This window comes from Halichoerus grypus, chromosome 3, assembly GCF_964656455.1.
Source record: "Halichoerus grypus chromosome 3, mHalGry1.hap1.1, whole genome shotgun sequence".
Taxonomy (NCBI): Eukaryota; Metazoa; Chordata; class Mammalia; order Carnivora; family Phocidae; genus Halichoerus; species Halichoerus grypus.
This window is the reverse complement of record NC_135714.1, coordinates 81,879,550-82,023,728: the sequence shown is the minus strand read 5'-3', so window position 1 is coordinate 82,023,728 and position 144,179 is coordinate 81,879,550. Positions and strand designations below refer to the sequence as shown.

Below are 144,179 nucleotides of genomic sequence, written 5' to 3'. Positions count from 1 at the left end.
CCAAGTTGGGGGACACCTGGGTGGCTCATTCGGTTAAGCATCTGCCTTTGGCTCAGGTCGTGTTCTCAGGGTCCTGGGATCGGGCTTCCGTTGAGCTCCATGCTCAGTGGAGAACCTGCTTCTCCCTCTGCTTGTGCTCTCTCTCTCTGTATCAAATTAAATAAATAAATAAATAAATAAATAAATAAATAAATAAAAACAAGTTGGAAGAACTTTACTATCTGATTTCAAGACTTCCTATGGGGCCACATTAGTCATGCTAGCATAAAAGCAAAGTGATCAGTGGAACAGAAGGAGAGTTAATTGATTTTTAACAAAAGTGCCAAGGTAATTCAATTGGAGAAGGAAAATTTCTTTTAGCAAATTATGGTGGAACAACTGGCTAACATAGAGAAAATATAAACATTTTCCTCATCCTCCTGCCTCCACACACGTAATTCAGATAGATCTTAGACCTTAAATGTAAAAGCTAAAATCATTAAGCTTCTTGGGGGGGGAAAAAAACACTTCATAAACTTGGAGTAGCTACTACTTCATTCAAGATGACAAAGAAAGCATTAACCATAAAAGAAAGAAATAATAAATTGTACCACAGCAAAATTAAAAGTATCTGCTGACCAGACTAACCATTTAAAAAAGGAAAAGGGAAGTCACAGACTGAGAAAAAAATATTTTCAATACATATAGCTGACAAAGCCTTATATCCTGACTATGAAGGTTGCTTACAAACTGATTTGTTAAAAAAAAAAAAAAAGCAATACAATTAAAAATGAGCAAAGAACTATTCCAGTTGTCTATCACTGAACAATGAGCCATACCAAACTTAATGAATTAAAATGAAGACTATAATTTATTGGCTCACAAATCTTCAATTTGAGCAAGGCTCAGAGGGGATAGCATATATCTGCTTTATGCAGCAATAGCTCAGATGGCATGAAGATGGAGGGTAACTCCTTGCCTGGAGGTTGGAATCATCTAAAGCATTGTTCATTTAAATGTGCCTAGATGGAGATTAGGTACCTAATCAGGGGCTATTGTCCATAACACATTGCACATGTCCTGTTCATGTGTCTGCTTGGCTTCCTCATAGCAGAGTGGTTGGGTTCCAAGAATACACATCCCAAGAGAAAGTGGAAGCTGTAGGTTATTAAGGTCTAGGCTCAAAAGTTGGCACTGTGGAGCAAATGGCATCTGTTGTCTATTGTCAGGAGTAGAAGTCTGAACACTTCTGCCCACTGCATCTTGGTATCAGAGTTGCCAAGAAAAACACAACACAATCAAGCACTCAAATAGAGAAGAGACAGAGCTTGCTTCAGTAATGCGTATCTGTAACCCATTGCTAGTGGGTCCCTCCTACAGCCAATGTAGGATGATTAGCCTGCCCACACCCTTTTTGTGTTGCATCAGAAGGGCCCTGTCTCCTCCCCATAGTGGACAGATACAGCAGTGGGATTAGCCAGGTGCTGTATGACAAAATTAAGCAGAACAAAGGAGTACACGTTGAGTCTGAAACAGGGAAAGATCTTCCCACACAAGATGAGAAGTTCTGCACGGGCTGTGAGGACTCTTCATCTCTTGGTAAGGCCCCTTCTTATGAGGTTGCCATAGTAGATTGGTCTAACAGTCACAGAGCTTAGATTCAATGGAAGGGGCTATAGAAACTGTCACTTAATGAAAGAAGTGTCAAAGAATTTGGGGACTACCTTTTAAAACTACCACAGCCCACACTCTATCCAAAAATTACTTATATCCCTTTCACAACTAAAATAACTCACCATCTTCAAAAAAAACCTTCAAATATCTCATGCATTGCCTCGTTGAGCTCAATTGCAAGTCCAGGATCTTGTCATCTAAATGAGATACTGGTGAAGATAAAGCAAATTTGTTTTAACTTCTTACATATGATTTCTTTCAATACAAAGATCTGTGAACAAAAGATACAAATTATCTGCCTCCCACATATCCCACATATATTGGTGGAAGAGGCAAAGAATAATAGAATAAATGCTAAGACATTCAAAGGGAAGAAAGATGTGAGATGCACGGCAATGGCTGGTCAACAGCAGTTTGGAAATCTAGCCAGATCTGTGTTGCCACTTTCTTGATTAGGGCCAAGTAACTGCTCCCTGAAAATGATTCTCCAGAGCTCATGGCTTCATACGTTTTTGTTGTTGTTGTTTTCCCCTATTTAAAAGATTCTGTGAAGCATCTCTTTAAATCTTCCTGAGATCTTAGCAATGGATCTTAAAGTACTGCCTGCGGTTTGATCTTTGCTCTGAAAATTTTTTCTTACTGTGAGGATCTTTTGCCATTGGAGAGGCTGAGAATGAGGAACAGTTTTATTTTGAAATCCAGAAGTTCTGGCTCCTTGATATTTAGCCGTTCATTCTTTAACTCATTTCTCTCCTCTCGTATTTTATCATAGACAACAAGAATACATAAGGTGAATCTTTCAGTATTCTACCTGGCCATCTCTTGAGCTGTGTGAGGAGGGGTCAGCAGACCGTGCCTGATGAAATGGCATCTATTCTTGTAAATAAAGTTTTATTGTAACACAGTCATGCACATTTATTTGTGTATTTTCTATGGCTGTTTTCACACAACAATGGCATAGTTCAGTAGTTGTGACAGAGACCATGTATCCTGAAAGCCTAAAATATTTACTATCTGACCCTCTAAGAAAAAGTTTGTTGACCCCTGATAAACTGATCATGGAGTTCATTTGGTAAATTTGGCAAATTTCCTATTTTCCATGTTACTTTAGATGCTAGTATTGCCACACATCTCACCAATACATTACAAAGATTCCCTTTTCTTTAGGTTCCAATAATGTTTTCTGCACATTACTTTAAACGATTACTGACAGGCTTCTAGATTCTCTTAAGCTTCTGCTTGAGGTCCTCAGGATTTTACTAATATCCTTTGCTTTTCTTTCACCATTCAGTCCCAAACCTATGTCAAATGTTTTAATTTGTGTTGTGTAGCAACTAAAATTTGTTTTAATTCTGCATAACAAACCATCCCACAGCTAAGTGGCTCAGTACAACAACCATATATTTTGCTCATGAATCTCTAACCTGGGTAAAGCTCAGGGCAGACAGCTTATCCCTTTTCTGCTTAGTAATGGAAATCAAATGGGACTAGAGGATCCATTTCCAAGATGGTGCACTCTCATGATGCACGTTGGTGTTGTTTATCAGTACCTATCCACATGGACCTCTCCAAAAAGTGACTTGGGTTTTCAAACTGCATGATGGCTGGCTTTCAAGAGAGAATATCCTTGGAGATTTAAGCATACAGTCTTTCATAAGCCAGCCTCTGAAGTCATATAGCGACACTTCCACCATATTCTATAGGCCAAGGCAGTCACTAAGCTTCACCCATTTCTAAGATGAAGTGACATACACCTCACTACCTGATGACAGGAATGTCATGAAGGCATTATATGATAAACATATGTTATGCTCCCATACTGTTGTGGTTATTTTTGTTATTATTATTTTGGGGAAAAAAAACCAAACATCTGCCACAGACCTCAACAGATCCTTCACAGAAGAAGATAGATGAGAAAAAAGGACACACACAAAAAGTGCTCAACATCATTTATCAACAGGGAAGTGCACATTAAAACCCCAGTGAGACACCATTTCATAGCCACAGCCATGTCACATGGCTAAAATTAAAAAAACTAATGACACCACTAAATGCTGGCAGGGATGTGAAGTGATTAGAATTTTCATATATTGCTGGTGAGGACATAATATGGTACAACCACTTTGTACAACTTGCAGTTTCTTAGAAACTTAACAGCAACTTCACACCAAGATATTTACTCAAGAGAAATGAAACCTTGCCCACAAATGCCTTGTATAATTTTTATAGGTGCTTTATTCATAATAGCAAAAAAACTAGAAAAAAAATGTCCATCAATAGGAGAATGGATAAACAAATGTGGTATATTCATATGAGGAATACTACTTATTAGGAATAAGTAACAAACTACTTATATGTGCAACAATGTAAGTAACTCTCAATGTAACTCTCAATTAAAGAGGGCATGTTCTGCATGGAGCACTGGGTGTTATACGCAAACAATGAATCATGGAACATTACATCAAAAACTAATGATGTATGGTGATTAACATAACATAATAATAAAAAAATCTATGTGTTAGGTACATGGGTGTTCTCTGTATATTTCTTCATGTTTACAATTTTTCATAATAAAAAATACTTTGAAAAAAATTATGTTAAGGGAAAGGATTCAGACACAAAAAAAGTACGTAAGGTTTGGGTGTGTGTATTAGTAGTTGCCTATGTGGATGAAAATTATTTTGGGGTGATGAGTGTGTTGTATATCCTGACAAGAGGGGTAATTGCCTGGGTTACACACTTGTCAAAGGTTATCACGGATTTTAGTGCATATAAATTTTACCTAATTAAAATAGTTTTAAAATTTTGTGCATTTTAAAATATGTGTGCATTTTTAAATATTTATGTAATGTTACAGTAAAAACACTTTAGAGAAAATTCGAGATGAAGCTGTAAGATTTTTAACATAAATATGGGCAAGATATCTGTCCCACTTATGATTTTGATCCCCCATGCCTTCTCTTTAAGAGCCAAAAGGAAACCCCTAAGTTATTCTTTGCATTTTTATGTAATTTGAACTCGCTTTTGAGTTCCCAGTTTCCGTGCGATAGTGAACTCTGAACTCTCAGATTTTCATCATCAACTACATCCTCTGACATTGAAATCCCAGCTTTCACTAATATAACACTTTTCAAACATAAGGTACCCAGGAATCTTGTCAAACTTCAGGTTCTGACTCAGGAGGTCTGGAGTGGGATCTGAGAGTCTGTACTTCTAACATGCTCCCGGGTGATGTTGCAGCTGCTGGTCCGGGGATGGCCCTTGGAGTTACAAAGCTCTAATGCACACTGGCATGTCTCTCCTCTCTGACTCTCACTGCCCTGTGCTCTCTCAGGCACCGATCTTCCCTAGTTTCTGGCACCTTGAATACAAACTAAGACACCACCCATCAGACCACTTCCTATTCCAGGCCAGCCCTAGGTCCAAACTAAAGGCATTATTTCACCACTATCCACATGGAAAATATTTATCTCATTTATCTGGGGAATAAGCTTTTCTGCTTCTGTTAATTTTCCAAATACCTGAGATTTACTCTAATCTATATTTAATATTATTTTTGTGCATTTAACTTTTTGTAAGACTCATTACACCTCCTTGAAGTCTTAAACAGAGAATACTAAAAACAACTGAATCTTTCATTATTAACTCAGGGACATTATTAGTCTGTAATGCAGTGATATACTCAGGAACCACTGAGATCCGCATACCCCTACCTAAGGAGGGCCTAAGCTGCAATTCTTTCTGCGCTCTTAAGTGCTTTTGGAAATAGCTTTTGTTTTCCTAATTCCCTGACAGACTCTCAGCTGTTAGTTCTTATTATCACACTTCAGCTTCCCTGGCTCTAGCAAACATCTTTCTTTCTTCTAATTGCTGTTTTGATTCAATTATAGAAATTTAAAATGAATAATCAGGCAATAGTATTATACATTTGTTTAAAGGAAAAGGAAAAAGACTCTGAATGTGAGCATGAACTTCCTCCTGTAGGAAAATGCAGGAGCTTTAGTGTCTCGCTTTCACCAACTGGATAACTTGGAAGCTAATTTTTTTTTTTTTAATTATTATTATTATCATTATAGGCTATGTTCTATAACAGTGTTTGTTCATGTTTGGTTTATGGACAACTTACAATAAAACCAGCTGTGGTGTTCACTAAACATTAAGATTCTAGGGCACAGCCTTAGAGGGGCTTACCCATTAGACCCTGAGTTGGACTCAGGAGTTGGCATTTAGCAAACACCTCTTGGCTTCTGGTGCCCAGCAAATTTGAAAAACCAGCTGTTTGTGAGGAAGTGCCATTAATCAGATAAAGATCACGGTATCTTCTTTTAATTCTCATTACAATGACTCCTTATCTCCTGTCTTCTCCATTCCGGCTAGATCTAACTCTGCATACTGCCCTGGAAGACTTGTTTGTCACCATTAGGAAGCTTCTTATCACTTAATGACACAATCTTTTCCATTTCTTGGGAGTGGAAAATTAGATGGGAATGTGCTAACTAACATACCAGAACTCCAAGCCTGGTCTGTGACCCTTCAAATTGAAACACTTACTGGATAGAGCATCTGAGCTGCAAATTCACAAACCTGCCAACAAATACAAGTTTTTCCTAGATGAAAAAAACAGACAGACAACTTAAGGTTTGAACTTCAGCACCTTGTAGACATTAAAAAAAAAAAAAAAATTAAACATTTAATTGAAAAAATGATCATATATCTAATAATAACTCCCATCTGAATTTTACCAAGCCCCTAAAATTTGTCTTTAATTCTAATCTATCTAAAATTCACCTAGTGTCCTGTATTGCCTAGAGATATCTTAGTACATTTTACTAAGTGCCTGATTCTCTCACTCTCTACAACAATTTAATCATTCAACAAATATTTATTAAGCATCTGTGAGCCAGGCATGATGCTAGCTGTTAGGGATACAGTAGTGAAAAAGCAGGTAAAAAGCTCTGCTTTTGAGGACCTGTACATTTTAGTGAGAAAGACATACAATAAACAAGACAAAAATTTTTTAAGTATATAATTATAATTATATCAATTATAAGTACTAAGAAGAAAATAGCAAAGAAGGGCTGGGGATAAGAACTGTTAGCAGGGCAGTTGAGACCTTAGTGTAGTCAAGAAAGATTCTGAGAGGCAAGTTTTGAGCAAATCCGGAAAGATACTAGCCATGCAGATGTCTGAATAAAGAGAATCCTGGGTAGAAGAAGCAGTAGGTGCAAAGGTCCTGCACTGGGATCATGACTGGTGTTTCCATGGAAGGCTGGAGCTGAGTGAACAAGGGAGGGAGAAGAGGAAGATCTCAGGGAGGAGACAGGTAGAGAGAGAAATGAATGGTGTAGTGCCTTACATGTCTTAATAAGAATTATTTGTCTCTTCCCCTGAGCCAGATGGGAAGTCATGGGTGGGCTTGAGCAGAGTAGTATGATCTGACTTGAGTTTAACAGAACAGGTCTGTGGCTGTGTTGAGAACAGACTGGAAACAATGAGCGTAGAAGCAGTATGAGTAAGTTGGAGGTTATTGCAATTACCTAGGCTACAGATGAAATGATTTATAATTCTCCATACTCTTGTCAAATCCCCAACATACCTTTTTCCATTTGCTCTGAACTGTGGTTCAGGCCACTGGGAAATTTGGAGCAATCTGACTGGAACTCCCTCACCTTTCCACCACAGCATCACATCTGTGCCCAACCTCTCCCTTTCTTCTAATCGCAATGGGGGAAATGATCTTCTTCCAATGAAAGATAAGTAGTAAAATACACTGAGTGAGAATAGTGGCTCTGGAAATAGATGCTTGAAATATAATTCTGTCTCCTCCACTTAAATTCTGTGTGACTTGGGAAAATTCCTGAGTTGTAAGCCTCAATTTCTTCATCTGAACTATGAGGACAATGATAAGAATTACTTCAGGAGATGTTGTGAGGAATAATAATAATAATAATAATAATAATAATAATAATAATATACCCCATCATTGAGGAGAGAGCCTGACACATAGTTAGAGCTCAACAAAACTTAGTTTCCCCCTCCATCCATGCTATGGAGCCCATTCTGCCTCCTAACTTGAAAACTACACCCCAGTGATGATTTTCCCTTTCTCCTGCATCTTCAACATTTTCTCCCTGAGAAGATCCTTCTCTCTCCAGTATAAAATATGCTCAGGCCTTCCCCCATCTAAAACAAAACAATACAAAACAAAAAAACTCTCCTGGACCCTTTACCTTTCTTAGTCCGGGTTTATTATAAACTTGAGAGCCTGATACAAAAATTCAAGTACTGATGATTCAAGCCTGATACAAAAATTCATGTACTGATAATTTGAGAAGAAAAATTAGTGAGGCAAGTTAATACATAAAGCAACATAAAATGAGATGCGAATAGCCACCCCTTCGTTGTAAGCTCTAAAGTGTGTATATAGCAGATTGCCCAGCAGATGTGACCACTTGACACTTGCACTATCTCTGGACAGGCGACAAGAAGAAAACGTGTCCCTAATAGTCCAGGGGATAAAGAAAAGTGAGGGAACTGATTTGCCTAAGTCCCTTCTAGCTCTTATTTTCAACTGGGCAATGTGTGGCCCTCTAGGGGTTAACTTCTCTGTTCTTCTTAGTCTTGGCAGTCCGGTACTCTTGGATGCCAGAGTCCACACTGGACTCTATTAGTGTGGTTAGAATTCATCCAAGTTCAGAAGTGATAAGAGAAGCCAGAAAATCCAGTGGTGCAACTGGTCAGCCTGGCTGCATAGAGAAGCCATGAGGAAGAGCCTAGTGCTCCCAGGACAAGCGACTGATCAAACCCAGATGAGGAACGTGTGTTGGTCAAACAGAGTTGGTTAGCCTCCACTGAGGCCAAGGATGTGAGAGGCAGGCAGTGACAGAGGAACACGAGTCACAGTATTTATGGCGGACACAGCCTTATAGCTTCTCAAATTGATTCCTGCCTCTTCAACTCTTTACAAACTTTTGAAATGGTTGTCTGTATACTGAGTCTCTTCTTTACATCCTGTTAACCCTGAAATGTGGTTTTCAAACTAACCCTAACTTTATATTCAGCTGGCCCCCAGTATAGCCATGAGTGACTTCCATGGTCCTAAACCCAAATAATATTTATCAATTCTCATCTCATTTGACTTTTCAGAGACATTTTGGTGACTATGTATTTGTGTTCTTTTCAGATTTTTTCTTGTGGTTGATTTCTAGTTTCATAGCATTGTGGTTAGAAAAGATGTATGGTATGACTTCAGTCTTTGTGAATTTGTTGAGACCTGTTTTGTGGCCTAATTGTACATGGTGTGTTAAAGTTCCCTAGTGTTATTGTATTACTATCAATCACTTCCTTTATGTTTGTTATTAGTTGCTTTTTGTATTTCGGTGCTCCCATGTTGGCTACATAAATATTTACAATTGTTATGTACTCTTGTTGGATTGTCCCCTTTGTTATTCTGTAGGGTCCTTCTTTGTATCTTGTTACTGTCTTTGTTTTAAAGTCTATTCTGTTAGATAGAAATATTGCTTTCTTTTCACTTTTATTTGCACAATAAATGCTTTTCCATCTCTTCCTGGTCAATCTGCATGTGTCTTTAAATTTGAAATGAATTTCTTGTAGGCAGCTTATAAATGGGTCTTGTTTTTTAATTCATTCTATCACTCTCTGTCTTTTGATTGGTGTGTTTATTCCATTAACATTCAAAGTGTTTATTGACAGGTATGGACTTATTGCCATTTTGTTACTTGTTTTGTGATTGTTTTTGTAGTTCTTCTCTGTTCCTTTCTTCTCTTGCTCTCTTCTCTTACGGTTTGCTGGCTTTAATGATATACTTGGATTCCTTTCTTATTTTTTGAATATCTGACCAGTTTTTGATTTGTGGTTATTGTTAGATTTATATATAGCATCTTAAGCATATAGCAGTCTATATGAAGTTGATGATAAATTAAGTTTGAACCCATTCTGAAAGCACTAACTTTTTACTCCTCCCCACTGCATATATGGTACTATAGTTTACATCCTTTTTATCTTATGAATCCCTTGACTGGTTTTTATAGATATACTTAAGTTTCATTGCTTGTAGGCTTCTCACTTTTCTTACTCCTGTTTATGGTCTTTAATATTTCTTGTAGGTCTGGGTCTAGTGATCATAAATTCCTTGAATTTTTGTTTGTCAGAGAAACTTTTCATCTCTCCTTCTTCTGAATGATAGCCTTGCTGGGTAGAGTATTCTTGGTTGTAGGGTTTTTTTGAGGGGGAGGTTGTTTTTGCTTTTTTTCCTTCAGCCCTTTGAATATATCATTCCACTCCCTCTGGCCTGCAAAATTTCTGCTGAAAAATCAGATGATAAACTTATGGGGTTTCCCTTGTATGTCACTGTTTTCTTTTCTCTTGATGTGTTTAAAATTCTCTCTTTATCATTACTTTTTACCATTTTAATTACTATGTGTCTTGGTGTGGACCTCCTCAGTTTGATTTTGTTAGGGGATCTCTGTGCCTCCTGGATCTGGATATCTGTTTCCTTCCTCAGCTTCACAGAAGTTTTCAGCTGTCATTTCTTCAAATAAATTTTTCTGTCCCCACTTCTCCCTTTTCTCCTTCTGGGATCCCTATAACGTGAATGTTATTACGCTTGATGGTGTCGCTGAGTTCCCTAAGTCTATTTTCATCTTTTAATTATTCTTTTTTTCTCTCTCTTTTTCAGCTTGATTGCTTTCCATTACTCTATCCTTACAGGTGACTGATCTGTTCTCCTGCTTCCTGTAGTCTACTATTTATTCCCTCTAGATTATTTTTAATTTCATTATTGAGATCTTCATCTCCGATTGTTTCTTATGTTTTCTGTCTCTTTGTTGAGGGTCTCAGTGAGGTCCTCCACTCTTTTCTCCAGTTCAGTGAATATCTTTATGACCATTACTTTAAATTCTCTATCAAGTGTATTACTAATCTCTGTTTCATTATTTTCTCTTGCTTTGATTTTGTCCTGTTCTTTCATTTGGGACATATTCTTCTGTCTCCTCACTTTGCCTTTTTTTGTCTGTTTCTATGTGTAGGAAAGTCAGCTACATCTCCTGCTCTTGAAAGTAGTGGCCTTAGAAAGAGGAGGTTCTGTACTGTCCTGCAGTGCAGTGTCCCCTGTTCACCAGATCCTGGCATTTCCTAGGTGTCTCTTATGTGTGTTGTGTGCACCTTATTGTGACTGAGCTGCATTTGCCTTTAGGCCAGTCATCTGCAATGGCTCTCCTTGCCTGTTGTGGGCAGGGTTTTGTCCCTGTGTTGTTAGTGGGCCAGTCTGTGGCTGCCTTGGGCTTGAGTTGAATCAGACCAGGCATTTGCTAGAGCTGCAGTAGTACCAAACTGCAGGGTGCTTTCCCTGTGTTGTCCCCTGAGAAGCTTTCCTTGGTAGGGGGGGGTCTGCAAGTCAGACCAGATATCTGCCCCCCAGCCCGCTGCTGTGGCCCCAGTCGAACTGGTGTGTGGAGTTATTTTCCCTTCTCCCCAGGCAGGAGTCACTTTGGAGTGGTGTTGACCCGTATGGGGAGCACTTGCACACTGTCACACTTGTGGTATCACTTAGATGGACTCCTGCAGAGGGTGTGGGAAGGGACCTGCAGCTGCCTGGGAAAACTCCTGCTGAGGCCAGGATGGAGAGGACTTGTCCGAAGAAGAGCATGGGGGTAGGCGTGCCATTAACAAGCTAGATGGAGAGTGTTTGAGCTATACTGATTTCTGCTGTACTCGTTCCCACAAGTGTCCATGTATCTAGCCTGGGGGTGAGGGAGGGAAATAGTGCCTACCAACTCCTTTGTTCCTGGAGAAGTCTCCTAAAGATTCCTGCTCCTCTAGCACACACTCTGAGATTAGTAAATAAATCTTCCTGTATACTCCAGGCATTTTTTAAACTACTGTTTCCATGCTATAACTCAGCAGGGCTGCTTGTTATGCTGTCCCTTTAAGGGCATGGACTCAGTTTCTTCTCACCTCCCAGCTCTCCCAGATCCATGCCTGCTGATTTTTAAAGTTTCAGGCTTTAAGCCCCACTCATTGTAAGAACTTACAAAGTTAGGCCCTTCTGGTATTCAAAGCCAAATATTATGGAGATTCATCTTCCCATAATGGGTTCCTCATGCTTGGGGTGCCTAGTGTGGGGTCTGTTCCTCTCCCCTTTCTATGCCAGTGTCCCTCCCTCTTGCAGACAGTCCTGAGGGTCCATTTAGCTCCTGACCCAACTGTGTTTCTACCCTTCCTATTCTCTTTGATTCAGCCTCTTCTCTACATTTACCTGTAGAGAGTTTTTCCTGTCATTCTTCAGGTCATTTTCTGGGTTATTTATACTGATGTGGGTGACACCTAGGTGTATCCGTGGGATAAGGTGAGCCTAGGATCCTCCTTCTGTGCCATCTTCCCTGGAAGTCTAGAATTGAGTTAATTTGCAGTATTTTTCCATTGCATAATTTACATTTCTCTTATAATTCTCATCACAACTATAAGTGATCATTTTAAAAGTTAAATATTTATAATTATGTTTCTATATTTTTAATTAACTATTACTGACTGAATTGTGTCCCCACAAAATTCATATGTGGAAGCCCTAAGCTCCAATGTGATGGTATTTGGAGATGGGGCTTTTGGAAGGTAATTAGGTTTAGATGAGGTGATGAAGTTGGGCCCTCATGATGAAATTAGTGCCCTTAGAAAAAGATACATCAGAGGGCTCACTCGTTCTGCCCCATCATGTGAGGACACAATGAGAAGGAGGCCCTCTGCAAGCCAGGAAGAGGGTCCTAACTGGGAACCAAATCAACCAACACTTGGATCTTGGACTGCACATATACGTATACTTGCTTTTTGTTATATTAATCTGGTAAATACAGGCAACTTGATAAATTTTATTTCTCATGATTCCTATCAAAAAAAAATTACCTTGTACTTATACTTGAATACATGTATCTAATAAGTGTTTTCCTTACAGAAGAGAACAAAGGGAACCACATTTGAATATATAATCTGATGATTAAAAGCAGTATCCACAAACTGGCATCCAACTCTACACATTTCAAACATTGTTTGGCTTCCACAATCCACAGAGTTTTAGTGCAAAGAGCCATAAACACATTCAAATTATAGTGAGACAATAGGCCTTGCCCATTCATACACAACATGAGACCAATAAATGCAGTGACAGCAAAGACATTCTTAAAAGCCACTAGTGCACTGGAACAGACCGCCATAACTTCATGGTACATAGAAATGACTGTAAGCCAGAAAAAATATATACCACCAAATCTTAACTAAATTCCCAACTCAAATTCTCCTTATCATCTATATCCCCATAGTATCCATTCCAATAATATCCAGAAGGGGAGGAAGGGAGACAATGGACAGAAAGACAATAGTCTAAACTGATTACAGTTAAAACATCTTCCTTCTGCAAATTTTACAGCAAAAACATATAACTACATTAAAGCATTCGTAGGTCCCACCCAGATGACCTTGAAATTAACTTATGCAAGTAAAACTCTCTGAAGCACAAATTCCATTAGCTTTGTGATAAATCTGCTTCTGCCCCCAGATCTGTGTCTGGTGGAAGTCTCATCCGTCAGTCTGTTTTTCTTGCAGAATAAAGACTAGGGGAGAATGGTAGGGGGAAAGGAAATCTGGCCTCCTGCAGAATAGAGGCTCTGCATGGTCTTTTAAAGGGCCATTAGCCCAGAGCCTCATATTTTATCTTCTAAATCTGTTGTCTCCTGAAACATTGAGGTGAAAGTGAATTTATGTTTGATGTAGCACATGCTTCTATTTTTCACATTTTCTTCATGAAGAAAATCAACAAAAGGGACAAGCTCTACTATTTCTTTTTTGGAGGTTAAGTTTGTCTTCTGTGCACAAAATGATAGCCACCATAATAAGCACATGTCTAAAAAATAGAAAACACAAAGTTTCAGTAGGCTTTGAGTTCTCATATCTCCGATGATATCTTCCTAATATAGTCCTTGTGCCTCAAGGGTCTCAGATCATTGTAATAATCAAGCAAATAACTTCCTTCTGTAAGACAACTACTCATCTCAGCCTCAGGTCTACCTATGAACAAATGTCCCCAAACACATATTTTACTATAATGCAAGTCTGAGCTTAGTGAAATGTTTGAGTCTGTAGTGAACAGGGCTTTATTTTCTCTATCACATAAAATCACTAAGTCAGCATTTAAGTAAATGGAAGCATTCCCTTTTGCTTCAGTCCTCAACAACATTCCTATACTTACTAATGAGCTAGAGAGGACATACGTAGGGCAAGGCTGCATCCTGAGTATTGATGGACTCCCTTATTTTGGAGCTGATCCAGAATGTCTGATATGGGAACACTTAGTAAACCCTGGAGAAAACAAATAAACAAAAATGAGCACACACACAAAAATACAGCTGTGTTTCCAAAACTTTAGCATGCAAAAGAATTACATATGTGAGCCTCTCAATAATACAATTTTTAGGGTCTTAACTTTAGAGATTTTGACTATCTAGTCCAGACAAAATGTATGCTCTTTCTTTTTTAACAAGCACTCCTGGTGATTTTTATGCTTACAGTGCACCACCACACTTAGAGAAGCATTGTGCTACAGAATTTCCAAGCTCAGGTTGACAAACCAGGACTCTTGATGGCTATTACTTGGGTCAACACCAAATTGGGTTAAAGCCAATAGCTAACTCTAATATATAAGCATTGTATTTGCTCTTTTTTGTCTTTCCACATCTGAAACTTCTTTCTTGTTTTTGTTTTTTTCTGCTATATTTTTGGTCTTGTAATCCATTTAAACATTTTAAAATACTGAATTAAGATTTTTTCAGAAGTTAACATTGGGAATTGGGATAAGCAATTGGTGTGGATAAATCTTGCTATTTTCAATGATTGTGAGCTACCTTTCTAAATCACTCACAACTTTCCCCTTTTCTTGATTTCTCAATAAACTATAAATGTCTTCCAAAAATTACACTCAAGAGAAAGCAAACCATCAGGACAGCAAGTGAGACAAAGTAGCCATTAAGATCAATTGTGCCTAGCCTGCTGTGAAATTTGGCATAAATTATTTTATTTATTTTTTGACATAAGTTATTTTAAAAAATCAAATCAGTTTTGGAAATTCAGAGCTACTCACTTCAAGACAAGTATTAGTTATGAAATTTCTAGGATCTTCTTATTTTGGAGTGCAGAAGAAGACTGCAAAGAAAAATTTCTGGATGAAGCACTTGATTGTAATGCAAGCAATGGTTATCCCTTACATTGGGCTATGATATTGTGAGAATGTTGTGTTTATTCTTTATGCTTCTCCACAACGTGCAGTGAAGTTCCACCAAAAGTGTTTTAGATGTTAACAAGAGTACGAAACAAAAACCATCTTTCTTAAGAAATAAATGATTTTAAAAAATCAGAGTTTTAATGGAATGGTACTTAAAGAAACAAAATAACTACCATCAGAGTTTGTAAAAACAAGAAAGAAATTTTAAAGAAAAATGTGAACTTTTTCATTTAATTTCATTAAATCAAATTTCAATTAAATTCAAGGCTTAGTGAGCCATTCTTGAAGCTTAAAAAGTTATTTGAAGAAAATGAAAAAAAAAAAGAAAGCAATATGTTCTATAAAATACAGTGGATAATGAAATTTAGATTTTATTTCTTTATTTTTTTGTGTGACAGAAGCAACAACAACAATAAAAATAGAGATATTTTCCAGTGACAGGCAGGGCTTCACAGAGGCATGACTTGGTTGGGTCACAATGGATCAGCATCTGGTTTTTGGTTTCCTAGACCCAGAAATTCAAATTTGTCAGATTTGGAGAATTAAATTAAGCTAGTCATATCCAAAAGACACTGTTGTATAGAAAACACAAATGCTAATTTATTAATTTAAATAGAACATAATTACTGCTAAATATCTGAAACACTTGTCTTATGGATCAGCATGTTTTGCTTTTTTCAAGGAGGAGAATTCTACTTGGGACAGCATGAAATAAAACATGGTATATAATTAAACAGATGAGACAGAATGACATTCTAATGGAATTACACCTTGGTCACCATGTCTCAAATTTGAGTGTTCACAAAATACACTTTGGCCAAATAGAAAGGAAAAAATCTGAAACCACTTGGAATATAACCATAACCTCAAAATTTGGAGGTATTTTATTCTTGTTCTATAAATCAAGATGCAAATATAATGAGATTCAGGATGGGATTCATGAAGGATTATTCAAGGCAGTTTGGAATGTTTGGGATTTAAGGACTCAAAATCATAAAAACTAATTATATCTTCCCATAGGCTGGAGTCATTGCCACTTGAAAAGATCAAGCCAAGTTTAATTAGCTGTGAGTTTGACAATATAAATGGAATTTATATTTTAATTCAAAGGAGTAAACATTCGGTAGAAGTGAGCTTCTGAAATATTGTTGCTGCTTTTTAAAACTTCATTATACTGATGTTGAGAAGGCTTGATAGGAGTCAATTAGAAACACTTACAGAATCTTAAAGTAAGACTTTGGAATGAATGCCAAGAGTGAGGATCAGAAAATTCAGCTGCTTCCTTTTAAATAGTAGCAAACACACATTTAAAAAAAAAAATCTTTTTTAATAATGATCTAAATTAATAATTATTAACTGAGGGTAGCCATCAGAATCATCAATATATGTATTTTTTATCATATGTATGCCTGGCCCCTACCTGGACTTCCTAAATAGAAATTTTATGGGTCAGGCTTAAATATATATGGGGTTTTATTTTATTTTATTTTTAAAGAGAGAGAGAGCATGAGTGGAAGAGGCAGTGGGAGAGGAGAGAGAATCTCAAGCAGACCCTGAGCTGAGCACACGGAGCCCAATATGGGGCTCAATCCCAGGACCCTGAGATCATGACCCGAGCTGAAACCAAGAATGGGATGCTTAACTGAATGGGCCACCCAGGCACCCCTTAAACATATATTTTTGAAAAGCTCCATAGAGTAATTTTGATATTAAGATTCATGGATAATTGTGGGCAAAACTGCTAGTGCTGTAGGGTCAAACCAGTACAGGATATCAGAATCTAAAACCTCCTAAAGCAGGAAATTTGAATTCTATGGTTGGAAATGTGCTCAGATGCAACACTCAGCTGCTTGTGAAAGCCATTACTATGTCATTTCCTCTGACCAAAGTCTGGATTTGGAAGGATGGGTTGAATCGGGTCCCAGCTTTGTTGTTAATCCAAGATATTTTTATGTTTAGCTGTACAGGATGAGAAAATACTAAGTCAATTCTAGTTTAATGAAGTTGAAAACATTTTTAAACAATTCTATTTGGTGATGAAATGGAAATGATTTATTTTGAGAAGTTTGGTACAAAGACCACTTACATTTTGCTAAAATTATTTACATTCTGGCAAGGCAAGGCATTTAATAATGGCCATGTTCTTGATTATTAACACCCTGTTCCTAAAACTATTTGCATTGCTTTATGAAACATATTCTTAATTTTCAGAAAACTGAAAAGACAGTATCTTATTTTTATATAGAAACTAATGAGTATTAGAATCATTTTATTCAAATCATCTTTAATTTTTGAAACAAAGCTTTCAGCTTGATAGTTTCAGAAATAAGAACTGTCACTGTCATTTTATGGATGAGTAAACTAAGACTCAAAGAAAAAGTTATTTCCATTCTAGTGCTTCTAGTTACTTCCATTCTAACAGAACTGGAATGGGAGGAGTGTCAACTGCTTCAGGTAATTTACATATATGACATCATGTATTATTTCAATAGCTCCTCAAGAAAATTATTTTTTTCACCATTTTTCTCCATTAAGGATTAGCGGGCTTTATTAACTTGCCCTTAGTCACATAGAGAAAATGGTTGAGCTAAGGTTATTTGCCCCCAAAGCCAATGTATTCTTGACATACTAACTTCTCTCAGTAAAATGAGGAAATCTACCTAATCTCTAAAAAACTGTCTGGACCTCCTTTCTCCCCACCTACCTCCTAGACTAATAATGAGCCTTCAACTGGAGCAATAAAACTTCCATTGCATTTTATTGCTGAAGGAAAAATGGAGAGGTAAATGCAGGAGAGAAACTAGGATTCAATATAAGACCTTCCTAAAAGTTTAAGATCAGAGCTGAGGGATCAACATCGTTGACATAAAATTTAATTATTTTGTGTCAGGAACTCTGCTAAACTATGGGGATAGATGACCAAGATAAATGCTCTGCCATTGAGGAGTTTACTATCTAGTATGGGAGGCTGATGATGTCTGCAAAGTATGACTAGTTTGATCTTAATTCTATCAAATCAAGATTCTCAAGAGAAGGTGATAAATAGGATCCTTCACTGGTCACAATAGGGTTTGGTAACCAAACAAACTTGAAATAATCTCAGTGGCTTAATACAGTAAATGTTTGTGTGTTGCTGAAACAAATTCAGAGCAGATCTATGGTTTGGAGGTAGAGGGCTCTGCTCCATACAGTCACTCAGAGATCCAGACTGCACCATAGGAATCCATGGTCTCAAAGGTTGCCAAGGAAGGGAAATATAAAGCATAGAAGATTCATACTTTCTCTTTTATGCATTGTCCTGGAAGTAACACATGTTATTCTGCATATATCCTCTGGCCGGAACAAGCCACATGAACCTACCTAATCCAAAAAGTTGGGCATTCAGTAAGCAGTAAAAGTCTTGGCTACTGATCTCAGCCAGTTTTGACAAGAGTCAGGATAGGAAGGTGTAGAATATAATCTGGGAAATCTCTCCCCAGGTTAGCAGAATGTTGATCTGAGATATAGCATCCAGGGGAAAACCAAACTAGAATACATCTAGGTAAAGTCTCTTCTAAAGAGCATATACTCTGTTAAATGTCAGAATCCTGGAAGGGAATGACCAAAGAAGATTAGGAATGAAATATAAAGAGCAAGCAACAGGTTCTTAAATCCCTGAGGTATAGTCCAGAAGTCATTAGTAAGGTAACTCTTTAACTAAGTTATGTTTAGAAGGTGGTTTATTAATTTCCACTCAATTTCTAACTTTTAAGTTTATAGGTTTCTATGAATACCCAAAAGCTGTGCCTACAGTTGGCTTTCTTTATTTGGAAAAAGAGGAGGGGGGAGCCCACAGTTTTTAGATAATTAACTTTAACCTCCATTTGTCTGGAAATTTAGAAAAGAGAAGTAAATAATCACTTCATCATGCTTTTAAACTGGTTCAGATCTGGTCCTGTGAAAGATCCCTTTGAGTATTACTAATTGGCCACCAAGATGAACAATACAAAAAAGGATATGTAAAACTAAGAACAAAAACTAAAATGGGTGAGGAAAAAAAGGAGTAAAGTCTAAATAGGTAAATTAGTAAAGCTAGATGGATCATTTATAAAATGAAAAATGAAGGCATTTAGATGCGATTCACTTACATGTCACACCTTTGTATGAACGTACCTGTGAAAAATCCCTGGTACATACTGCACACTATAGGTGTCTTTTGACATAAGAAAAGAATATTTCCCTAAGATACTATTATTTCGGGCACACCAAAAATGAGATACCTGAGCAGAAATCCTGGTCATGTGGTGTATGGCAACAGCTGAGCTAAATGTAAAGTTAAGTAAACTATCGAAGAATTTTATACTTGCCTGTTTATTTCTGAGTTCATTTACATGTTCTAGAACATTATGGATGTCATCATACCTATGATTCATTAGATATAATCAAATGAATTATATTCCATTTTGTTCGCAAAAAGTTCTTAGAAAAATCTCATTTCCTTATTAATATGATCTACATAATTAATGGAAAAAATGGTCTTCGACTCAGTTTTGTACATAAAAAAATCGATTTATGACAGTGATTTCCAGAGCTTCTTAAAGCAGATGAGGATAAAGAAAAGGTGATTAAATTTTTTAAAAAGAAGAATGGTTGAACAGAAGAATGGGCTGCCTCACAGAGTAATGGCTTCCAATCATTTCAACTGTTGATATGAAGGCTCATTTGTCATTTGGCAAGGGGATTCCTGACAAATGATAATATTAGGTAAGAATCTGTATTAAAGTAACTTTTTGTATATCTCATCTCTGAACTATTGTGCTTTTATTCATGTCTTTATGTATCAAAAGCCTTAAGAGATTGATCCCTATCTGGGCACCTGGGTGGCTCAGTCAGTGAAAAGACTTTATATCTCCAGTATCATGGGCCCTAGATATCTGTCCGTCTTCAGCTCTGATCCCAATACCTTCAGAAGATTCCGTGATTCCCATTTCAGATAAGCAAGTAATAAAAATAAGCTGTTAGTTTCTATCTCCATCAAAGAAAACACTTGATATTTAAAAAACCTTAAAGTGGAGCATGGAATGAATCCCTGAAAATAGGAGTTAGAAATCTATTTAATCTGATCGCAACAATATTTTGGGATTTGCACCATTTCTTAGGAAATTGGTTAATCACTCTAGAATGAGATGGTTTATGTAAAATTCTAACAACCTGAAAATATATCACTGAACTAATTTCTTTTAGCCTAAACATTCTAGAAGTTTAAGGTTAGTTTAATTGTTTGCTTGTTTGTTTCAATATATACTTTTAGGAGACTTTCTGAACTCTCACCTAATTCTCTGAAAAACATTCACAGTTGCCATACTGATTATCCCCATTTTTTCCCTGGTAAAACCAAAGCATAAAAAGTAACTCAGTCAAGACACATATGATTAAAGGAGGGAGTCAGAATTTAAACCCAGGACTCATGTTCTTTGCCAGTTCATGAGATCACTTTTGGACATTCCTTCCATTTTAGATGATTTTATTCAGTGACAAGCTGGCAGAGAGAAAGAAGGCAAGTATTAGAAGGAAGTTTAGTTTGGGGGCTTAATAATGGTGCCAGTTGAATAAATTTTCTCAGCACCACAGGAATTAACATAAACTCATCGGTGTTGGAGGCTTCATTATACAATTTCTTCAGTGTCAAAGATGGCAGTGACCAGCCTTGATATGCGCTTGGAAAGAATTCTGAGATGGCTCTGGCAGAACCTCACAAGAGTTTATCTTTCAGATTAGACAAGGAATACAGAAGACATATTGTGTAAAAATAAAAGCAAAAACATCTTTTCATCTCTCAGGTTAGGGTGGTTTAGTTCTCTTCACCTGTTTTCTTTCATTAAAGTGCTCTTAAATCACACATTTCCTAAAAATTCAAGCATTCCAGGGGCGCCTGGGTGGCTCAGTTGGTTAAGCATCTGCCTTCTGCTCAGGTCATGATCTCAGGGTCCTGGGATCAAGTCCCACATCGGGCTCCCTGCTCAGCAGGGATTCTTCTTCTCCCTCCCCCTCTGGCCTTCCCCCCTGCTCATGCTCTCTCTCTCTCTCTCTCAATAAATAAATAAAAATCTTTAAAAAATATTCAAGCATTCCAGTAGGTTGGAATACAAATTGTTTATATAAAATTAAATTAAACAAAATGTATCAAGTAAAATAAAGGTGTTATTTGTTTAAAGATAGAAATATATACATTCACTCTAGAAAATCTTTTAAAAACACAAATATAAGATAAAAACTATCTGTAATTCACTATCAAGAGATAAGCCACTGCTGACATTTTCTCTCTCTCTCATCTGCAACAAAATACCATGAACATACATCCATGTCTAAAAAAAAGTTTCTAATACTATTTTGTGGAAGAATAATATCCCATCTTATTTCCCAATAATTAATGTTGTTGAAAATGTTTGTAATATCATGAACTTTAATGAACATCTTCATTTTTAAAATAAGTTCTTAAACATATAATTACAAGTTCAAAGAGAGTGCTTTTTTAAGAGTTTTTATGTATATTGCCAAGTCACACCCCAGAAAGATCATACCCCAGAAATAAGACAGTAACTTTCTTTGAGCATTCATCAAAATTGGGTATTGCCAGAAAATATAACCAATTATATTTGATAGGCAAAAAGTATTATCTCAATTCTTGAAAATCCATTTCTTTGACTTCTAGTAACATGAATATATTTTTCCATTTTGTTGGCCTTTTATTTTTTCTTTTGTGATGTTCTTTCGTCTATCTTTCAGTTACAGAGTCATTGGCTTATTGTTGATTAGCAAGAGGTCTTTACGTATTAAGGATATCAAATCTTTACTTTGTATTCTTTTTTACAAGTTTTTTATTTGCCTTTTCATCGTAGGGTGTGTTGTTGAGCCAAAAATATTTTAATTTTTTGAAATTCAATTATCCAACACATAGTACATCATTAGTTTTTGATGATTCATTAGTTGCATATAACACCCATTGCTTATCACATCATGTGCCCTTCTTAATGTCCATCACCCAATTACCCTATCCCCCAATGCACCTCCCTTTCTGCAATCCTCAGTTTGTTTCCCAGAGTCAAGAGTCTCTCATGGTTTTTGTGCCTCTCTGATTTCTTCCATTCAGTTTTTCCTCCCTTCCCCTGAGGACATCTCGGCTCCTTCCACAGTTTGGCTATTGTGGACATTGCTATTATGAACATTGGGGTGCAGCAGCCCCTTCTTCTCACCACATTTGTATCTTTGGGGTAAATATCTAGTAGTGCAATTGCTGGGTCATAGGATAGCTCTATTTTTAACTTCTTGAGGACGCTCCATACTGTTTTCCCAAGTGACTGTACTAGCTTGCATTCCCACCAACGTGTAGGAGGGTTCCCCTTTCTCCGCATCCTCGCCAACATCTGTTGTTCCCTGTGTTGTTAAGTTTAGCCATTCTAACTGGTGTAAGGTGGTATCTCATTGTGGTTTTGATTTGTATTTCCCTTATGGCAAGTGATGTGAAGCATTTTTTCATGTGTCTATTGGCCATTTGTATGTCTTCTTTGGAGAAGTGTCTCTTCATGTCTTTTCCCTATTTCTTGACTGGATTATTTGTTTTTTGGGTGTTGAGTTTGATAAGTTCTTTATAGATCTTGGATACCAGCCCTTTATCTGGTATGTCATTTGCAAATATCTTCTCCCATTCCATAGGTTGCCTTTTAGTTTTGTTGACTATTTCCTTTGCTGTGCAGCTTTTTATCTTGATGAAGTCCCAATAATTCATTTTTGCTTTTGTTTCCCTTGCCTTTGGAGATGTGTCTAGCAAGAAGTTGCTGTGGCTGAGGTCGAAGAGGTTGCTGACTGTTTTTTTTCCTCCAGGATTTTGATGGATTCCTGTCTCACATTTAGGTCTTTCATCCATTTTGAGTTTATCTTTGTGTATGGTATAAGAGAATGGTGCAGTTTCATTCTTTTGCATGTGGCTGTCCAATTTTCCCAGCACCATTTATTGAAGAGACCGTCCTTTTTTCCATTGGATATTCTTCCCTGTTTTGTTGAAGGTTAGTTGACTGCAGAATTGGAGGTACATTTCTGGGCTCTCTATGTGTCTATTTTTGTGCCAGTACCATACTGTCTTGATGATCACAGCTTTGTAATATAGCTTGAAGTCAGTTATTGTGATGCCCCCAGCTTTGGTTTTCTTTTTCAACATTCCCCTGGCTATTTGGGGTCTTTTCTGATTCCATACAAATTTTAGGATTGTTTGTTCCAGCTCTGTGAAAAATGTTGATAGTATTTTGATAAGGATTGCACTGAATGTGTAGATTGCTCTGGGCAGGATAGACATTTTAACAATGTTCATTCTTCCAATCCATGAGCACAGAATATTTTTCCATCTCTTTGTGTCTTCCTCAATTTCTTTCATAAGTGTTCTGTAGTTTTTAGAGTACAGATCCTATATCTCTTTGGTAGGTTTATTCCTTGGTATCTTATGGTTTTTGGTGCAATTGTAAATGGGATCGATTCCTTAGATTCTCTTTCTACAGTTAAATTATTAGTGTATAGAAATGCAACTGATTTCTGTGTGTTGATTTTGTATCCTGCCACGTTGTTGAATTGCTGTATGGGTTCTAGCAATTTTGGGGTGGAGTCTTTTAGGTTTTCCACATAAAGTATCATGTCATCTGTGAAGAGTGAGAGTTTGACTTCTTCTTTGCTGATTCGGATGCCTTTTATTTCTTTTTGTTGTCTGATTGCTGAAGCTAGGACTTCTAGTACTATGTTGAACAACAGTAGTGAGAATGGGCATCCCGTTCATGTTCCTGACCTTAAGGGAACAGATCAATGCTCTGCTTTTTATGTCATGCATAAAATGTCCTCAGCAAACCAGCTATATGCAAATAATCACCTATGTTCTCTTCTAGAATCTTGCTTTTGTTGGGCACATTTAATTTTTTAACATAGAAAAATTTTATTTTGGTATTTGAAGCAAAATAGGGACCTAACTTTATTTTTGTAATGATAAACAACTTGTCAAAAACTACTTATTACGTAATACATTCTACTCATCACATGTACTATATGTTCAATTTGCCTCTATCTAATCCCTCTTACACATATACATATCTGCAAATATATCTAAGTATATAAATGTATCTATGTATATACATATACTTCTTATTTTATGAAAATGATCTATCTCTTATGGCAATCACCATCATCTTACTGAATTATTTTACTTTAAAAGTACCTTCTGATCTGTTAACAAAACTGACCCACCATATTACTCTTATTTTTCCTTTTTTTTTTTTTTTTTTTTTTTTTTTTGCCTAAGCCATTTAAAAATTATTTTCTTCAGGCACCTGGGTGGTTCAGTTGGTTGAGCGTCCAACTCTTGATTTCAGCTCTGGTCATGATCTCAGGGTTGTGAGATTGAGCCCTGAGTTTGGCTCTATGCTCAGTGGGGTGTCTGCTTAAGATCCCCTCTCTCTCTTTCTCTCTCCCTCTGCCCCTCCCCTGGCTTGTGCATGCTTTCTCTCTCTCTAAAACTCTCTCTTAAAAAAATGATTTTATTTTTTCTTTCTTTCTTTTTTAGTTTTTATTTAAATTCAAGTTCATTAACATACAGTGTAATATTAGTTTCAGGTGTACAATTTAGTGATTCAACACTTACCTAACACACCCAGTGCTCATTATAACAAGTGCCCTCCTTAAATCCTCACTTATTTAACCCATTCCCCCACCTATCTCCCCTCTGGTAACCATCAGTCTGTTCTCTATAGTTTTTCTCGTGGTTTTCCTCTTTCTTTTTTTTCCCCTATGATCATTTGTTGTGTTTCTTAAATTCCACGTATGAGTGAAATCATACGGTATTTGTCTTTCTCTGACTGACTTATTTTGGTTAGCATTATACACCTTAGCTCCATACATGTCAATGCAAATGGCAAGAGTTCATTCTTTATTATGGCTGAGTAATATTCCTTGTGTGTGTGTGTGTGTGTGTGTGTGTGTGTGTGAGTGTGTGTGTGTACCACCTCTTCTTTATCCATTCATCAGTTGATGGACATTTGGGCTCTTTCCATAATTTGGCTATTGTAGATAATACTGCTATAAACATTGGGGTGCCTGTATCCCTTCAAATCAGTATTTTTGTATCCTTTGAATAAATCCCTGACAGTACAATTGCTGGATCATAGAGTATTTCTATTTTTAACTTTTTGAGGAACCTCTATACTGTCAAAAATGAATTTTCTTAGTTTATGTTTTAGTTTTAGTTTTTTTCATCTACAGGTCCTGTCTTTTAAATAGACATCATATTCTATTATCAAGCATTTTTGAAATAGGTATCTAGTCTTTTTCATGGAGATGCCTAGCTGTTAGGGCTGAGAAGTCAAAATGCTCTTGGAACCAGCATAACAACAAGCATGGTCAACATCAGTGGTGACACTGTGTGCTGAGAACTCCACAGTTAGAGCAGAGCAAGGAGCAGGAAGTGAGGCAATGTGAGTGCTCCGCTGTGAATTCATGGCCACACCTCAATTTATTTCTGGTAAGTGAATGTGACAACTATTCACATACATTACTATCTTTATACTATCCAGGATATGCCAAATAAAGTAACAAGTCCAAAGGTGGTCTGTTTTAGAAAATTAATTAGAAGAGAGGGTAAAATCCAGTTTGCTTATGCACAAAATATAAACTTGGAGGCTCTTCTGAGACTTGGTATAATTTAGGAAGAAACAAGCTAGTGTTTGGGATATTTTGATCAGTTGACTTGCTCTAACCACTTTTGTAATGAGTTCTCCTCAGCACAGTGCAGCAGTGAAGTGTGTGTCTTCCTTGTAACCAGGTAAAAAAGTATACTTTTGGAGTAGTTTTCATGGTGAAGCAGATGGATCTATACTGACCCACTGACACTTGTTTGCCCATGAGGCTTCACGGATAAAGGTATATAAAAGGATCATTGGCTGACATTAGATGTGGCTAAGGAAAAGTGTTAAGTTACTTGGCACACATGGAGATGGTGGCTGAGCTATCACCATGTCTTAATTGCTAGGAACATCAAAGAGACCCCTAATCTACCCAAGGTCTTTCCTGGTTGAAGTTCTGGTCTGAAAAATCTCTCTCCCGACCTCACTGATTGTTGGGAGACCATTCTACCCCAGTGCCATTTCAATCATATTTCTTAGAGAAGAGTATCCTTGCGAGGGGTGTGGTGGGGGGTGGGGGGTGGGGGTGTTACAGGTTTCCCTCGGTATCTGCAAGTAGAGCATTCTTACGAAAATGTCTGTAAGTGGAAATGGTGTAAAGTGAAGAAGCAATTATTAATTTACATGGAGAAATTTTTAAGCATTCCCAACCTCCTCCCCGCAAAATAACCTTTCTTATTAGGCTTTTCTCATACCTTAGGATACAATCGTGCTAATGGATGCACAAGATCAGTGGAGATAAAGGCCCGATGCTCCCAGGATACAGTTCAAAGCTGCAGTGGCGTGATGCTGGGGCGCTGAGTGCGGTCCCGGGTAGGAGCTTGCCGGGGCCCCTCTGGCTGCTCAGGGTGCGCGCGGCCTCTACAACAGCTCGCTGCCACGTAGACGCCCAACACTAGTTTCCCAAAGCGGGGGGTACTTGTGTAACTCATTTTTCTTTACTCTTCATCAAATTCCACCAATAAAAACCAGGAATGAGCAGTGAACGGTCACGTCGTTGCTTAATTCTATTAGAAATATTCTGAAAACCTCCCTGGACATCCCTAGGTAGTCTTTTGCACACTCGAGAGCATAGCAGGACCTATTTAATAAGGTTTTGCACTTATCTCCAGAAGGTGGTCTTTGCTAATCTGGCTTTCAAGTTGGAAAGAAAGAAGAAGAGTTGATTCCTTGTGGACTTTGCTCCAAACTTTAACCCTCAGGCAATGAAAGCCTCTTTATCCAAAGCGAGTCTCCAGTTAATCAGGCCCTTTCTATAACCACTCCGAAACACACTTTCAAAACAAAAGTTAGAAAGCTGTATGATCCATTCTCAAGAAAGATCTGTTTCTGTTCAGAACCCGCCCTGACCTTTTTGTTGAAGAAGAACAAAATAATGTAGTAACAAAAACACAAGTCGCTGCCAGAGGAAGAGAAAAAAAAGTTCCTGTAAGGGACTGAAACAATAAATCTCCTCTCTGCTGAACTCCCAAAGGGAGTGTGTGTATTTCCTCCCGTTCTTTATCAGAGCCCCCGAAATCAGTGGGAATGGGCAGTGACTGCTCACATTCAGCACACCTTTTCCATTTGCTAATAAGGCCCTGCCAGGCTGGGAGGGAGTTATCTCTGCGGGACTCTGGAGAGAAGCACCACTGAGACGGTCCACGAGCACCATGGAACTCCTTCAAGTGACCATCCTTTGTCTTCTTCTGTCCAGTCTTTGTAGCAGTGAAAACAACACAGGTACCATTTTCTCTTATTCTTCTGATGGTGTGGATCCGAAATCACTGGGGGGGTGGGGGAGGACTGTTAGCCTCAGTTTACCTTCAGGGACCTTCCCCCGAAACTTGTATACAGCAATTCATTTGCTGAGTCGAGTGTGTGGGTGTTGGCAGGGAGTCCGTGGGGAAGGCTCCATGGAGAAGATGTTTGTTGTTTTCACTGAAAGGAAATGTTTGCTGGTGCAGTGGCCTTGCGGTGTATTTGATGGCACCATAAAGGTACTGAGAATACGCGATAGCATTTTGGGAGAATAAAAATCTGGGGATAAAATGCTGGTTACAAATGTACTCTTTCTCAAAAATGTGCTCCTCTCAGGCGTTAAGTCTAGAAATAACAAGATTGTCAAGTATGGGTGAAAGGCTGTAATCAGAAATACTGCATTGCAGATGCTGGCCTATATTTGTCCCAAATATCTTTTGGCTCTGATAAATTGAGAGGCTGGATCAAGCTGCCTGGGGAAGTGAATATTAATATCTCAAGGGGGCAGGGTGGGTAAAGAGGAGAGTCATTTGATTAAAGTTAATAACATTTGTTCTGGAAATAAGCACAGATCTACACATATACACACAACATTTTGCACAACATTTCAGAAATTTATGGACATAAGAATCCTACCCACTGATTGCAATTTCAGAAACTCAGATAAGAGATGTATATGAATCACTATGAGCCCTGACTATATTAATGACCAGTTGCAAGAAATTATTACATATGACTGTGTTAGCCCTTTCTGAGGGATTCCCTGTGAGCAATTACATTTAATGAATATTTATTAGGACCCTACTATGTACTCATCGGTGCAAGGAATACATAAATGATTAAGACATTGTCCTTACCAACAGTGGTCAATGTACTGTTGGGAAAAACAAATACGTAATTCTAATACAAGACAGATTTAATAAGTGTGAAAACCAAAGTACAAACTATCATAAAAGAACACAGTTGGGAAATACTGATTCTGAGGAGCCCTGGAAAACAATCAGTCCTAATTTTATTTTGCATGTGCTTTTTTCAAAAGTTTGCTGCCTACAAAAATTGTAATTTAGAATAATAGTGTAGGAAAAATTATGCACACTCCTTGGATGATATTTACCATTAATTTCCCAAAATACATATATAAATTTAGGACAAATTCCCGAACACTCCAAAATCACATATGATTGCTTATCATGCATCTTGGCATTTCCAGAGTTAAGTTGCAGCAGGTATCAAGGCCAGAAAATCTAACTTAGAAGAGTTACCTGGCATCTGATTTTTTAAAATAAAGAGTAGTTATGAAGGGTCCCAGAAATCAGTGCATAAGCTTATAAGTAACTCGTCGGTATGCATGGGAAATCCCGATGCCATGAAGAACACTGCTCACAAACAGGTGCCAGGTCAATATAAAATTGAAAGTCTGGGTTAGGCTGCTCACCACTCCAGGTCTGTAAGCACCACCGAGTACACTATTTTCCTGGCATTGTTAAACTCTGAATGGATTATGTGTCTTTCTGAAAGCAAAATGGAATAGGATCAATAGAATCAGCTTGCAAAACCTAGCCATAAGGAAGACGGAAAGTGGAGGACAACCCAGAGATGACCTGGCAGGCTTTTCTATTATGATCATTTTGGGAAGATACCAACTTCTTTTACCTAACCAGAAATGAGCCCAGCCCATTAATGGTGTCTTCTTTCTAATGAACTATTAACCCAAGTAGGATAATTTCTCTTTTGAGCAGAGATAATAATTACATAATGACTATCTCCTTCAACCTCTGCCAACAACCCTGTTTGTTAACTTAAGGAAAGTGTCTGCAAAAACTACTCCATTTGCCTTAGAAAAGGAAGCTCTAGCTCCAGAGCATAAACTGACCATCTGAGTGGTACCTAGAAGGAACTGGAAGAGATTGTCCATCCAGGTGTATGATTTTGTTGCACCTGGTTCTGCCTGTTTTATGTTTCCCTTCCCAGATAGGGCACAGGAAATGAAGCATTTCCTAAGCTGATTTATTAAGTTCTTTCCTTAATCCCCTGTACCGGAAACACATTGATTTCAAAGCTTTGTACATTCCCCAAACTTAGAATGCTTACCATATTTCATCAGCAGAGTTGATTATTAGGGATGAGGAGGGAGGCATTTCATCGGCCTTAAATTCACAAGTTGTCAAGAAGATCCATGCTTCTTTGCATAGTAATTTATTCCTAAATAATGATCTTTTAGAGAAATTGACTACTTTTCTTTTTCCTTCTGACATTTTTGTCAGTCTCAGATTTAAATACATACAATGTAGTCTTTTGTGCTCCTTGTGAAAATCAAGTGAATCTTTCTACACAGCAGCGAGCGACTTTCTATTACTTGGTTGGTGGTATAATATTTTACCATTTCCAATTTGCAAAGCTGTTCTGTTGAAATACGTAGGGAAGATTCCTGAAAAAGAACTGTCATTCTTTCCCAAGGTTTTCTAAATTGTATTTAAAACTGAACAGCCCCCTCCTGTGGCTTTTAAACCCCTTTTGGCTTTTAAGCCTAGATGGATGAGCCTTTGACTGTCAGAACCAAGAGAAGTTAAATGAAAAGGGATTCTAAGAGAAAGGAGGCCCAGGAAACAATGTACTCTCCCAGTGCCATTTGCTTTTTGAACTTGATGTTAATTTAGGAAAGATTAAAATGTGTTAGGCATTTGCAAACAGGAAAAAACATCATTTCATTGGTATCTGAAAAATCATTGCTTGGAGAATTCATTTGTTAGTGATTGAACATTCAGTTTCATGGGGAAAAAAATGGATCAGACTGTAAGTCAGACATTATGCTAAATGCTATAGATTTACAGAGATCAGTAAGACTCAGCCATGGCCCTTGAAATGGGAGAGAAAAGAGGAGTCAAGTAATTTTGATTGTATTGTAGGTCTTAAGTGGTAAATAAAGAATGGTTCAGAGCTTAGTTTTGGCTGTGGGGCATCAGTAAAGAATTCATATAAAAGTGGAAATTATGATAAACTTTGAAATTTGAAAAACAGGAGGTTTCAGATCAAGGAGTTTCTTGCATAGGAACATGAAAACATCAGAATATTCTAGTGTACACATGTAAGGAGGTCACAGATTAGACATAGGTAAGTTTTGGAAAATAAGGTTGGAAATAGAGCCTCAAGATATATGTTGACTACCAGGATGAGGGATACTGACTAGTTAATAGTCAATAGTTAAAATTGAATAGTTGATTAGTTTAGAGCCTCTAAATGTGTTTGAGTGTGGGAATTATGATTGGGGCTATAAATTGGGAAGATTAATCTGTCAGCAGGAAATAAATTAGACTATTGTAGTCAGGAGAGACACAAGATAAAGAAAATAGTGCAAATGCTATGGCAAGTCTGAAAGCCTATCAATAAAATAAAAAGAAGGATCTGGGGAAGTGCTTAAAGGAAGTAGAAAGTGGTGATTTGACATATTCTTGACTGGCAATGAGGGAGAACGTGACTGTGATATACAAAGGATTATCTGAATACTAGGAGTAGGGAAATGGTTTGGGAACTGAGGGAGGGAAAGATAGGTGGAGATAGTTTAAGGAGAAAATGATGTATTTGACTTTGGACATGGTGAGTTTGAAATCCTGATAAGATATTTAAATAGAGATGTTCAGGGTAAATTAAAATCCATGGGTAGTTGGAATGCCCCTGCAGCTGGATGAGGGGGTGAGTGTTCTTTACTCTTGAATCCCAGGAGTTCTTAGTCCTGCTTATTGTAGAATTAATAACATAGAAAAACAATTTATTTCTCGCCTAGATGCTCATATTTCTAACTCTCTTGTGGCACTTGGTTTTTTTTTAATTCTATCATAATTATTTGTAGGCATATCTTATTTCCTCTACCAGACTATAAACACCTTGAAAGTAGGGGCCATATATATTACCATATGTAGTTTGTTTGTCCAGTAACAGTTCTTTTTTTTTTAAGATTTTATTTATATTTATTTATTTGGCAGAGAGAGAGAGAGAGCACAAGCAGGGGGAGCGGCAGGCAGAGAGAGAAGCAGGCTCCCCACTGAGCAAGGAGCCCCATGGGGGACTCGATCCCAGGACCCTGGGACCATGACCTGAGCCAAAGGCAGACGCTTAACTGACTGAGCCATCCAGGTGCCCCTGTCCAGTAACAGTTCAAAACTGTTATAGTAAGGACACATAGCTGAGTGAACACTTAAAGGAATGATACAATTGCCTTCATTTTTTTCATTTTTAATTTCTTACAATGACAATCACTTACCAGTTTACTGCCTTGTCCTTGTGAAAAGATTATGGACACATATGACTCATAGCATAGAACATGGATACGAGTGGATTACTTTGATCCCTGGCTATGAAAATGGGCACAAAATATACGGAAAGGGGCTTCTTATCAAAGGTAAGCCAATTCCCAAAGTCTAGCCAGGAGAGAAGGTGATAGGGATAGATGGACAATCTAGTACCAGGTGACGGTAATTAACAACAAATCTGGAGAAGTAAACTACTCTGACTATAATCCTTGGGAGGAAGAATATCTAAAAAGAACTGGCTCTACCTTTCCTTTTGGGGTATAAAATACTTTATGTAATATCTTCTTATAGTTAGAAATATTCAAGGAGAAACCTTATTCTCAACCAACTTCTTAAAAATACAAAACGGCTTTTTTAAAAAACAAAGTTCACAAAAAGGGAAGTTTAAGAAAGTTAAATAAATACCACACATCATTAATTCATGTGTTATTTTTGATCGCATGTGAGTTGCTCTAGAGCAGATCATTTTACTTATTCTGCTTAGCTTCATCACTATCAGAAATTCTTACCTGAAATGAGTGATCTATTGTGGGAGGAATAACCAATATGCAAACAAATCCAATGGGGAAGTATTTAGTCCCCAAACCGTTTGTTTAAGATTCATTTTTTCCACGACTCATTTTTTTAATAGTCTCTGCTTAAAAGTAGAAGTGATCATTCTAGAATTCCTATTTTCAAGAGACTCATAACGGTTGTCACCAGTAAGTTCTCTGGTGATTTTATCTTGCTAATTGTAATTATTCAGATAATTGAGGGAAAAAGACGATGCACATTTGAGGGTTTCAGAAAGCTTTTATTTTACTGGATCATCGCCTGTCCTTTCCTTTTCATTGACGAAGGTACATTTCAAGCTTCAGGTAAATATTTTAACTTGTGAGTAATTATCTAATTCAAGTAACTTCTATGCGGTTTTTTTTAGTCATCACTTTCCAACTTCCTCTTCATCTTTGAGAACAATTTGAGATGCACATTTCTAAACCCTGAATGTCAAAGCAGGAATGTACTCTAAGGGACATTCAATTCCTGTTAGTAAGGGCCTCCTTTCCTGTTACTGAATTCCTGTGGGTCATTATAGCTCTATCAGGCTAGGATAATAATGCCGGTTGGGTGTTAAAAGAAACTCTTTCAGTTAGCAAACAAGATCCTTTTTGTACTGTTGCAGACACCACATCAGCATCGACGTGAAAAAACAGTGATATCAATTACAGTTACATCTAGAAAGGCCACTATATGGTTCCCAAATTTGGGACAACGGTAAGAAAAATCGTTTTTAAAAAAAGAAAAGAAAAGAAAAATCGTGTTCTAAACGTAAATAGAAGTTTTGTGTCTTGTAGAAATATCAGCAGAGATCATCATAAGTAGTCTCTAAATAGTACAAGTATTAGACACCTGCTGTGTCTTTCCCTACACCCTCTCTGGCTGTGTTTACTCCGGCCGTTGTGATGGCAACCTGCTATGCACTCGTGTAGCCTGACAGCACCTCGCCTTGAGTGAATATAGACCTTTTGCTTTCCTGTCTGCTGTTATTCTGATACCAAGGCATGTGTCACCTGCAGAACCCCAGCTGGCAGAGTTGTATGTCTGAGCTGGAAGAGCAGGGGCAGTAGCCCTCTCTGAGACCACTCTTGTTGAAAGGGGGGATGGAGCCAGTGAATGAGTGCTTTCCTCCTCTGTTCCTGCTCCGTTTCACTGCTGTAGTCCTCTATGCCTTTCCCAGACTTCACGCTCCTTTACAAACTGTCTGCACACCAGCCTTTGTCTCAGGCTCTGCTTTCTGGGGAAATCCAGGATTTATTATTTTTCTTGATGGGAACTTTTTGGTTTGAATGATAGTGTATATCGAGATTGTGGTATATATAGATTGCTACCATTTCTCTGATACTCCAATTATTATTTACTCCCAATTATTATTATTAATTATTATTATTATTCACTCCCTTTCTTCCTCTTCATTTAAAAAACAAACAAATGAAAAGTTTTATCAATCTTTTGTTGAATACGTTCAACAATATTCTAAGCAGGCCCTGTTCTAAGGCAATCATTTGCCTATTTGTATAGAGTCAGTAATGAATTATATTGTGCGGTTAGTAGCCAAAAATGTTGAAGCCATTGATTTTATTCTTGGTGTGCTGCTCATCTGAAATATGAACTGCTTTTACATCTGTCTATTCAGTCATGTTCTGGCTTGAACCCAAAGTAGTTGTGTCAGAACCCAGACTCAGTTGCATTGGGTCCAAGTTAACCCAGGTGAGTGTCGTCACAACATCTCCTGACATCTACCATTCATTTTGCCTGGCCCTTTACACAGATTCCTTCCATCACAACACTAAGGCTGACTTTATGATTCCCATTTTAATGATTAGGAAACGAGACTATAAAATTATACTAGAGTGATGTGGCTTAAAATCAAACCAGAGGATGTTGTTCTTCAAAATCTTCCTTATAGCTTGCTGCCTTCCAGCGTGGTGAAATTGTAGCAAGTTGAGTTTTTCGAATAGAAGAGAGGAAGGATAGGGACTTGTCACTTGAGTAATTCAGAAGCCACTGCTGCCTCTCCTAACATCTTCCACACCTTTAAACCACAAACTAAGAGCCACAAATGAGTTTCTGCTTAGTGATAATGATCCTCTTCATACGCTTGATTCAGTTAATTAGTAGAGGTTGCATTGGAAGGAATTGTAGGCATTTGCCTACCAACCCCTTGTTAAGTTAGTTGAAAAAAAATGTACTTGGCTGTAATATAAATGTGAGTGCAGCTAATATGGGACTTGGAGGAGAAGAAAAGAAGCAGAGGAAATAGCTATTAGTGAATTAATCACTTAGTGTCACATTTATAATTCTTTTGGAGCCGGAATGTCTGGGTTCAAATTCCAGCTCTGCCACTTACTGTCTTTGTGAACTTGGGCAAGTTACTTCACCTTCAGCTCTCTCAGCTGTAAAATAGGATGAGTGCAGGGCCTACCTCGTAGGAGTGTTAGGGAGATTATGTGAAGAGAGGTACACAAAGCACCCAACATAGTGTTGTGCATGTGACAACTTCTTAAGGTTTGCTGAGTTTGGGAACTCAGAGTCCTATAGTTTATTATATCCCATTCCTTAGATAAACTGCCTTATTTCCAAATTGATTCTAATGCAAAATCAGCAAATATTTAAATAATTATAATGTTAATTCTCACAAAGTGAAAAACCAACACATGAAAATTTTTCACGGAAGAATCGGTATGAGATACTAGAAAGATGATTGCCAAGTTATATATTTTTTTTAAAAGGTTTTATTTATTTATCTGAGAGAGAGAATGGGAGACAGAGAGCATGAGAGGGGGAGGGTCAGAGGGAGAAGCAGACTCCCTGCTGAGCAGGGAGCCGATGTGGGACTCGATCCCGGGGCTCCAGAATCATGACCTGAGCCGAAGGCAGTTTCTTAACCAACTGAGCCACCCAGGCGCCCCGGAAAGTTATATTTTTAATCACAATATATACAGGCACCATTTGATATATGCAGACTGTATTCTCTAAAGTGTCTTTCAGATTTGTAGGTTATTTAACTCACTAATCACTGAAATTCATACATAAAATTATGTTTGTTTTTAATGAGGATTCTAACTTTGTAGTCTGAGAATTGTCAACATCCTTACATGTTATTACCTGTCTTCAAACACCGCTTGATCTGAGAGGTGGAATACGTTAGTGGAAGGAACCTTGACTTTAATTGAGAACCAAGTTTGGGTCTAACTTCTTAGTATGCTGAAATTGACCAAGATATTAAATACTTCCTAGCCTCCTTTTCTTTCTCTAAATATGAGAAAAATGATATTTGTTGACACAGTATTAGAGTTACATGAAAATCAGAAAACCTATTTTAAAGTGCTCTGTAAGCCATAAATTACTATTTAAATATTAGTTATTAATAGACAAGCTAATATTTAACTCACAGAATCAAGGGATAAGTAGGAAGGCATTTCATAAATTTGAGAATTTTTCCTCATTGGCTGGGTCTGTATCTGCTATTCTACCCTTGCTCTTTTGGCTATAATACCTTTATATGTTTTTCTATGGCTGCTACACATTCAAGGAGCCATGTGTTGAAATAATGCTTGAGTTATTAAAAAACCACACACATAAAATACAGAAAACCATTTGTATCACACATTGAGCTTATTTTTAACTGAAATGGGAAAAGAAATTTTTTTTGTGGTATGAATTGTGAAATCGTCCTCCTAGGGCATTCGACAAGTGTGAGGACATAATGCTGAGCTCTTAGATACTGTCCCTGGGGCACAGAGGCCACTCCTGCACTTGCCAGCTCATGGCCATTGTGACTACTCCTCTCTCCTACAATGAGACATCCCTCAACTATCTCTCCCTGCAAATCCGTTTTAAAAAACGAGACCCGCCATTTTAAATGCATAGAATTAACTAATTAAAGATTTATTAATAGTAATTGCATTTTGGGGATTAAGATAATGAAATTATGTGAATCCATAAACTTCTTTTATTTTTCTTTTCTTCTTTCTTTTCCTGACAGCCTCATTTGTTGAGTACAAGTTTTATATTAATTGAAGTTTACAACTCTATAAATTTGCCAAGTAGAAGAAAGAAAAATGACAATGCTACCAACCATTTAAAAACCTGTTATTAGAGTCCATTTACAACCTAACTGAATGTACATCTGTTGGGAACAGAGACAATGTCCAGTTGATCTCTTTTTTTCCCCAGGACCTATCTTTGGACACGTAGATGATGCTTACTAACAAACTCTTGCTTTAATTTGGAGAACTGTATGTATTTCTTCAAAAGTCAGCAGAGTTGAAAATGTACAAGACATTCCTGGATTTGTTTTCAGTAACTTGAGGACCATATTTATTTTTATCCTTGGCCTGTATAGTGGAGAAGTTGTGAGGGTCATTTTGGGATACTCTCTCAGTTGGCTGAACTAATTTGCTTTGCTTTATGAAATTGACCTTATTGTTGTATAAATAGCAGAAAATGCCCACATTTGGTTTATACTGACTCTTCAAATCACATAGGAATGGTGTGACTATCAGAATACAGGTGTTGAGTCATTCCTGTTTCTTGCTCACGAGAAAAACAATGGTATCCTGTAATTCTATGTATCATTCATTGAGTAATTCTGAAACACTTAGATCACACTATTCCTCATCCCTACCAAATGCAAAGTTATGAAAATGCAGTTGTAAAGATGCATTGATTACAGGTTTTACCGCTCTAACTCTGAGGTCTTCATTCACTTCATTCACTATGTTGAGTAATTAACTTTATTCTAATCCTGTCCCGAAGCAAAGGCATTAGATAATTCAGTTATTTCCAGGTTTTAAAATTTTCATTGATCAGTAAATAATCAAATGCCCTTTGGACAGTTGACAGAGAATTAACAGGCTTTTACTTTGCCAAATAAAGACACAAAACACCTACAATGTATACACCATTTACCTGTGTATTACATAAAGTCTACTTTAGCTATATGCATATATTTGGCAATTTAACAACTTTTTTTTTTCACTGAGCTCTGACTAATGTCATAAGCCAGCCCTGTGCAATGGTGGAGTGTACTGTTGGCTAAGCCAAGAGCCCTTGGTCTTAGGAACCAGGGACCACAAGCCCTTGGTCTTAGTTACCTGGGGGCACAAGCTTGCTTAAAGCATTTGCTTAAAGCAAATGTTTTAACCTCTCAAGTCTTTAATTTCCCCATCAATAATAGGAGTGCAGTTTGACTAAATCATACTGAAGTTTTCCTCCAGATCTATAGTTGTATGATCTCTCTGTAATGAGCAATTTCTGTATATTTTGCCTCAAGTTATCTTGCTTCACTTTCATCCTGTTATTTCTAGATTTGTTCATTTTGGATCAAGATGCTCAATTCTATTCCCTAATGTTTGTTTCCTTTGGGAATTTTCAGATAGGGCTGTAAGAAAGTATCTGATTCTCATGTAAAGGGTCAATTCTCTGCCATGAGAGACATTTCTCAGAGTACATATAAACAAAAGACACCTTTCTCCATTTTCCATGTGGTATTATTTGTATATAATTTGGACACATGTGATGGTGGGAGGGATTTAAAAAAAAAAAAAAAGGACAGAGAGGGAAAGAGAAATTCATTGACATCCGGAAAAAGATTGAGAGTAAAGATGGGATTAAAGGAGTCTGAGAAGGTACCACAGGCTGGGAGAAAGAGAGGAAGCCTTTCAGAGAGGGTTGGAATGGAGAAATATCAGGAATGAGAAGGGGAGGGAGAAGGATATGTAACAAAACTCTAATAATTCAGGAGGAGGGCTCTCCATAGGACTTCCAGTACTTTTATAAACCTGGTATTCAGTAGGGTTCTTTCTTCTTTTTTTAAAAGATTTTATTTACTTATTTGAGAGAGATATAGAGAAGGGGGGGCAGAGGGAGAGAATCTCAAGCAGACTCTGTACTGAGGATGCAGCCCAACTCGGGTCTTGATCCTGCGACCTTGAGATCATGACCTGAGCCGAAGCCAAGAGTCAGAGGCTTTAACCGACTGAGCCACCCAGGTGCCCCAGGTTCTTTCTTCTTCTCATTAAATCTCTTGCTAGTCCATCCATTGCATTTGCAAAATACTACACATTTTTCAAAGTACTTTATTGATCAATTATCTCACTTAATCCTTGCTGCTGCTTAAGGGATTGTACAAGCTGCTGTTACTGGGCTCATTGTCGGAGAAGAACCCAAGGACACACACACACTATTACTGAGATCAGTAGGTCTTAACATTTATTACTCATAAGAATCGCTTAAGGTGTCTGTTAAAAATAGATTTTCCTAGGGCTCAACCCTGTGATCTTCCAGTAAAATCCAAACAGCTATGCTTCCAGCAATTACTACAAATAATTTTTATATACTGGTACATGGACACACATTTTGAGAAACCCTGGGCTAGAGCAATTTCCTGACTAGTCATCTGAACTCTTTTTATTACCCCATACCCACAAAATGACCAGAGATGTTTACCTTTAAATACCTTTAAAGAAAATAAATAAATAAATAAATTATAAAAATAAATAAATAAATAAATACCTTTAAAGAAAAGTGCTAAGGTCAAGTGTTTTCAGAGAGGATTTTGGTATTAATTCGGTGCAATTTTTTTTTTTTTTTTTGCTTGTACTAGCTTAGTATAATAGAAACTAGATTTGGCCGAGACAAAATATTGGCTGAAACGCTGAAATCTCCATAGACACATAGGTACCATCCCGTTGTAAGGAGAATTCCCTACTCATTATAAAATCCTATTGATTGTTTTCCATTCTACTATTAATCTTCTTCCTGTTTTCATTAACACTGAAAGACCATGAGCCTCTGTCCCATTGCTGCTCAATATTAACCACCTTGAATAATAGTTTGATTAGAGAAACTGCTACAATATTCCCATCAAAGTTTCAAGTGGTGTCAGGATGTGTTCAATAATCCAAACACAAATATTTCTGGTTCCTAGAGAAGTGTTAGAGCCAGAGGAGCTTGAGAAGGTATGGAGAATTAAATGACCAATGTTAATAAATATCTTGTAAGCTTGAAAAGAGATTGAGAAACTGTGATGTTATGAATCTGTGCTAGATATGCAGGAAAACGTCCAGTATTAGAAAATGACAAGTTGAAATTTGTCAACTGGTTTATCACCTGCCATCAGGCTCCTGCTCAGCAGGAAGCCTGCTTCTCCCTCTCCCACTCCCCCTGATTGTGTTCCTTCTCTCACTGTCTCTCTGTCAAATAAGTGCATAAAATCTTTAAAAAGTTAATAAATAAATAAATTGGGATAAGTTAGGTGAAGAATCCAACAGGCTTTCTTCCAGAGTCCACAGACTAGCATCCTCTGACATAATCTGCAGGTGCAGGTGTGTGTTTGGCCACACAGTGTTTTATGACAACAGGAAAATATTTAAAAATAACAAAATTTCACAAAACGGCAACAAAGGAGGAAACTGACAATCTTATTTTCAGGTTTTCTGGTAACTCTGGACCTCATATTCCCTCACAGCATTATTCAGTTAAACCTGAGGAATACATACCCCTTTAAATTGTGCAATGTTCTCTCTCCTACAAACATTTGTGCACTTATACCGTTCTTGAGTTTCTCATTCACCTCTCTGTCCAACCTCTGGGCATTGGGGTTAATTCCTTCATCTATTTCATAGAATTTGTAGGATTCCATATAAACACTAAGTGTATAATTTGCAAACATATATGTTTGTGGTGATGCAATGGATTTTGAAAGGACAGGGTTCTGGGGCAATTTCCTACAATTGATTAGGCTTTCTAGCTCAATCTCAGAATTTTAAAGACATACACCAGTCACCATTTGTTTTCATTTTTCATAACTAAGAATGCTTTTCATTGAAATATAGCTATAAATAATTAACTTGGCATGGATTACTATTCTTTTTTCATAGTCTTAAAAAAGCATAAAACTTAGAAAATGAGTTAAAGAATTTAGAAGCTACAAATCATAAAATGTGATTAAAATTCTACTCTATTTTTGTTTCCCACTATCTCTAGAATTTATCTGGTGAACAGAAACTTCCTCCCTTTGATGAAAATATTAAAGGCCCATGGCTTTTTTTGGTCACTCTTAAGAAGGGAACAATTTTCTATAGACAACTAAGTTTGCAGTGTGTATCAATTCAAAATTAGAATATGCAATCCAAAATAATAATTGAAAATTCTCTTCTATAGCTCATGTCAGTGTGGGATGGAATTCTACAAAGTAGGTTCTTTATACTGTCTCTGTTTTTTGCTTCCCTGTCCCCTCCATTATAAAATCCTATTGATTTTATAAAATCCAACTCTTTTCTGACCACTCTACGTTGGGAACAGTGAGGAAGGAGTGAGAAAGTTGAATGAAAGTTATTACTTGACCTGGCACCATAAGTTGTGCCCAGAGCCTGTAGAGTGGTGCATTTTCATGGGTTCTTCAAAGGTGTGCTTTTGGGCCTCTTCCCCTGAGCAGATTACCTAGCTTGGCCCCCAGCAAGGGTGGTGCAATTCCGCCTCGGGCACTGCAACAGGCCCCTCCCCCAGAAGATCAGCAAGAACAGCCAGCCAAGCCCAAGTTTACTGATCAATGAGATCTGCAAAACTCCAGAGCTAGGGGAATACAGCACATAGAATTCATGGCTTTTTTCCCCATGATTCTTGAGTCTTTCAAAGTTAATTTTTTTTTAATTTCTTTATTTTTTTCTTTTTCCATTTTTTTGAATTTTTCTTTTTCCCTTTTTCAACCAATATCTTATCAATCCCCTTTTTAAAAATCTTTTTTAATTTTCATTTTTAGAGTCATATTCTATCCCTTCATTGTCATTAACCTTATTTTTTGTATATATATGTTTTTCTCTCTTTAAAATTTTGGGATACAGTTTCTTCTAACAGACCAAAATATACCCTAAATCTCTAGTATATGGCTCAGTTCTAGTCTCCTGCCTGATCACATTCTCTCCCCCTTTTTTTTTTAATTTTTCTTCTTTCTTTTTTCAATCAACTTCTTATCTTATCAATTCCTTTTATAAAATCTTTTATAATTTTCATCTTTACAGTCATATTCCATCCCTTCATTGTATTTACCCTTATTTTTGTACATATATAAGTTTTACTTTCATTAAAATTTTGGGAGGCAGTTTCTTCTAACAGACCAAAATATGCCCAAAATCTAGTGTGTGGCTCTGATCTATTCACCAGCCTGATCATATTCTTTTTTTTTTTCTTTCCCTTTCTTTACCCACTGGTTTTGGGTCTCTTCTGATTTGTTCAGTGTATATTTTTCTGGGCTCCTTGTTACCCTGTTAGCATTTTGTTCTCTCATTCATCTATTCTCCTCTGGACAAAATGACCAGATGGAAAAACTCACCTCAAAAAAAAAGAACAAGAGGAACAAGAGGCAATACCAACTGGCAGGGACCTAATCAGTACAGACATTAGTAAGATGTCAGAACTAGAGTTCAGAATGATGTTATAAAGATATTAGCTGGGCTTGAAAAAAGCATGAAAGATACTAGAAAATCCCTTTCTGGAGAAATAAAAGAACTAAAATCTAACCAAGTCAAAATCAAAAAGGCTATTAATGAGGTGCAATCAAAAATGGAGGCTCTAACTGCTAGGATAAATGAGGCTGAAGGGAGAATTAGTGATATTAAAGACCAAATGATGGAGAATAAAGAAGCTGAGAAAAAGAGAGAAACAACTGCTGGATCACAAGGGCAGAATTCGAGAGATAAGTGATACCATAAGACAAAACAATATTAGAATAATTGGGATCCCAGAAGAAGAAGAAAGAGAGGGGCGGAAGGTATATTGGAGCAAATTATAGCAGAGAACTTCCCTAGTTTGGGGAAGGAAACAGGCATCAAAATCCAGGAGGCACAGAGAACCCCCCTCAAAATCAATAAAAATAGGTCAACACCCTGACATCAAATAGTAAAACTTACAAGACTCAGAGACAAAGAGAAAATCCTGAAAGCAGCTTGGGACAAGAGGTCTGTAACCTACAATGGTAGAAACATTAGATTGGCAGCAGACTATCCACAGAGACCTGGCAGGCCAGAAAGGACTGGCATGATATATTCAGAGCACTAAATGAGAAGAATACGCAGGAAAGAATACTATATCCAGCGAGACTGTCATTGAAAATAGAAAAAGAGATAAAAAGCTTCCAGGACAAACAAAAACTAAAAGAATTTGCAAACACGAAACCAGTCCTACAAGAAATATTGAAAGGGGTCTTCTAAGCAAAGAGAGAGCCTAAAAGTAACATAGACCAGAAAGGAATAAAGATAATATACAGTAACAGTCACCTTATAGGCAATACAATGGCACTAAATTCATATCTTTCAATAGTTACCCTGAATGTAAATGGGTTAAATGTCCAAATTAAAAAAAACAGCACATCAGATTGGATAAAAAAACAAGACCCATCAATATGCTGCCTGCAAGAGACTCATTTTAGACCCAAAGACACTTCCAGATTTAAAGTGAGGGGGTGGAAAACCATCTACCATGCTAATGGACATCAAAAAAAGCTGGGGTGGCAATCCTTATATCAGACAAATTAGATTTTAAACCAAAGACTGTAATAAGAGATGAGGAAGGACACTGTATGCTACTTAAAGGGTCTATCCAACAAGAAGATCTAACAATTGTATCTATGCCCCTAACATGGGAGTGGCCAATTATATAAGGCAATTAATAACAAAAGCAAAGAAACACATGGACAACAATACAATAATAGTGGGGGACTTTAACACCCCCCTCACTGAAATGGACAGATCATCTAAGCGAAAGATCAACAAGGAAATAAAGACTTTAAATGACACACTGGACCAAATGGACTTCACAGATACATTCAGAACATTCCATCCCAAAGCAACAGAATACACATTCTTCTCTAGTGCCCATGGAACATTCTCCAGAATAGATGACATCTTAGGTCACAAATCAGGTCTCAACCAGTACCAAAAGATTAGGATCATTCTCTGCATATTTTCAGACCACAATGCTTTGAAACTAGAACTGAATCACAAGAGGAAAGTTGGAAAGAACTCAAATACATGGAGGCTAAAGAGCATCCTATTAAAGAATGAATGGGTCAACCAGGAAATTAAAGAGGAATTAAATTCATGGAAACAAATGAAAATGAAAACACAACTGTTCAGAATCTTCGGGATGCAGCAAAGGCAGTCCTAAGAGGAAAGTATATATAATACAAGCCTTTCTCAAGAAACAAGGAAGGTCTCAGATACACAACCTAACCCTACCCCTAAAGGAGCTGGAGAAAGAACAGCAAATAAAGCCTAAACCCAGCAGAAGAGAAATAATAAAGATCAGAGCAGAAATCAATGAAATAGAAACCAAAAGAACAGTAGAACAGATCAACGAAACTAGGAGCTGGTTCTTTGAAAGAATTGACGGATTGATAAACCCCTTGCCAGACTTATCAAAAAGAAAAGAGAAACGACCCAAATAAATAAAATCATGAATGAAAGAGGAGAGATCACAACCAACACCAAAGAAATCCAAACAATTATAAAAACATATTATGAGCAACTATATGCCAGCAAATTAGATAATCTGGAAGAAATGGATGCATTCCTAGAGACCTATAAACTACCAAAACCGAACTAGGAAGAAATAGAAAACCTGAACAAACTCATAACCAGTAAGGAAATTGAAGCAGTATTCAAAAATCTCCCAACAAACAAGAGCCCAGGGCCAGATGGCTTCCCAGGGGAATTCTACCAAACATTTAAAGAAGAATTAATACTTATTCCTCTGAAGCTGTTTCAAAGAATAGAAATGGAAGGAAAACTTCCAAACTCGTTTTATGAGGCCACCATTACCTTGATTCCCAAACCAGACAAAGACCCCATCAAAAAGAAGAATTACAGACCAATATCCTTGATGAACATGGATGCAAAAATTCTCACCAAAATACTAGCCAATAGGATCCAACAGTACATTAAAAGGATTATTCACCATGACCAAGTGGGATTTATCCCTGGGCTGCAAGGTTGGTTCAACATCCACAAATCAATCAATGTGATATAATACATTAATAAAAGAAAGAACAAGAACCATATGATCCTCTCAATAGATGCAGAAAAAGCATTTGACAAAGTACAGCATCCTTTCTTGATTAAAACTCTTCAGAGTGTAGGGCTAGAGGGTACATACATCAATATCATAAAAGCCATCTATGAAAAACCCACAGTGAATATCATTCTCAATGGGGAAAAACTGAGAGCTTTTCCCTTAGAAGTCCTAGCCACAGCAATCAGACAACAAAAAGAAATAAAAGGCATCCGAATCAGCAAAGAAGAGGCCAAACTCTTACTCTTTGCAGATGATATGATACTTTATATGGAAAACCCAAAAGACTCCACCCCAAAACTGCTAGAACTCATACAGGAATTCAGTCAAGTGGCAGGATATAAAATCAATGCACAGAAATCAGTGGCATTCCCATACACCAACAACAAGACAGAAGAAAGCGAAATTAAGGAGTTGATCCCATTTACAATTGCACCCAAAACCATAAGATACCTAGGAATAAATCTAACCAAAGATGCAAAGAATCTATACTCAGAAAACTATAGAATATTCATGAAAGAAATTGAGGATGACAAAGACAAAGAAATGGAAAAAAAGTCCGTGCTCATGGATTGGAAGAACAAATATGAAAATGTCAATGCTACCTGGAGCAATCTGCACATCTAATGCAGTCCCTATCAAAATACCATCCACTTTTTTCAAAGAAATGGAACAAATAATCCTAAAATTTGTATGGAACCAGAAAAGACCTCGAATAGCCAGAAGAATGTTGAAAAAGAAAAGCAAAGCTAGTGGCATCACAATTCCGGACTTCAAGCCATATTACAAAGCTGTAAACATCGAGACACTATGGTACTGGCACAAAAACAGACACATAGATCAACAGAACAGAATAGAGAGCCCAGAAATGGACCCTCAACTCTACATCAACTAATCTTCAACAACTCAGGAAAGAATGTCCAATGGAAAAAAGACAGTTTCTTCAACAAATGGTATTGGGAAAATTGAACAGCCACATGCAGAAGAATGAAACTGGACCATTTTCTTACATCTCACACAAAAATAGACACAAAATGGATTAAAGACCTAAATGTGAGACAGGAATCCATCCAAATCCTTGAGGAGAACACAGGCAGCAACCTCTTCGACCTCAGCCACAGCAACTTCTTCATAGACACATCGCCAAAGGCAAGGGAAGCAAGGGCAAAAATGAACTATTGGGACTTTATCAAGATAAAAAGCTTTTGCACAGCAAAGGAAACAGTCAACAAAACCAAAAGACAACCAACAGAATGGGGAAGATATTTGCAAATGACATATCAGATAAAGGGCTAGTATCCAAAATCTATAAAGAACTTATCAAACTCAACACCCAAAGAACAAAGAATCCAATCAAGAAATGGGCAGAAGACATGAACAGACATTTTTCCAAAGAAGACATCCAAATGGCCAACAGACACATGAAAAAGTGCTCAAAATCCCTCAGCATCAGGGAAATACAAATCAAAACCTCAATGAGATACCACCTGACATTAGTCAGAATAGCTAACATTAGCAAGTCAGGAAATGACAGATATTGGCGAAGATGTGGAGAAAGGGGAACCCTCCTACTCTGTTGGTGGGAATACAAGCTGGTGCAGCCACTCTGGAAAACAGTATGGAGGTTCCTCAAGAAGTTGAAAATAGAGCTACCCTATGACCCAGCAATTGCACTACTGGGTATTTACCCCAAAGATACAAATGTAGTGATCTGAAGGGGTAGGTGCACTCCAATGTTTATAGCAGCAATGTCCACAAAAGCCAAACTATGGAAAAAGCCAAGATGTCCATCAACAGATGAATGGATAAAGAAGATGTGGTATATATATATATACAATTGGATATTATGCAGCCATCAAAAAACACAAAATCTTGCCATTTGCAATGACGTAGATAGAACTAGAGAGTATTATGCTAAGCGAAATAAGTCAATCAGAGAAAGACAAGTATCATATGATCTCACTGATATGAGGAGTTTGAGAAACAAGACAGAGGATCATAGGGGAAGGGAGGAAAAAATGAAACAAGATGAAACCAGAGAGGGAGACAAACCATAAGAGACTCTTAATCTCAGGAAACAAACTGAGGGTTGCTGGCATGGAGGAGGGTGGGAGGGATGGAGGGGTTGGGTGATGGACATTGGGGAGGGTATGTGCTATGGTGAGCACTGTGAATTGTGTAAGACTGATGAATCACAGACCTGTACCTCTGAAACAAATAATACATTATATGTTTAAAAAAAAAAAGAAGATAGTAGGAAGGGAAAAAGGAAGGGGGGGAAATCGGAGGGGGAGACGAACCATGAGAGACTATGGACTCTGAGAAATAAACTGAGGATTCTAGAGGGGAGGGGGGTTGGGGATGGGTTAGGCTGGTGATGGGTATTAAAGAGGGCACATACTGAATGGAGCACTGGGTGTTATAAGCAAACAAAGAATCATGGAACACTACATCAAAAACTAATGATGTATTGTATGGTGATTAACATAACATAATAAAATAAAATTAATTTAAAAAAGAAAAAGAAAAAATAAATAAAATAAAAAAGTATATAATTAAAAAAAAGAAGAAATACAAAAGTTTGGTAGAATGAATTAAATGAATTAAAGAATTGAATTGGCACTTAATAATCCTTCACCAAGAAAAATCTCAGCCCAGTTGGTGTCACCAGAAAATTATACTAACATTCAAATAATAAATAAATCTAGTTTTACACAAACTCTTCCAGAGACTAAAAATAGAAGCTTTGCTCCCCAATCTATTTTATGAGGCTAACAAATGGCTAAAATCAAAACCTGAGAGGAATATTATAAGAGAGGAATACTGTTGGCCAACCTCATTATGAAAAAAGATTTAAAATCCAACAAAACATTAAAGAGTTACTTAACGTCCAAGTCGGGATTATATTAGCAATGTGAAGTTGGTTTAAAACCAGGAAATCGATCAGGGCACCTGGCTGGACTCCCACAGTGGAGCTTGTGGCTCTTGATCTCGCGATTGTGAGTTTGAGCCCCACATCAGGCACAGGGGTTCCTTAAAACAAATGAACAAAACAAACAAAACAAAACCCCAATAACTAAGAAATCAATCAACTTAATTCACTAGATTGACAGAATAAGATAACATATAATCATCTGAAAAATGCCAAAAAATCTCTTGTAACAATTCAATATTATTCTTCATAAAAAACTTTGAGGGAACAAGACTATAAGGGATTTTCTTAATCTGACAGAATAACTTCAAAAACGACAGCAATCACCATGCATAGTAGAGAATTGTTAGCTTTCCCGCTGAGAATGACAACAAGACAATCTTGTCCAGTAATATTACATTTTTTTAAAGATTTTATATATTTATTTAGAGAGTGCAAGCGGTGGGGGGGGGGGAGGGCAGAGGGAGAGAGAGAATCTCAAGCAGACTCTGTGCTAAATGTAGAGCCTGACATGGGCTCTGTCTCACAACCCTGAGATCATGACCTGAGCTGAAATCAAGAGTCGGAGGCTTAACCAAATGAGCCACTCAGGGGCCCCCAGTAATGTTACTTTTATAAAACATTGTACCAGATATGGTACCTAGTACTGTAAAACAAGAAAAATAAATATTACAATAATTGGAAAAGGAAAAAATAAAAACTTAGTATTTGGACATGATATGGTATGATTGTATAAGTAGAAAATCTGCAAGAATTTACTGATAAATTATTAGAATTAAAGAACTAAGATTTCTTGATATAGAATTTATATAAATTAATTGTATTTCTATCTGTGCAACAGGTATTTGAAAAAGAAAATTTAGCAAAAAACAATTTCCAAAAACATCAAAAAGAGAACACCAAGTACCTATAAATAATTCTAATAAAAGATATGCATGATTCTTTCTTTTAAGATAGGCATGATTCTTAAAAGAAGAAGAATAAAATGTATTGAATGAAATTACATATTAAAGAAAGCCTTAAAAGTTAGAAAAATAAACTATGTTCATTGATTGGGCAACCCAGCATTTAAATGATGTTAATTTTCTCCAAATAGAACTAGAGATTCAATATAATTCCAATTAAAATCCTAATAAATTTTGTTGTGGAATATAAGAAGCTGATTATAAGTTTTATATGGAAATGCATAAAGTCTAGAAAATCTTGAAAGTAATTCTTAAAGAAGAAAAACAAAAAAGGAGAACTTGTTCTATCAGTTATCAAGTCCCCCGTCATAAAGATATAGTAATTAAAACTGTCAAATTGGTGCATGTTAGAAGTATCAAGCAATGGTGGCATTGATGCCACGTAAGTCAGTGGATAAAATTGAGAGGACTTAAACAGACCTACAGATATATGGATCTTTGATATAGAACAAAGATGGTACAATGGAGCAGTGGGAAAGGATTGGCCTTTTTGATTAATGCTGCTGGGACAATCAGGTAGACACTGGGGAAAAATTAAAATCGATTCCCGTGTAACACCATACACAAAAACCAAATCCAGATGAATTACATACTGATGTAAATGTAGAATTTAAACTTTAAAACTTTAAGAAGAAAACATAGGAGAATATCTGTGTAACTTTATTCTAGGAAAATACACAAACAACACTAACCACAAATGAAGGACATATATTCTGTTGCATTAGAATTAATTATTCTGCTTATCAAAAGAAATAACAGCAAAAGTGAAAAGACAGCCACAAAATGAGACAAGTTATTTGATATGGATATAACTGACCAAAAAAAGATGCATCTACAATATATGGAAAAAACTACAAATCAGTAAGGAAAATTAAAACAACCCAATCCCAAAACAAAAACAAAAACAATTGGCAGTCTTAAATAGGTACTTCATTTTTGAAAAAAAAAAAATAGAAATATAAGTATGCTCACAGCAGCACATTTTTTATGATAGACAAAAATTAGTGACAGCTCAAATGCCCATGAATTACAAAATTAATAAGTAAATTATGGTTTATTCATTCAATAAACCATAGTCAGCAACAACAATGAACATACTGTAGCTATAATCAATAAAATGAAAAATCTTAAAATATGATATTGAACAAAACAAAAAAATACTACAATATATTGAAATTTATGTAAAGCTAAGAACAAATTTAAATTCTATCATATTCAAATGTACAAATAGATAGCAAACCTATAAAGAAAGGTTAGAAATGATTACCATAAATCAGATTAGCTATAAATTACCTCTAGAACAGTGGGAGAGGGATATGACTCATAGAATATTCTCTAGAAGTTTCTGCACTCCTGGAGATATTCTATTTCTTAATCTGAGTCATAATTACACCAGGTTCTAGCTAATATCTATTCATGATATGTATATTTATATTTTTGCACTTTTCCATCTAGTTACCCTTTTATGATTATAACAAAAATTGGGAAGAATGAATAAAACATAGAGCTTGAGCTTAAGAAACTTAAAATTAAAGCTGGGATCTATTAAAAAGGAAATAAGCTGTCTTATTAGGTAGATGATAAGACTCCTTAAGGTTTTAAGAGTGATTAGTAAATAACAGAAGCTGAATATATTTAATCAGAAACCCTTTAAAAATACCAAGAAAGAAAAAAGCTATGGAGAGAAATGCAGCCCTCTGAAGCATTTGATGACAAGAGCAATCTATTTTAGTAAATAAATCTCTATTGTCATTATTCATACAATATTTGTGGATTCTCCATCATCCCCTCTCCCCCCGCCCCCACCACCACATCTCTAGTACAAATCTCTTAAGAATAGGGAAGATACTGTATGCTTGTTTTTGGATACTGTATACTTTCAAACTTTAATTTAGATGTTACCATTTTCTTCTCAATCCCATTCTGTTTTTCTCTTGAATTTTGGGTTGTCATTCACCCTTACTTATTTAGGGTCAGAAGCTTTCCCTGTAGGACTTGCCCCTGCTCAGGTTTGTCCCCTTGTATTGAGCTAGCTTTCTGTCAGATGTCACTACCTAAAATTATTTTAGCACTCATAGGCACTCATCCTCTTTAATTTGATATGCATTCATTCGTTTGTAAGTCTTGCTCTACTAGACTAAATGATGGCCTGAGAACTCATGCCTAGCAATACACCTCAAGATCTCTGATCTTAGACATATCGTCTTTGAGGCTGGAACCTGTCTTGTGAAGTCCAAATCAAAGCTTGCTTGCTATGCTTCTTGTGTTCAAGACAGGCTTTCATGCACTGGAATAATGTTTAATCCTCCTGAGGTCTTTAACTTCATTTAAATTCAACTATCTCCAATCTCCATCTAATTCAGGGTAAGAAAGCACTATTTAAAAACATTTGTAGACATTCTAAGAAATGATAAAACATTTATTAAAAGTATTTATGAGTAGGGGAGTCTGGGTGGATCAGTTGGTTAAGCAAGTGTCTGCCTTCGGCTCAGGTCATGATCCCAGGATCCTGGGATAGAGACCCCCCACTGGGTTCTGCTGCTCCCTCTCCCTATGCCCCTCCCCCCACTTGTGCTCTGGCTCACTCTCTCAAATAAAAAAATACTCATGAACAAAGTCAAGTGCTTTAGGGGCGCCTGGGTGGCTCAGATGGTTAAGCATCTGCCTTCGGCTCAGGTCATGATCCCAGGGTCTTGGGATCGAGCCCCGCATCGGGCTCCCTGCTCAGCAGGAAGCCTGCTTCTCCCTCTCCCACTCCCCCTGCCTGTGTTCCCTCTCTAGCTGTGTATCTCTCTGTCAAATAAATAAATAAAATCTTAAAAAAAAAAAAAAAAGTCAAGTGCTTTGTTTTCTATTGAATCATTTTAATATGGAAGCACATCTGACTTTCTGATTTAATAACAATAATGCCATATTTATGCATTAATTAGGGTTTATAAAGTACTTTCATGTACTTGATCTCTACAAAATCCTCAAAGACAGGCAAACTAGTATATGTTAAATATTTTCAATTTATTAATAGAGTTTTACATATTTAAGGGAATTTAACCAAATATATAAATAGGATTAAATGTTAAAATTTCTCTAAAATGATTGCTAAATTTGCTTATTAATAAATAGAATAATAGTTGAATATATACTTCCCAAACCAAAGTAACTTCTATAAAACATTTTCTGCACACAAAATATATATTTGGGGACATTTAAAAAAAGCTGACATTTACCAATTTGAAAAATACACTTACAGAACTAATATATTAAGTATTAGTATCATGAATATAAGATATATAAGTAAATTCTTTGGATTGGTAAGGGAAACAAATCACTAATTTTATGCCATCACTTAGTATAGCCCTAGTACATAGTAGGCATTCAGTTATTGTCTGTTAAGTGAATGAAAAGTACTCATTAAGTATTTAATTGTGTGGTTTCAGAATAGTATATATAGAAATTCTAAGAAGATAGTCATTGTAGACAGAACTAATAAATAAGGCTTCATGCAGATGGTACAACTTCAGCTGAACTTTAAAGAAAAAAAAATTATCCATGTTCTCTAAGATTTTTATTAAATTTTCTAAAAAAGAGAAAAACATGAGCAAAACTACAGAGTAGGAAATAAAAATGCCATATTTAAGAGATGACAAAGAAATCAGCTTATCTGTTGGGAGACAATGGGAAAGTTGGGTGGGTAGATTCAGGTTATAAATAAAACCTAGAAGTTTTTTTTCCCTAAAATACAGGAATTCATTTCTTAATATCTAATAATTTCTGTGCTTGAAAGTAATCCAACAAATTGTAAGTATTGTGGTAGCCAGTTTCCAAGATGGCCTCCAATGAACCTTGCTTCTTGGTATTCAAGCATTTGGGTGGAACATTCTCACACTTAATTAGGGCTGACTTAGGTGACTCATAGAATACAGTGAAAGGGATGTTGTGTGATTTCCAAGCCTAGGCAGTAAAAGACATTATGGGTTCTACCTCAGTCTCTCAGATTGCTTTCTCTGGGGGAAGCCAGCCTTCGCACTGTGAGAACAATCAGGCGACCCTGTGGAGAGACCCATTGGAGTAGAACTGACAGCCAGTACCAACTTGCCAGCGATATGAATGAGCCACCTCATAAATGGATCTTCCAGACCCATCACACCCTGAGCTGATTGCTGCCCCAGCTGCAATCTGTACAGACTACTATCTTGTAAGAAATCCAAAGTTAGAATTGCTCAAAGCTGCTCTCAAGTTACTTTCCTACAAAGATTGTGAGAGATAATAAACAACTGTTGTCAGACATGTGTTTAGGGATGGTTTGTTGCACAACAATGTACGGCTAATATAAGTGCCATCATTCAAACCTGTAATACGTTCAAGTTTTTGACACAACTTTGATTGATACTCAGATCAGAAAGAATACCTTGTATCAAGGGATTTTTTCTAGATTTCAAGTTAAATTATTTTCTCTCAAGCTATATCCACAGGACATGTTTAATTAATACTGACTGAACTTATTTAATTGATACATTATTTACTTGCTCCATAAAGCCAAAAACATCTTTAGGATTATATGTCTTGCCTATTACACTCTTAAAATTCAGAGCTTTAATTTACTGTTGAAAAACTGGTGCAGATAGAATAAGAATAGTGCTTTATCACCTTGTTTGTAATACTGAAATAATTATAATAACAAAAAATTTTATAAGCAACATAGTTTTTTCTATAGTCCAACATAGATAATTTATTTTTTAAAAGATTTTATTTATTTAATTGAGAGAGAGAGAGCACACAGAAGGAGAGGGAGAAATAGACTCCTTGCTGAGCAGAGAGCTGGACACAGGGCTTGATCCCAGGACCCCGAGATCATGACCTGAGCCGAAGGCAGACACTTAACCAACTGAGCCACCCAGGCGCCCCCCAACATAGATAATTTAAAAGTTATACACTGTAATTAATGGAAGTTATAATGTTATTTTCCTTGCAAATATATTTTATTAATGAATTTGGCTTAGTTACCATTTGCATTCCTTGATGTACTTACATGAGAATCTCTGTGACTGAGCTATATTTGTTCATTTATATCTCTGAATATTGGTAAAATAATTAGTAATTTTTTTCATCTAGTGAAACATCAGAAATTTTAAGGTGAAATTCTTTTCACTTTCATTCACATATTAGGAAATTAAGTTAGAGACACAAATGATATTATAGAAGCAAATTTGGAAAGGATTAAATATAGTTTCAGAAATTTTTTTCTCAGATTAAACAGTAAATCATTCCAACTTCCTTTTCTTCTCCTACTGGAATCCAATTTCCATCTTTACTCACATTAGTTCCTCTTCTTTGACAATTTTGCTCCTACTTGTTTAAAACACAGAGATCAGAATTGAATTAATGTTGTAATAAGAATCTAACCACTACTGAGGAAATAGCAGTTGTTACTTCTTAATTACATAACATGATCTATCACTACAGTTCCATTTGCAAGTATGAATTTAAGATAAAATATTATATTAATTCACTCTTTTTTACTTGGAGTTTCCTTTGGCTTTACATCTTTTCCTGATGTACTTATCTTTATATTATTCTACTAAATTTGTCTACTCTTTGCTTTTGCTCTTTTGTTTTTCACTTTATATTTATTGCAACTTAACTTTATCTTGTAAATATACAATAATTTATCTAACTATTTTTTTATTGTTAATTTCCTTATTATTATCCAAAATGCCAAAAATTCATTTCAACATACTATCCTTTAAAAACTTGGTTTGGATTATTTTTTTTTAATGTAAAGGTCAGATTCATTTGAAATGCTGTGCTAATTTTTTTCATAAATTGATTCTATTGTTTACTGCCTTATAGTTTGTCTAGTTTGTTGATGACAATGTCATATGAGACAAAAATCAGAAGCTTTCCTCAAGCCTAACTTGATTGCTCTAGGCCTCTATGTAGGTTTATGGTATTTAAGACATTAAATGATTATTAATCGCCTACTCAGCCTTTACTTTCTACCTATATTATCAGTCCCTAAAACAATGCTGAGCTTTAAGCTCGTTTGACTTTGGTTCTTAAAAGAAGATGGGAACAATGTTTGCTAGTGTGAGAAAAGTGAAGGACAGAAAATAATTAGGGCTAACTTTCTGCTCTATGGAAAAGCTATAATTTGGCGCATTACAAGGCACTTTATGACTAATTAGGTGGCCTTAAGAGGCTTTCACCTAAAACAGTATTTCCAGGGCATATAATGAGTACAGCTGGTAGTGCTTGAGATAATTTGGGAGATAAGTGTCAGGGAATTACATAACTTGGACTCAAATCTCTATTATACTTTTGGTTATTTCAGTGTATGTTTGGTGTTCTTCTGTCTTTGTTATGGCCTAACACTCACTAATTTCACTTTTCAACACAGACTGTGCAGGATCACGCATGGGACCACTGTAGTTAATGGTATCTATAAGGAATATGACTTTTTTTTATAGTTTTTTATTTTTCTGGTTACTTTAATGACCAGAGATCTTACTCTTCTTTTGTGGTATCATTATAATATTTTTTTAAAAAACTGGATTAAATTTTTAAAAGTGATCTGACTTTTAAGAAAAAGAGTAAGGACCTAATAGAGCAAATGATACATAAAGGATAGAGTAAAGCATATGAAGAAACTCACAAAAGTGGTACAAGAGTGGATGAAATTTTGGACACACTTTCCTGGAGATTAAACATCAGGAGGCAGCTCTAGCCAACTTTGGCATTTTCTTCGCCAGCTCTTTTTTCCTTGCTAGTAGGTTCTTAAAATGAACAAGTGTTCTGAGGACACTTTGATAGTTGGTAAGTGACTCTTCAGAACTTAGCAAATACATTTTACCTCAACCTTTGTCACCAGGAGAATATGAAGAATAATGCTTTCAGATGTTACAGAAGTCTCCCTGGAGGTAAGAAAAATGCCAAGAACACAGAAAATGCCCCACAAATTATTCCCAGATTTTGAAGTGACCCTATGTTAGGAAAAATATCATAAATCCAAATTTATCCACTATTCAACACTACTGAGGTCACACAAGAGCAGAGATGTGTTTATAACTAGTAATAAAATGTAAAGAATAATGATTTACCATTAAACAGAGAAAATTTATTTCAAAATGAAGTTTCAACAATGAGTCATATGTTCACTATAAATTCAACCCAAATTTCTTACTTTCTAGTTTTAGCCAGTGGTAATTCTACTTAAAATGATAGAATAATTGCAGTATTTTGAAAATTGTGGCTCTTCAGGAAAAATTTACTTACATTTGTCATTTAATTAACATTTAATAAGGGCCTGTTATCAAGTACTGTACTAGCAGGTGAAGATACACAGATAAATGTTAATGCTATTTATTAGAATTACTTGAAAATTTATCATTCTGATATATTTTACATAATGATTCTAAACTAATAACCATGTTTTCACAGAGCACCATATTTCTTAGGCATTCTCAATAAAAGAAACCAATTATATATTGATAATAATGTGAGATTACGTCTATTGGTTTTCCCTTATTAATATCTCTGTTACTTTGTCAGGAAAGTAAATTTAATTGTTCTGGCATGAATTTGTCATCAAAACCAGAAAAAAAAAACAAAACAACACTGTACAGGTAAATGTCAACTGTGATCTATTGGTAGCCTTCACACTTAGAAAGTACTTTATTGCTCAACACTGCTGATATCTCAGAGTTAAGTAATTACTGATGCTGCACATTGAAATCCTTGTTCTGTAGAGTCTGTTTGTTCTGATAATCTCCCCTTCCATATTTGTGAAGCAAACAATTTATAACCCACTCTGGAACGATTTTCTATAGAACAAATTTATGATTGTCCTCTTCTCAGTAAATGCATTGTCATAATCATAACTTAGCAAATCTGATTCTCAGTCTAGTAAACAGCATTTAATAAAATAAGGAAATCATTTTCTATAACTCACGTGTGGATGTCACCACCCTTAACATAAAACCATGTTCAGATTCAACTTATTCTCTGCTCTGGGTACAAGCCCAGTGCCCCACGCTTCTGCAAATCCTTCATGGCAGGGGGAGGATTAAGTTCACCTTTCTTTCCTACTTCCTGCATCCCTCAAATCAGGTATTGCATTTGGTTTCTTGTGACCTTCTCTTTAACTCCACTTCGGCAACAACCAAAGTACCGCTCCTCTTTCTTTCATGCATCCCTTGAAAGATCCACTTAACTAAAGTCTTGGTGGGTAATTGCAGACTTTGTGTGCAGTAGCTGATATTACTGAAAGGCCAGGTTTTACGTAAGAGCGATGCTAATTCAAGACAGTGAGTTTAAGTATCCTCGGTCTGAAAAGTCCTTTGGACACTTTACCTTCTTTCTTGGCCTTTTCTCTCCTTTTTCCCTATGTCCTTGTCTCACTGTTAGGGGTAAAATACTGAGTCCGTTTTGGGGGGCAGAGCAGTTCAGTTCTCTCCAAACCTTTCTCTCACGTCTATTATAGTTCTGAATATCCTTTTGAATTTCCAAAATTACCTCTTGTGAGGGTATACCTGACGATTTGTTTTTAGCTAAGAGCAAGTTGTCCATCCTAGTTTTTGTCTTTGCATTTTAGAAAGGATCTTGGAATAGTTCATTATTCTAGTTAAAATTAGACAATATCATGCAATGGGGTACCACTTTTAAATAATGATATTTTTAAATAATAATACTTCTTGTTCTCCTTTACTTTATATATGGATTTTTCTTTCTCCTGCTGTCAGCAGAGCAGAAACTTCCCAACCAGGCTTTGAGAGCATATTCTGAAAACGTGTCTGTTGCCTACTATTAAATACAAAAATCTGTTGCAGTGTTCAGTGTAGGCTCCTTCTTTTTCCAAAGGCTGCATCTGTCCCACAACATGCAGAGTTATTTTTAAATGTGTTAGATTTAATTAACCCACCACAAGTGACTCCTTTGATGACGTCCTAATGGAATGTTCAAAATATTTTTAATTTGGAAAATATACCATATAAAAGCTGGACTCTGAAATCAGAAAGTAGACATTTTGACTACTTTCCTGTTCTTGTATAAATACATGATGGGCTCCTACTGGGCGTGTGATTCAGAGCAGTTTTTCCATCTCTAATGTGGAGAAACTGTGGGAAAACAGATTCAGAGGAAGAAAAGATATGCTTTTGTTCTAGCACACAGAATTGGCATATGCTAGAACCGAAAAGGCTCTAAATCCCCTGCTCTGTTGGTCTTTGCTTCTTTGTTTCTAATTAAAAAGTATGAGTCATGGGTGTTTGAAGAGTGTCCCTAACTTCGTATTGCAATGGATAAGACAAGATGTCAAATTCTGGCTGTTTTGTGATGCTATATGATGCCTTCAGCCATATTAACAAAATTGTGCTGTTATTGATATACTTAGATCCACAAAGAAGTGGTCCTCAAACTTTTTGAAGAGAAATACCTCATTTACTTAGAAAAGTTGCAAACCCCCTCCCAGTAAGATATTATTTGCACCTGCCAATTGAGGAAACAGAATGCTGCTAAATACTAAGCAAGTATTTAAAATTTGTATTTTATTAATAATAGAAACTATATATATTTTAAAATAGTAGCATATATGTGTGATTCATCTTTTTCAATACACAGACAATAATTAGTGTAAATACAGATTTTTAAAAACTTTTATTTTATCTTAATTCCAGTGTAGTTATCATGCAGTGTTACGTAAGGTTTGGGTATACAATATAGTGATTCAACACTTGGATATGTCACCCAGTGCTCAGGTGTGAATACAGACTTAGTGATCCCTGCTAGAAACTCTGTAGATCCCAATAACACCATGCCCACAGCTTGGCAACAACCATGTGCCTAAGGACCACAGCATGAAAAACCTCTTTCTTCTACTACATGAAACCAACTGGCCAGTTTTCTTTTTTCTATCCTGCAAGCTTTCTGTTCCGCTAGTATAATCACTTTCTTGAAAGAAATGGTATAAGGAGAATAAAAAATGAGAATAATGAAAAAATAATTTATAAAATTTGGCAAAGTGGTTGTCAAATTTAGGACATAATTGGGAAAATTCGGTTATGATTTAGGGAGGAGCTTCAGGTTTTTCAGACTTTTCTAAGCTCAAACCTGCTGACTATGTGGGACATGGCCCTGTAAGCAGTTAATCAAGTATTTAGGGGTAGTATAAGTCAGAAACATAATTTATTTGACCTAATGGTAGAACTCTAAAAGGTGCTTCATTTCATTGAGTTTTTAATCAGGATAAATTCAAGTGTAACCCAGCTATTAACTGCACCTCTTACCTTTTGAGGTGTATCAGTGGTTTGATCTGTACAGAAACCATATAGGTAGCCGTCCAAAATACTGAAAACCAAGGCTAAAGAGGTGAAGCAATTTGCAGAAAGTCACATAGCTGGTCAATCATGGGGCCTGGATTGGACAACGTGGCCCCAGAACCCTGCTGTTATGACTCCCAGCACTACACCTGTGCCTTGCTTCATAACCTTGTTAAGAGATTATTTTCCTTTGTTTAGTGTATTTTCTTACATTCACAGGGGATACTGGGTATTTATGTGAAAAATAATTTGATACAAATAAAATTAAGAGGGCAAAATAGTTTTTTGATGTGACCTAGGTAATGAGTGATTTTTGCTAAGTGAGACCAAACAACAATATATTTACCATATAACACTGTGGCTTTACCCCTAAACAAGAAAAGAAACATTTCTTTTTACAACATCGCCCTAAATCCAGGACAAGTAATAAATAAAGTGAAAAAGACACTAAAAAAGTCACACCTTCAAAAGCCATTCATAAATTTTCTGTGTGATTTGATACTACAATAAAAGTTGACTTTCTTCCTTTTTAATTTTTTAGTAAAATTGTTTCACACTAATGTTCTAATCATGGACAAGGTAAGATAAAACTTTGAGCTAAGAGATTTTGTTTTGATTTGATTATTTAATAATCTGATGGATGAAGTGGTTGGTCAGCCAAAAACAGATGAAGTACTACAGATGATCACTGTTTTTTTACTTCTAATATTTTACATAACTTAATTAGTTACATTTATTTTCAAAACAATTAGCAATAACATGAGAAAAAATATGGTACTCTAAAGTCATTAAAGTACTAAAGTAATGGCATAACAATACTGCAACTGCAAGCGTGATCTTACAGTTCTGTGACTCTAGCCAATATTGAGGAAAAGAACATGAAACAAGGATTAGAACATCTGAGTTTAAAGAAGGTTCTAACACCTTCTAACTCTGCATCTTGACAAGTCACAATCACTTACCAGGACCTCAGTTTCTTCATCTATAAAGTGTAAATAACAGTTGTGTCTGTTCAACTGTTTCACAAAATTGTTAAAATCGACTGACGTAATTGAAAGTAATTGTTATATGAGTTTGTGTCCTTGGGATATCTATCATTTAAAGTTCTTCTGTCCTCGGATGGCTGCGTGGTTCAGTCAGTTAGGCATCTGCCTTCGGCTCAGGTCATGATCCCAGGGTCCTGGGATGAGTGTCCCATCAGGCTCCCTGCTCAGCGGGGAGTCTGCTTCTCCCTCTGCCCCTCCCCCCCAGCTCATGCTTGTGCTCTTTCTTTCTTTCTCTCTCTCTGAAATAAATAATTAAAATCTTTAAAAAAATATTTTAAAGTTTTTTTGTCCCTTTAAGCAACTCTCTTCAGGGCAAGAAAAGATTGACTTTTCAGAAAAGAGAAATAGTTCTTTTATCATTTTATTATACCCCTTTATAACTAAAAGTACAGTCTCTTCAGCTGACTAAAGAGCATTTTAAATCAGCCAGAGAGTTTCTCTTTACATTTAGAGAAGACAAAAATAAAAGTAGATGAAATGATTAATAAGATATCTCAAAGTTAGCCAAATGTCATTTTCTGGCTTCAAATGCAATACTGTAGACTATTTTTAGAAACACGTTTGTCACTAATTGCATATAGACATGAACACGTGTACACACACACACACACACACACACACACACACATTGGTGAGAGGGAGTTGACTACATTATTTGCTATGGGCTCCATTCATGTAAGAATTAATTCACCTACACAAAATTTTTCTTCTTACACTTGCTCTTCTATGTTGCAAACAAAATTCCGAAACAAAGTGTTCGCAATGCCTATTTCAAAGTTTGTCTTTCACATTTCCCTCTAGTTCTGGGTAGACCAACACCCTAAAGGGCAATGCATTTAGTCCAGGTAACATTATCAGACTGCAAATGAATGTAGTCATTGTCCCTTGAAATACAGAATTCCCTTTTGGGCTCAGATTTCTCCCTGGTAGCAAATTAATGACTCCATAAAGCCATTGTGTATGACTGCTAAAGTACAAGTTTCCACCTGGTATATAGAAATGCAACTTATACTTTATGATTTGCCATAATGGATATTTACATTGTAACTTCATCTTAGAGGTAATACAATTTTATTGTTGAAGTGAAGTTGTTCAACGGACACTTTTTATAGAGAGGAAACTGAGACCCAGAGAGGTAGTAGAGTGACTCACGCCACATTGCACAGTTAGCTAATGTCAGAAATGCCAGGTCTGGTCTTGCTTCCATCTCCTGTCATGTCATTTCATGGGTATAAGTTACAATTCTAAACGAACGTGATCTGCTGGTCAACAGGGTCTAGTGAGACCTTCCCTTCTGAAGAAACCCCTCAGGAGAGCCTGGAGTTAAGACCAAGATCTCAAGTCCAGAGGAAAGCTGGAGGTGCCATTAGAGAGAGACTAGGACTGTGCTCTCCTTTATAATCACTGCCCCTCCGTGGAGCCCAGAGAAGGGACAGGGTGGTGCTGTTCCTCCCAGGACCGAGAGGGGCCCCCAAATTCATGTCCTTCCTGAAGTCATGAGATGAGCCCAAGAGACTTGCTTGTGAAGTCTGTTGGTGCCTACAAGAATGTTTGAAGCCTAAGCATCTTGTTTCCTTGGAAGATGTTTTTTTGAGCTGCCAAATCACAGTTCCTCTCTGGCCTGAGGGTACAGCCCGGGGGGAGGGATGGTGGGACAATGGTCTAAAAATCTGAGAGTATGGCCAGGTTGTTCCTTTTCCTTCCTACTCTCACCCCTATAAATATTAAATACAACCGTTGTCTTTTTATGCCTCGAGAAGTTGAAACTCCTAAAACCCAAGTCCACTTATAATAGAGTCCAGAATCTCAAATATCTCCTTATTATTGAATATAATTTTAAAATAAAGTCACAGTTATTTCTGTGAAGGAAAATGACTGCACTGCACCGTCATTTCAAGCCTGATATCTGGGCGAGTGGAGGAAATTTCCTTGTATACTTCCATCCACTTGTGAGCCAAAAACCTTGAATTCTCAGGTCCATTTTGCAGATATTGTTGTTTTCTGTTTTAGAAACTCACCAATGTGATCCTGCCTTCCTGTTCTCCCCAGAGGGGCCAGGTGGCTGAGACACCTGTCCCCCCCACTCAGAGCCTGCCAGGCTTGGCGCTCCCTCCCCACCTCACAGATGGCTGGCAACCTGAGGAGATTCCTCTTTCAGGCACAGCTTTCTCCCTCTTATCTGAATATTTTCCTCACTGTGAGAGATGAGATTTTCTTCTTCCTTATCTCCCAAATTCATTCCAGCTAGGAAATGTAAGCATTTTCAAAACTTGTGTGCTTGCTACAGTATTTTGTGAGTCTTAATTGAAAACGTACTTCCGATTTAAAATCCTTTTTTCAAGAGTTGCCACTAGCTCAATGTTTTCATTGAAAATGGGATTTTCCTATTTTCCTCTCCCAAAAGATTCTGCTTGTGTCTAGTATCATCAATGCCCCTTTCAGGCCTCATGTTATATGGCCTCCGTTTTACTTGGCACTGTTGACTTTCTTCTTCTATTTGAATATCCTTTCTTTCTTTTCTCCCATGAAACTTTTTTCCTTGATGTGTTATCTGATTCCTCTTGAAATCTCTTCCCCCGAGAAAGTAATTCTGATTATTCGTGACACATCACCTTACTTTGACTTCACTTAACATTGTATAGAACCAGCTAGGCACAGTATTAATGAGCACCATTTTTATATGGCCCCTGAGCATAATCTTATGGTTGTTTCACATATGCATAGCTTGAGTATCAAAATAAACTTTAAGTTCCTCTGGGGAAAATATGGTTTTCTATTTTTGCTTAGTTCCTAATGAAACCGATGCTTGGGTGCTTGGGTGGCTCAGTCAGTTAAGCGTCTGCCTTCAACTCAGGTCATGATCCGAGGGTCCTGGGATCAAACCCCCTGTCAGTCTCCCTGCTCAGCGGGAAGTCTGCTTCTCCCTCTCTGCTCAGCGTGCTGCTCCCCCCTGCTTGTGTGCGCACTCTCTCAAATAAATAAATAAATAAAATCTTAAAAAAAAAGAAATAGATGCTTAATAAATGTTTATTGAGGTAAATAGTTCATTGGTTAGTGAGCTACTTATACATTTAAAATAGGATATTATGAAATTTTGGGGTCAGTGCAAATAGAAGAAATCAAAGACACATCATCACATAATAATTGTTATTTTTTTAATTGATAAAAAATTAACCGTATTTAATTTGGTTGGCAATAAACCAAAGTGAATTTTGTTATGTTAAAGGAAAAGGATCACTGTTAGTGTAAGATCGTGTTACTGATAATCAAAAAGAGTTGGTGTCTTGTCTTTTGTGAAGGTGCTGTTTTGATGGGAATATAGCAAGTGGTATAGTATTTATTTCTGTGTTTGTCTGTTTCATTGTATTCATATACAAATATATTTTACTTTTATATCAATTTTTAGTTTATTATATTTTTATATTTTTTCAATACATTTTAATATGTATATTTTTGATGAGTGAGGAAAAATTGAAATTTTCAACTTAAACTTCACTGAAGATTATTTATTAACAAAGAAGATAATAGGGTATCAGTTGAACAAGACTGTAATACTAGCAATTGCTGACAAACTGCTATGAAGAAAAAGCCCTCTCGCCATTTGTAACACCCCAATTTATACATTACCATCACATGCAAGTTTAAGAAGTGGATCTATGTTCATTATAAACTGTGACGCATAGGGGATAAGCATCCTCAAATGGTAACGGAACAATTGACAGTTATTTTATTTCAATATAAAATCTATATAAAGTTTTTAAAAGCTTGAGGAAGTGGGAATGTATAGGAGGTGGCTTTGTATAAAGACAACATGAATTAGTGAGAATAATACATTATAAGCTATTGAAATATAAAATTACCTACTTTGCCTTTAATTCCATAGATTAGTTGATCTAGGTTTTGAAGTTATTACCTAATAATGGTACTTTGAGGGTTGTAAGACCATTTAGTAATTAGCATTTTGTATATGCTCTATATATTTCTAAAGAAATCACTCTTTTATTTCCTTAAAGAGCTTAAAACTATCTTCTGAAATTTTGTTTATGGTTAAAACTCACAAAGTAAATATTTATTCCTGTAGTTCAAAGGGAAACTTCATTGTCTCTGTCAGAAGTGTATTCCACATGCTCAAATAGAATTGGGAAAAAAAAAAAAAAAGATTTTTCTGTATTACATAATATAGAGTGCTCATTTAGGAATTAAAGCCCCTTTTTTAGTAATTGGGTTATGATCTTTTGAAACTACCTTAAACTCATACATTTTCTAAGCTATAAAATGTAGGGATTCTATTACAGTGGGATATTTTTTAAAGTTCTTTTGAGGTCTCAAGTTTTATAATTCTAAGTTACTGCCATTCAGTATTTGTATTGATCTAGAGAAACCAAGATCTATCTTCTCTAGTAGTGGTTTTCCAGTGGGCCTTAAACGTAGACTTGGTAGGGGAAAAGATAATTGGAGAGATAGCTTCTCATTATGAGGATGGATGAAACTCTAACGTTTAGAGACCACTTGTAAGTTACTTAGAAATGTAATTATAAAGCATGTCTAAGAAGATTGGAGTAGACAACCTAATCATTTGAAAAGAGGAGAAAATATGATAGTTGGTTTTTCAGCCATAAGCTGAATTTTCAAAGTTCTCATGATTTCTGTAATTAAAATAGTTATTTTTTTAAAATCCCAATCCTGCTTCATCCTTTTGAAGCCTAGGAAACTGAGTGTCATAGTATCTCTTGTGCTCTTTCAGCTGGTGTATGGGTATAGGGTGGAATCAGGACAAAATGCCATCTGTTTTTCTTACAACATCCTGAGAAGAGCACTATCTGGTTGGTCATAAGCAAAGATATGAAACACAGGTCTCCTTGTTAAATTTATCTTTAATTACTTTGGAGATAAAGAAAAGTGAAATGCTACCTCATATGTCTTGTGAAGAGAAAATACTTCAGAATAAGCCATTTTCCTCAATAGTTTATTATGAGATCAAATTAGACCTAAAAGAAATTTATAGAAAATGCTGTAAAAACATAACTGGTGGTTACTTGCATCACAGTCAATAAAACCTTCAACAGTGGTAGTTAGAATAATTCTTTCCCACCGTATTGTAAGAGAATGTTTCTATTTGCAGAGTTTTCCAACTGAGTAAATCTCTATTTTTATAAATAGCTGTAGTAGATTGGAAATTGCTTTCAAAGCTTTAAGTCTGAACCTTTTACGGATGTTTATGGATGGACACATTTTATATGTGTATGTATGTAATATATATATGACAAAATGATAGTATTTTTTTAAGAAAAAAACCCAGTGAGGTATTTTGTCTGTTTCCTCATCCTAGGTATGTGAGGGCAGAACATCTGTGCATCTAGTCAGTCACTAGTCAAAGACAGAGAGCAGGCAGAGCGAGAGTATGTGGCTTTGCATGGAACCAGCTTCCCACAGCAAGATCTGTGGTGGTGAAGAGTATCTTCTCTGGATTCAAAGGGGCCTGGATTAAAATTCCAACTGTGTTACTTCCCACTGCATGATGTGGGCAATTTGCTTATCTTTTTTGAGCCCCAGTGTCCTCATCTGTACAATGGTGATCATATGAGTATTGGCATCATGGCGTCTTTTTAGGATTAAAGGAGCTAATCCACAGGAAGTGCTTACATGGAGCCTGGCACACAGTGACACTCAATATTTTCAGGGGTGGTTTGTCAGTCCTTGCCGAAGGAGGGAATTCTCTCTGTTGGACAATCTGAAGAACGAATAATGGAGACGTTAATGAGTGCTACTGGCTTAAGACTTTACTCAGGGAAATCAGTGGCCAAACGTGTTGCAATCTGGTGAGGAAAAGCTTTCCAGTACATCTCAATCTTGCCACACAGCAGTTAAAAGTGTGCCTACTTCACCTGGGTGGCTCAGTCGATTAAGCGTCTGCCTTGGGCTCGTGTTATAATCTTAGGGTCCTGTGATCAAGCCCTGCATTGGGCTCCCTGCTAGGTGAGGAGTTTGCTTCTCTCTCTCCCTCTCCTCCTCCCCCTTACTCATTCTCTTTCTCTCAAATAAATAAATAAAATCTTTAAAAAATAAAAAAAAATTAAAAATGTGCCCACTTGTAGTTGGCTGCAAGTCATTTTATGGATGTGAACTCACTGATCTCACATGATGACTTCAATAGGTCAGAGACATTGGTAAACATAAAAATGGGGACTTGCCGTTCAGTTCAGCTGGTGTCCTCTCATTGTCCCGCCCCACCCGTTTCCCCATTGTTTTTCCTACAGTAGAATTTCTATTTGGTCACTTTCCAGGGCTCCTCACTGACTTGTTAATAGAGTCCCAAGTCCCACGTTCGGTGTTCAAAGTCCTTTATGATCTAGCCTCCAGTATCGTGCCAGACAAGGCCCACTATGTCCTTTCATAGCATAGAGCAATCCAGCCAAACACAACTGTTTGTAATTCTTTCAATTACCTCTCACTTCTCCTCCAGACCTTTGACCGTGCTCCTTCCTTTAGCCTTGTGGACATGCTACTTACTCTTCAAACTCTAGCTCCTATGTCAACTCTCTCATAAAGGAGCCCTTGCTCATGCCATCAGGTGGTCATCCTTTATCTTGTAAACTCTTGCCCAATGAGTGTCCAGTAGCTTTGTCCAGTAGCTTTCAAATTTTTAACTGGAATCACAATAGGAAACATATTTTGCACTGATGCATGTTTTATTCAAATACACATACACACATACACATGCACGTGAACTTCATGAAACAATACTTACCCTCATTATTTGCAATATCCTTCTAATGTTTCTTTTCTCTTTCATTTGGCAAAAGTTCTAACTGCAATCTACTAACTAGATCTTAATTCCTCTTTATTTGTATCATAACCTGCAGTTTGAAAAACACTGATCTACACACCCCATAGAGAATATCCTTCGTCGTTTATTGTGTATAGGCATCATGTTCCTTACCAGACTGAGAGCTACTCACAGGTGATACCATGTAGTACAATACAGAGTCTTTCATTAGATCTAATCATGCCTTTCACATCAGTTACCCAGTAAGTATTTGTGGAAGAGAGAAAAAGGAAAAAAGGAAGGGAGGAAGGGAGGAAAAGAAAAAAAAAAGTCTCCGGAGATGTTGATTATACCCAGAAATTGAGGTTGTTACTATTTAGCAAGTCGACAGATAGGGATCATTTAAGTTATTTATAGGTGAATTTTCCAGTTAAAGTGGTATGTGCTTCTTTGAATTACTTTCTTCAACATCATTTTAAACTTAGAAATCAGTGTTACATCATAGACTCTAGGATGCAAACAAAGATAAGGATAACAAAATGACTAATACAGAAAAGATAACATCATGCATGCTTGCTGTGTTCCTTCTCCCTGCAGGGGGAGTAGGGAGGGGGGTGGTGAGAACAAGGGTGTGAAGTGTATCCAGAGGTGAAAAAAGCTTTTGACTTGATTTCTGTGAAGCCTGTGAAAAGGCACTTCTGTCATTCCTGAATGTGGTGAAACATCTATATGTGCTGAATACATCAAGTGATTTCCGTGTACTGTCTATAAACAAAGTCAGTGCTAAGTGCTAACACTTCCAAGCACCTCAAGTCTATAAAATGAAACAGGAAGTACGCTCTATCCCCTGACATCTGAAATATTGCTTTTCGCTCACATGCAAGATTATTGGTTTTTCCAGATTCAAAGAGGAAAATTTTGGATAAAATTTAAATTTGAAAAGTCGTACTAATGATATGTATTTACTGTAATGACATATCCAGTTTGACTGGGATAACATGTCTTTTTCACTCAAAGTCCATCCCCTTAACTAATGTGCTATACTATATATACTCTATACAGACAAAGTAACAACGCGAAAACAATGCCTTCCATGGACATGAATACTTTGTCTAAGTCCTTTGTACACGTTTGTTTGTTATTTTCCGATCTTCAATACAACAGTGAGTGTATAGAGACAAGACCAACAAATGCAGGATTAAAAGGATTCTATAAATGCTAATAAATTCAGTAATATTATGTAAAACAAATATTTCCATAAATCACTGAGAATTAAGTCCTACATACTTCACTTTGAAAAAATAATAATATTTCAATGGGAATTTTAAGAATTATTATTAAATATTGACTTTCTATTGCCAAAGAAGTATTGTTAAAAGTAAACATGTAATATACATAACAATGTATCACCTTCATTTTGGTGCCTTTGACTGTTACAATTTAGAGAAATAAATCATTTGAAAATGCAGATTTATGATGGTTCCATTGCCAAAAATTTAGGCATGTTGCAATGTTGAATTTCTTTAAAATTTATTGTCTTTCTTAAAAAAACAAAAAAATAAAATTTATTGTCTTCCTTTGGAATATATAATAGAGAGAGAAAGTAGGGAGAAATGCTTTATATCAGGAAGAGATGTACTAATACTGACATTTTACTAATTAATAATTTCAATGTGCTATGAAAATATTTAGTAAAACATCCACTGCCCAGAGAACGTCCATTTAATTATTTCATCTGACAATGTTCATTAAGTTGGCTTAAAAATATTGTTAAATTTCAAATTTGTACATGTATTTCTCACTAGTTTTGTCAGATAGCATTTTGTTTCAGAGCTATAGACTGCTTCTGACAGCTATCTTGAAAATCCATGCCATTGGTGAGAAGCAGCTGGAGTTAGTGAATGAATACTGAACTGAAGGCTGAATTTATTACAATTAGAAAATTAATTTCAAATCCATGCCTTACTTACTGGCATAGCAAGAGTATACATACAGTTTACTTTGCTTAAATATACTAGTCTGTTATTTGGCAAAATAAATGTAAACTTTAAGGCAGCTACTTTAACACAGTTTCCTTTTTGCAGATGTTAACAGTATAACCACTCATGTATTATCATCAGCAACAATTTCTCCAACAAAAACATCTGATTCGAAACCAACCACAGTGTCAAATCCTGTTATGGAATCGACAGCTGCAATGTCTACAGGTAGGATTAACTCTTAATGAAATTTACTCTAACTTTAACAGATATAATTAGTAGCATCTATTTAATTTAATCACTGAAAAATAATTTGAGATCTTATATCTATTGTTATGAAGGTCTGTGCTATTTCACTATTTTGAAACTTATATGTTATTTTGGGTTGAATACAGAACCCTGAGATCACAGTGGGCTTCTTTGATGATATCCCTTTGGATCATTTCCTGTTTGAGAATAATCCTATTGTGAATGTTACAAACACGAAGTTTATTTTTAGAGAATAAAAAAATTACCATTTCCTTAGTCATAAAAATATGTTTCTAAATATACCAATTGTCCACTTAAGCAGCACCGTTAACAAGGTGAAACTGTATTAATAACACACTGATCTTGTTAGTTATATTGGGCTGATAATAGATTAAATTTGTAAGATTCGGTAGCAATGTCATCATTATTGTTTACTGGACTGAGTGGCAACTGCATCATGTTTTATGGTTCTAGGTATTCTTACCATCCATGAAAAGTAAAATGAGCCATTGGGGTCATTTAATTAAAAACCCAAGAGGTTATCAAGCTAATGCGTCCGGCATTGTCCCTCCTGCAACACACATAAAATGAGGCATATCGTTCAGGTTCTATAATCAATGGAGAGAGAAATAGAGAATTACTTGTTTGTTGCTTATGGGCAGAAACTCTGGTTAGAATGCTAAGGTCACTGGAAGACCTGAAAATCGTATATCCTAACGAGGAGATAACTGAAATTCCTCCTGCTCTCTTCCTCACCTCTCCACTTACTCCTCATTTGATTTTCATTCTAAGACCAAGTTCAAGTAAAAGTTCAAGAGGACCAATGAGGGCTGGTTCATGAGACTTAACTGGGGTGGTGATCCTCAAAGAAAAAGGGTCTGATGAATATAGTCCACTATTTCTGAAATGTGCAATTCTAAGATGAAGCCAAACCAATTCTCCTAGAATTTCTGTACCAAACTGGGAGAAAGCTTTACACAAAGAGGGCAGCACAGGGGATTTTGTTCCCAGAATGTGGTATGACCTATATCGCCAATCAAGGGAAATCCCAAATGACGCAGTCAAAAAAGCCAGGGACTATAGAGCCTCCAGCCAACTCCTGCTCTGTATTTTTTTTTTCTTTTCTCTTCTCTTCTTTTCTTTTGTTTTCTTTTCTTTTCTCTTCTTTTATATTTTATTTTATTTTAAGAGATGGAAGTTTATTGAATACACTGCAAGAGAGCAGTGGGCAGGACAGCAGAAGGGAGACTGTCTGCCCTTTATTTTATTTTTAAAAATTGTTTCAACCCTATGTTTTCAGGGTTTAAGCAGAGAGGCATGCTCGCACTTTTACAAAGTATAAGTATTTGCTGCTTCTCTCTCTCTCTCTCTCTCTCTCTCTCTGTCATTCTCTCTGTGAGTTGCCAGCTGAGTTCTCAGCATAAAATTGCACTCATTTGGTAAAAGCATGTTACTTTGGTAATCAAAAACATCACCCCAAAAGAACCAATAAAGAGAAGGTAGGTGCTGATATTGCATGTTGACTCAAAGCGTTGAAGTTTTGCAATTTTTACATTAATCCTTGGGACTTATGCTTTCTCAGTGAGATGATTCCTAGCCCTGACCACAGTGACCTGTGGTGAATAACAATGTCCAAATAACACAGACCCTAACCATTATGTTAAGTGATCATGAAAGGAAGAGATGGAGGGTTCAGTGAAGGAATTCAGGCAGAATTGTCATTTCTGATACCGAGAATGCATCTTACCTGCCCAGCTTGGAAAGGAAACAGCTTTATTTTTCTTTTAAGGCTTTCCAACCAGATGTTCTTGTTTAAAGGTCAAAAGATACTTGAGTTAATAGTGCTTATGTCTATCTAAAGCACATAAATTTTCTTTCTCTTGACAATGGCAGAAATTCCATCATCAGAAAAGTGGAAAATGTGCCACTGAGGTGGGAACTCTTCTTGTAGTGATGTAGCAACAGTGGCAGAGGTGCCTGAGAGCTTTGCTTGGAGTGGGGTTTGCTTTCAGAGGTTTACCCAGTTAGACAGATGAGACCTGATCGCTTCCTAGCTACGGATCAAGTGCACTGCCCGTTCTGTTCAAAGGCCAAGGGCCAGAGTTAACATCAACACTTGGCAGACACTGAATGTCATCATCATGAGATGAACTTCTAAGATAGAAAAATAAACCTGAAATTTCATTCTTAAAACATAATTATTACTCAGCTTGATTTTCAAAGCATTTAATAGTCAAACATTTTTTAATTAGCTGAATTAATTTATCAGCACTGATCTTTCGCCTTTCCGATACTAAATAGGTGTTCAGTTTCAACTGAGGTCAGTAGAGGAGCCCAGTGTTTTTGGCCACCTCTTCCATATAAGGTGCCAGTTATGGTCATGTTTACAATGCACATCGTCTCTGGAAACTAAGATAAAATTGAAAAGAAGGGACTTTTTAAAAGGCAGTCTTGTAAGTTTTCTCATAATATTTGTGGGAAAATAGGTTTGGGTACCATATTTTTCCCCATATCTGTCTCTTTTTTTTCACTGTCTTTATATGCCTTATTGAGTTGGAATTGAAAATGACTTACCTGGGATATCTTTGTACAAGATTCTTTGGTTTTTCCTTTTCATGGAATTTTGAAATGATAAAGTTGGCATTTTGCTTTTAGTTTATACTCACAAGATATAAAATGTTTATAAATTAGACATTTTTTTGAAACCCTGATGTCCTAAATGGAATTAAACACAGTTCCAAAAGATTATTTTGGAAAATGTTATGGATGAGAGTTTACTAAAAATTTTACAGAGTACAATTATGACATTTTAATGATTTAATCTTTTATAAACATCTGTTGACACAAAATTATATAATATCCCTAAATATATGTGGCTATAGTATTCTCTTATTGTTCATGTTAAATTCAATATATTTCTTTTATTAACTAGAATAAGTCCTTAATCATTGTTTTGCACATAAAATTAACAGAAATCACAATCCTCATTAGTTAGTGCAACATTTTGCTTTTGCAATAATAAGGATGCATTTATACTTCAGAATTTCAACATATTTAGCACATAAGAATTTTATTATAAGTTATATGTAGAATGCTTGTCCATATTTGAGAGTGAATATTCATACATTAACAGTAAATCTAAAATCAATTGTATTCTGTTTTTGCTATAGATACAGTAACATTGATTAGATACAATGATCATGGGCATGATCACAAGATCACTGTTCACACACTAGCTCAGGAATACCAGAAATGGATAGCCATTTAGCCCTTCAGTTTTCCAAAGATCAGGGCTGAAATTGAAGCCAAATAGATTTGGGCTGAATGCTTGGGCCAAAGCTCAAATTTGTTACATATCTTCCTTCTACCAAACATGAAGTCAGGATAGCTATAAAAGAAAAGGTTCAAGGGCTTCAGAAACTCCAGAACTGCACACACTTGATACTTTTTCTTTTTGTATTCATGATTATCATTATATCTGTCCTAATTATTTCCTGTAGTCATCCTTATTCTTGAATTTTCAAGTGAAATAGGAGACATATCCCAGTGAAACATATGAAACAAAGTAATTGTAAAAATTCAATTCAGCCTGTTATTGGTACCAAGAATGCCAAGAGTAGTGCTGAAGTGAAACAAATTCACCATGTCTAGCTGGAAGGGACACTTCATTTATATCATTACATCTTCACCTTAAGATGGCATTCTGGGGGCACCTGGGTGGCTCAGTCAGTTAAGCATCTAACTCTTGATTTGGGCTCAGGTCATGACCTCAGGGTCATGAGATTGAGCATACGTTGGGCTCTGCACTGAGCATGGAGATTGGGATTGGGATTCTTTCTCTCCCTCTCCCTCTGCCTTCCCCCCAGCTTGCATGCGTGCTCTCTCTCTCTCTCAAAAGAAAGAAAGAAAGAAAGAAAGAAAGAAAGAAAGAAAGAAAGAAAGAAAGAAAGAGAAAGAAAAGAAAAGAAAAGGAAAAAAAATTAAAAAAAGATGGCATCCCTGTGAGTGGGCAATGCAAAATCTCAAACCTAGCTTTTAGGAATAACGTGTCCTTTGTTGGTCTCTTCTTTTAAACTATAACCACATATTGGGTTTGAGAAAGTCTTAAGTGCTTCAGCACTCCCCACATTATAATTCCCATAATCTACTTGTTAACAGCCTCTTTTCATTTGTGTAATAACCTATGTCCTCTAATAAGCAGTGAGGACAGAGGAGCAGAAGAGAAAACCTCCATCACCTGCTTGGAGACATTTGTCCTCAGCGACCCTCCAAAGGTCTTATCTTCCTTGTGATTCCTTAGTTTTTCCTGATATACAGCTCCATCCAGCTTAGCCTTGAAAACTTTCCTCTGGATGGGTTTTAAAGCAGTAAACTGCGCAGAGCCAAATTGTTCCTCCCCCAATACAGTATGCATACCTTTAAGAACTGAAGATTTTATATATGTCACACAGTAAAAATAGAACCTATGCCCTAATCGCAAAAGGATATCCTAAAGTGTTTTAAGAAGGGAATGTTGACTAGTATGGCTATCAAATTGATGAAGTCGTATTCACTACCTAAAGCAAATCTTTGTCCTTTTCTTGGTCCCCATGTTCTGTACGAGTGCCAGCTTATCGAAAACAACATTTATTACATGCCTACCATATGCCAGGAATGATCCTTGATACTACTCAGATTAAAAAGATGACTAAGAGTTTGATACTGCCCTCAAGGGTCTAGAAAAGGGTCTTGCACAGAGTGGGAACTCAATGAATGTTTCATAAATGAACAAATTAATTACAAGAATTTGCAAGCTCCTTTATAATTTATGTAATTTTGGAAGTTCCAGTGTCATAATCAATTCAACAACATGAAATGTAATTCTGGGGGGATAAAAGGTCCTATTGACCAGGTTATTTTTCTCTCTAGGAAAAATAGTATAATTTTAAATCATGTGTTTTGAAATATATATTTTTTGCATGTTTTAAGATATCCAAGTAACAATCTGCAGTGAAAATTTGCTTTTGGGGCTTATCATAGAAAAAATGTGTGTGTGTGTGTGTGTGTGTGTGTGTGTGTTTTCACTGGGTCACCCAAGCATTCAGTACTTACATTCCTTACTTTGGACAAAAGGAGATAGGAAATAAAAAAATTAAAGATAGGCAGAAGCTGACAGTACCACTGTAGAGGGATTCTAGTTTACCTCCAGATTTGACTGACATTTATTTATTCCTTGACAGGTGAGATGAAATTGTGATTAATAATAATGTCATCTATCTTATCAAACTAGGAACAACCAGTAAGAAACTCTCAAGTACATCTTTGCAGCCAACACATTCTTCTTTAACGGCAACAGTTAAAGGTGAAGGTGAGTAATGATCATTTGCATCATTTTTCTTTCATATATATAATTCATATACCATCATAGTCACTTTTTTGAAGTGGACAATTCAGTGGTTTTCAGTGTATTTACAAGATTGTGCAACCATCACCACTGTCTAATTCTGGAACATTTTCACCACCCCAAAAAGAAACCCTGTGTCTGTTACTAATCACTTCCTATTTCCTCCTTCCCCCCTGCCAGGGAAAAGTAACCTACTCTCTGTCCCTTTGCCTATTTTAGAAATTTCATATAAAAAAAATCACATAAGTAGAATCATATTGTATATAATCTTTTGTGTCTGACTTTCACATATCATCATGTTCTCAGGTTGATCCGTGCTCTAGCATTTATCTGTAGTTCATTCGTTTTTATGAGTGAATAGTATTTCATGGTATGGATATGCCACATTATTTTTTTATTTTTTTATTTTTTTATTTATTAGTTGATGGACATTTCAGTTGTTTCTACTTTTCAGCTGTTATAAATAATGCTGCTATGAACATTCTTATACAAGTTTTTATGTGGCCATGTCTTTTCATTTCTCTTGCGATATGTATCTTAAAGTGGAATTGCTGAGGCACATAGAACTCTGTTTAACTTTTTGAGGAACTGATTTCCTGAGCAGCTGTATTATTTTACATTCCCACCAGAAAAGTAGGAGGGCATTAATTGTCCATTTTCTAATCCCTACTTGTTGCTGTCTATCTTTTTCATCATAGCCATTTTAGTGGATGTGAAGTAGCATCTAGTTGTGGTTTTGATTTACTTTTCCCTGATGACTTATGATGGCAAACATCTTTTCATGGACTTGTTGACAATTTTATATCTTTGGAAAACTGTCTATTTAATTCTTTCCTTTTTTATAAAAATCGGGTTGTCTGTTATTGTTGAGTTGTAAGTACTTTTTAAATGTATTTGGAGACTAGAGCCTTATTGGATAGATAATTTGCAAATATTTTCTCCCACTCTGTATGCTGTCTTTCCATTTTATTGATGGTATCTTTTGAAGCACTATAATCTCTAATTTTGATGAAGGAAAATTTATCTATATTTTTTCTTTCATGTAGAGAAGGTAGAACTTTACCTCTACTCATTTTAGGTTTTCAGATGGGACATTAACCGCAAGACAGATTAACAAAAAACAGTCTATTAACATGGGCAGTGCACAGCATATGAGAAACCTAAAACAAAGAGTAACTCAAAGCAATGGTTTAGAATTTTGGCTTATATAGCATCTAGAACAAAGAACAGTAAGTTTGTAGAAAAATGACCAGACAAAAGAAAGTAGTTTAGGCTTCCAAGGGTGACAAACAAATGGAAGGTAAATATCTGGAAGGAAACTAATAGAATAAGGTTTGTTTGCAGATTCCTCTAGTGTCTTTTCCAGGCCGATAAAGAGTCTATCTCCAGTAAAAGGAGAATTTATATCCTGCCCTTAAGCAGAAAAGCTTTTTCTGTATTGGCTGCCTCTTTATTGGCTGCATTTCCAAATAATTTTTATGTCAAAGAGGCATATTTCAGGGTGACATGTTCTGGTTTCCTTCAGTCAGTGGGGTCAAATCTAGGAAAGCATTGCTCAACTCAAGGTCACAAAGATTTATGCCAATGGTCTCTTCTAAGAATTTTATAGTTTTAACTTTTTTATTTAAGTCTTTAATTTTTGTATATGGTGTGAATTAGATGTCCAGCTTCATTTTTTGTGTGTGTGTGTATAATCATCCAGTTGTCCTAACACCTTTTGTTGAAAAGACTATACTCTGTAAAATTTCAAAATTTATGGCTGTGGCAGCATTTGTCTCCTCATCTTCCCTTCTGTTTGTTTTAGGTCCACCATGCATGTGTATTTAAAAATATTTTGGTTACCTTTAAAGCATTCAAGATTCCTTCCATTGCCTCCAGGACACTGTAATTGACAACCTGTCCTGAGTTGAGTGTGGGCTCCCCTTTTACACTCATTTGTGAAGTATATTCCACATCAATAATAGACTATTCTCAAAGCAAACTCTGTGGCAATATATCCCCAGCTATTCCATTATTCTGCTCTCTTCTTTGTATTTTTCTAATCTGGCAGTTTCCCACATCTTTCTTAAATATAAATTCTCTTTTCCGTGTCCAAGACTGTTGAGTCTGCCTCATGCTAGGGAATCCTTTAGGCCATCAGGATAGTTTTTTCATGGTTTTCTATTTTAACTCAGCAGAAGAATTCTCCACCAAAAATTTCTAAAGAGGAAATCCTATTCTAATGTTTTCCAAGAATATGTTGGAGTTCTGGTGAGAAGCAAAATCTTTACCCCCACATGTCCCTTCATCCTCAAGTGTTGAGTTTCTGCCTTTTGGCTGATCTTTTGTACTTCCATGTTATCACAAACATCAATGTCTGCTACAATAAGATATTTCTTTATTTTCTCAATTATTTCTCTCTCAATTTAGTACTTCAAGATGCCTCCAAAGTTTTGCCCATTTCAACTTTCTTTCTCATATGCGGTGTTAATGCTATAGCCTATATTTGAACTTATGTTTATATTTTCCTGGCATACCAATCCCTGAAGGCTTTTTGTGTAAAGACATATTTACCCACTGTCTCTGAGGTCTTCTTGCAAACTAACAGTTTCTCCGGCATCAGTCTCTTAATTGCACTAAGACTTTGTGTTACAAAGTATAGATGCTTGCTGCCATAGAACGGAAGCTGATCGGCACTTCTGGAAAACACCAGCAATTCAGTCTTTCCGTCTACTGTGTGACAGAAATCTATTAAACTGACTTCCTCCCATCTCCAGCCAGCATCATATGTAGCTAATATTAAGCGTGCACTAACCAGCATGCCTGTCTTTTCTTCACTAACCAATATTATCCATATTAGACTTTGAAAAGACTGAAAGGCATTAATCATTTTGTTTTTATAATATTTGTGCAAATATAAATTGTTTCAAATAATCTTATTCCAATGTTATTTTCGGAATCTCAGGTTATCTTTTCTTTGTTGTTAATTATCCTTCCCCCCCCTCCAAAAAATGAACTAAGTATAATTAAAAGTTTATTTTATGGAGTTCCTATTATCCCTTTCCTGCTGTCTGTTCCCCCCACCTGAAAATTCCTTCCCAGACCGCATGGGAACCATGGTACCATCTTCAACTAGTACTACTTCCTTACCACCCCATTTCTAGGGTAACTGAGTGATTAACTTTTGCATCAGAAAGGCTTGGATTCAGATCCTGGCTCTCTCCTATTACAAGTTATGTGACAATGGGGAAATCAACTTTTCTGAATCTTATACATAAAATTATTATCACAATTATTACTTAATTAATAAGATTACTGTCTGCTCAAATGAGATAAACTATAGCAGACATATAAAAGAGTCTAATATGCCTCTGTTTTCTCAATATAATTAACTGGATCACCAAAAGGTCAATACCAAAATGTTGGATTTCTAAAACTTGATCAGAAGACTTTCCGTAACTAATATTCAAGTCATAACTGGATGTTAATATTAATACTAATAAGACTATCTATTTATTGGTTACACCCCTGATGGCTGCTTATTATTTTTACATAATTAGGAACCACAACCAGTGATGTCACAAAGACCGAGTTCACCATCACAAATACAACAGTGACAAAGATTCCACTTTCAAATGCTTCTTCAACATTACAAAGTTCCCAACACAAAAGTAAGTATAAAAATTTATGCTGAAATATTTAATTTGTGTGGTGGATAGCATTAAACTCGGAATGTTTTCCAGCCCATAGCTACTGAAGAACCATGCCCAACGTGTCTTCTCTAGTCTCTACCAAATGGGACAACCATTTGGCAACTTAGCTTTGTACCGTGAAACTTTATCCCTCCATAACCACAAATAGGTAGGTGCCAAGAAAGATTAGGGCCAAGCAGTAATCTATGATATCACCTGACACAAAAAGTGAGCTTGGTGACAAATTAGAAAACTTTGATGAAATGGGAAAATTCTTAGAAAGAAACAAATTGCTAAAACTGACTCAGGAAGATAGCTAATCTGAAAAGATACAAAAACAATTAAAGATATTGCATTGCATTAGAAATTTTAAATGGTCCCATGAAGAAAATTTCCAGCAGGATGGCTTCAATTGTGAATTCTATGTATTTTCTATATATTTTCAAAAGAAATGATACCAGTTCTTCTCAAACCCTTTCAGGAAGAGGAGGAGGGAACACTGCACAAGTCATTATTTGAGACCAGCATTATCCTGGTACCAAAGCTAGAAAAGAATGAAAAGAAAAAGCAAGTCAAGATAACCATAGACCAATATCCTTCATGAACATTGATGCAACTATCTTTACCAAACTAACTTTGGTAACATATAAGAAGGGATAGAAAAAATAAATAAGTGAAATTTATCCAGGAATGTATGACTGCTTTAATAAATGAAAATCAAGGACAGCAATGCACTATATTAGTAGAATCAGCAGATGTAGAAAAAGCATTTGACAAAATTTAACACCCACTTTTAATTAGAAATCTCAATAAACTAGAAAGAAAATGTAACTTACTCAAATTGAAAAGGACATCTATGAAAAACTTATGGCAAACATCATACTAGATAGTTAAATATTTCATGCTTTCCTCCTCTTAAGATCTTGAACACAGCAAAGGTGTCCATTCTTACCACTTCTATTCAAAATTATAACTAGATAGTACAATAAGGTGATGAGACGTAGGTAGGTAGGTAGATAGATCCATTCATGCAGATTGGAAAGGAAAAAACAGAACAGTTTTTCTTAGCAGACTACATCTTTATGTAGAAAATAAAAAAATCCACAATAAAACTACTAGAACTAAGAGAGTATTTCCTATCACAAGCTATAAGATATACAAAAATAAATCATATTTCTGTATGTTAACAATGACAATCCAAAAGTAAAATTAAGGAAATAGTGACATTTACAAAAGTATCCGAAAGAATAAAATATTTAGGAATATATTAACAGTGGAAGTACAAGATTTGCAACCTGAACTAAAAAATATTTCTGTGAGACATTAAATGTCTCAATAAATGGAGAGACACTACATATTCATGGATTGAAAGACTCAATATTTTAAGATAGCAATTCTCCCCAAGTTGATAAATAATTGATTAATATATTAAATTCAATCCATATCAGAATCACAGAATCACAGCAAATCATTAGAAATTGATAAGCTTATCTTAAATAATACATGGGAATGAAAAAGATCTAGAATAGCCAAAACAGTTTTGTCAAGGGAGAACAAAGTTGGAGGACTTGCATAAGCCAACTTCAAAACTTACTCTAAAGCTATAGTAATCAAGACAGGGGTTTTTGAAATAATGTTCAAAGTAACATTATTCATAATAGTCACACTGGGAACAATCCAAATGCCCATGAACTGGTGAGATGGAATATTCCATTGGATTTTCCATTTAAAATGGATTTGGAATATTCTAAAACATAGGATATCCATACACTGGACTACTACTCAGCAATTTAAAGAAACAAATTGGTGATACGGGTTATAACACTATGAACCCCAAAACCATTATGCTCAGTGAAAGAAGCCTTTGACAAAACATTACATATTCTATCATTCCATTTATATGAAATATCCAGAATGAACATTCTAATAGGGACAGAAACCACATAAGTGGTTGTCTTAAAGCTGGAAGCAGAAAGTCCCACTGGAGTTTTTTGTATTGAAAATGTTCTGAAACTGGCTTATAGTGATGGTTGCACAACCGCATAAATTTACTGAAAATTATTGACTTGTATACTTAAAATGATAAATTTTGTTGTGAATTTCTTTATAAAGCTTGGTTTAAAAACAAAAGGAAAGAGAATATTAAGCTAGGCCAATCAAATTTCCTTTCTGTGTAATCTGAACTAGGAAACCCAAACAAACAAAAGGGTGATTTGCTGTGAATCTCGAAGCAGCAAGGTTTCAGTAGAGTGAGTCTGAGACAGCTGTGGTGACTCCTGGGCATACCTGTGGCACGAGCAAGCAGATGTTATGAGCAAGTAAAATTGATGGGAAGAATGGGGAGAAAAAATGTGGGGAGATGAAGAGACTCCATGAGAGAGATGACGTTATTCATGAGAGACAGAGAGAGTAGTGGGACCTAGAGCTCCCCTGAGCTCAGACAACTTTCTAGCTCCAACCACGTATATCATCACTACAAGCACTTCCTAAATCCTGGTCTCAGGGATATGAAGTAATCAGTACTTTTAGTCAAAATATATCCTGACTAGAAAGGCTAGTCATCTGCCATAACAGCCTTATCATATACCATCCCTTATAAATAATAGAGGCATTCTTAGGATATCCATAGTCCTTAATAAGAAGCAGCTGTAGATGACTTACAGTCCCCAAGTCTCTTCTTGGGAGACCTTTAGGGTAGAAGGAGATGGCAGGTGGGAACTGTGGATGTGCCAGGCCTACTTTTGTCTAGAGTCACTCATGGAACATCCATTTTCCCATATTTTATTGTAATTCTTTAGCAAAACCTAGAGAAGGTTACATAGAAGGAGCCTACTTTCATTCCAAAGTTGTAAAATATTGATTTTATTTAATGAGAAGATCACCAAATAGAGGAATTTGAAGGGCAGGGTCATTTCCCCTTCAGATGTAGGACATTTCCTTGTGGGAGTGTTTTGGCTTCTGATAAGTAGAATATTTTGTAGGCAAAATATGTCTGAAAGGCACCTTTAGCAGACCAAAACCCCATCCATTTCATACCATGATTTTCCCTCATATAAACAAAGTAAAAGTAAATAGGCATCTGCAAAATGTAGAGCAGTTGAAGGTTAAACTCAAATAATTTGAATTCTGCACTAATACCCACTCACTAAGTGACTGATTAGGGATGTCATTCAGTGACCGTGGTTTATTAAAATTAGCACTTTTACAGAAGTGTGTGGTCATACCCATGAGTCAATTAAGACTCCTAATTTTACTTTGATTTATGTAGTACAATGCCCGCTGCATCTCTGTTCTGGGGACTATTGTATTTATTTAGCTTCTAAACACAGTTTGAAGTGGCTTTCTTCTAAGTAGTTTTCTTAAATACACCCACAAAGCCATTTCTTGAAAATTAAGGCACCCTGGAAAACAAGATAATAAAATAAGGGTATTTACTGCTACCCTTTGCCCTTGCCATTTGATTAACCAGTTCTATACTAAGTCCTTTAAATATTTTGTTATAAAACTGCTATTTTTGGGTAGCCATTCCTCCCCGGATCTCTCTGGTTCCTTAAGGTGCATCCTGCTTAGTATGGAATCCACTTGTTATAATGACTTGGCACACATTTCCATTTATGCCTGGTGAAACCAGAAGCTAACCCAGATTCCTGGTTAGCAGAGCAATGTTTCCTTTCCATATCTACCGATCACAAACATAAACATTCAGAATTGGCGAAGCCAAGACAGAGAGATGGAAAGAGAACAAAGTGATCTTGGGGAAGGTTGAACAGCCGAAGCTTCATCTCTCCCTTAAACACATGGCAATGGATAGTGACTATCAAATAAAAGCATTGTGGGTACATCATCTCAAGGGCAGATTTGATTTAGAGTAGAGAAGATTTAGTGATATTTATTGCTTTACTCCCTAGAAAGGAGGGTATAGATCAAAAAGAAGCATGTCCTCAAAGCATTTCTCTCTAATCATTTCCAATTCTCTTTTTTTTTAAAGATCTATTTATTTATTTATTTTAGAGAGAGAGTATGAGTGGGAGGATTAGAAGGAGAGGGAGAGAGAGAATCTCAAGTAGACTCTGAGCTAAGCATGGAGCCTGACTTGGGGCTCGATCCCAGGACCCTGAGATCATGACCTGAGCCAAAACCAAGAGCCGGACACCTAACCGACTATGCCACCCAGGTGCCCCTCATTTCCCATTCTCTTAAATTTCTGAGTATTTCTCCTATTTAACTATATTATTCTTCCTGGAGAAGACACATTCTTAGAATCCTAGAACTTTTAAGATAGAAATTGTCACTAGTTTAGTGCTCTGACTTTATAGTTAAATAAATGAGGGCCTATTGAATGAATTAATAAATCAGTTTATTCACTACAAGTCTTTTGGAGGGGATCTGTGTGCCTGGCATGCCTCTTCGCTTCTGGGAATGGCCAGCAATCCTTTGCATTCCTTGGCTTGTAGATGCATCCCTTTAATCTCGGACTCTGTCTTTACATGGTCTTTTTCTCTGTGTCCTCGCATGGACTTCCCCTCTGTGTCTCTTCTTCTGTCTGTACGTTCTCTTCTTATACAGGTACCTGGAATTACCAAGATCCTTAACTTCATTACAACTGCAAAGACCCATTCCAATAAGGTCATACTCACAGGTTCCAGATACACATGTTTTTAGGGGCAGGAAGTCACCATTTAACCTACTCCGGACCAGATCTTGAACTACCTTTGCCACACCTAGATTCTGTCGTCCGTGCATTTGTCGTTGTCTATATGTAGGATTACCTCGTTGGGCAGTGAGGGGGGATTTGAAGGAAATGTCAATCACAGGAGTCCCTGCTCTCCAACAGCTACCCTGTGGAGGGATCACGTGTAAAGCTCTGTTGTACAAGTACAAAACTTGCCCTCTTCCTGAGTTCCCTATTTTTGCTAAGGGCTTGAAAATGTGGTGTCCTCTCTGACTCTTTTTGTTCATTTCCCGCAACGGCACATCCTGTTGGTTTCTGAGGAGAGAAGAAAAAAGGAATAGAAAGATGGTGAGGAGAAAGCAAAATGGGTGCTTTTCTTCTAGTAATTTAGTGATTCAGGTATCTGTAACCAGATTTCAAAGCAGGTGTGGTGCACACGGTAAGAGATTGGCAGAAAGGGAGGACGACGGCTCTTTCTCTCTCTGGTGAATTCTCACTTGGCTGAGGAAAGAAAGTGGAATAAGATGATAGGTAGAAGGCACATTGAGATGGGCACTATGCCAATACATTACTCTACTGAACAAGGACTTGGTAGAAATACTTCCCATGATTTTGCCCAGACAGATTTTTTGCTACCTCAGCATATACAATATTACTGACTTAAAATCTGAAGGGAAAGTCTGGCTTTTGTCAAGTGGAAATGAATAACATGTGTAAGTCATCAGTAGGTTATTAGGTAAGAGTTAATAACACTTGTATATAGTAACTAGTTTATCAAATATATATCCTTCTTGTATAATTTATTCTAGTTCAATATGGAATTTATTTTTATACGAAAAGCATAGATAACTGTACAATAACCAAATACACATTTTATTTTATTTTTTATTTTTTAAAGATTTTATTTGTTTGTCAGAGAGAGAGAGAGCACAAGCAGGGGGAGGGACAGGCAGAGGGAGAAGCAGGGAGCACGACGCGGGACTCGATCCCAGGACCCTGGGATCATGACCTGAGCCGAAGGCAGATACTTAACTGACTGAACCACTCAGGCGCCTCTAAATAGACATTTTAGATATACTGGTGGCTGAACATGAGAACAGCCTATGCCTAAGCCTTGCTTTTTAAGGCACACACCTTTCTTAAAATAAAAATTAGGCATTTCAATCATGCCAAGAGGAAGTTGGCTTATTGACTATGAAGCATGTTTCTGAAGCGAGATTGCTTAGGTTGAAATAATTGCACAACCATTAATTTGTACTGTGGCCTTTGGTAAGCTACTTAACTTCACTGTGCCTCAGTTTCTTCATCTGTAAAATAGCTATAAGATTACAACCTCATGGGATTCTTGTGAGGAGTAAAAGAGATAAAATATAAAGCTTAGAAGAGTATCTGGCAAGTAAACACAACAAATGTTAGCTACTATTTTATTAATAACAATCCTTACACAAGCCAGGCAAAGTTGGTATTTATGACACCAGTTTCACAAACAAGGAAACAGGTTCAGAAAGACTAAATGACTTGACTAGGGTTAAACTAAAAGGATGAAATTCAAACACTGTTTTTCTGCCTTGAGCCCCGTAAACTCTTCACTACACCACACTTCTTCTCATTACAACTATTTTACATAAAGTATCTAAAGGTAGTAGAAAACAACTTGCTTTTAATTGGGTGTATCATATGCTTGACAAGTTAAGTGTTCGATAATTATAACGCAAATTGGCTGGCTGGCTGGCTCCCTGAACATAAGCCTATGATTCTAAGAAAGGTGATTCTCTTGCTGTCGCCCACCAGGCCAGATTTATTCATGACTCTGGTTTCTCTCATCCTGCCCCCCTCGTTTGCATGATCCTATTCTTTCTTCCCCTCTTCTTTCCTCCAACTACTTCTTCCAATTCTACGCATCCATCAAGGGCCTCTACAAGATTTTGCTTCAGTATTTCCCACAACTTAATGAGTGTCACGAGATATGTAAACCATCGGCACTATTATTTATTTAGTGCATTTTTTTAAACGGATGCACTTTTTATTCTTAAATTTGCTTGAAAAGAAAACCATCATAAATGAAAAACCTGTTTCACTAGGCATCAACAGGAGCTATAAAATCACCGATATAAACAAAATATATTTAAATTACAGCTAGATTTTGTTGCTTGCCAAAGGCACTTAGTTTGAGGCTTGCTCCTTCTTGTTTAAAAAATAAATCAAGATAAGCACGTTAGATATTAACGACACATTTGCATTAGATTGTAACTTTGAAAGTCCCTCATTGAAATAACCAAATAAACTGCAAGAAGGCTGAAAAGCAAGTAACTTTCTCATTGAATGTTTCAATCTTATTTCAAGTCACTTTCCAGTACTGCCATATGGAACCTCTCATAAAATGTTATGCATCTCAGCCTTTGGAAAACAGTAAATTACCAGATCGCTCAGCCTCATTATTTCTTTTGTGAATTGCACCATTTACCTATGCCACTTATTTGGGAACTTAGAACATTTCTTACATGATATTTAATTCATTTGTATCATTTCATGTTGGCAGATACAAGAGGAATTCTCAGGACAAAGCAGTCTTAGGCACACACAAGTCAAGGTTTAGCCAAACCAGAAATACAAGTTGACCCTTGACCGACGTGGGTGTTAGTGGTGCTGACCCCCTGCGCAGTAGAAAATCCCCGTAGAACTTTTGATTTCCCAAAAAGTTAATTACTAATAGGCTTCTGTTGACCTTACAAGTAACATAAACAGTTAATTAACTTGCTTTGTGTGTCATATGCATCACATACTGTATCCTTACAATAAAGAAAGCTAGAGAAAAGAAAATATTATTAAGGAAATCATAAGGAAGAGAAAATACCTTCATAGTACTATACTGTATTGAAAAAAATCTATGTATAAGTGGGACCACACATTTCAAAGCTGTGTTGTTCAGGGGTCAACTGTTTTATAACAGTTATAATGAGGGCCAATGCAATGTATAAGCGGATGAAAAGGAAAACTTGAACTGGTCATAGAAATTATTTTTAGGCAAATCAGTAAAGAATTATATATGGAATATACATGGGAATGGCCATATATATTCTTTCTTGTTGCCTGTTAATGGTATGTTCTACAGATAACTATATACAGTTATATATGCATACATAGCTAGAAACACAATATCCTTTGTAAGATCCTTTAAATAAACCCTATTTGTCAAAGTTATTTGTTGTATTGCTGTTTAAGCTTTCTGTTTTAAAAACTAATTGAGTGAAGTTTAGCTTTGGATTAATGTGGATGAAAGTTTAGAAATTTAGAAGTTCATTTGCATTTCATAAGACTTCCATCTCATATTACAGAATCAAACTGGACACACAGATTTTAAGTTGCCAACCACCCTGACTAAGGTTTTGGTCTTTACTAAATATCTAAGTTTGAGAATAGCTTAACAGAATGCACTACACTCATTTGCCGTCTGACTTCACTCACTTTGCTATAGGTCAGAGCTTGGACTTTTCTCAAAACCTGTGCATTATGAAAGTTACGAGTAAAACTCAGGAATAATTGCAAATGTCTTCACATTTCATTAATTCACACTTAAACCATGTTCCATAGCATTCATCTTTATTAAGCTTTTATACTGACAGAACTGAGTTTAAATTGGAAGTGCCATATGAAAACATTTTATTGTCTTCAAAATAGTATCTCTTTGATTTCAGACCAAAAAAAAAAGGCATATATTCTAGTTTTGATTAAATATTTAAGATTTGAGCAGAATTTTGCCCTCAGAATAACAACATATGCATTAAAATACAAAAGTCTGGATTTCTTAGTACACTCAATATAAGGGTTTTGAAAAAAATACTATTTTTTTAAGATTCAGCCTTAGACATAGTTATTTTTCTTTAAATGACATGTCCCTCTAAAATTATTATGCATTTCTGAAGGCTGATTAAAAAAACTCAAAGAAAGAATAGTCAGAAGGTCTTGTCTGATACAAGTTTAAAATTTTTTCACTCTTAATGAAGTCTATCAGCAAGAAAGGTTATGACCTGATATTAATAGCAAGAGGAACAAAGGGTTTTGATTTTCTTTGTATCCTAATCCTCTAGCAGCTGATAAATAGTTTAAGTGCATCTTCCAAATCCAGCATTATGCCATGTTCAAAAGTATTTTAACTAGTTATCAAAATAGAAATTAATTACATAGGTTTTCCATGCAGAGTAGTTTATTGGATAGAAAAGCTGTCCTTTTTAGGAGAAGATGGACATTAGAGTGGCCAGACCTGATTTATAGTCATTGTCCCCATCTTGAGAAAGTAGTTTCACTTTTCTCAGCTAATATTTGTAGATCTGTAGAATGGGAATGATGTCTCCCTTGCAGACATCAGCATAATATATGGAACTGATTATAGAGTTCCCTTTAAAAGTGGTAGCTGTCATTATCCAGCTAGCAATTTTAAATAAATCATTTTCTTTCCTTAAAAATTGAATTCAAGTAAGCAGAATTTGTCTTATTATTACTTTTATTTTCTATTCTCACTCAGTCTTTCCACCTTTTTACTAGAGACCTGGTGGTAGGAATCACGGCTCTGAATAAAACAAATCTCTGTCCTCATGGAGTACATTCCACTGACAATAAACACAGTTAAAAAAAATTAAATAAATGTCACTGTAGTAATAAAAGTACTGTTGAGCAAATGTAGCCATGTGGTAGACTAGTTTGAAGAGAGACATAAGGAGACCACTTTAGGTGAGGTGGTTGGAGAAACCTCTCTAAGTGGTGACATCTGAGCAGAGTCACGAAAGATAGAAGGAAGCCAGAGTGTAGCCCGAGAGAACACCAAGACGTTGGGAAGAGCAGGCAGAGAAGCCTGAGGCAGGAAGAGCCCCATGACGTCACCGACTGATCAGGATGAAATGGGGCTGAATGGCTGGGAACAAATTGAGGAGCAAGGCAGGGGCCATGTGGTGGAAAGACTTACCAGCCATAGTAAGAGGAATAGGGAGCCATTAGAGCCGCGAAGTTTAAATTTAAATAGATTTTTCTAGGTGACTATTGCAGGGAGAGAGATGGATGCTGGATGAACAGTAGCCAATTAAATAGTGAGTATATTTGGAATATATTTTGAAGCTAGAGCTCATAGGGATGAAAAAAAAAGGAGAATCAAGAAAGGCCACTATTTTTTGGCTTGTGCGGTTGGGGGACAATGGTACCATGTGTTGAACCAAGAAAGCACGGGAAAAAGCAGATTTAAGGATACCAGTCAGGAGTTCTGTTTTAAGCATGTTAAATTTCAGATGCTGATAGACAGTCAAGTGAACACACAAAGGATGCATGGATTTTTTTTTTTCTTTTTTTGAGAGAGAGAGAGTGCAGGGACAGAGGGGCAAAGGGAGAGAGAATCTTATGCAGCATGGAACCCAACCCGGGGCTCGATCTCACTACTCTGAGATCATGACCTGAGCCAAAACAAGAGCTGGATGCTTAACCCTAACTGAACCACTCACAGGTGCACCAGCAAATGGGTATTTTAAACTATCATTAATGGGTTTCTCTTTGTTTTAAAATCATTTTCTGTATTTTTCACATGACAGATTTTGTTCATGGTGCATATACGTAAAGTTGTTAAAGTGATGTTTGATTATAATTTTCTCAAGTAATCTTATTGTAGAAAGGTCATCTGAACTATATTTACTTTAAAGGAATTCCCTAAGTTTGAGAGGTATCTGTCTGAACCTTTCTGAAACTTTTTCAAGTCAAGAGATGTGTCATATCTTAGTGGGAATACGACACATGGCGGTGCCACTCATGAAGCCCCTCCCAAAAGATCTGTAGTTGTCTGCAATATCCTGGTTTATTGAGGATGTAAAGTTGGACCAGATGCTCTAAACCAGGATTCAATAAACTATGGCCCACAGGCCCAGTCTAGCATCCCACCTATTTTTCTAAGTAAAGTTTCTTTGGAATAGAGCCATACTTACTCTTTAGGTATTATGTGTATGGATGCATTCACAGTACAATGGCAAAACTGAATAGTTACAAGAGAGACTTAAGACCCACAAAGCCTAAATTATTTATTATTTGGCCCTTTAAGAAAAAAATTGGCTGACCCAGCCCGTATGATTTTATGATTTGAAGAAAAGTGAATTAGAAATGAAGTAGGATCTATATCCATTTACCACCCGTAACAATTGTGAAATTAGATCTTATATTCAATATTTACTTTTAGTGATTTTCTTTTCTTTTCTTTCCTCTGAAGCTGAGAATCAGAGCTCAATCAAAACAACAGAAGCACCAGGTAAGTTAATTTTCTTCTCTCTGAGAATACTCATGAGTAAAATCCCCAAAATGAGATAAAGGAGATCAGTGTGAGAGCAGGGAAAAATAGTACAAGGGAAAACATTACATGGCAACTAAAATGTTTAGGAGAACTTGCATTAAAAAAAAATACAGACCAGAAGATAGGATGTGCCTGAATGCTCTGTGGTGAGAGTGAGTGGAACCAGCCCTGGTAAATTCATGAAGCCTGTGGAAGTGTCCTTTGCCCAGAACCCACTGTTCCTGGTCTGTTTCTGCGGTTGGCCTGCCCTCTTCCAGAAGTATAGTGTATCCGTGACTGTCTTCTCTGTGTTTCCCAACACAGCCTGATCCTGGCAGCCCGAGAGTTGATGTTAGAAGCCACAGTTAACAGCCTAAAATATGATCACTCCAAGAAGTGCTTGTGTTTTGCTATCCTAAATTTTAAACTGAATAAATTGAGGGTGATGGCTTAACAGGAATTGAAAAAGATCGTTGGGCAGGGAAAGATGGTACCATTGAATGTTTCTGTTGTTTTGAAATCGTAATTACTTGGGAGACTTTTATCTTCCTACATCTTACCTCTTACTTTTATAAATGACAAATCTCTTAGGTTCTCAATCTTGGTCACTTTTGGTATATATAAGAATGAGAAATATGTGAAATAAACGTAGAAGATCACGTAACTTAAAAAAGTCAGAAAAATAAAGCCATGAAGATTATGACCGACTCGGTTTTCACAGCAAATGTACTAAATAATCATCACAGTCTACCTTCCCCATCAGGTGTTTAAGGAACTCAAAACTGAAATGATTATGCTGTTAACTTTTAATTATTTATCTTCTATACAATATATCTCATGAATAAAAAAGTTATTTTAATATTAATCCTCTTTATTTCACCTCATCACTATATTTTTTTCATTCTTATTTCCATTTACATAGTCTAGAAATGCACTAGAAAAAGCACTGGGAAAAACACAGCAAAACAAAACATAAAAACAATGCATCCAAGCAAACAGGACAGCTTTGCATTGGTTGATGGTTTGCACTGTTCTGGAGAAGTCCTTACCTTCTGCTTCATGGACTGGTCATCCAGGAGAAGTTACAGATGGAAGAGAATTGAGAAGTTGCCAAAATCATCAGCTCCTTAAAAGGAGGGATTGAAGCACGCTTTAAGAAATGAATTTACAAAATGCCAGCTTTAATTATAGTTGATTTTTAACTATAATAAAAAGCCCATTTACACTATTTAAATTTTGAGTTATAGAAACTAGTTCCCCTAAAACAGATAATAAACACATCATTGATTTGAACAGTGGATTAAAAAGAAGTGAGACTGGGGCGCCTGGGTGGCTCAGTTGGTTAAGCGACTGCCTTCGGCTCAGGTCATGATCCTGGAGTCCCTGGATCGAGTCCCGCATCGGGCTCCCTGCTCGGCAGGGAGTCTGCTTCTCCCTCTGACCCTCCCTCCTCTCATGTGCTTGCTCTCTCATTCTCTCTCTCTCAAATAAATAAATAAATAAATCTTTAAAAAAAAAAAAAAAGAAGAAGTGAGACTGATTTTATAAACTATGAGAAAAGTCAGTCTTAACTTCAGGGATATATGTTATGGGTAAAGACTAAATCCAGACTCACTCAAAAAGAAAAAAAAAGTGTAATGACAAGGTATTCATTACACATCTGTTGACAATTGTAATCATTTGTTTGTTCAGTCATTTGTTTGTTATCAAAGATGTTCAAATATCAAATTTGTGAAAGTCACCCATATGATCAAGAATAGGCATCTTACTTGAAATAATTAACATTTTTTTTAGGTGGAAGTTGAGGTAGAATTCTAGCCTGCAGGATTACTATTATTACTTCTTCCTTTTTATAAATATAAGCTAATATGCATTTAGCCTTTGATTAGATCATATGTCATTCTCACATTTGGCATTTTCTTTCATCTTATGCATCCAGCTTTCATTTTCTTGGAAAAATTATGTTTTACCACTGACTTCAAAAACTATTATTAAGGGTATAGAAATTGATGGTTGTTTTTACATAAAACTTTTTTGGGAATTCAAAATAGGTAAGGCAACTGTACATAAAGCATCAATTATAAGAAATTGTACATAGATATAATGAAGAAAGATAGTCTTAGTAATAGGGAAATGATCGATCAAGGTCTGAAGACATGGCCATTCAGTCCATTCAATAGAGGAAAGGTAGTATGAGGTGGATCATTGTGTTTAACAATGCCAAGCATGAAGAATTCATGCTCAATGTCTGAAGTATGTGGGAAAGTCAAACCTCACCTACCGACTGTAACATATATGGTAAGACCAGAAATTTTGTATGATACTATACTAAATACACAGAACCGTATATTCAACCAACCACCACTAACCCAGGCATTTAATAAATAGTTCTTCTGTTCCATATATGTAACACTAGGTAAGAGTTATGAGTGATACCTGGAGCCTGCCTTCTTACCAAGAAGACTGGTCAGCATGGTAAAACAAAGAAACAAACAAACAAAAAAACTGTAATAACTCTTGTAGCCATATAGGTCCACAATGATGTGTCATAGGCAAACTTCAAACTTCTTAACCTTAGGTTAAGATTGGAGAAAGGAGAAATTTTTTTTTTTCTCCATTTAGCTGTGGTTGTGTTAGACATCAGATTTAGAAAAGCAGTTTAAGGAAGATGAGGAAAATGTTCATGAAAGAAGTGACTTTGTAGCTTCCAGATTATTCTGCCTACTCATTTTTCTAGCCCTGAGTTCAGAGCTAATGAGGAAATTGAAAGAAAAATCATGCAGGGCTATTTATCCCCTAGAGATATATGCAGGAATCATATGGCCATCACAACAATTTTAAGCAATGATGGAATTCACTTTTCTTTAGCCTTATCATTTTTCCACAGACAAGCAGACCTAATAATGTGTCCTTGAAAATGAAACTCTTGATTTCTTTGAAAAGAGACCTTAGATTTGAAGAAAAGGGGACGAACATGCCTCAGTGTATTGGGAAAGAAATAAACCATTTGCCTTCAATTTTCTGGAAAATACAACTATATTACTCAGGGTTCTCCAGAGAAACTATATATATATCTATGTATAAAGATTTATTGTAAGGAATTGGCTCATGCATTTTGAAAGCTGAGAAGTCCCAAGATCTGCAGCCAGGAGGCTGGAAGCCTAGAGACCCAGGAGAGCGAATTGTGTAGTTCCAGTCCAAGGCCTGAGAACCAAGACAGCCAATGGTGTACGTTCCAGACTGACAGCCAGCAGGCTCGAGACCCAGAAAGAGCCAGTATTTCAGTTTGAGTCCAAATGCAAGGAAAGACCAATGTCCCAGCTCAAAGCAGTGAGGCAGGAGAGTTCGTTCTTTATTTCTTATTTCCTACTGAGGGTGATTCAGCCTGTTTATTCTATTCAGGTCTTCCATTGATTGGATAGAGCCATCTGCATTGGAGGGCAATCTGCTTTATTCAGTCTACTGATTCACATGTTAATATCATCCAAAAAATACACTCATAGACATATCTGGACTAATGCTTGGCCAAATATCTGGGAACCCCAAGGCCAAGTCAAGTTGACGCATAAAATTAATCACTGCAACCACATTCCCATAGTGATCAGCACAACTTGAGAACGGTCTCCTTGTACCCATCTTCTTTACTTTTTTAACTGTGTTTCACAACCTCAATTGCATTGTAGACATTAATTTTGATGGAAAATTAGAAGCCAGAACAGACATGACAAGTCCTACCAAACCTGACCACTGGCCTTCGGAAAGGAGAATGCTCCAGCCGGGCATATTCATTGTGCTCAACACCCTATGTAATACTTGAGAATTGGTTGCTGACCTCTAGGAATTTATATAACGTGAATCATCAATCCTTCTATGCAGAAGGTTACTTATCTGAGTTTTCTAACTTTGAATAACAGAATCTTGAACCAACTGTTCAGGTAGAATCCACTCAAGCTAGAAATATACCTATAGCAAAGCAATATCTAGAGGCTTATTATTTTTTTAACTTGGAAATTTTATAATGTTTTAAAGATTAGTTGAGAATAAAAGGACTCACTAATGGAAGATGTCAATATTGATGTGATAGGGCGCCTGGGTGGCTCAGATGGTTAAGCGTCCGCCTTCGGCTCAGGTCATGATCCCAGGGTCCTGGGATCGAGTCCTGCATCAGGCTCCCTGCTAGGTGGGGAGCCTGCTTCTCCCTCTGCCTCTGCCTCTCTCTCTCTGACTCTCATGAATAAAATAAATAAAAACATAAAAAAAAAGTATAAAAAAAATATTGATGTGATAGGGTCTGCCATAAACTTTCACTTAAGAAATTGTATAAATCTGGGAATAGCTAAGTGGTTTCTCCTCTAGTTCAGAAATCTGTGGAGTCTCCAAGAAGTTCTTGTGTTTCTCTAGTCTACAGGGAAGGTCACAAGAACTCACAGTCTCAACTGATTAGCTACCCAGCGTTCACTTTAAGAACCAATACGTTTTAATGTTATTCCTAATGGTGTGTGCCTTATAAACTCTACAGTGTGCTTTATTTAATATATTAGGAATAATTCTCTCTGTCTTCTTGTATGTATCTGCATGGTCTGATTTGGCCCGTTGAAGGAAGGAGGTGTTTAGTTTGTCTCGATGGAAAGAAGTTTGTCTTGATTGGGGTCTAAATTGAAATAGGCTATATTTTCTGTAACAGAAATAAGAGGCATGAACTTGTAACTCATTCCTGCTGAAATGCAGCAGCAGGCAGCATAGAGTCGTGTTTGACAACACAGACTCGAGAGCCTGCGTGCAAATCCTGACTCTGCCATCTCGCTGTGTGACTTTGGGCAAATCACTTCATCTCCCTGGGCTTCAGTTTCCACTTTGTAAAATGCAAATATTTACAATGCAATAATTGAATGAATTAATATTTGTAAAACACTTAGAACAGTGCCCGACACATAGGATCCCAAAAAGGTTTTAAAAGAAAATCCTATTCAATATTTTAATGTCCATATTTTGAAATGCTTACCTTCATATTCTCAGAAAGCATAACACAGTTACATATTATAAAGCTTTTCAGTGTTTTCAGGTCCGATTTTTCAAATTGTGAATTTAAGGTAACATGATGTTTCTATGTTAGGGGAAGGGTAAGAACATTCTAAACCTTTAGAATGCTGAGAAAAAATTTCATTGATTTCAATGATAATGATGCCGTTAACAAGTAAGAGGAACTTAACTCACTTAAAAGCTGTTGGTTACCTGGTGTAATAAAAAGGGAAAAGAAGGACTTTGGGGTTCTACTTGGATTATGTCTTAGTTCCAAGCCATATCTCTCATGTTTAAAGCACAAGATTAAAAATATTTCAGAATAAGATGATTAACACAGTGCGTCATTCATTCTTTGTATATTGTATACAACTTTCTGGAAATTAATGGCTATTCATATTCAAATAACAAAAAATATATCCTTCTTCAACATATAATTCTACAAAGTTATATAAAGTAAATCAATCTCCATTCAGTTATCAGTGGGTTAGAAGATTCTGTTACCCAAGGTGAGTCACATTGATGACGCAAAGCAAAATGAAAAAAATCTGAGGTAAAACTTTTTTTTTTTTTTGCATTGCTTTAAGAGTACACCAAGATTGGGACACCTGGGTAGCTTAGTCGGTTAAGCGTCTGCCTTTGGCTCAGGTCGTGATCTCAGGGTCCTGGAATGGAACCCTGCATCAGTGGAGATTCTGCTTCTCTCTCTCCCTCTGTCCCCACCCCCAACTTGTTTGCTTACTCTCTCTCTCTCAAATAAATAAATAAAATCTTAAAAAAAAAAAGAGTACACCAAGGTCAGAAAGGTAAGGTCTTATGAGAACAGAGAACTTCCCTTTTGATATTTTGCCCATTAAGTAGACAGGGCATACCATTAGAGGTGAAAATATATTCTAACTATGATAAAATCTGGATTGAAAAGAACCTTGAGAAGAATCCAAAATCTTAACGCTAGAACAGACTTCAGGGATCATATCAGCATATTCCCTTCCCAAAACATAGAATGGTACCAACCATACTTATAGCATTTATTGTCCCCACCACTTATATGCCACTTACTTATAGAAGAAACCATTTTTTCTCTGATAATGAAAACCTAGAGTAGACTGTGCTTCTTTTTCTGAGTGTCAGGATACTCAGAGTCAATTCTTACAGGAACACCAGAAACTGTATTAATGTTTGGTATTAATTCTTAGAAGGAACCTGTTTATTTCATCCATTTGCATTGGTTCTGATTTCCTATTTCTATTGTATTCATCTTGTGGTATATGTCATTGCTTCAGCTCCTCGGATCCTTTTTATTAAGAGTTAGCTCATAAGTAAAATTTAATAAGCAGTAACAGAGGCTCTCTTAGTTTGATCCCTGACATATTGTTTTGTCTTATTCTTTATTTCTTGCTTCACATCTATCCACTTTGGGCTGTGCTTCTCACCTCCCCTACAAGGATATAAGCTCCTTAAATGCAATAACTACCTTTTGTACTCCACTCTATTTATTTCAATATCTCCTGTTGAACCAGAGTAGGTGTCTATTTTTTTCTTATTGTAGAATGAATGAAAATACTAATGATACAATGATCTTAAACCTGTACCAGTCCAAATATGAAGATACAAAAGGTATGCCCATTAATTCATTTCATCTTTAACAGTAGTCACTTCTGCCAAAAAGTTTGTTTATCCATAAAGCAAAGATTTACAGACCCTACTTCCAGACACTGTTCTAACATTTGGGAAACATCAGTGAGCAAAATATTATCCCTGTCCTCAAGGGTCTTAGTTAGAAGGTGGTCAATGTGATGAGAAGGAGAGAATGCACAGCAGTGTAGGAAGAAGGGCTTAGGAGGGGAAGAAAGGTGGGGACCAGTTTCCAGGACTGAAAAAAGTGGTCAAGGTAAGCTTTCCTAAAAAGATTTGAGTAAGTACGAGGAAGTGAGCAAACCAATGTGTGAGAGAAGAGCACCCAGGCTTGAGGAGAGACCCTGTGTGTTTCAGTGCCTGCACTGAGTAAGCGGGGCAGGAGATTTGCCAGGCAGATTGCCTAGGCTTTGGAGGGTTATTGCAAGGACTTTGGTTTTTTCCATAAGTGGAACGTGGAAATATTGTGTGTCTTGAGCAGAGTAGTGACATGATCTGAGTCATATTTTATAAATATAAATCTGAGAGCTAAGGAGAGCCTGTCAGATGAAGCAAAAATACTTTGGAAATTTTCCAGGAGAGAGATGATATTAGCTTGGACCAGGGTAGTCACAGGGTAGGTCGCATGAAGTTTCCAAATTCTCTATATGTTTCGGAGGTGAAACCAATAGATATTCCTGCTGATCCTGCATGTGGGGTAGGATGTAAAAGATGAGGCAAAAATAGCTGTGAAGTCTTTGGCCCAAAAGATTGGAAGGAATGATTGCCAGATGGGAAACCTGCAGATAAAGCAGAAGTTCAAGTTTGGACATGTTGAATTTAAGATGTTTATTATTTGCTGAGTAAGTATGTGGCTTTATGCATCTGGAGTTTAAGAATGAGATCTGGGCTGGAAATATAAATTCAGGGATCATTGGGATTGATGTTGTATTTAAGCCTTGAAATTGAATGTGATCATCAAAGAAATTAATGTAGTTAGAGATGAAGACCAAGCAGTAAGGCCCAGGACCCTCTAAGATTGTGAGTCAGAGAAAGAAAGTGGAACCAGCCAGAGACCAAGAAGAATAAGCCATAAGCTGTGCTCCTACTGGTAGCCATGTGAAGAAAAAGTGTTAGGGAAGAGTGAATGATTTATTGTGTCAAATGCTGAAAAGTCATTTTTAAAAATGAGACATGAATCCATCAAATTGCAATTAAACACAAGTCCCAATTATGGGAAACAATCATTCGATTCAATTGAGTTTAGCCCCTCAGGTACTTAACTTTAAGTGTCCACATATTAGAAAGAAGTGTAGGCAACATACAAGAAATAAAAATAGAATATATAGTTTTATTTTCTTTTTCATATACAATGTCTTATCCTCTACTGCCAATCACAGTTTTCTCCCATTAATATCTATGTATCTTATATACTCTCTTCTAAGAGGGCAACAGGGACTCCTCTAGCCTGAGTATCTCCTCAGAGGAGTTTCTGGCTCCAAGAATAAGCCTGCTTTCGTATCTTTGCTAGGCTCAGTCATTGGCTGGGGGCAGCCTGGGGGAGGCATGGCATCAGCAAGAACACAATGATGAATTTCAGAAAGCAGGTGAGAAAGCTTGGTCAATTACACTGCCGGTAGTTGGAGTTTCCTGGCTTGCAAACTGGGTATAAATTATGACACAGCAGGGGCACCTGGATGGCTTAGTTGGTTAAGCCTCTGCTTTCAGCTCAGGTCATGATCCCGGAGTCGTGGGATCAAGCCCCATGTTGGGCTCCTTGTTCACCAGGAAACCTGCTTCTGCCTCTCCCTCTGCTGCTCCCCCTGCTTGTGCTCTCTCTCTCTCTCTCTCTGACAGATAAATAAATAAATAAAATCTTTAAAAAAATGACACAACATATCTGCAATTAAATAATCATTATAATCACCAAAAGTCAGGGTCCCACAGTAAATCTATGTCATGTAAGAGTGCTATATACTCCAGTTATTCCAATTCCTGGTTAGAGAAAAGGAGCATCCAAAAACATGGAGGTGTCAGAATAGTCTATTGCATTTATTTTTACATTAAGAATTTTTGAAAAAAAATGGGACAAGTTGACTTTAGTTAAAAAGTACAACTCTTTAGAGGCCTAATCACAATATAATAAAAATATTATAAAATAATATAATAATAAAATATTATAAAATAATGTAATATAAAGATATTAGTATCAAGTACTTTTCTAAGCCATTTAAATTTAATTTTATCCCTTTGGCTTTACAACACTAGGATACAGAACTATTAAAATCACCCCTTGTACATGTGGAGACTCAAGCACAAAGAGGTTAAGTGACTTGCCCAGCACTCTATAGGAAACAAGTTCTACAGTCTGATTTGAACCCAGTTACTCTGACTTCAGAATCATGCTCTTAACTACTCCACTATACTTCTCCTGTACCTCCTCTGCCAATGCTGTTTTAGTGGTAATGTAGCATAATAGAGTCTCAACAAAATCCATAGAGATCATCATCTCTGAACACATCATGGATCCTTCTGTCTTAGTCACAGAAAGAATTCCATTAGGGCCACAATTTATGAATTAAGCCAAGAATAATAATTTCACTGATATGAGCATGCTAATAGCGTTTCTCAAATTGTGAGTTAATTTCCAAAAGTGGGTCATGACCAATATTGGAAAAATTAAATAAAAGACAATAGAAAACAAAATACCAGAAGGCATCACAAGTAATAGAGGTAAAGTGTGAGTGTGTGTGTGTGTGTGTGTGTGTGTAGGTGTGTAACAGATTCAGACATGATTTTTTAAAATATTTATTTATTTGAGAGAGAGAGAGAATAAGAGCATGAGTGGGGGAAGGGCAGAGAGAGAGGGAGAGAGAACCTGAAACAGATTCACCGCTGAGCACTGAGCCCAACTTAGGGCTGGATCCCACGACCCATGAGATCACAATCTGAGCCGAAATCAAGAGTCAGATGCTCAAACAACTGAGCCACCCAGGCACCCCCAGAAATGACTTATTAATTGAAGGTTGCAGTTTTAAAAGAAAAACAAAATTTTTAAAGGCTTTGTCCAAGGAGCCAATAAATTCTTCTTTCAAAAGGGTTAACTCTATTGCCAACCCCCATGGATCATTAGTAATAACAGTTGGCACTGGACAATCAACATGTGTTAAGTAGGAAAGTTTGGAGTTTTATCTAAACCACATAGGTTATATTCAGAATTGTAACCACTTAGCTTGTCTATGAGACGGTAGTAAGATCGGATGTGGAGTCTTGAAAATTAACCCTTGGGAAATCCCAGGTAATTTAATCAGCCATCTTGTTCTCTACCAACACAATCAAAAGAGCAACGTTCTCACTAAAACACTTGACGCAGGAAAAAGCAGCTGAAAGTACCAAGGTTTCAGCTAGTTCCCACTCTTTCATTTAATATTTCTTTTTTTTGCCCATTTAGTGCACTAGGCTGACATTTTTCTTTGTTCTTATGGGCATCCCACAGATTTCTTGCATGGCAAGAATGGTAAAGACTCCAAACGTTATTCTTCCCCCACAGATGTCAAAAAGGCATGAGCATGCACTGCGTGCTGGGCTGTGGGTGGCAGAGGGAAAGATCCAAGGCAGTCATGGGCAATATCAATTTCTCTGATGCAATTATACACGTCCTCAATACTCCACAGGGGGCCATACGTATGAGAGATGCCTCTTGCTTCAGCCAAGCAGCCAGCTCCATTTCACTGCACACCCACTGCAGGTAGAGCTCCATGTGGAGTATGGTGGGAGTTACGGCCTTCACACCACAGGAACTTAAACTTCAGCGATGAGACAAGGCAAACAGGTGTGATCAAAGGAGATCCCTTTAAACTATATCCTTTGAAAAATAATTCTTTTTCAAAATCATTCTAAATACAAACGGTGTTTTGTCCCAAATTCACAAGAACAAACACTCCAAGCTTATAAAGCATTTACATATTCGTATTTCCTTGCAACTTGTTGAGATTAGTGGATGTTGAATAAGGCATTTTTATTTACAACTTTTGTTTCAGGCCTTCTGGTGGAAGAGGGCAGATGTTGACTTAAGTAAACTAATAATAATAATAATAACTTAAAATCAAAAATTTCTTTGGAAGAAGAGCATGAAACAGTGGCGGAAATGCAGTTATTCTAGAGAAGGCACATACATGTAAACAACGACTGAGCTTTAAGGGTGAAAATGAAGGAATCTTCCTTGATATCCTCCCCAGTCCTTTTAACCAAAACCTCAGTCGCAATCTTTTCTAAGAAACAAGATAAAATCTGAAGTCCTGTGCATTTATGTCTTAAAATAGAAGTTGTGTGTTGGAAAAAAAAAAAATCTCTATCCCCCAAAGTTGTAATATCTGAAATGTGACGACTGCTTTTGAATAGATTTGCGTCCCACAAGAATGTCATGCAGCGGGTGATACAGACTGCAGCCTAGGATAAGAGACGTAACTCCAGCTTTCTTGGCCAGTACTTCAAGACGTGATACTGATACCCAAGTTATGTGATTCCAAATTTAATCATCTCTACAGGAGGAATAAAGGAACTTATGATTTAGTGTACGATTGTGTGTATCCTATGATTCCACAATAAACAGTTTTCACAGGTCCTCAGAAATGCAAACTATTAAAATCTGCAAAGAGATTCAGTAAGTAAGAATTAACACCCTCCTCTGATTGGATTTGTGATTTCCCTACAGTTAACCCTCTACATCCAGAGGCGTCACCTTCTAACACCAGTACGTTACCCTCAATCTCAGTAACAACGCCAGGAAACAGCTCCCAATTTCAAGGTATGACTTCCGTGTGCATGAATGGACATGTGCTTTCCTTGACCCCTTCTCACCAAGAAAACCCTACAAATCTTTTTTTTTTAACAGCTTTATCGAGCTATAATTGAAATACAAAACAAAACTGCACATCTGCAGTAAAATAGGGACACAAGGAAACTTTGAAAGTGATAGATACGTCTATTACCTTGATTGTGGTGATAGTTTCACAGGTATAGGTATTTGTCCAAATTCATCAAACTGTATACATTAACTCCCTACCAATCTTGATTTACAAAACAGAGTTCTTTCAGAATGAGAGAGCTTTTTTTCCACTTGAAGCATCATACTTAGAGATGACAGAGGCTTACTTAAATGGGGGTGGGGGAGAGGATTGTGAGGATTGGCATACATTAACCAAAGGTGACTTACTGTTTTTCTTTCTTAAAATAATAGGTACTGAGGATGCAAAAAATGCAAGCTCTTCTTCAGCCAGCCCCTCTTACTCCAGTGAGTAACAGATGTATCTTCATTCGTGGCAACAAAGACGCAAAATGTTTGAATGTGGCTAATAACAGAGAGGATTCAATTATTGATAGCCTTTTATCAACTTTACTGAACCTGCGGTTTCATTATAATCCTACCTATCATCTGCTTTGAGAATTTCCTACTATTGCATCTGGTTTTAATGAGCACACCTTTGGGATTTTTTTCTTACCCTAGTCCTAAGCAATTACCACCAAGGGTCAAGGTGAATTGATGAGACTAGTCCCAGATAAGCCAAAGGGCATAGGCAGAGAGCTCCATAAAAATGAATTGTTCACAGTGAATCATGGAACACTACATCTAAAACTAATGATGTAATGTATGGGGATTAACATAACAATAAAAAATTTTTTTTAAAAAATGAATTGTTCACCTTCACAGAACTTTACCTTATGTTAAAAATGGCCTTTAAAGAAATACTCCATTTTAGCAAAAACATATGTATATCATGTAACATATATGTATGTTCTAGGACTGAATAGAAAAAAATCCACTCATTTTCCTAGAAATTAAGAATAAGATGAATGTATATGAAGTCAATGATAAAAGATTATCTAGGTTTAGGTAAAACCATTCCATTCAACAAGTCAACATTGCATTTATCAACCTGTTAATTCATGGCATCTTCATTTTGGGAGGCATTCATCATCTCGCTCAAGGTCTAATATGAAACAAATATTTAACTATAACTTTGGAAGTATAAACCATCCTATAGAAAATTGGATAAATACAAGGAGGACATATGCAAGCAGATGAGAAGACAGCGCTAAATAATAACGATGGCCTCTACATCTCTGGTTGTATGGCTATGACAGCTTCGTCTTTTCATCACTGTTGTTTTAACCCGGGCAGTGATTGTCACAATAGAAGACAGATGCTAAAAACCAAACCAAAACAGCAAGACCCTCCTCTGAATAAAAACTCATCCCGATTTATTGTCACAACTCCACTCCCTTAAATGTATGTGCACGAACACACGTACATCTTTCTTGAACCGTGTGCTCATTTTTAGAAATCATATCCACTCTGATATCCATTTATGTCCACTTATGCTATTTTATACCTTTTCTAGTTTTAAGATATTATTATGGAAAGATAAACCGTAAGTGCACAGGCAGAGAGCTCCTTAAAAACAAATTATTCACCTTCACAGAACTTTAACTTATGTTAAAAATGGCCTTGAAAGAAATGCTTCATTTTAGCAAAAACATATATATCATATACCATATATGTGTATTCTATGACTGAATAGAAAAAATCCATTCATTTCCTTAGAAATTGAGAATTTCTGAGTTTTTTAGGAAGCCAACATCACGACTAGAGCAGTTCCAGTATGGGATAGATAGATAGATGATAGATAGGTAGATAGATAGATAGATGATAGATAGATTAGATAGATAGATGATAGATAGATAGATGATAGGTAGATAGATAGATGATAGATAGATAGATAGATAGATAGATAGATAGATAGATAGATAGATAGATGATAGATAGATATAGATAGATAGATGATAGATAGATAGATAGATAGATAGATAGATAGATAGATAGATAGATGATAGATAGATATTCCAGTAACCTTTTTATGAAGTAGTAAGGGATATAATGTGTGAATGTGGGTCTGACCATAGTCTAGAGGACATCTTTTGCTTCTCCAGTCTTCCATCTCCCCACTTTTCCAGTCTCTAAGAAGGTGAGAAAACCAGCTCCCTTACGTTTGGAACTTTATTTCAAAAGGCTGCAAGACTGACATCAAGTGGATCCGTCAGAAATGACAACTAGAGTAAAACCTCTGAATCAGATAAATCTTCTTTGCTGAAAATATAGTATGTTTAATAGAGTGATGTTTGAAGAAGGGAGGATGCATGCGTGCCTTTGCTCTGTAAGCGTGCCTTTGCTCTGTAAATTCTTTACGGTTAAATTCAATAGCCACTCTAATTGACAACGTCTTCAATACTTTTTAGGTATTATTTTGCCAGTGGTGATTGCTTTGATTGTAGTGACACTTTCTGCATTTGTTCTTGTGGGTTTGTATCGAATGTGCTGGAAGACAGACCCAGGTAGGTAACAGGGTTTTGTTTCATTTTGTTTTCTGAAAGGTGAATATATGTTCAATCTAAACTCGAATTTAAACTCAAGGGGAGAGGAGGATTACAGAAAGAAATAAAATGCCCTATTGCTTGATCACAGAAATAGAGGAGAAGGGGCAGAGAAACCCACTGAATTTTGATGAATGTAAGGGGTGAGGATTACCTGCTAATGGCAGATATTATCAAATATGGACAGATTCTTTTTCATGAAATAAGCCCCGTTTTGTGAGTGGCCAGGGGATTATGGTATGACGGAGGCATAAAACGATACACCTTAATTGTAGTGAAGAATTTTTCCACTTGCATGTGACAGAGAATAGAGGTAAGCGTTGCTAAGAATTTAGCTGAGGGGCCCACAATCTCAGGGAGAGCGTTCTATGACTTCGGCCCTCCTGGGAGGCACAGCTTCCTTCCAAGGAAGGTGTCTTCCGTGGCTGTGTGTTCTGCTAATTGATTCAGCTCCTCAGGATTGAACATGATTGCAATTTTTAGTGGGCTTTTAGCTTGACAGTTCTTTCTTATCCTCCTTAATCTCTCCAGTGACATTTAAAGTCTTTCCTCTTTTCTTTAAAATAGCACTGCTGCTCTCAACTACAGAGAACAAACTGAGAGATGCTGGAGGGGGGATGGGTGAAATGGGTGACGGGGATGAAGGAGGGCATGCTGGTGCTGAGCATCGGATGATGTATGGAAGTGATGAATCTCTAAATTCTACTCCTGAAACTAAAATTAATTAATTATTTAACTACTTAATTAATTAATCGCACTGCTCTCTTTTACATCCTCACTCTGTTTTTCTTTTTTTTCTCTCTCTCTTCGCGGTTTCATCTTCTCCCTCCTCTTAAATATTTATGGTTTCCATAATGGCATTATATTTTTATTCTTTTTTAAATAAATTTTTTTATTTTAAAATAGACTGAGATTTACAGAAAAGTGACAGGGATAGTTAGAGAGTTCCCATACACCACCCTGTTTCCCTTATTATTAATATCTTACAGTAGTATTGCTATATCTGTCACAATTAATTAACCATATTGATGCATTGTTATTAGCTAAATCCCTACCTTATTCAGATTTCCTAAAGTCTTCATTCAGTCTTTTTCCCATCCCAGATACTTGAGCTTCTCTCGAAGCACCTTCAGTTCCCATGGCTCGGCATTCCCCTCTCTTGTCTTGAACATTGACCTATCTTTCTATTCCAGACCCGAGCCCTGGTTGTGTAACGTAGTGTCACATCCCCGTGCCTTCATCCGTGCTATTCCCTCGCCTAGAACATCTCGCTCACCACTTAACTTTTATAACATAACCAATCTCCAATCTATCCATGAAAGATCTAGCTCACAAAGCAACTGAGAGTATCTCTCTATAACACACCATCTCCTTAAGAAGAATAGAGTGTTTTCTTCTAATTGCACAGAATTTTGTGGTATTATTCATCACATGATCGTAGAGTTACTTCTCTAGTGCCCGCTGCCCCTGCAAGATGGGTCTTAGTTCTATTGGGGCTGCTATCACAAAAAATTCCTTGGGCAGGGTGGCTTCAATGACAAACATTTCTCATGGTTCTGGAGGCTGAGAAGTCCAGTCAAGGCGTCCTCACATCTGATGTCGGACGAGGGCACTCTTCCTGCTTTCTACACAGCCACGCTCTTGCAGTGTCTTCACGTGGCAGAGGGGACAGGAGAGCTCCCTGGGGTCCCTTTTATAAGGGCATGAATCCCATTCGTGAGGACTCCACCCTCATGACTTAATGACCTTCCAAATGTTCCATCCCCTAATACCATCCCATTGGGCATTAAGATTTAACAGATGAATTTTAGGAGGAGAGAAACAGTCCATAACATCAGGCAAGCCCTCCAAGTCACAAACCACATAGTGTTCACATTGCATTGTGCATAATATATAGCAGAACCTTACTAGATGCTTGTCAAAATAAATTTTTAAATTTCCAATAAAATAGAACCTTCCTTTTCTTCACTTCAATTCTAAATATTTCACTAAAAAGAATACCACCTAAGTCTCATATCATGTTAAGAAGTAAAAACTGATTATTTTTATCTTTATTTTTTAATATATATATTTATTTATTTGAGAGAGAGAGAGAGAGAGCATGAGCAGGAGGGGCAGAGAGAGAGAGAATCTCAAGCAGACTCTGCGCTGAGTGCAGAGCCTGTCATAAGGCTCGTTCTCACGACCCTAAGGTCACTACTTGAGCCAAAACCAAGAGTCAGATGCTTAACAGACTGCACCACCCAGGTGCCCCAAAATTGATTAATTTTAGAAGATATGCAAGCCACACTCTTCTTTACCCCATGAACAGTGTGCCCCCAGGATACCAAGGGATGCTGTTCCTACGGCCAATCCCTGACCATGCACGGCACAAAGTTCAGGACAGGAGCGTGACAGTACAAGACAAAGTTACACAAAAAACCAGTAGTGTTCATTTTAGCTCTTATTGGAAAATAAGCAGAAAACAAATAAATGCCTTTCCCTTTGGGAGTTAGTGAATAAATTTCTTAATAATGTCTGAAATATGTTTCCTTAGTCAATTTCCAGAGGGGAAATAGCAATTTTATAAATCAGTTTAATTTCTCTAAGTCTCTAAACCACCAATCCTATCTTTTATGGGAAATCGACCATTCCAAGGTGAAGCCTGTGGGTGTTGAATATGTAGGATAGGTAAAAAAAATTAATGTGCTAAATCCATTTTTAAAAATATCCTGTACTGAAAGACTGCTTTGCATAAGAAGATTTGCAAATAAGTTATTTGAAAAGTTGACATTTTCTATTAAAGAAGATGAATTGGATGAATTGGATCATTCAGGGAAAAATATATAAAATCCCTACCGCTATGGAGAGTTATTGTGGAGGCATATAATACTTTATAACAAAGTTCAGCAATTATACAATTAGCCAAATCTATTTGGTTATTGTTAACTTTGCTTTCCAAACAGAATTTCACAGAATTGTTTTTAAATTAGCACCATTAGACACCCACAGTTAATCTCTCTTCAAGTATGTGGGTGAGACTTCATCAAGTTCAGAAAACTTGTAAACCCTCTCTGCTTTGTGGAAGACAATATGAATCAGAGATTGCGGTATGAAATTAAGCTTATCTAGATAATGTTGACAGTGGTCTGAGCTTTAACCCAAGGAAGAACAGCATATGTGTAGAAGATAGTCTGTTGGTATGCATCTCTTTGCTAATGAACCCATATTGCAGTATGCTAAGGAAAAATATTAGAACAGGCACGCAAAGAAGTATCAACTCATTCTGAAACAGGGTTATGAGCATCACGAGTGATATCATACATAACACTTAAAATAGGAATAAAAAATGCTGCTAAAATCCTACTGATGTTGGGAAGACAAAGTTAGATCGAGTTGGTGAACAACATATGGTGCCATGAGTTAAGTCCTAGGGATTAAGAGTCATGATGGCTTATCTTTGCCAAGGTGACAGAAATAGAAGTAGCCAAAATATTAGTGGAAATCAAACTCTTTATAAAACAATGATGATCACCGCCAGGGAATTATATTTCAAGGGCACATCCCAATGACAAGGACTACATTAGAGGAGAAAGGAAATCCAAGAGACAAAAGTTGAGTAGCGATGGAAGAAAACCACAGCAAAATTGGGAACAAAACAGGGGGACCCCAAGCAATTACATTAGTTTGCCTGATGCGCCACAGATTAATGATGCAAGGTTTGACCACCAACATATCCTCCCTAATGTCCAAGGGTTTGCACGAAATGAATCATTCTGAATTCTCACTCTACACCCCAAATGTCTTCTACCAGACCCTGGTGGAGCAGCGCAGCAAAACGAACAAAACATTAGTTACAGTTAGTAGCCTCAGTGACATTTTGCAGAGCACTTTTGAGAGGCCAAATCAGTGGGCTCCAGATGCAATTAGAATTAACGTCTACATTGTTGTTCACCACAAATACAGTGATTTGTGTCTCCAGAAAGAGCAGTGTATAAAGGAGAGCCAAAAATTCAATTCTCTGGTATAAAAAGGTAATTCGATACTTTGAGGAAAATTTTTTTCAGAGATACTGAAATAAGCTAAGACATTTTCTGGTGTCTGTGGGATGTGTGATAATGGATAGTAGTTTCACATAGCGATATGAAACTATAAGATTAAAATTAGTCCAGAACTAAATTCAGCGGAGTTGGCCTACTTAGGACTATCCCATGAATGTATCAGTGATACCTGAGGAGTAATAGGAACCATATCTGATAAAAAGGCCAGTGGGGCTGCAGGGGAGATAAAAAAGTTACAAAATGGCTTTATAAACATCTCTGCACAGAAAGTAGCAGGGGTCTTGGGGTTGTTTTTGTTTGTTTGTTTGTCTTTATAACCAAGCTTCTCACAGCTTTAATAACTATTCTCTCCTCCCCTAGGCACACCGGAAAATGGAAATGACCAGTAAGTAGCCTCATCATTTTTTTTCCCCAGAAGCTCTGACGCCCATTTATATAGGGAAAAAAATTTAATCTTCTACTTACACTTTTTTGGGTTTGTTTTTTTGAAGAATTTGTGTAAAAAGCACAAGAAGCAGGGTTTGGCTGTTTGTCAGTACTCTCTCTGAATCAACAGAGAAATTCCAACAACTAAAAAGGAAGATTCTTCTTAAGCTTAGATAAGGTAGTAAAATGGGAAATCAAAAGGTGAAATGCAGGGGTGCCTGGGTGGCTGTCAGTTAAGCGTCCAACTCTTGACTTCAGTTCAGGTCATGGTGTCAGGGTCGAGAGATCAAGCCCTGTGGGCTCCACGCTCAACAGGGAGTCTGCTTGGGATTCTCTCTCCCCCTCTCCCTCTTCCCCTACCCTCACTTGTGCTCTCTCTCTCTCTTTCTCTAAAATAAATAAATAAAAATAAAAATAAAGATGAAATACAAAGACAGATGAATGAATATAAATAACTATAAGGAAAAATCTCATAGAAAACATACCTAGAGTTTTAAAATAGCTTTCCCAGTGAAATTTTCAGTATGTTTATCACAGGGAATAATCTTGCCTGCATCTTGACACAGCTCTAAGGTGGCTTTATCTTAGCAGTAGATGGTTTATTCTATTTTGACTTTATTAAAACAAAACAGTAGTTGTTACCAATCCAGCCAGCTGTTACAATCAAGGTTCTATAAAGAAACAATTGTTTTAATGTCAAAAACAAGTTTTGTAGTTAAGACTTCTTTGTTGGCCCGAATTTGCAGCCTGCCTTTATGTAGCTGTTTTTGTATGTTCATCAGATAGTGGACTTTAAAAATAATATCCTTAGGTCATCTATCGTTCTTTGTTAGAAATAGTGTCTCTTGAGATGTCCAAGTAAAGTAATCTGGGTTTGAAACTGTTTAGAATCTGAGAAAGGATAGGTGGGAATTCCTGGTTCGAATGGACAGCTCAGACACTTTACTGCAGTATCTAGGCCCTCATGAAAAGGGATATTCCCAGAACTCAGCATTAGCCCCGAAGGCTTGGAAACATCCTTCTGTCTTCCCTTTCATAATTCAGGACTGGAGACCTGTGCGATATGGACCTTGTGAGCAGTGTTTCACATGACCCGTTTTTGTGTTTGATTTATCTATCATTGCTTAACAGTGTGACAGGAACTTATTGGCTGGATTCTAGAAGTAGAAAGTGCTATAAAAGTATATATATGTCTGCACGTAAAAAGACACAGGTTTTGCCATAGAAACACATAAAAATATATATATGCTTGCGTATCTTCTGTTTATACCATGTATAATTTTTTTCACAGACAGACAATGCTAATTACTGTGGTGTTGACTTATGTTTTCTGTTCCAAATAGACCTCAGTCCGATAAAGAGAGTGTGAAGCTTCTCACTGTTAAGACAATTTCTCACGAGTCAGGTAAGCTCCCAGATTGTGGATTAGCTGAAAATGGTTATTTCAAATTCTAACTTGGATTTTGTCCAGGTGAAACACAACCAAAAAGCATAATTTCTTTAGAAATAGACAATTAGTAACTCCCCTACAATGCAAAATTCTCCTATATGGAAAAGATGAGTCCTAGAAATATTGTTTTTTGGTAAGATCATTAGACTATTGTACTTCTAGAGGTTGCTTTTTATAATATGAATATGTTCCAAAGAAGGGGTGGTAACTCAAGACATGTTCTACTCTGCGGTAGTAGCAGAAAGAACATTAAATGTACCACATGGTTTTTATTATTGCTGTTGCTTTGTTTCATTTTTGGTAACAGCTATCTATAGTCAACTGGAAACAGGATTCATCAGGTAAAATGTAAATCCTATTTTGTATCATTTCATATAATTTTAATTGAGCTTCCCAATGAGGAGAAAACACAATCTCTTGTTGATAAAATTTACATTTCTTTTTTCCAATTTCTTGTGTTTTTAAATTGGATTTGAAATGTATAAGTTTTTCAAAATATAGGTGTGATTTGTATGAATTATATCTGCATCAAGAGTAATGAAAAATGAGATGCTAAGTAGCTTTTAAAAATGAAAAAGCACAGATTTTTTTTCTTCTTTTGAGTAGACCAAAGATTTAAAACCTCAATATTACAAAATAGATATATAAAAAATAATTATTCGCTCTACAAAACAATCCATGTGGATCTAATTTAAATACCAAGTTACATGGAAACATTTACAATATTCAGTCCCCCATTCTACCTATACAAAATAGTCACAGAATACAGATGGTATGTCAGGTGAGAGCTATTGAATAATAAGCTCCACTGTACATATGTAGCAAAAAACAATTTTGTCAAACAAAAAGCAATCAGTATTGTCCCAATTCAAGAGCAAGATATCAAAGGCTGAAAGTGGTCCCAACTTCAGGTGGGAAATTCTAACGAGCACAAACTACAACATGCAGGCAGAAGCCTTGAAAACTGAGGGTACCCAGAATCTGCAGAGACGTGCCCAGGCCCCTCATGAGAGTCATTTTCCCTTACGAGAGACCTTCTTCATTCTTGTGTCTCTTCTACTCTTTGATGCACACATTCCCTTTATTCCCACACAGTTCTCTTGGAGGTAACTATCTGAATGGGCAAAGGAGTAAAATTCATTCATAGGATAATTGTAAACCACTTACAGGTTTCCCCCGACTATTCACCAGTCTTGACTAAATTGCCAAGCCTATTTTACCGGCTCAGGGAGGAGCAGCTTACATGTGAACTAGTCTTAAGTAAGGATCCTGAATGTGACCACACGATTTGCCAAGAAAAGTTCTCAGAATCTGCCTGTGGCTTGCGAGTCAGCATCACAATAATTTCATGCGTTCTCCTTACTCTGGTGAGGATTTAACAAAACACTCTGCAACCCCCAGGCTCTCTGAGCTATGGGAGCCCCTGGGTCCGTGTAGGAGCCCCTGGTTATCCTTGTGAGGAGAGAGCTGGGATTAGGACCACCTGCCCTACTCCCCATTTCTACCAGGGAAATGACAACTGACACCCGATTTGACACTTGGGGGTAGAAAATTTCCAGAGAACCTTGTTTCCTGGTTGCACATTTAATATCTGAGTCTTCTTTAAGGCCCAGGGAAAATTCTACATAAACTGGTTTCTTCCACTCCCATAGTCACTGTGCTAACAAGTGAAGTAGACTATGGGGGATAGTTAAGAAGACCCTTAATTCTCTAAGATTCCTTTTCATCATAAGTACATTTTCAGGTCACAGGGCTAAGGAGGAAATACCATCATGAAAATAATAAAATCTATTCCCTGGTCTTTTTATTTCTGCCAACCTCAACTTAGGAATCATACCTCTTTTAATGAGATAATCTCTCAATGGTCAACCTAGCTGATTACTATGGAAGATATTTGGTGATAGGGCAAAACTGCAATTGCTCATTCAGAGTAGTTTCAATAGTCTAGAATTAATAAGCTAAAACATAATGATCTCCAAATGTTGTTTATACTACAATTTTTACTAAAGTCTGTTTCCTGAAACACTCATCAACAAATCTCTCTCACTTCCTTTTAAATGTATTCAAATATGCTTTTTAAAATAAAACTATGCTCACTACACTCAACAGAAGTTACATTGTTATAGTTATTTTACCTAAACATCTTTTGCACAACCATGACATTTTCCCTAAAATATAACAAGAATAAAATCTGAAATGAGTAAGTTTGATATAAAAACACAGGCTTAGCTCAATTTTCCACTATCTCCTATATAACAATTTTTAGAAATACAGAAAAGAATCTGATAGAACAAATACCTGACTACCCACCACTCAGAATTGATGATTGTTACATTTTATGTTATTTGCTTATGGCCTAAGAAATGCAGTGTTAATGTGCCTAAGTGGTAACAAAATGAAATTTGAGATTCAGTGGCCATAAGAACTCATTGGATTGGTCAGTACTTTAATTTATAAGCTCTGGTATTGTATCTCAGAATAAATTGTGCCATTTTGGAGGTCAATAAATCATGTTTCCAAGGAAACAGAGCTCTGCAGCAACCCACCTTTAGGGGAAATGCCAGTGGATGCTAAAGTGTCTGGGTTTCCAGAAGCCTCCAAGAGCCATGGTTATTGTTCTGATCATTTTCTCCTAATAAGATAGGTCCTTACTCCAAAGTTTCCTCTGACTAGGCCATGGTATTTATCCATGCACATTCCTTGCTTTCTTCAAGTATGTTCTCTCTCAAGCGGGTTCTTCTGCTGAAAATGTAACCCATAAATGTTTAAAATTTGATTATTTAAATTAGGAGTTTTCTTTAATGTGAAGGAAAAAGGTTGCTAGAGTACAATAGGAATCTGCTTTCAGAAACAAATAAACACCAAACATGGTAGGTCAAGGAGTCCTTTATGAGAACATACAAGATCCCATTCAACTTTAGTAAGAAATCTTGCTCAGTTAAACATTACCATGATTGACTGCAAAACATGTATGTGACAATGATGCATTTTAAACATGATTCCCACTTAATGCACATCTCAGAAAGTGAATATATGTTGTCTTATTTTTAATATCAAAGACTATAAGAATTATGAAGAAAAATCGCTTAAATTAATTAAAGAATGCATAACTTCACAGAAGAAACAAAGCATAGTATCTTTGAATTTAGTTTTAAAGCACTACTTGATTTTGAACCATTTGGAAGAAGAAAAAGCTGATCCGAATTCATTATAATATTCCTCTGTTTAGAAAACTGGTAAGTTTGTATTACCTAAGATGAAGTTCAAACACTTTAGCATGTCTACAAAGGCCTTTTCCCTTGTTCAGTCTGTGAACCACTTACTAACTCATATTCTCCAGACACCATTCATCTCTGACCCCTGTCTTCCTTGCTGAACTCAAGCTCTTTTGAAGGAGGAGATGGTGCCTTGGTCCCTTTTGTCTCTCCTTCCCCTCCACCGCTTCACCATTATGGTAATTATACATTATTAGTATATTATTAGTATGCTAATACTAATTAGTATGTTATGGTAATTATTAAATGTACAGTCACTTTTTTTGCTTATTTATTTTTACAAATAACAAAAGAAATGTGAAGTGTGAAGATGAGCAAAAAGATCAAAAGATTTAGAAAGTCATACACAGATCAGCTTCTGTCTTAGCCCTTCAGTGTTTGGCCATTCCCTACATTTCCACCAAAGCTTCCCTGACTGTCTTCGGTGTACATGGTCTTTCCCTTTTCTGAACTTATTTTTTCATTTGGCAAATCAACATGTATCACTGTCTTGTAATATCTCTTCATAACTTATACCGCCATTTTAATATTAGACCACATTATGCATAATAAAGAATAGGGAAAACTAGAGAATAAAAAAGAATTAAAAATTACTCATGAAATCCAACACAATGCCATCACTATTGGCATTGGTGTATTTCTTTCCAGTTGTTTTTTTTCTAGGTATGAGTTTCATTTGCTTTTAATATAGACATCATTATTATAACTTATTGGATTCATATTGTGATTGAATCTTTCTCATATTTTCTATTCCCAATTAGACAGCACTTGGAAGGAGATATTAAGAATCAGAATGATTTTCATATGATTTGCTTTAGAGGACTCTGACAAACAGTAGGGGTTCAATAAGTGTCTATTTTTTTCACTTCTTATTCCTGTACTTCATAGCCGTGGATTCCAGGAAGTGCTGTGCTTTCTGCAAAATAATGATAGTGAGCAAAAAGTTGTTCTGGAAGGCGGCTGGGAGGACTGTCACTCTATGCCCGGCATCTCTCAGAGCACAGCACTAAGGGGTTCTTAAGGGCGTCCCAGGTTTGTTCTCCTCATTGGTCTCTGGCACTATTTATTATCACTATGATAGTGCTGGTGACAGGTGACATCAACAGAGTTCCCAGAAACAGGTTTCTAAATGACAGATAAAAGCTGGAGCAAAACAGTGACATTTATTCTCAAAGCCAGAAACTTTGCCCCATACTGCTTTAGGATAGTATGACTGATGTTGATATTTGAATCTATCTGAAAGACACACGTAGTGTGAAATGTGTTGATCATGGATTCAGGGGCTTATAAAAACACTTGGGATCTTCAGCTTCCCATCAGCCTAGGGCAATATTTATATTGGCTGATGGAATAACATGTTATTTTGAGTAATACCCCTTTTGCTGCTCTGTATATCACCAAAAGCTTCATCTTGGCCTCTAAATTCATTTTCACAAAGCTCTCACTCAATTATTTAAACAGAGGACCTTAGAATGGCTTCCTGATAAAATGGCAGTTTAAACATATAACATAGTTTTGCTTAGGTTCTGGGAAAAAGCAAAAATCTATACCTCATTCCCTAGGGTGCCTCTCTTGTTAACTCACACACACACACACACACACACACACACACACACACACACCCCACTCCCAGGGAGTTAGTCAGCATTGCTCCTTTAGGGTGAAAACAGATGATGGTGGAAAAAAGCTCATAAACCTTGCTGAACAATTTCCAGGCAATACCAAGAGACAAGTTGTGGCTCTCATGACATTCTTGCAGGGAAATTGGACTTCCCTGGGAAAATAAAAAACAAGCCAAGAAACTTTATTTTCACCCTTATTCACCCTCCGAGCTTATAGATCAAAATATATCTTCTGTTTGTAGGTGAGCACTCTGCACAAGGAAAATCCAAGAACTGACAGCTTGATGAATCCTCCCCACACCTGGGCAATAAATATGTAAGTTGTTTTTTTTTTTAATTTCATTCACTGAGATGCTCATTAGTACCTGCTTTGTTAGAGGGCTGCAGCTTAGATTATTTCAAAAGACTTTTATAAGCTGGGAAGTTAATGGTTTGTGTCAGGGAAACCATTGTCCATTTGTCTAACAAACTCTAAGAAGACTTGCCAGAGAAATGCGTATATTGGGGGCTGTAGAAGATTCTTCCAGTTGCCTTGCCTACCTCAGAAATGACACAGTTTACTCTGCCTGTTGGTAATGTTTTCATATAAATGCAGTTTGCCTTTACCGCAGTCAGTATATACACACTAACAGTGGCAGTTAGACAGGGTTGGTTCTATTGCTAACGGAGGACCCAGAATGACAATGCTTGCAAATTTTCAGTTCATTGCAGGAAAAAGATATGATACAGCAGCTGCACTGAAGTAAGGATAGGCATCACAGCCAAAGGCAGGTTCAGGGCAAGGGGTTCCGAGGAGGCGGGCAGGAGGTCCATCTGTCCTCCCTCTGTAAAGACTATACCAGGATATACTTTCTCTGTGGATGCGGGAACCGTGGATGTGTACACAAAGCACCTCAAACAAGGTGATCCAAAAAGGTAGTCTCAGCCGGGGTTTCTTACGCCCAGCAGGTCACAGGGGCATAATGTTGCCGTATAACTAGTTGAAGGACAGAGCCGGCCAATGTCTCTATGAGAACAGATGCAAATGAACAATCTCATTACAGCAATTGTGAATCAATAAATAATTGAAATCTCCCAAAACTATGGTTATGAGCAACACTGTTATTCTGCACGTCTTCCGCTTTGACCAGGAGTCAGTGCAATGCAGATATATTTTTTTATTTCAGTAAAACAGCTCAAGCCAGGTTCTTGCGTTGTGGAATTAACCCTCTCGGTTTAGCATGGGATTGTCTTTTGCTTTCCTAGAATTGGGTAAGGTCTTCTGATTTTAATTTAGTTTTCACAAGAAGCATTGATTAAGTGCCCTCACAATTAGTGTTTGATGCTTTTTAGAACTTGCAGAAGAATTTACCCTTTGGCAACTAAGAGTAAAAAAAAGCAAAAAACCAAATCAATATGTATGTGCCCAGAATTGACCTGTCCACACTGGTAGGCACTCTGAGTAGTGTCCAGAGGGAGGAACATTATTGTTTCGTCCACTCCCTATGCCTACTACCCAACCTCTAATACAGTGCTGTTACAGATGCGTAGAGAGTGCTTGTTGAGTAAACGATGCCTGCCATGCTTCTCTGGCCAGTAGCAGGAGATGGAGACAGAGCAGGGGCATCCAGACGTGAGCACCAGGATCACAATCCTATCCCTTTCTAGCCTTTAGGGTGGATTAGAATGAGAGGAATCTGAGAGTCTGCCTATCCTTTTGCTATGGACACTTTTAGATGCAAAGTTTGAGAAGTTGAGAAATTTAAGAAGTTCGTTGAGACAAGTGGTCCAAACCTACCTAGGACATGGAAAGCTTTCTTGCATACCCACTATGGTTTCTTGGCAACCTTGTGGTTAGTAAAAAGGTGCTTTCTAAATTATCAAAATGCTTAACTCTTAGTGACTAATCATCCAATTTGGAGGAAGACAAAGTCTTCTTTTCAGTCAGAAAGAAAAACTATACAGAGATAATTACTGTCCACTTCCCATTCCTTTCCATTTTTTGTACTTTAAAAAATATGCCTAGCCTTTAATTTCATGTCTTTTAATTTGCACAAATAAGTAGCTTTTGTTGGTCTTCTGTGTAATTTTGGAATTACATAACAAGATACTTTTTTTCAGTGTATTTTCAGTATATTTCTCTTGGCAATCATTATACTTTGAATGTAGTAACCAATGAGTAGACTTTCTAGGTTATTAATGAGAAATCAGATATCAACTCAGAGATTCAGAATAAATAGGAATATAGTCATCAGAACTAGAAGATTTGGGAATAGAAGTTGAGAAGTCTGGATCTGTATGCAACCACAAACACTAATACGGAAGTTCACAGCGTTAAAAATTTTCATCTCAAAATCCAATTCCAGAATAGTTTAATGCTCGGTGCTTCATATATAGATCCTCTATTTTGTGCAGAGCATTATATTTAATGTGATTTGGCAGGCAGACAAGACTTCCAAAATACTTATAATCTATGATCTTTGCCCTCTGCAAAGCTTTGCCTAGTGGAAACATGAAATCACATATAAGAAATAAGATAATAATTAGAGAAAAAAATTAAAAGTTATGTGGACATGATTGATACTGATGCATCAATTCGAACAGATTCTAAAATCTCTGAGACTTTTATACCAACAAGAGAAAGATTGATAAGGGTTTCAAAAAATGTTATCTTTTCACTGCAGATGCATTGCTCCATTTAGGGATCATAATTTTTAAGAATAAGAAAAGGATTATTTTAGCTTAAACTTTCCCTGTATAATTCACTTTGGTCCCAACTATTAGCTGGTACCACCTTCAAAATAGCTATTAACGTAAAAATAATTCATGTTAAGTTTTGAAGGCCACCAGAATCAAAGATTAGAAATATATTAGTGATATGCATTTCTATATATATTTGTGCTCATTTATCATACAAATGTGCTGTTATTTTCTTCTGGGATTAATTCTCTTATGACAAGGAGTGGTAAGGATAACATAGCTAAAGGAATTGATTTGCTGTCACAAAAGACAGACTTTCTATGCAAAAGTGTGGAGCAGGCAAAGTGCATTTTTTTTTATTGATGCCAATAAATGAGCAAATTGGTCCATAATGAGTGTGGAGGTGGGGACATTAGCTAATAATGTCTATATGGGAAAAGATATATAGAGAACTAAGTACAAAAAAAGAGAAAGAAAGAGTAAAAGAAAAATATGTATGTTTTATTAAGTAACTGATTAAAAATTTTTTAAAATGTAAACAATGTAAGGAAATCCAATGGAAAAGATAGGAACTCTATTATGTCATGACTTAAAATGTCCAAATATAAAAAAAAATTATCATAAAGAAAATTATGAAACAAAAAACAAATTGAGAAAATGTTTGGCATAAATATGAGACCACTTAACTAATATCTTAAATATACCAAAGACATTTATACATATTAGGAAGCAGAAAAATGAACAAAGGCCAGGAACAGGCAATTCATAGAGGAGGAAATGGAAATGGTAATATAAAATTACAGAAGAGTTACTATAATAATAAAAAAATGTGAATTAAGACCAAAAAAATTATAACTTCAATTTGCTTAAACTTTTTTTTCCTAATTTTTAAAAGTCATACTGGTGAAGCAAATAATATCATATGCTGCATTTTAAAGTATAAATTAGATTAATCTTTCTGAAGAACAGTTTGGTAGTATTTTCACCAAAGGACTTAAAATATTCACATTTGTCACCTAGTAACTTCACTTTTAGGAAACTTTCATAAGGACATTATTTGAAGTGTGATTAAACGTTAATATACAAATAGTAGCGAACATTTAGAAACAATTTACATGTCTAATGGTATGGACATTTCAAGTAAATTATGCTTCATCCTATCACTGACATTATATAACTTAGCAAAAGTAATTCTCAAGACAATTTTTAATTACATGCAAACATGTCCAAGGTATATGTTAAATGGGGGAGGGGACAATTTTAAAACTGAACAGAAAGCATTTGATTGGTCCACAACCAATTCTGTGCTATAGGAAAGGAGAGAGCTACTGTAACCTGCTTGCTCCCTCACCAGCAGGCTCTCTCTCCATTCTGTTCCAAGCCTCCTGACAGTTTAGGAAGCAAAGGGAGGGGGCGCTTGGGTGGCTCAGTCGGTTAAGCATCTGCCTTCGGCTCAGGTCATGATCCCAGGGTCCTGGGCTCAAGTCCCGCATCGAGTCCTGCATCGGCCTCCCTGCTCTGCGGGGAGCCTGCTCCTCCCTCTTTTGCTCCACCCTGCTTGTGCTTTCTCTCTCTCTCTCTTCCTTTCTCTCTCTCTCTGAAATAATTAAATAAAATCTTAAAAAAAAAAAAAGCAAAGGGAGTTTCAGATCAAGAACCAATAGTCTGGATAGACCAGTGGCTTATATGAAAATCTCATCCCACAGACCCTCAGAAGTATGGAACGTTACCCATTTTCAGTTTTCTCCCAGATACAATTCACTCAACTTCTGTCATTTCTCAATGGTGCCATGATAACTTAAAAGCATTTTTGTGAACTTCCAGAAGAGTTTAACATGTCTTTCAATTATTTTTCTTACATTTTAAGAAAAAATGGCAGGGGCTAAAAAAAGAAAACAACATGGAAGAGATCTATTTTCTTATCCTTGTTATGGCCCTAAACTAAATTCTTAATAATGCTTTGCCCTGGGCCCCACATCTGTAAAACTTACGACAGGAAGATCTTTTCTTTTAAGACCATTTTGCTTCTTTGCTTATAAAGTGTTGTCAGTGTTAAAGAATCTATTATGATACTTTATTATAAAAATGATCATTTATTCTTTACAAACATCATAAATTTATAAAATTTTAAGGTTGTGAAACATTCAGTAACCATAAAGTCATGCATTATCATTATTGAAGACAATACACTAAGTTTAGAGAGATTATAACATTGGAAAGGAAGCAAATACTGATATTGGTACATTCAAATTGAAACTTCCAACTAATGAAAAAAAATCATTAATGAAGCAAATTCCATCTCTTGAAAAAAGATTATCAATGTGGAGTATACTCTGATGAAAATGTCACTTTGTTCCCATATTACTTGCTGATCCTTGAAAAAAATAATCAATATAGTATTAATCATGAGCATTAGCCTACTCACATAAATCCAGGTGTTTACCTAGATGGTCTGTGCTACAAACTCTTGACTTCACCTGGGAACTCACCTACAAAAGAGTCTGGGTCAGTTGAACAAAAAGTGACAGAGATCCTGCTCTTTGCCAAGTATGAGACCAAGTATAAACAGGGACATGACATGTTGCTGTCCACAGGGGGCTTATAGAAGTGAAGAGAAATACACATAAGGAAGATAATTTTACTTTAATATGGTAAATAATAAAATAGTGGTATATAAAGTTAGACACGGTACCTTGAATTTAATGGCTAATTGCTTCGAAAAGATGGCATTTGAGCTGAGACTTATAGGATAAGAAACTGCATGTATATGAAAGAAATCAGAAACAATTGGTTGGCCTAGGGCTGTGCTATGCACATCTGCTGCTCGGTCAGTGAACTGTTAATACTGTGCTACGGTGAGATTAAGTATAGAAACTGAATACAAGCCTTTAAAAATCATAGCAATCTGATATTGTTGCAACATTCTATTCATGTTATTGTATTTTTTTAAATATCATTTTGCAGCTGATTAGAAATTTTTAAAAAATCTAGTCCTCACCATTCATAGTTTGAGATGCACTGGCCTAGAGGATACAGTTCAATGTCAGAAAAGCTAGAAAATGGGGCTGAAGCAGTAGAGGGCACAAGATCATGGGAGGTCTTGTTTTCCAAGGTAAATCATCAAGGACTGCAGAAAACGAGAATAAAATACTTTGTCTAAGTAGAATAAAATGAGATTCTTTCCTCCTTCATTAATGTCATGCAGACATTTACTCATTTTGGGAGACACCCGGTCCTGCAAACTTTGATGTAAAATATCCAGGAAATCAGTTCCAAATTTGAGAGAGGGTCTGTTCTGCATGATCATTGTGCTCCTTCTAGAGTTACACCATGCCCTAGCATAAACTGGACCATTTGTCAGTTGCAGATACTCTGGGAGGACATCAGAAACACTCTGTTCTATGATCCTTTCCATAGACTAAACTTCACACGGATCCTGTGGCCACTCCCTGATCTCTAAACCACTCCCCACCATGGCAGCCAGGGTCCAGCTTTACCCCACGCAAAGCAGAAGTGTGACTAACCATCCCTACCAAAGTCCCTGCCTCCACCAACCATTCCATAGAAGAGCAGGGTTCAGGTCTCCACCCCTGGGACCAGGCCCACCCCACCCAGACTCTTGGGAACCGCCAGTCCTACCATAAACGGCAGGACAACATCTAACCCCTGTCAGGTCAGGCCACTTCCCCTTTTCCACTTAGGCACAGAAGCCTCCATCTCCTGCTCCTTGTGGGGTCAACAGAGAAAGTTGTTTCTGCACTGCAAAGAAGAAAACCCCAAAGTCATAAAACAAAATCCTGGCTCTCCTTCTCTCCTTCTTGTGAAGGAGAAGTAGAGATTTGTCTGTTCATGCTTCCCCCTGATAAGCACACAGCAGCAAAGCATAAAAGTTGCCAATAAATGTCTTCATTATTCACATTATCACCCCAAACAACAGACTTTGAACTGTGTCCCATTAATGATAGGGTAGAGTTAAGGACTTTAATCAGAAGAGGAATATGATGAGATTTGTGCTGAAGACACATCACTGAGTGTTTAATAAAGATTAATTCAAGAGGAGTAAGACTGGAAGCAGAGAAGTTAAAAAAACTGTTGCGATATTCCCTAAGTAAAGCACACGTGCTTCACCAGTTCTGCAGGTACAGTAGGGATGGTGATGAAGAGGCAGAATGGAATAGAGAAATGTCTGGAACGTAAACTTCTCCAGAGGTCACGATTGATTGAATGTGGGCATTGGGGAATGAGGAAGATTAGGAGTATAGATATGTCCACATTTCCAGCATGAGCGCCTCGGTGGACCATGGAGGTTACAGCAAAGATTAGAATTGTGCGGTGAGAAGGAACAGGTTTGGCAGGCAGTACACATGTTCCAAGACCCACAGTGGATGCCTGAAACCATGGATAGTACTAAACCCTGTACATACTATGATTTTTCCTGTACATACATACCTATGATAAGGTTTAATTTACAAATAAGGCACAGTAAGAGATTAACAACGATAACTAATACCAAAATAAAACAGTTATGAAAATAAATTGTAATAAAAGTTATGTGAATGTGGTTTTTCTCCCTCTCCAAATATCTTATTGTACTGTCCTCACCCTTCTTATGATGATGTGAGGTGATAAAATGCCTGCTTGATGAGATGAAGGTGACTGAGGTAGGTGTCGTGACATAGCCTCGGGCTACTATTGACCTTCTGATCAATAGGTCAGAAGGGGGATCATCTGCTTCCAGTCCAAGGTTGACTGCAAGTAGCTGAAATCAGGAGAAACAAAACCACGAATGGGGGTGGGGGTGGGGCCACTATAGTGTGTTTTCCTTTGGGACATGTTGAGTTTGAAGTGCTTGTGAAATGGTCAAGTGATTCTACTGGGTGGGAAAAATTCAGCAAGTTCCTAACATTTCTGAACAAGAAATGGCCCCTCCAGCATCTCTACTTCTTCACTTTCTTGGAATCTGAACTTTTTTTCCCCCCCTACAGGCTTAATCTTCAGCTTCTATGCTCCAGGGATAGGAAGGGAGACTCGATTTGTGGACTCAGTCCCGACTTCCAGTCCTGCTCTCCAGTCTGTGCCAGTCGCCTGTCCCAATAAAGTGATGTTCAGATGACATGCAATAATTTCTTAGAATCTAAAAGAAGCCTGGGCCTCTCCTGTCATTTGAGACGTGAAAAAGCACATTACTACATTTTTTAGGAACATCCTTAGGAGATCGAGTTTTAGGAAGGACATTTGTGAGCAGTTAACCTGACAGCCCAGGCAGGTGGGTTCATGACGACATGATCTTCCCTTGAGTTTAAAGTTTCCAGAGCCGACAGTTCCTATCCATGGAGACTTCCCTATTTTCTTGGTGTTCTTATATGACCTGATGTTTGTATTTATTGTTTTGTACTATGTTAATGCAGGGACAATTTGCAAGTGTATTATTAAATATTAGGTAGAAACCATGCCATACGTCTTTGTACATAAAGATATTTTATTCATATTTTCATGTGTTACTTTTAATAAATAATTACTATATTCCACTCACTAAAAATATCATAATGTGACTGTGAAAATGGCAGTGGTATTGTCTTCCCATAATTATGAATATTTGGGGGCTGATTATCTGAATATGAGAGCTCACTAATGAAAGGCATCTGTAATAAGTGAGAAAGGAACAAAGGATTCACAAATCAGACTCCATGAAAAGGAAGTCAGTTTACCATTTCTCTGGTCTTTCTATTTGTAATTCTCACACTATGTGACAAGGATGTAAGGGCATTTATGACACTCTCTACTGCATTCATTAAGATGATAACAGGATTGAGATTTTTCATAATCCATTTGGTTGACAGTGTCTGTGCATTTTTAATTTTTTTTCTAGAAATGCAATGATTTGTTCTAGCAATCATCATCAAATCTCCAGTTTGTAGAAACCAACACTTCATAAATACATAATTGTGATATTATTTCTCAGTGTATCACTTTCCTAAAAATACCATACGATTATAGCTGCCATTCCCTCAGGAGCAAATTCTTCTGTTGAAAGCTGACTGATCAACCTTGAGCACTTCTTGGGTACAATGGATCAAAATGTCATGTTGGTTGAAGTTCTATGGAAAGCCTTGGAACTAAAGCCGCAGTGGCAGACAGCTCTTCAACTTCATGATTACCTAAGCTGCTTTCAATGCTGAATTATCTTAGTGACGTGAGTGCAGTGTAGTAGAGACGGAATGACGTATTTAAAACTGCTTTTTTAAAATGTCATTTTTTGCAGTGTATTTCAAAACTTCGAGCTTTAAGAATTATATAAATAATCATCTTGGTTTTAGCTTCTTGATATCTGGACTATTTCTAATCAAGGACACCCAAGCAAGCATGTCTATATTACTGAATGGTGTCTCTGTGTTTTTTTGAGAAGAGAGATGGGGGATATGGGGACAGAAAAAAAGCAAGCAAGAAGGTAGAGAAAAAAGCAATGATATCCAATACATACACTTCCCTTGAAAGATGCTTTGCCTATGATCAACTCCAACCTACAAGTCTTTAAATGGGAATAGCAAAGGCTGGAGGAGGCCAACCATGGAGCATTTGTCTCCAGAAGGAAAATATTCCAATACCCCTAGAATGCTGTACTGAGCTCCTCAACAGAAGCCTTGTTACACAGAATGTATTGCAAAGAAACAAACTTTTCTGCAGTTTAAATTACTGCAAGTGATATGTTATTCTGGCTTGTAGAAAAACCATTTACGTGACTTTTCATAAGTATTATTCGAAGAGAGTTTACAAGGATCAGAAGAGGGAAAGCTTTTTAATGGTCATAAAAGAATGAAATTCGTTCTAGTTCAAGAATTTTCCATAAAGAATATGCTTTATACTAACAAATATAGCATTAAATCTTTAAAACAGTCAAAGTGAAAAGAGGATTGAAGACTTGGCGGAGATATTAGTGGCATTTTGTAGCACCAATCTCTTTCGTAGATAATGTCTGCATTTTTATAAATCAACTTAAAACTTCTGTTGAAGTAGGGTATTTTGTTTTCAATCCAAAATTATCATTAATCAGATTTTTTTTAATTATCTGATTTAGATGATCTATTTTTTATGCCTGACTTATTATAATCTTTTTATTCTGTATATATATATACAGTTCAAATGTCACTGCAACAATAGAAAGGCTGTATTTAGACCAAAGCTAAACCTTTTTATGTATTTATTCTGCATGACAATATGAATATAATTTAAGTCTATCAATAGTCAAAACATAAACAAGAGCTAATTAACTGGCACTGTTGTCATCTGAGAATAAGCAGATGTTGTTGGCCGACACAGTGGCTGTGATTAGCCAGCAGAGAAAGACTTCTAAATTCCCCTTGCTGAGCTGAAATATTCCATTACACATCTGACAAATCTGTGTCTTATTTCTTGTCTACCTGCCATCATGAGGATCAACTTAGGACATGGATGAACCTTCAACAATGAACGTGCTAGCTTTCCCTGATTTTTCTCTGTTGAGCCCTACTCATGATTATTCAAGATTTTGTGGGGTTTTAAAAAGAAAACTGGATATGTCCTTTAAAAGTTATGCTTTGGATGACACCTAGTCTCAAAACTATGAAACTGTTAATTATTACCTATATTCAAGATATCCATCATTGTGGTTAATTAAATAATAGTTATCCTGAGCTAAGAATTTATGATGGATTATCCACAGATCTTTCCTTAAAAATTTCCCCACCAACACAAACTAGATTTCTCATGTTTCATTAAATGAGTATACTTTGTCCTTGCTTCAAGGCGATTTGTCTGGTGGGTGGACCTGAATATATTTTCCTGTCTGGGTACTTTTTAAAAGAAAAACAGTTTTGATAAATAATGGAAAAACATCTATCATGCCTACCAATGTTACATTCCTGAACTTGAAGTCAGAATTCTACTGAAGTGATCATGGACAATATCATTAGTTGCCTAACACCATATCCAACATTCACTACATGCCAGGCATTATGTTAAACACTTCACATTCATCATCTCAGTTAATTGTCACAATAATGGTAAGAAATAATTTCTAATATTATATTACTTTTTTCTTATTGTTGTTATCATCATAAGCATAAACATAAGCATATCCATTTTAAAGATAGGAAGCCAAGACAGAAAGTTACATAACTTACCCAGGTTGTACAACTAGTTAACAGCAAAAATTTAGATTCCAACCTAAATCCCAAATCCTTGTTCCTCATCACTATACTACTTAAGTCTTTCTAATCTAAGTTTATTTATCTAAAAAAAGGGGTGAAAGCATTATACTCCTGGCCATAGTTAAAAACGGGGACCAGATTTATCATCCCCCTATAAACAATTAAAAAACTAAACTACTGTTTCAGACAATGAACAAAAGGCAGAACTGGACCATGATCCATTAGAAGAGAGAAACAAAATTGTGAGCCCTATGAAGGCCTGACTTTGACACATTTCAGACCAGCTGCATAGAGGAGGACCGTTAAGTAGAACCTGAGAATCACACTGGGTTGAGGAGACATAGATTGGAGCAAGGGGACTACGATAGCTGGAATTCATGGAGCAGAGTACCAGACAGGAAGGAGCTACATAAAGACCTCCAAAAATCTGCATATAGGTAACTTTTTATCTGTTGATAATGGGATATTAAACTGTGCATACGCTTAGGGTAAAACTTCATGAAACCAGGCAAAAAAGAGCTGTAGCTGAAAATTCCTAGACATCATACAGGGCAGAAAGACATTCAGGGTCTGACAAGCTATATTGGAAAATCCTCATTGATCACCTTGATTGATGATCCCACAAGAGTCACACTTTAGTAGTCATGCTAAAATACCCCTAGAGTAAAGGTGACTCTAGATAAACCCTAGAACAGCCTAAAAACAAACCCTAGAAGAATGAAAAAACCCAACATATTTAAAGACCTCCCAGGACAAGGTCTGACAATCTTTGATAAAGACAACAAAATACAGCAAAGCAACACATCAACAACATAAAGTTCCAAATAGTCATTATCCAATCTAAAATGATATAGATGCCCACAGAATGGGAGAAGATATTTGCAAATGACATTACAGATAAAGGGCTGATATCCAAGATATATAAAGACCTTCCCAAAGTCAACAGTCAAAAAACAAGTAACCTGGTCAAAAAATGGGCAGAAGACATGAACAGACACTTCTCCAAAGAAGACATACAAATGACCAACAGACACATGAAAGGATGCTCAACATCACTAGCCATCAGGGAAATACAAATCAAAACCACAATAAGATACCACCTTACACCAATTAGAATGGCAAAAATTAACAAAACAGGAAACAACAAATGTTGGTGAGGATATGGAGAAAGGGGAACCCTCTTACACTGTTGGTGGGAATGCAGGCTGGTACAGCCACTCTGGAAAACAGTATGAAATTTCCTCAAGATGTTAAAAATAGAGCTCCCCTATGACCCAGCAATTGCACTACTAGGTATTTACCCCAAAGATACAGATGTAGTGAAAAGAAGGGGCACATGCACCCCAATGTTCATAGCGGCAATATCCACCATAGCCAAACTGTGGAAGGTGCCAAGATACCCTTCAACAGATGAACGGATAAAGAAGATGTGGTACATATATAAAATGGAATATTATTCAGCCATCAGAAAGGATGAATACCCACCATTTGCATCGACATGGATGGAACTGGAGGGGATTATGCTGAGTGAAGTCAGTCAAGCAGAGAAAGACAATTTTCATATGGTTTCACTCATATGTGGAACATAAACAATAGCACAGAGGACCATAGGGAAAGGGAGGGAAATCTGAAGGAGGAGAAATCAGAGAGGGAGATGAACCATGAGAGACTATGGACCCCGGGAAAAAAACTGAGGGTTTCAGAGGGGTGAGGGGGAGGGGGTAACAGGGTGATGGGTATTAAGGAAGGCAAGTGTTGAGATGAGCACTAGGTGTTATATGTAACTAATGAATCACTGAACACTACATCAAAAACTAATGATGTACTATACACTGGCTAACTGAACATAATATAAATAAATAAATTAAATTAATAAAATTTAAAAAATAAAATGATATAGATGCCCCCAAAGAAGTAAACTGTGAACTATAATCATGAGAAAAATCACTTGATAAAGAGGGATTCATAAATGATAAAAAGGATGGATACTTCACAGCTAATTCCAACAGGCTAATATTATCCTGATAACAAAACCAGCCAAAGACATTACAATAAAGAAAAAAAAAAACAAAACCCTATGGGTCAATAGCCCTCATGAACATAAATACCAAAAATAACCCAAACTATTAACTAAATATTAGCAACTAGAATTCAGCAATATAAAAAATATTAAGTGAAATTTATCCTGGGAATCCAAGGTTATCTGACATTTGAAAATCAGTCATTGTAATTCAACATACTAGCAGAATAAAGGAAAAAAATCCATATGCTTACCTCAATAGATACAGAAAAAGCATTTGATAAAATTCAATATTCACTTATCATAAAATATCTCATCAAATTAGGATTAAAAGAGAACTTCCTCAATCTGATAAAGCACATTTATGAAAACCTACAGCTAGCTCATATAAGTGGTGAAAATAAATGCTTTTCTCTAAAATTAAGAACTAAACATATTCTCTCTTATCACTTTTATTCAACATTGTTCTGGGCTGGAGAGGGGTGGGGGTTAGGTCCTAGCCAATGTAATAATGCTAGAAATAAAAACATATATAGACTGGAAAGAAAGATGACAGAATCTGCATAAATCCTATGAAACCCACAAAAAAACTCCTAGGATTAATAAACAGATTTGTGATGCTTATGGAATGTAAGATTAATTAACAGAATCAACTGATTTATTTAGTAACAAAAAAAAAAGAAAGTTGAAAAGATATACCATTTACAACAAATATAAAGTTCTTAGGGATAAATTTTACAAAATATGTGCACTCCTTATACATTTAAAACTGTTAAACTTCTGAGAGAAATTAAAGAACACCAGATCATAGATTAAACTACCCAATATTAAGATGTCATTTCTATTTAAATTGATCGATGAATTTATCAAAATTCCATTCTAAATCCAGTTTTCAGTTTTTATAGAAATTGATGGTAATTCAAAAGTTCATATGAAAATAAAATGAATTTAGAATTACTAAATCTTTTTTTTTTTTTTTTTTAAGAATAAGCTTGGGCTACTTATACTCCTGGATTGGAAGACTTACTATAAAGCTACGGTAATCAAAACAGTTTGTACTGACCTAAGGATAGAATTTAATTAATAGAACAAAATAGATATTGCAGAAATAAGTAAATATGTGATATTTCCCTATACACACACGCATATATATCAAATGATTTTTGACAAGGGTGCCATAATAATTCAATGGAGAAAGGAATGGTTCTGGAACAATAGTTTACTCATGTGCATAAAAAGGTCAACACTTACGTCATACTACACACATACCAACTTAAATGTGTCATAAATTTAAACACTAAATCCACATCTATAACTTTTGCTTTCTATAGAGTCAGTAAAGGTTCCCTAAATAGGACACCAAAGGGCAAAATTGAAAGCAAAATAAGTTGAACTTTATCAAAACTAAAAATTCTGCTCTTGAAATAAGCACTAATAAACTGAAAATGCAAGCTAAAGAATAGAAGAAAATATTGGAATTACACGTCTGATAAATGGCTTATATCTAGAATGCGTAAGGAACTCAAAAAACTTAAAAATAAGTCCATCCACTAAAAGCAGGAAAAATATTTAAAAAGACAATTCACAAAAGAAGATATACGATTTTCCAATAAGCACATGGAAAGAAACTCAATATCATTTAGTCATCAAGAAAATGCAAATTTAAAATTACAATGAGATACCACTACATATCCACAGGAAAGGCTAAAATTATTAAGGCCAATAATACCAGGTGTTGGAGGGAATATGGAGGAACTAGAACTCTCATATACTGCTAGTGGGAATGTAAAATAATACACCATTTGGAAAACAATGTAGCAGATTCTTCTTGAAAAAAAAAGTTTCAAAAGTTAAATGCATACTTCTCATATGACACACTATTCCACTTTTATGTATTTACCCAAGAGAAATGAAAACACATGTCCTGGCTATACAAAGACCTATAACCAAAGGCTCATTTTAGCTCTTTTCATAATAGCCAAAACTATACACAATAAACAAATTGTGGTAGAGTCATACAATGGATTACCATGCAGCAGTCAAATGGAACAGACTGCTGATACACCCAAAAAACGGATGAATCTCAAAAACATTATGCATCATGTGGTAAAAAAGAAGCCAGGGATAGTGGTGTGCATACTTTATGACTCCATTTCTATGAAACACTAGAAAGGAAATCAGGCCAGTGTCTGTCTTGAGCCAGGGATAAAGGGGAGTGGTGTGCCAGGGAATAAGCACAGGCAATATTTTTGAGATGATAGAAGTTTCTGTAGTTTGATCATGGCGTGGGTTAGAAGGTATACTTATTTGCCCAAACTCAAGCTGTACACTTAAAATAGGAATTATTTTAGGTATAAAATATGCCTTAATGAAAGTGACTTCTAAAAAGATTTTATAAACTTTTTAATATTTTTTTTTCTTTCTTAAACCTTTACTTTGAGACATGTTGGAAAAATTCTACAAGTACACATGGAAAAATAAGACATGATCACAGTTAAAAGTGAAGACAATCTAACCAGAAAGCTTTAATGCCTGTCAGCTACTGTTGAAGCTAAAGTTTTGAGTCTAACATGATCCAGGGCTGAAAGGAATGGTTATTAGTGTTCCTCTCTCTCTTCTTCACCATATTCCTCAACAGAATCCACACCAACCTCCTCATAACCCTTCTGCAGGGCAGCTTTGTCCTCACAGTCCTCAGAAAACTCACCTTCCAGGGCATCTGGGTGGCTCAGTCGGTTAAACAGCCAACTTTTGATTTCAGCTCAGGTCATGATCTTAGGGTCATGAGATCAAGCCCCACATCAGGCTCTACGCTCATCGGGGAGCCTATTTAACCTTCTCTCTCTCCTTCTCCCTCTGCTCCTCCCCCTTCTAAAAAAGAAAAAAGAAAAAAGAAAACTCTGCTTCCTCCATGCTCTCACCCACGTACCAGTGAAAGCACACTTGGCATACATACATCAGGTCAAATTTGTGGTCCAGGTGAGCCCAGGACTCAGCAATGGCTGTGGTACTGCTCGGCATGCACACAGCTCATTGTAGTTTGGTCAGGTCTCCACCAGGTACTACAGTGGGAGGCTGGTAGTTAATGCCAACTTTGAAGTCAGTGGGGTACCAGTCCATAAAGGGATGCTTGGTCTTAATGGTGGCAATGGCAGCATTAACATCTTCAGGAACCACATAGCCACGGTACAACAGGCAGCAAGCCATGTATTTACCCTGGCCACATTTCACCATCTGGTTGTCTGGCCCAAAGCACATATTGGTGATCTCTGCTGGAGAGAACTGTTGATGGTAGGCTTTCTCAGCAGAGATGACAAGGGCATAGGTGGCCAGAGGGAAATGGATGTGGGGATAGGATACCAGGTGGGTCTGGGATTCTGTCAGATCAAATTCAGGGCTCCAGCGAATCTGAGGAAAGCACTGATGGAAGACACAGTCTGGCTAATGTAGCAGATTAGTGTAGTTTGGGCACTCAATATCAAGGTTTCTACAACAGATGTCATAGACGGCCTTTTGTCCACCATGAAGTCACCATCAGAGTGCTCTAGGATGATGTGGCTGGTGGCGAGGAGTCACAGGGCTCAGCTACAGCTGTAGAGACCTGGGCGGGGCAGGGTGGGGGGCACCTGGGTAAATGGAGAACTCCAGCTTGGACTTCTTGCCATAATCAATAGAGAGTTCCATCAGCAGGGAGGTGAACCCAGAACCAGTTCACTCTCCAAAGCTGTGGGAAACCAAGATGCCCTGAATACCTGTGAACTGGTTGGCCAGTTTCTGAATTTAGTCCAAGATGTGATCAATCTTGCCAATGGTGTCATGTCCTTGGACATAATTGTTGGCAGCATCTTCCTTGCCTGTGATGAGCTGCTCAGGGTGGAATAGCTGGCGGTAGGTTCCAGTGCGAACTTCATCCATGACCGTGGGGTCCAGGTCCACAAACACTGTCCTGGGCACGTGCCTGCCAGGACCCATCTCACTGAAGCAGGTGTTGAAGGAGTCATCTCCTCCCCCAATGGTCTTGTCACTTGGCATGTGGCCATCGGGCAGAATGCCATGTTCCAGGCAATGGAGCTCCCAGCAGGCATTGTTGATATGGACACCAGTCTGGCCAACATAGAGAGAGAAGCACTTGTGCGTCACAGCTGCAGGTTAGCGGGTACAGGCGACAGGAGCAGACGCCAGGTCCCAGCTACCCCCTGACGAGCCGAGTTGAGGTAAGTAATGTACTGACTATATAAATATGGTTCTACAAGGGGGGGCTATATTATTACATTTCTGCTATGCACTGAATTGTGCTCCCCCAAATTTATACGTTGAAGTCCTAACCCAACAACCTCAGATTGTGCCTGTGTTTAGGGATAGGGTCTTGAAAGTGACACAGTGATGATGTCATTAAGAAGGACCCTAGTCCAATATGACTGGTGTCCTTAAGAAGAGGGAATTAGGGGACCACACACATACAGGGAAAACCGTGTGAAGACACAGGGAGAAGATAGCCTTTTATAAGCCAAGGAAAGAAGTATCAGAATGAAATCAGCCCTGTTGACACCTTAATTTTGCATTTCTTCCCTGCAGAATTGTGAAGAAGTATATTTCTCTCATTGAAGCCACTCAATCTGTGGTACTCTATTATGGTAGTCCTAGTGAACTAATATAGTCCTACAGGGCTACTGAGATAATTAAATGAGATTATGATGCACGGGGACACAAGATATAACTTTTTCCCTCCTTGATTTTTCTAGTGACACCCAGGGTTAGAACTACTCATATTTATATTCAAAGTTAATTGGCAAGACCGAGATCCCTTTCCAACACCTGTGAGAATTTCTAAACCCTTCTAGTCTACCACTAGATTAGAACCTTCTCTAAGTGTCATGATTCTAGGATTACCTATTAATATAAATGAGCTTTTAGCAATGTTAACATTTATCTGATAAGCTGTTAAAATATTGAAATGTTTCAGTATCATTGATAAATAGCTGCTATCCTAAGCTTACTCTCCCCCCCAAGAGCCCCCACAGCAGCTCTGGTCCCACCCCTGGGACCTCAGATCTCTCTAGGATCCAGCTCCCGATAGGATAATGTCTGGTAAAAGTGAGGCCATCTGTTCTTATAAGTCAGTGCCCCATGCCACATCTATGATGAGATATTTTGACTATCACTGGTTTCAGGGATGTGTTTTGATAATGAGGAAAACGGCAAAAAGGACGAGTAATTTGAGATTTTTTTTTTTTTTTTTAAATACAGATTTGTTTGATTTCTGGAACACGTTTATTTTGTTGACCAAATGTAGGTCTGGACCATGTCAATTCAAGCACACTTAAACAAGATAATGTTTGCAATGCTTTAAGGTACAAAACCTTACTTGTACACAGAAATTTAGGGTCAGGTCTTCATTAACCTCCTCTAGGATCAGGTGTGTGTGTGTGTGTGGGAGAGAGAGAGAGAGAGAAAGAAAGAGAGAGAGAGAGCACGCACATACGCTCTGATAAGGGAGGAGGTTTTTTGGTGTGCTGGCAATATATTGGCAGAGTGAGGGCTATCTTTTGCCAGTGTTGCAGTGCCATATAATAATGCTGCATTTAAATTTTAAGTGTAAGCACTGTGCAGGATTTAGAGTATTTTGCTTGGAACTAAAACTAAAGCAAATGAAAGCACTTAAAAGAAAAACTGTCAGCCCCAACCCTGCTGCTCCCGTTGCAATGCCATTTAGTTATCTCAAAGAGCTTGGATGATCTGATAGATTAGAGGAGGCCCAGATGAGGTTTTCTCTGGCTTTGCAGTAAAGCCCACTTACTTGCCGAGGGCTGTATGATTGTTTGTCATTCGTGTGCTACAAGAGGCGGTTTTTAATTAATGCCTCTATTACCTAAGACTTACGGTTCAGTAAAGTATCAGATGAAACTCTGGCATCCAAGAAAATGTGCTCAGTCTCAGCTCCATCCTGTTATTGGGATCCGGCCCACTCCCTAGAATTGGTGTGAATTTTTATTTCAAAAGAAGAACAGTTCTGATAGCTGTGCTTCCCACTCTGAGGAGGTTCGGAGTGTGAAGTATGGATCTGAAGTCAAACTGTCTGGATAGAGAAGTGTGGGAAGATTTCAAAGGTTGAAGCTTTAAGAAATGTGTGTGGGAAGGGAACAGAAATTGAACTCTGCTATTAATACCAAATGCTAATAGATAATAATCATTATTATCATCAATAAAGTTTTTTTTACCACCTACTAGTCCAAAGTATTATTTTAGGCACAGGAGTGATGAAAAGATATCCTAGGTGATAATTCCCTCTAAGAATGTATTGTCTGGCCAAGATTTGAAGCTCGAAGGGGAGGGCTTTTCCTGACCTGCAGCTACTACGGGCAGGCGAGGTGAAGTGAGGACAGGAGCATAACACTTAGTGTTACGTGACACTGCTTTGTTCTCCAAGCGGCGTATGGTGGGTGTGGCGCACAGGGGCCGAATGAACGACGAGCTCTGAGTTAGAGTGAGCGCAAGTCTAGCTTCCACAGGTTAGTCTCTCAATTCTAAAATGGCGATATTAAGGTTTTGAGAGGATTTAGTAAAAGAATGCGTGCAAATCGTTTAACACAATACCTACCCTATAAACCAAACATGAACAACAATAACCTCAAAACATCAACGACAAAAATTAAATGTAACCGCTAATACAGACAAGTAAGTAGTTATACAAGGTTGCAGCGTAAATAGAAGCTGTACCCTGGAAAAGTTTTGCCTCTTTTTCTATAGGTATTGAGGAAACTCTAAAAGTATTTCAGCCAAATAGTATGTTATAGGGAAGAAACAGTTAAGGGAAGATGCAACCAGTGATTTCTTTTTTTTTAAATTTTGCTTTTTGACTTTTTTTCTTAATGCGGGAAGGGAAAACACACAGTCAAGATTATTCCCAAAAGAATATATGCGATTTGGATGTTTAGAATAGCAACCTTCAAGAGAAACAATTTAATGACACAGAATTATATTTCCTACTCTTAGTGTCTTGGTCTATTTTAGGGGGTAGTTTTGGCCAAAGATCAAGAAGGATTCCCCTCCTTGCTGAGCCCAATTAATGAATAAGGTATTTTACTAAAGCAATAAAAGATTCACACCCATAGTATACAAACATTAGTCTAAATATTTCCAAAAAAATCCCTTTATTTGCTACTCAATTAATAATCAACTATCACCCCCACTGGATTCTCAAACTCCACTCACCTGCATCTCTCTCTTTAATTGTTTCAAAGGCATGAGATTTTTGATAACTCCCTCCACTCTGTTTTAAAAAGGTTAGATTTTTTTAAAATTAATTAATTCAGGGTCAAAGTCTACAGATCACTGAACCTGTCCTTAGAAGTAATCTGCCTGCTTCTTTTATCCCAAGGTGACGGACAACAATAATAACCAATTATAATCTGTACTTTCCTATTATGGACATTGGGAGGCAGGTTTCCACTATTCTCTAGAAGACATTGCAAAGTGTCACGTAGGCAAAAATTCCCATGAAAGTGCAAGCTCCAATGACTTAAGTGGATCTTGTACTTAATGATCACCTGATACATAAACTGCCTGTTGGAAGAGAAGAGCATACTGCTTGCTCTCTCCAAGTATGACTTTTAAGTCCACAAGGAGGAAGCCTCCACAAAATAGCACAAAGACCCTTTGAGGTAAAGCAAACCTCACTCCTGGATTCTGCTGTGAATACACTTTATCCTAATCATAATAATGTAAGATATGTTCATAGCCTCTCAATTTTGGAATTATTCAGTAGACAGAATTTAAGGTTGAACCCAAACTTAAAAGATCCAAAATAATGGCAGAGTTGAAAGAAGTTACGGGATAAGGGAAGGAGGAGAGGTGAGAGATGCAGGAGGGACAATAATGCCTGTATTTCACACAAGGAGAAAGAGACACTGTCGAAGTTAATGGAAAAAAGAATAGGTTTAATTATATTATTTAAGGTTAAAAAGAAAAGCAATAGAAGCATTGAAAAGTGATACAGGTTATTTAACTTGGGAGGTAGTGTTCCTGAGCTAAATTCTCTTTTATTCAATAGCACGGGGTCACTTAGCCACTACTTACAGAAAAGGATGTAAGTTTATTATTTACAGTTGTAGTGATGAGCCCCAGAAGAGCTGAAAACAGAAGTAGTTAAGGTCATTATCTCTAGCTGGAAGCTGGGGCAGAGAGTAAATGTAAATCTCAGTTTAGCTCTGCAAGAGCTTTACCAAATAAATACTACATATATATTTTTCTCCTTCAAAAAACATAATAAAACAAATATACATATACCTCTCCTGCCCATATATTAAAAGGTAACAAAATCACACCTTATATATGTAATAACAATTTACAAAAGATTTTACTGAAATTATGATTCCATTTTCCACAACAACCTTGTGGATAAGTTGGACCCCTATTGTTAATTTTCCCCTTCTTATAGATATGGAAGCACATTGTTGGCTCCCAGCAAGATAATTTATTACCGGAGAACATGCAGACCCTTTGTAAGTGGCCAAGAGAGCTTTAGCTTTAACCCAGGTCTTCTGACGTTAGTTCAAAGCCGTTTCCATCAGGGAAGCTGACATTTTTTGCTTTCCCTAGACTTGAAAAATTAGATGGCCTACCAACCTTGCCTGGAATTACCAAAAATTGTCATTATGTTAACAAGAAGTCATTCAGTCACCAAAAACTTAAGAGCAAGCTATTTTTTTCAACATCTTAGCTTCATGAGAAAATTTTTTTAAAAAAGAATTTAATAGGTACATATTTGGAGACACATGATTAGAATGTTTTGGGCTAATAGAATTATTAAAGCTTACATATTCACGGACACCTAAGCAAATAATGTCACTAGACGCACAATCCTATGACAATTTTTCTAAAGTCTAAGCAAAGCTATTCAATAGAAATATGTGAGCCACGTATGTGATTTAAATTTTCCTGGTAGTCACATCAAAAACTAGAAGGAAACAGACAAAATTAATTATTTTAACATATATATACACAAAATATAGTTTTTAAAAACTACAAAAGAAATACATTCTTTTTTTTTTCAAAGGAAGTCTTTGAAATTTGGTGTGCATTTTACACTTATAAGCTATCTCAGTTCAGATTCACCACATTTCAAATGCTTGATAACCACTGTGTTTAATGGCTACAGACTAGGTCCAAATAGTTTAGGGACCCCAGTCCTGGGATTTAGTAACTCCAATACCCAAAACTGAAAAGGGGACTAGGAAGATAGAGCAATACTTTAAAATATCAAAAGTTCAGAGCCAGTCCTTAGTGATGAGATCAAATGTTTGCCAAACTATCCAATTAATTTTTCAAAATGAAGTGTCGCCTGTATCATCTTTATCAATAAAAACTATCTTAAAGTATCCATCAGTTGTCCTGCTAGTCATTCCCACTTTAGTTTTCTTCTTGCGAAAGATTACCACCAGGTTTTTAAATTTAATATCCTACACATAAGCTCAGCAGCTATTTGTGCTTGGTATCCGTAGTGAGATTATTATTAAGAATACAGTTAAGGATGCAGTAGGACTATTCTACCAACCACTCATCGTGTTGTAAATTCGTAAAGAGAAACCACATGTGACTCTAATGAGGTCATCACTCTCTTGATTGTATGCTATTAATGCTTCCTTGAGGCTATTTTCTAATAAAACTGCTCACAGAACAGAAATAAGCTTATGAAAGGAAAAAAAAAGTCAATTGGTAATGATGTGAAAATCAAGCTTAGGTTTTAAAGTCCCCAATCTACAGCATATATTTAAAGAGTTACCAGGTGACTGGATGGCATCTGCTAGAGCAATCATTCTTTGCTAAATTAATAAGTTCTACTCTCATAACTAGGAGGTGCATTAAAGATAACTACACATATTAGCTGAACATTATCTGTAACAAAATATATACATGCTCACGAAGCTCCACGCCACCTACATTAAAATTGAAATAATTATATTTGTAAATACAATTTAATTGGAAAATATTAAGCAATCTCATCAAACAGATCAATTTGTTCAATGCTTTGCACACATTCACATATAAATTTATTTTAATAGGCTCATCAGGATATAGTTCTATTAAAGCACCTTTACTATAATGAAATAATTATCACCTGATCTTGCGAATTTGAAAATCAAACTGCCCCTTCTAAGGCAAATGCCACAAAATTCTCTGGTTATGACCCATTACCTGGGATAGCCTGCAGTAATTCTAATGCAGATACGAAATACCCTCCACCCAGATGACAACGCTGGTCAGGCTCTTACCCGTTCATTCACTCACTCACTCACTCACTCATTTATGTATTATGTATTTAATTGTCTGTATCTGCATTGAATCTGTGACTCTTTTTGTCAAGGTACATACACAATTAGGCAACCAAAAAGTTACTACGAATTACATTTTTCAGATCTCTTTTCTTCTACTTGTATTTCTCAACACTTGAGGGAGATTTCCTGACCACAGCAACATATTCTGAAAACTCTTTTCTGTCCCACCCATTTTATTCATAAAATACACTTAACTTTTCTCAAATCTTCTCTAAAGGTTCTCTGAGTAATTCTTCTGCAAGCCCTTCCGGAAGACTTCCTTTCCAGCTCTCCCTCTTATCTTAATTCCCTATTACGAAATCCCAAAGAACTATCCTCGCAAAGGCAAAAACCTCCAAAGAAGCTGAGTAAAGAGCAATAAATGAAATGACAAGGCCTCTAAACTCTTTTTAAAAATAGGAAAGATAGGGACATTCATTTTTTTAAAGATTTAGTTATTTATTTTAGAGAGAGAGAGCATGAGAGCAGGGGGAGACACAGAGGGAGAGAATCTCAAGAAAGCTCCCCACTGAGCAGGGAGCCCCATGCAGGGCTCAATCTCGCAACCCTGAGATCATGACCTGAGCCGAAATCAAGAGTCGGATGCTCAACAGACTAAGCCACCCAGGCGCCCCAAAATAGGGACATTCATAATTCAACTACTTTTTGTCCCATTACACATCCATTCAATAAACATTTAGCAACTAGAAATAAGTGCCAAGAAGCAAAAATGAGATAAATATCCATGCTATTAAGGGGCTTCAGTCTAGTGTTGTATATATGTATATGGGGGGAGGAGGTGATTGTTATTAAAATAGTTCCACTTAAATTTTATTAGTATCTGGATGAAGGTAATTACTGTAAAGGAAGAGGAAATGGAAAATTGACAGCATTCTGTAACGTAAGATATGAAAGATGAGCAAAGGAGATACAACCTAGATGATTTGCAGATGCATGGCTCCCTTGTATGACTGGTTGAATAGTGGTGTCAGTTGAAGACACATAAACATGAGAGTGAATCTGGTAAGTTTAATTTTGAAGAAGCAGAGCCGGTAATATCTATTTATATATATATAAATAGGGGTGGAATTTGATTTTGAATAAAGTGGGAATGGTTTGGTACAGTCAATGATGGGGTTTATATAAGTTTCTAGAGATAAGGCCTGCATTTGGAATAAAAGTGAATGCCCATTCTTTAGGATTGTAACATCCTAATCCTCACATCCTGCTTGCCTGTACTTACTCTTCTTATATACCCCTTACTTAATAGTTTTCCAATTATATTTACTATTTAGGATTATACGTTCCCTCAATACATCCCTCTTCTGACATCAGCTCAGAGTCCTTGAAAATCTGTGCTGATGCTTCCCCAGCAATTTCCCTGGTAGCTCATTTTGTTCTATTCTCCAAGTATTCTTAGTTTATGCTTTAATTTCATCTGTACTTTTCCTCTCTTGGAGTTGAGCCAGTGTTTTAAGCCATGACTCCAAGAGATACCAAACAAATGCTGGCCGAGTGAAGCAGCAGCAACCCCGCTCAAACTTTAGGTCAAGTGTGCTTCTGATCACACACACACACACACACAAGCACACGCACACAAGCACGCGCACACACACATACATCTCTTTCTGTAAGTACACAATAATTCCCTCAGCACTTTCTCTTCTAACCTATCCGATGCTATTTTAAATCCATTTCCTCAAAGGAAGCTTTATCCAATTATATAACTCTTATCCACATGCACTTCTCACAGCCCCACACTTGCTTAGCTAACTCAGTCATTATCACTCTGGTTTATGGTCTACCACCCTTCTGAATCTAGTACCATCCATGTGTTCTAGGGAAAATTACCCTCCATGATCCATAGATAACTGCATTTTCAAGACCCTTCCAGTTAGCCTTCACCCTGTTTTTTCAATCACATTTAACTACGTATAATTCCCTGACTATTCTAGACTCTGGATATTACTACCTTCCCCAGAAATGCTCTTCCTCTTAGATCTTCATCGTTCAGAACTCTTAGCCTTCATGATCTTCTCTAAAGACCCCATAATTCAAATGTCACTCCTTCTGTATCTCATTGCACATTTTACATTACTCTATTATATCTCACAATATGTTTTAATTACTCTTAATATAAAAATATATTTGTTTATTAAACCTGTGCTTGTCATATTTATATAGCCACCCCCATATCCTTAGCTGAAAAGACTTCTATCATGCCATAGTGCTAACCTAAACAGGTACTCAATACATGTTTGTGAAAAAAAATGATTGATCTTAATACAATTTCTTACACATCAAAATTTCCAAATCAAGTTATTAGCTTCTGTTGTTATTTAAAGATTGTATTTATTTATTTGAGAGAGGGAGAAAGAGAGCACAAGCTGGGGCGAGAGGGGCAGAGGCAGAGGGAGAAGCAGACTCCCCACTGAGCAGGGAGCCTGATGTGGGGCTCGATCCCAGGACCCTGAGATTGTGACCTGAGCCGAAGGCAGATGCTTAACCAACTGAGCCACCTAGGGGTCCCTATTAACTTCTGTTATATACCCACATTACTAAGTAGGAAGAAAATAAAATTGGCACTAGAATTTAATGAAACCAACCTTAATAGTGAAGCCTCATTTAAAAATTTATTCTAGCTAATTGTCCTAATGACCCAGTCATATAACAATGGTGACATTCATCCATTTATGAAGTGAATTATTTTTTGAGCACCTAGGGTATTCCAGACACTGTGAATATGTCAGAAGCAAAATGACAAACCCGACTGCCACTTAGAAGTTGAAGAAAAAGATGAAAACTCTTACAATTGTCTAAAACTGGAATTAAAACAATGAAATGGGACCGGGAAATACAACTATTATCCCACATGTATTTTGCTTCTGAAAAGAAAGCAGATCTGTTGTTCTGCAAAAGTTAGATAACAGAAAGGAACATATCTTTTTATTTCCTCACTGTTTGTTCCACTCAGAAGGAGAATATGAACCAACCAACACATTGAGCATGAAACCTGCTGCTGTGTGGATTCTATTTTTTTTTTTTTTTTGAGGCAAACAAGATGATATTGTCATGCTTCTCCTTCCTGCAGGACATCATACCCCTCTTTCTATATCCATCTAGTGAATGCAACACTCAGAAAATAACTGGCCAGAAAGTAGGAACTGGTCTTAAGCACAAGCATGGAAAGAGCCAGAGGAGTAGAACATTTTGAGTACCAGTCTTTTTCACCTAGTGCACTAATTCAATTTATTACAAAAGGAAGTTGGAGTGGGAGAGTTCAAGAAGGGGTATCACATGTTGAACTTCAGTAGGGTTGCATTAGGTAAAAGGCTGTCAAACTCAGAAATGGAAATGAAGACTATGTGCAACAATTTGCTCTGCTCTTGTCATGCACATAAGATAGAACCAACAGAGCAAATACTCAGGTGGTTGGTGAGTGAGGTCAAAGGCAATCCATATACTGTATTTGTTTATAAACACCAGGTATAGATCTAGTCCCTTCAAGGAAGAGGCAACAACAAGCAAGTTAAAGACATCCTGTGCAGGACAGGAGAACAGAGCATAGTGATGAAGACTCAGAAGAAGACCATAAGTCTGAAAGTGATCCACCACAAGAATCAGGGATAAGGTGGAAAAGAATGTAATCTCTATGTCACGGAGAAACCCACATGACAGCACAGGTTAACAGGTGAGCATGGCAGCATGTCAGAGCAAGTGTTTTGAAGATCCCAAGGGAACCAAATACAATAGAAGGATTTAAATTTTCTTTGGAGGCAATAAAGAGTAGGAAAAAAAAGAGGGAGAAGACAAAAAAAAAAAAATATATGAGAAAAGGTCTATAATGAATACAGAAGATATATTATTTTAATTAGAAAAGAAAAATCCATACAATTAGGAGACTAATAAATTTTATTTTATTTTTTAAAAAGATTTTATTTATTTATTTGACAGAGAGAGAGAGACAGCAAGAGAGGGAACACAAGCAGGGGGAGTGGGAGAGGGAGAAGCAGGCTCCCCACTGAGCAGGGATCCCAATACGGGGCTCGATCCCATCATGACCTGAGCTGAAGGCAGACACTTAACTGACTGAGCCACCCAGGTGCCCATAGGAGACTAATAAATTTTAAAATCTTGATAAAATGAATGACTTTATTGAGACATATAAGTAGCTCAGACTTAGTCAAGAAGAAATAAAAACCTGAAACTGCCAAGAATATCATTTTCTTCTCTTGTGTATACTGTCCTCTTACATAACCAACCAGGGGCTAAAACAGGTGTGAATTCACTGCAAGGAAAGATGCCCTCATCCTATTCCCTCGCCCAGCAGACCAGAGTTCTCTAATGGCATTCCCCACCAAGCCATGCTTAACCACCCGCCATGTGTTATAGACTTGCTCTTGTCTCATCTCTTTCTTGAGTGCCTTGGGAAGAAAAGTGTTGTGGTTTGAAGGAGAATTTAGCTTCTCCTGAGACTCCCTGAACTATACTAATAGCCCAATCTTGCTGTAAGTTTTTAAGGATGTTCCAGTGCACTCTTCCTCCTTCATTTGTAATTATCTTTCTGAATCCCCTCTTCTTTTCCCTCATCAAGATGTATTAGTTTGCTAGGGCTGCCATAACAAGATGCCACCAACAGGGGAGTCTTACACAATGGAAATTTCTTTCATAGTTCTGAAGACTGGAAGTCCAAGATCAAGGTGCTGGCAGGATTGGCATCCTCTGAGTCCTTGCTCCTTGGCTTGTAGATGGCGACCTTCTTGCCACATCCTTTGTGTCTCTTTCTGTGTATCCCAACATTTTGCTATAACGACATCAGTCAGATTGGACTAGGTCTACCCAACAGCCTCATTTAACCATAATTACCTCTTTAAAGACCCCATATCCAAATATAGCTATATTCTGAGGTCTAGGGATTAGGACTTCAACATATGAATTTTGAGAAGACACAATTCAGCCCAATGTATTTTAGATGAACATACATGAGTTTAGGCTTCCCAACTGCTTAGCCCATGACGTTACACTGCAGTGTCTACTCCATTTACTCTGCTCTGTATTTGTCTACATGTGACTATGAGAAAGTTGCTTCTTACCTCCGTGGATATCAAATTTCCTCTTTTACTAAATAAAGATTTGACTAGATAAACTTTATGGCGTCCTAAAGCCTTAACAGAATCAAGACCCTAAGTCACTGTGTATAAATTCAGTCAGATGTTACAGTGAGAGGTTATGATGCTGAAGAAGAAAGTGTATAAGCTCAAAAGAAGGAGACAGCTAAGTTTTTTCCACAAAAGTGAAAGCCCCATCCCACTTCTCGCCCCGCCCTAGAGGGGCAGGAAGCTGGAGAAAAAGGAGGGTGCATCATGCCACACTCCTGCCTTGGCCTCTGAAGCTCTCAAAGAGGTCTGTCTGTAAGCCATCCGCTGTAGACTTCTCCTTTTTCACACACATATTGAGCACAAGTCATTGATATTTACCTACCTATCTACATAAATATGTGTTAGACCTTCTTACATGTATTTATATAGTTTACAGTATTTATTTGGCAAATGCCATGTTTATTGTCTTACCTTTTTTTCACTTTTAACATCTCTGGAAATGGGATGCCTCCTAAAATCACTTTGGCCCAGCTACAGTCATGGTGGATCTGTCATTGCTGGGCCACGTGTATATAAATACTTGAGGGATGTTGTGAAATTTGTACCAAATCCTCAGAGACAATAGTGGATCATCCTTTTAAGATGTGCTATCACTGATGCTCTTGATGTCAAAGAAGGTAATATCTTATGGGAGGAAGAAAAAAAAATACCTAAAGTGTTAAAAAACAAATCTCACAATGATGTGAATATGCTTAATGTCACTGAACTGTCCACTTGAAAAGAGTTAAAATACTAAATTTTATGTCATGTATACTTCCCCACAATAAAAAATACAATACAATAAATCAGAAGACTCAGATTCTAAAGATGAAGGCATTTATGAAACACACTAAGCAGTTTATTTCACTTTTTTCTTTTCATAGACGTACAAGAGTAGTATGTGATAAAAAGCTGTGTCTAAATCAGACTAAATAACATCTTCTAGTAAATATAGAATAAAAATGCTCAAAGATAAAAAAGCATTGTGTCATAGTTAATTGGAAGATTTTTTTTCTTCTAGAGGTATATGAAATACTGAGGTGTCTTACAATCAATACATCTTAAATTCAATTAGATATGCTATTTAATGAGGTCCTACTATGTGTCGGGCACTGTGGTAAGAACTGAGAATACAGAGTGAAAATGGGTCGTGCCTTTAGTACATGTAGTTACCAAAAAATATAGTAAGAAAAATAATTAAATGAAAGATGGTGCTAAAAGAAGGAAACATATATGCTCTTGGGGCATATCTCAGCAGGATCTAATCTCATCTGGGCCATCATGGAAACCCTCTTTGGAGAAATGATACCTCAGCTAAGACAGAGGATGAGAAACAGGTAACCAAGAGTAAGGAAAGAATGACCCCTGTTAAAAGGAGGGGCTTGTGCACAGGCCTGAAAGTAAGGATGAGCATGGTTAACTGGTAGAACTCCGAAGCCCAGCATAAGTGAAGGAGAGACGGAGAGACAAAGCAGGGAGACAAAAAGAAAGCTGGAGGGGAGGGCAGGGGTGATCATGGCACAAGCCCCTTGTCTTCCCAGGTTACAAGGCTGCAGGTTGATTCTCATGGTGGCAGCTTGAGGGAGCTGCGCACAGCACTTGCAGCTTGGCTCTTGTAGGTTGTAGGAATTTTCTCTGGGTCTTTCTTTTTTAGCAAACCACCTGTGATGTCTCACAAGTTCCCCTCAATGCAAAGGTGCTTTGTGTTGCAAGAACTGTCTTAATTTAGCTGTTTGAAAAGCCTGCTGTCCAATTGATGAATTAAAATTCCAACATTTAAGGAAAGTCCTAATATGTTTATACATCAGTCTATTTTGAGGCCACTGTCTTTTCGGTCAACCTATTATTCTTGAGTTGTCTAAAGCCTGAACAAGATGCATCTCCATAAAACACAATGCCCTTAAATATAGTTGAAATTATTTTTTTCAACCAAGCAGATTAATCTTTGAATAATATGAGTGTTCTAAGAAATTTTAAATATTATACACATTTTCCTCCATATTAACCATTTACACTTGACTACAGTTCAATTTAATCTGATTGATGTGCTTGCATAGATTTTGCCTCCACATAAGATAATACAACCTTAGTAAAAACAACCATAATAACGTGGATGGTTACTTTTATCTAACAGCTTGACCCCCTAACACAGGGTACCTACATACTTCATTAAACATTGTCATAGTCCATCCGGCCCCTAGAACAAAAATACCATCTCATCTGGGCCATCATGGAAACCCTCTTTGGAGAAATGATACCTCAGCTAAGGCAGAGGATGAGAAGCAGGTAACCAAGAGTGAGGAAAGAATGACCCCTGTTGAAAGGAGGGGCTTGTGCACAGGCCTGAAAGTAAGGATGAGCATGGTTAACTGGTAGAACTCGAAGTCCGGCATAAGTGAAGGAGACTGAG

At 36.8% G+C, this 144,179-nt stretch overlaps 1 protein-coding gene and 1 pseudogene across 1 annotated transcript; one reads left to right on the top strand and one right to left on the bottom strand.

The window, feature by feature from the left end:
- The first annotated feature begins 27,115 nt into the window (after window positions 1–27,115).
- Window positions 27,116–121,600, top strand: EMCN (endomucin). Its single transcript, XM_036095817.2, has 12 exons — window positions 27,116–27,351; window positions 68,389–68,511; window positions 73,802–73,879; window positions 77,455–77,565; window positions 88,497–88,535; window positions 99,904–99,996; window positions 100,429–100,482; window positions 102,486–102,581; window positions 107,021–107,045; window positions 108,430–108,491; window positions 113,676–113,749; window positions 121,098–121,600. Exons 1-11 carry the CDS (start codon window positions 27,282–27,284, stop codon window positions 113,708–113,710), a joined length of 786 nt encoding a protein of 261 aa, XP_035951710.1. The 5' UTR covers window positions 27,116–27,281; the 3' UTR covers window positions 113,711–113,749; window positions 121,098–121,600.
- Window positions 121,601–129,098: 7,498 nt separating this feature from the next.
- Window positions 129,099–133,536, bottom strand: LOC118538004 (tubulin alpha-1B chain pseudogene; annotated as a pseudogene).
- Between the last annotated feature and the right edge of the window lie 10,643 nt (window positions 133,537–144,179).

Excerpts from the sequence above, each read along its gene's own strand:
- EMCN (XM_036095817.2), top strand. The coding sequence starts at position 27,282 with ATGGAACTCCTTCAAGTGACCATCCTTTGTCTTCTTCTGTCCAGTCTT. Across the intron at positions 88,536-99,903 it reads CAAAACAACAGAAGCACCAG|TTAACCCTCTACATCCAGAG; the intron begins GTAAGTTAATTT and ends ATTTCCCTACAG. Across the intron at positions 107,046-108,429 it reads CCGGAAAATGGAAATGACCA|ACCTCAGTCCGATAAAGAGA; the intron begins GTAAGTAGCCTC and ends TGTTCCAAATAG.